The 144,179-nt window shown below is 32.5% G+C and overlaps 5 protein-coding genes across 9 annotated transcripts in view; 2 read left to right on the top strand and 3 right to left on the bottom strand.

Moving 5' to 3' along the window:
• Positions 1 to 42,108: 42,108 nt before the first annotated feature.
• On the bottom strand, positions 42,109 to 85,570 carry LOC127738234 (uncharacterized). 3 transcript variants are annotated; one of them, XM_052249408.1, is made up of 10 exons: positions 85,443 to 85,570; positions 72,557 to 72,636; positions 69,922 to 70,094; positions 69,246 to 69,366; positions 66,238 to 66,310; positions 63,367 to 63,405; positions 53,125 to 53,313; positions 51,156 to 51,313; positions 46,055 to 46,169; positions 42,109 to 42,334 (listed from the first exon to the last, which is right to left on the bottom strand). In XM_052249408.1, the coding sequence occupies exons 2-10, from the start codon at positions 72,623 to 72,625 to the stop codon at positions 42,198 to 42,200; spliced, it is 1,074 nt and encodes a 357-aa protein (XP_052105368.1). In that variant the 5' UTR covers positions 72,626 to 72,636; positions 85,443 to 85,570; the 3' UTR covers positions 42,109 to 42,197. The 3 variants fall into 3 exon arrangements, with proteins under 3 accessions (XP_052105368.1, XP_052105369.1, XP_052105370.1); XM_052249409.1 differs by lacking the exon at positions 85,443 to 85,570 and adding an exon at positions 77,718 to 77,858; XM_052249410.1 differs by lacking the exon at positions 63,367 to 63,405.
• A 15,509-nt stretch (positions 85,571 to 101,079) lies between these two features.
• Positions 101,080 to 102,810, top strand: LOC127736966 (uncharacterized). The gene is made up of 2 exons (XM_052247526.1): positions 101,080 to 101,159; positions 101,823 to 102,810. Exons 1-2 carry the CDS (start codon positions 101,080 to 101,082, stop codon positions 102,799 to 102,801), a joined length of 1,059 nt encoding a protein of 352 aa, XP_052103486.1. The 3' UTR covers positions 102,802 to 102,810.
• Positions 102,811 to 105,009: 2,199 nt separating this feature from the next.
• LOC127738235 (uncharacterized) lies at positions 105,010 to 116,600 on the bottom strand. Its single transcript, XM_052249411.1, has 9 exons — positions 116,376 to 116,600; positions 115,227 to 115,354; positions 113,724 to 113,844; positions 112,721 to 112,793; positions 111,805 to 111,822; positions 110,408 to 110,590; positions 108,356 to 108,510; positions 106,337 to 106,448; positions 105,010 to 105,636 (listed from the first exon to the last, which is right to left on the bottom strand). The coding sequence occupies exons 1-9, from the start codon at positions 116,385 to 116,387 to the stop codon at positions 105,503 to 105,505; spliced, it is 936 nt and encodes a 311-aa protein (XP_052105371.1). The 5' UTR covers positions 116,388 to 116,600; the 3' UTR covers positions 105,010 to 105,502.
• Positions 116,601 to 131,762: 15,162 nt separating this feature from the next.
• On the top strand, positions 131,763 to 138,101 carry LOC127738237 (uncharacterized). The gene is made up of 5 exons (XM_052249416.1): positions 131,763 to 131,903; positions 133,150 to 133,293; positions 134,378 to 134,520; positions 135,269 to 135,401; positions 137,664 to 138,101. Exons 1-5 carry the CDS (start codon positions 131,876 to 131,878, stop codon positions 137,780 to 137,782), a joined length of 567 nt encoding a protein of 188 aa, XP_052105376.1. The 5' UTR covers positions 131,763 to 131,875; the 3' UTR covers positions 137,783 to 138,101.
• Positions 138,102 to 138,406: 305 nt separating this feature from the next.
• The window catches only part of LOC127738236 (ADP-ribosyl cyclase/cyclic ADP-ribose hydrolase-like), an 18,242-nt gene continuing 12,469 nt past the window's right edge, over positions 138,407 to 144,179 (bottom strand). For 2 of the 3 annotated variants that reach the window (XM_052249413.1, XM_052249415.1), the window contains 3 exons: positions 142,245 to 142,337; positions 139,790 to 139,876; positions 138,407 to 138,888 (listed from right to left, as the gene is read on the bottom strand). In XM_052249413.1, the coding sequence (XP_052105373.1) occupies positions 138,750 to 138,888; positions 139,790 to 139,876; positions 142,245 to 142,337 (319 nt within the window). In that variant the 3' untranslated portion in view covers positions 138,407 to 138,749. The remainder of the gene's footprint in view (positions 138,889 to 139,789; positions 139,877 to 142,244; positions 142,338 to 144,179) is intronic. The other variant, XM_052249414.1, reaches the window with a different exon arrangement.

Genomic DNA, 144,179 nt, shown 5'->3' on the forward strand with positions numbered 1-144,179 from the left:
AAAATAAAGCTGAATATTTAATATTCAATATTCATTTTTTAATATTAAAAAATAAGACCATTTATTAATATTAGAAAATGAATTTTTAATATTAAAAAATGATTTATTAATATTAAAAAATGATTTTTTAATATTAATAAATAGGATCTATTTTTTAATATTACAAATTATTTTTTAATATTAATAAATCGAATATTTAATATTAAAAATTGAATATTTAATATTAATAAATAAAACCCATTTATTAATATTAAAAATTACCTATTTATTAATATTAAAAAATCGATTTATTAATATTAAAAAATAATATTTAATATTAATAAATAGGGAATAAATTCCACATCGGCTTGCCATATAAAACTTCATATTTCAGTTAAATTCTTTAAAATCTCTGAGATAAACCAGATTTTTTGAAAATCTGTTTGTTCAATTTTTTAACCCTATATACAAAGATTTATTCAAATAGAAAACTCTCTAAAAACACTTTTTCTCACAACAATACTTATTTATCAGAATTATAGCCTTAAAGAAATCACTGCATATACTATAAGTTTCCTTTTACAGTACATTTTATACCCCTACCCCTGTTTCAATTTTTTAAAGAATTTGAAAACAAGACTTTAATTATTGACAGCTTACCCTATGTGAATGTTTTCTGACATGAACTGTCTAAAACCTGTTTGAAACTATTCTGATAACAAATTGAAAGCATTTTGTTATACCATAAGTGTATTGTTTAGTAGTTAATCATTCCAACTTTCAAGATTATACAAAGTATTCAATCCAGTCCACATCTTACTGAATGCCTATTTGTCAATGAAAGTTCATAATTTCTGTCTCAAATGGTCAGTTAAGAATTCTTGTCTCAACAGTATCATCCCTAACCATATATTTAACATAAGTTAGTTAATATATGAACTAGAAGTGTCTAAACAAAGCCATATTTGCAAAAGTTGTATTTAAGAAGATATCAGTCTGGTGCATAAATTCACTAAAAGTTTGATAGAAATGACTGCTTACATCTTATTTTTGCATAACTTCCCAGCACAGTTATTGTTTTCTTTACAAAAGACCTTGAAAATAATAAAATCATAGCATTTACAAGTTAAATTATCTGTTTTATGACCCAAGAGTAGGCATTTTTTTCTGTTTTTTGTCCCTGGGGCCTCACATTTCCTAAATATTTTCCCTGTTTCTAGAAATGTGGAATATTTAGTATATATTTAGGATAGAACACACTATTGTAAGTTTTACTGAGGTCTTTTTCTAATTCTAGCTTGTACTTTTTAATGCCGCAGTCACAAAAAAGCACATTGAGGTGTTACGGCTTACTTTTGGGTTATCGACAGGACAAAAACACCCCAACAAAAATATTTAGGAAGGATCAATGCGTTGCAATGACTGCGAAGAGTAAATATAAGCACTTCTAAACAAATTTAAATTACAAATAGGCATATATTATGAATTTATTTTGAATTCAGGGCTTTAAGTAAACCATGCATACTGTAAACTGTGAATTTATGCTGAGTCATTATAGTTAAGGCTCAGGATTTTCTCAATCTTCATGAAATATTTATAAAACTTCATATTTCAGTTAAATTCTTTAAAATCTCTGAGATAAACCAGATTTTGTGAAAATCTGTTTGTTCTATTTTTTAACCCTATATAGGTTGCAATTCTGTAAAAATAGACAATGCAATTTCCCATAGGAACTCCCTTTGCGGCTGAAACTGTGACACTTTTACTATTTAGTTTCGTGAAAAATAATATCCCAGAACGGAAAGTTTATATGCACTACTGTTTTATTCAAAGGTCAAAATATAGGGCTGTGCGGCATATTTTCAACATTTATATGCCCTGAACTTCTAAGAGTTTAAACTTGTACTAAAATTCTATACTACCCTTACCTCCATATTTGGACCTCCTAAGAATTAAAATGTAGGCGCTACCATGTTTTTCTATACTGGTTACATTCCCAAGTGATGTCTCTATGAGATGAAACACAGAGATCATCAATGGGAACCAGTACGTTAACAAATTAACATATCTATGAATATTATATATCTCCCCAAAAGAGGCGTGGTTTAAGAAACAGCTGTATTTACAAAGTGCAACCTACAGGCTCTTGATTTGGAATAGGCACACACAGAAAATGGGTGGGTTAAACATGTTTGGGGGCACCCAATCCTCCCCTAACCTGGGACAGTGGTGCAATAGCACACCGTAAGAACAAACTTAATATAAAACAATAACAATAACAAATTATGATAATTAGCAATAAAAGAGTAGCCTGTCAACACTATCAGAGGTTGTGAGTTCGAAACTCGCTCAAAGAAAGTGTGCTTGACTACAATCTTAATTGACTAATATTGCCAATCTTCCTACCAAAGGTCGGTGGTTAGTTTTAAAAGCAGTACAACACGAAGCAATGCGAGTACTAATATTAATCACATTATGACAGCAAATATCACATTACAATATTCCAGGGTTACAAAAAGTTATTATCTCCCTTTTCATGAAAGTACAAAATGTATGTAGTGATTGTGATAAGTAACTTGAATACACATTATACTGGTTTATATAAGAATTTTGATAATTATTTTGTTAGTAAAGATAAACAATGATAGTTTTACTGCTCATAATATACATTACAAAAATTTAAATTCTATACGTAGTTGCAGTGGGTTTTATAAATGTGTAAAACAAATGATATGCACAACACGCGTTTCTGGAATAATCGTCACCAGGGACAATCGTGTCCAAAACTTTAGAAAGCCCAAAATATATACTCTTGAGAGCATAAAAACCATTAAATGTGACTAATAAGCCACAAGAGCTGGTAACACTACTTCTTGTAGGTATTTAGCGACCTTGACTACCCATGACGGTGTCGCATGGTCGGGATGTAACATATTCACAGGTGAAAAAAAAAATCACTTTGTTTGTATTTCGATTACCTTTCAAAACAAACGAAAATTCCAAAGTCAAAAAAGTTGTTTTCAACATTTATAAACAGAAAGCGGAGATGTGGTATGAATAGAATAGAACAGAATAAAATATTTTTGTTCACCAAATTAGGGCCCCATGAGGGCATATAGCATATAAACAATATCATTATAAACAATAACATTTTATATCTATTTTTTTTTATGTATAAAATCGACCTCATTACACTAAATGCTTCATACTGTGATAATATCCTATATTGCTAATATTTTACTTTATTTCTTTGTGTATTGTGTATTTTCACTAAAAACTAGAATATTCTATAATAATTATTATGTTATGATGTTTATGTATCTTGCCTGATAAGGGCCCATGATTGGTAAATAAAAAATAATGAATTATGTCTAAAGTCTATGCAATGCAATCTAGACAAAAGATATGTAACATGTGTAATAAAAAAACAAAACAAAAAGAAACACACACAACAAAATAATAACAACATATAATTCAATAAATATTATGTTGACATTGACTCAAGTGCACCAGGTAAGTGTATTTTGACAGTTAAATAAACAGGAGGCTTAAGTAGTTTGTGTCCTATGGAGAAATCTCTGTATATAAAAAAAAACCCACACATTTAACTATGAGGTATACTGCAAATAACATTGAACAAATGAATAATTTTTTTAAAAAATAACGTTGTTCATTTTGTAACGCTCAAACTCAAAACTAAGTGCGATTGCAAAAAAAGAATACATGGAAAAAAATAAAGATTAAAAATGATGCATAATGTATGCCATTGTTTCTTCATATTTCTCGCAACAAATCAATGTCTTTTGAATTCATACCCACAGTTTAAAACAACGGTACATGCAGACTTGTAAATGACCAGCCATAACCAGACCAACCTGTAGTTAAAAAGCCACGTCAATATTTCACCAAGCAATACCTACGCGACGCCATTCGCAAGACAGATTTATGACTGCAACGTCACTGTTAACCAAGTCGCCGGGTGTCATGGCGGATATATTGACGCCAAAAATATTTTTCATAAACTGAAATTCCACAGAATCCTCTACAGAAACTATTTGAAGGCTTACAGTTTATACCCGCATAATTGCCAAACAGACTGCAATGGGCGACACAGAAGCAAAATTAGCAGGGACAAAACTGAACTCAAAACTTCCTCCAGCAAAAGTGGTCGACTTCTCTGTCAATCTTTAAAGCGTCGGTTACTGGCAGTCATTGCCTTCGATGGTGGACAAACCCATTATTTCCTGTCGAAAACCGATGATTCTCTTCGGGTACTCCGACTTCTTCCACCAATAAAAACTGACCACCACGATATAGCCAATATTGCTGCAAGTGGCGTTAAACACCAACAATCAATAAATCAATTATTAATAAGAAAGAAAAGTCAAAGTACTGAAGTACTGTCTACTCGGATGACCTCAAGATCTGTTGGTTGAGGAATAAATGATAGGAATTTTAATCTTGCTGTAATTCTGAATGTACTGTTTATTTGATTCACTTATAAGCATCATCTGACTATCATTTATAATCTGGATTGCTGCTTTTTATCATATCGATATATGTATAACAGTGGTGTAGAAGATCAACTTTATAACCTGATGGGCAAATGTGTATTCAATGCCCACATTCTATTCTAATGATAGTGTAATGTATGAGGATATTTTGACTTGCAGAGATTGAGGAATATCTAAACACATGGGTATTCTCGTCGGACATGTTTTGAGGTTTACTGCATCTAAAATGCTATTTTGAACAACCTTTTGAGTCCCTTGGCAAAAGAGTTTCTGTTCCCCTCGAGTTTCATACCATAAAAGCAAAAATTAACTTGTACAAATCTATCTTCGAACAAATAGAGCAAAATTCTTTACTTTTATCTTCAATACCGAAAACAGACGAGCAACAATTTATTGTTCACTTAAACAGCTTGCTAAGTAAAGTTGCTTTTTATCAATTTATGTAGCTAGAGTTACGAGTTTGACACAGAAACGAGGGATCAGCGGCCACTTCAAAAGCCTGCCCATCTGTGGGCGATTAAGTGTCGTCCTTAAAATCAGAGGCGTATTTAGGGGCCTTTATGGAGCTACAATTATGGTTGATCCAGTTTTTTTATTTTTTACCTATACCACCCCAAATTTCTCCAGTATGTACAAAACATGTCAATATTACAAATAAATGTTCTTAAACAAATATTCTCGTGACATTTCATTCATAATAACAATATATATGAAGCAATAAAGAATGCTATTTTGCACTCGATAAAGTCAGCGCATTTAATATATGTATACGCAGTAATGCGTGTTTAAAAGCACAATCAAAATTTGGCGATATCATTACTACGGATGACCTTTCATCCTAGTCCAGTGCCTAAGTTTTACTTTTATTTTTTTCCTGAAATTTATACAGTAATGATATATTTTTCTCGGAAGTTCCCGTAATATGGAGTAGATTGGTTTAAATTAAAATTGTTAATATACAGTAGAATTAAGGAAATCTCTCATGCTTATAAAAAAGACTATCAACATTTTTAACATGAATGCACAAAAACAACCTTATTTTCTGTGCATTTATCTTTTTGTAAGTTTTAAGAAACATTGTTACATGCAATTAATGAATTTTGCTTGCTTATTATTGAAACTATTGACTATCATGAATACAAAGTCGAAAAAGCGAAATTTAGGCGTGCTGTTTCCGGTCTCGGCGGCGTCAACAATGTATCAGTTTGTGTTTGTCAGTTCAAGGAGAACCGCTAGTGGTAAGTCAATGATATTTGGTATGCAGTTGTATAAACATTGGCACATCTCATTTCTATCGAGATTATTTGGCCATGGCTCCTCAGTCATGGTATATTGACTTTGAAACTTTTGCCTAGTTTATAAACATGCATTTTAGTTTTGGTCAGATTAAAGGAAACCACTTATTATAAGTCAATGATATTTGGTATGCAGTTGTATTTTCATTTACTGTATCCAGGGGGGGTAGTTGGTCTTGCACATTCAGTCATGGTTCAATGACTTTACATAGCTTACACGTTAAAGTATTGCCATTTTAATTTCAACATTTGCGATACTATCAAAATAACATTAAGGCGAGACATATTTTTGTGTCAACAGTATATTCGTGTTTGTAATGTGAAGTGAAAATATATTTTTTACAAGAGAAGTGATTTTATTCTTAAAGTTATTTTATTAAGGCCATTTAACATCGAATGTTCGGTATAATAGAAATTTACAGCTAATAAATTATGAAACAAATCTGTATTATCGATATTAATTTAAGAAATCTATTCTGTTACATTTATTTCTTTTATGGATTTCAAATCCCAAACGATTTAATAATTCTAATACTTAATGTAAATCAACAATACAATGTTATTAGGTTTAAATTGATTTGTAATTCTACATCGGAATATTCTTCATTTTTGACTTGAATGTAATTAAATGTAGTTAATAATACAAGATTAATTCTAAAGTTGTAATATGAGATATCATATATTTCTATTCCTTTTTATTTTGAATATAGACATATCTTTATGCCAGACAGGAACAAATTTAAACGATCTACTGACGCACCTATTCACAACAAACAATTATAATGTATACGCGAGGCCGAGCAACGACCAAACAGTTTCAACACTTGTGTCGGTTGAGTATTATCTTGCTGGAATTAGCAGTTTAGATGAGATAGCTGAGAAATTTACTACAACAGGATATCTATCAATAACATGGACAGATGATTATCTCACTTGGACACCGGGTTCGTATGGTAATATACAGGAATTTTATTATCCACAAGGTAATGTTTGGAAACCAGATATTTCTGTACAAAATGGATTTTCTAAAATGCAAGAACTTGGCTCTAGTTTTGTCGTTGTTAATGTTCAGTCTACGGGTACCGTATTGTGGGAACCGTTTGAGTTATTCGAAACCAGATGTACTGTGGACACTACATTTTTTCCGTTCGACAAACAGACATGTGATTTAATTTTTGTATGTTGGAGTTATAAGTCAACTGATGTGAATATGACGGTCGGAAGTAATGGGGTACAGTTGTATGAAGATTTCACTTCCAACGGTGAATGGTCGGTAACGACAACCTCTTATAACGTAGACCATGATGGATTTGAAGTGAAAATAACCTTTTCAATAACAGTACAGCGTAAACCACAATACTTTGTTCTAAATATCATGATCCCTGTAGTAATGGTCTCGCTACTTAATCTGATAACATTTGTTATTCCGTGTGAAAGCGGAGAGCGACTCGGTTATGCAATCACAGTGTGGCTGACATTTGCTGTATTCCTAACAATTGTTAGTGGAAGTCTTCCTAAAAGTGGGGACTCAACTTCAATAATTGCAATCTATCTTATGTTAATGTTGAGTATTGCTACTTTAGTTGTCACGATAAGTGCTATTCAAATTCGTACAAGTTCCTACTCAGAAGAGGAGAAGAAAATACCAAATATAATAAAAAGAATAGTTTTATATATAAACAAAAAGAAAAATCAGGTTGAAGAAATTAAAGGGCCTGGATCTACTGAAGAGAAACTGGAATATACCGTTACTTGGAAAGAAGTTATTACAGCATTCGACTTCATTTTCTTTTGGAGTGGTTTTATTTTGATTGTCTTGATAACATTAATATGTTTTTGCTATGTAGCTGCAAATTAAAACACATCCTGTTCGACTGATTTCAATAAATGTCTAAGAAAAAGGATTTTAAACTTAATATAAAGTATCGCAATTCATGCTACATTTAGTAATTGATAATTTGTAATGACCACTGTAATTGAGACAACGGATAAAAGGAGCTATGTGGTAAGCGCCAATGAGACAGCAATCCAATGTCACACACAGAGAATACAGAGTTCAATATATACGATCTTCAATAATAAACAAGGCCCGGGTCTATACATGTGACAATATCTCAATTCTTAAACAAAAGTTGCGAGGGAAAATTGTTAAATAATCTATTAACACTCAGAATGAAAATATTTATAAGTTTTGAACTTGAAACCCACATTATTGGATATGAAAAACAAACCTTTTCTAAATAGTCGAAAATTTCTTTTAAACATGGGAATAGGAGAGACAAAATATCGCACCACATATCAAAAAATGTTTCAATATTTTCTTATATGACATTTTTAAGATTGCATGTTTTGTATATGTTGTTCTAAAAGTTTTGTTTGTTTTGATTTGCTTATAAAGAGGGTAATTTAAACTAGATATTTTTATTCAATTTTGCAATTTCAAAATTCGACATATTTTGACTTATGCTATAAAATGATTTACAACTCTTTGGTTGTGTGAAAGTACCCCACACGTTTTCTCTTGTAGATGTTATTTTTTTTTCTTCAATACGGACATAGATAAATAACAGATTTCAATTAAAATGTGAATATAATTAAATGAACTGAATAGTCTTTGAAAACTAAAACTGAGGCACCTGTGTTAACTTGTAAAGTAACACGTTATAAATGCGACTCAGTGTGTCGATTTAGTACATAACCAAGATCCTATTCATGTTTCATTATATTATGTTCTAGTCCTGATATGCATATTATAGTTGCCACTGGACGTTAAACACAAATCTATCATCATTATCACCATCGAAATAAAATTGAAAGGTTTATATTTAATAAAATAGACAATGATAATAATGTTTGTTTTCATTAATGATTACTCATTATTAGACTATGACAATATTTGGATTACTACGAATGTTCATGATTTATAAAAATGGTCAGAAATATTAATGTTTGTTTTCATTTAAAGTTAACCATTAATGTAATAGGAGAATAAATTGATAAAACCGACAAAGTAGAACCATGAATCCACGTCTTTATCGAACGGAATGAACGAAGGATTTTCAAAGAACCTTTCATTCCTTATCTTTGGCATCAAATAGTCAGTTTATTTTTATGAACTTTTAATTTGTGTTGAGGATAATAAAATTGTTCGTATGAATGCATACCATTGATATTTTGAGTAAGTTGTAGTTGAAACAGTGTACCCGTGGAACAATGAAGTACACTAATATTACATTGACATTAAATAAAAGGATTCATTTATCTGCATTCATTATAAACCATAACCATAATACTTCTATGAATACTGCCAATTTCAGAACACTGTCAAAGTAAAAGTTTAAAGCTGCCAAAGAAAAGCATGGCCTTGTACAATGCAAACATATATATATATATATATATATATATATGAGAACTCTCTGTTGTAATTAGTCATATAACCTATGTCGTGTTTAAACCATATTTAGAATTGTGCAAGCGTCTTACCTGATGTTCGGTTTGACTTTTTTGTTGTATAAATTTCAAGATTGTTATAGTTTAATTTAAGTAGACTGATATATGATTCATTCAACATCACAATCATATTTACTGATGAAGGATATCTGTTATCCGAAATATTAATAAATAATTACATTTATAGTTCCTTTTTTTGTTATTGGTGTTGTTGTGTACACTTTTTAGGCGTTTATATAATTTATTTATTGTGTACATGTATCGTTACTCGTAACGATCCAGCGCCCTCGTGGGAAAAATCGTTGACTATTATTCAGACGTTTTATATATATATATATATATATATATATATATATTATATATATATATATATATATATATATATATATACGAGTCTAAATAGAAAACAACGTTCAAACCTATGATTGCGTTGGATAAAAACCGCAATTTTTATACGTGTGCATGTAAAACAAATTTCTTGGTAGAGGGGTCTAAATACAGCACAAACAACATTTTCCAAAAGACCAAAAAACATAAAAAGTATATTTTAACAAAACGCATTTGACTAACATGTCGAACAACTGATGTTTTTAAACCCTGCTGACTGCCATTGACGATTGTCAAATAAATTGATCACCAGATGTAAAATGGATCTTATAATTAATTTAATACCAAACAGAAAACAATAAACTTGCGGAGAAGATGGTATACCGCAAACATGAGGTGTTTTGTGTACTGTTGTTTGTCTGTTTGTCTTTTTCTTTTTCAGCCATAGGGTTGTCAGTTTATTTCTACATGTGAATTTGAGTGTCCCTTTGGTATCTTTCGCTTCTCTTTTATATGTAACGTGACCAGGCATGGTCACCTTTTCCCGCGACATCACAATCGGAAATTCAGAGAAAAGCAAGACAACTTGGCGTCATAATTGAATTTTGACCAACGAATAACTGAGATCAAACGAACCATACGTTGATTGAATACATGACCTTTGACATATCGACCAGGGTATCATTACGAGGCCCCCAGAGGGCTGATTAGGTTCGAGGGATGATATTTGGTATGCAAGTGTATTTGCATTTACTGTTACCAGCCAGGTTATTTGTTCCTAGTTTAATAACTTTGCATTTTAATTTCAACATTTGCATTACACTTTCAAAAAACATTAAGGCGAGACATATATTTGTGTCAACAGTATATTTGTGTTTGTAATGTGAAGTGATAATATATTTATTACAAGAGAAGTGTTTTTATTCATAAAATTATTTATAAAATCGAATGTGTGGTATAATAAAAATTACAGCTAATATTCACTGAAACAAATCTGTATTATCGATATGAATTTAAGAAATCTATTCTCAGACTGATACATTCATTTCTTTTATGGTCTCTCAAATTCCAAACGATTTAAAAATTAATACTCAATGTAAATCAAACATTATTATATAACTAGGTTTAAATTGATTTGTAATATCGGAATATTCTTCATTTTTATTTTAATGTAATTAGATGTAGTTTTAATAATACAAGATTTATTCTAAAGTTGTAATATGAGATATCATGTATTTATATTCTTTTTTATTTTGAATATTGACATATCTTTATGCCAGACAGGAACAAATTTAAACGATCTACTGACGCACCTATTCACAACAAACAATTATAATGCATGCACGAGGCCGAGCAACGTCCAAACAGTTTCAACACTTGTGTCGGTTGAATATTATCTTGCTGGAATTAGCAGTTTAGATGAGATAGCTGAGAAATTTACCAGATATTTCTGTACAAAATGGATTTTCTAAAATGCAAGAACTTGGCTCTAATGTTTTCGTTGTTAATGTTCAGTCTACAGGTACCGTAACGTGGGAGCCGTTTGAGTTATTCGAAACCAGATGTACTGTGGACACAACATTTTTTCCTTTCGACAAACAGACATGTGATTTAATTTTTGTATGTTGGAGTTATAAGTCAACTGATGTGAATATGACGGTCGGAAGTAATGGGGTACAGTTGTATGAAGATTTCACTTCCAACGGTGAATGGTCGGTAACGACAACCTCTTATAACGTAGACCATGATGGATTTGAAGTGAAAATAACCTTTTCAATCACAGTACAGCGTAAACCACAATACTTTGTTCTAAATATCATGATCCCTGTAGTAATGGTCTCGCTACTTAATCTGATAACATTTGTTATTCCGTGTGAAAGTGTGAAAGCGGAAAGCGACACGGTTATGCAATCACAGTGTGGCTGACATTTGCTGTATTCCTCACAATCGTGAGTGGTAGTCTTCCTAACAGTGCCAACTCCACTTCAGTTATTGCAATCTATCTTATGTTAATGATGAGTATTGCTTCTTTAGTTGTCTCGATAAGTTCTATTCAAATTCGAGCAAGTTCCTACTCAGAAGAGAAGAAAATACCGAATATTATAAAAACAATGGTTTCATATATAAAAAAAAAATGAGGTTGAAGAAATCAAAGGGCCTGGATCTACTGAAGAGAAACGGGAATATACCTTTACTTGGAAAGAAGTTATTTCATCATTCGACTTCATTTTCTTTTGGAGTGGTTTAATTTGGTTTTCTTGATAACATTAATATGTTTTTGCTATGTAGCTGCAAATTAAAACACATCATGTCCGACTGAGTTCAATAAATGTCTAAGAAAAAGAATTTTAAATTTAGATTATTGCAATTCATGCTACATTCAGGAAATGATCATCTGAAATGACCACTGTAATTGAGACGATGGATTAAAAGAGATATGTAGAAACGCCAATGAGACAGCAACCCAATGTCACAAACATAGAATACAGAGTTCAATATATACAACCTTCAACCCAATGTCACAAACATAGCATGCAGAGTTCAATATATACGACCTTCAACCCCATGTCACAAACATAGAATACAAAGTTCAATATATACGACCTTCAACCCAATGTCACAAAAAGAGAATACAGAGTTCAATATATGCGATCTTCAACCCAATGCCACAAACATAGAATGCAGAGTTCAATATATGTTATATTTGTTATATTTCATTGTATTTCATGAGGGCCTCAGGGAAGATTAGTTTTATAGCTAACTGTGTAACCCTCTTAAAATAAAGAATTATTATTATTATTATTATCATTAATATATACGATCTACAACAATAAAAAAGGGTCTACACATATGACAAGATCTAAATCGCACCAACTTATAAAAAAAAAAGTTACCATGGAAAATTGTTTAACAATCTATCAATACTCAGAATGAAAATATTTAGAAGTTTTGTTCCTGAAAACCACATTATTGGATATGAAAAAAAGCTTTAAATTTTATCCAAACCTTTTCTAAATAGAAAATTTCTTTTAAACATGGTAACAGGAGAGACAAAATATTGCACCACTTATCAAAAAATGTTTCAATATTTTCTTGTATGACATGATTAAGATTGCATTTTTTTGTATATGTTGTTCTAAAACTTTTGTTTGTTTTGATTTGCTTATAAAGAGGGCGGTTTAAACTAGTTACTTTTATTCAATTTTGCAATTTCAAAATTCGACATGTTTTAACTTATACTAAAATGAATTTACAACTCTTTGGTAATGTGAAAGTATTCCTCACGTTTTCTCTTGTTGATGTTATTTTTATGAATTCTTCAATACGGACATAAATGAATAACAGATTTCAATTAAAATGTGAATATAATTAAATGAACTGAATAGTCTGAGAAAACTGAGGCACATGTGTTACCTTGTGAAGTAACTTCATATAACATAATGAATTGACTAGTCTGAGAAAACTAAAACTGAGGCGCCTCTGTTACCTTGTGAAGTAAATTCATATAACATAATGAACTGAATAGTCTGAGAAAACTAAAACTGAGGCACCTGCTTACCCTTCCGGAGCACCTGAGATCACCCCCAGTTTTTGGTGGGATTCGTGTTGCTTAGTCTTTAGTTTTCTATGTTGTGTCATCTGTACTATTATTTGTCTGTTTGTCTTTTTATTTTTGGCCATGGCGTTGTCAGTTTGTTTTCAATCTATGAGTTTGACTGTCCCTCTGGTATCTTTCGTCCCTCTTTTACATTGTGAAGTAACTTCATATAACATAATGAACTGAATAGTCTGAGAAAACCAAAACTGAGGCACCTGTGTCACCTTGTGAAGTAACTTCATATAACATAATGAATTGACTAGTCTGAGAAAACTAAAACTGAAACACCTCTGTTACCTTGTGAAGTAAATTCATATAACATAATGAACTGAATAGTCTGAGAAAACTAAAACTGAGGCACCTGTGTTACCTTGTGAAGTAACTTCATATAACATAATGAACTGAATAGTCTGAGAAAACTGAAACTGAGGCATCTGTGTTACCTTTTCAAGTAACTTCATATAACATAATGAACTGAATAGTCTGAGAAAACTAAAACTGAGGCACATGTGTTACCTTGTGAAGTAACTTCATATAACATAATGAACTGAATAGTCTGAGAAAACTAAAACTGAGGCACCTGTGTTACCTTGTGAAGTAACTTCATATAACATAATGAACTGAATAGTCTGAGAAAACTAAAACTGAAGCACATGTGTTACCTTGTGAAGTAACTTCATATAACATAATGAACTGAATAGTCTGAGAAAACTAAAACTGAGGCACCTGTGTTACCTTGTGAAGTAACTTCATATAACATAATGAACTGAATAGTCTGAGAAAACTAAAACTGAAGCACATGTGTTACCTTGTGAAGTAACTTCATATAACATAATGAACTGAATAGTCTGAGAAAACTAAAACTGAGGCACCTGTGTTACCTTCTGAAGTAACTTCATATAACATAATAAATTGACTAGTCTGAGAAAACTAAAACTGAGGCACCTGTGTTACCTTGTCAAGTAATTTGATATAACATAGTAATTTAATGTTGGATGTAACATGTCTTCTGATTGGCTGAAAGATTTTGTCTATCAGCTTATAGACACAATTTTGTCATGAGAGCGTGATGTCATCAACATTTTTTCATGATTTACTCCTTAAAAATGGAATTTAGAATTAAATTATAAGGAATGACTGTAATATTTTTTCTGTCTATTCGAAATAACCTCAAAAATGTGGTGCACCCTTTTAAATAACTCGCTATGCGGGTTACTCAGTTTGCATCACATTTGTTATGTTATATCTTCATAGACAGAAAAAATATTACAGTCATTCCTTAAATGAACTGAATAGTTCGAGAAAACTAAAACTGAGGCACCTGTGTTCCCACATTATAATGCCGTTGCACTATTGTCTCAGGTTTGGTAAAGAAGAGCGAGCGATCGCAAATATTTTTATTCTGACACATACAAAAAATTTGCTGCATAGACGAATACACAATATTGAATGGTTGCTTTAATACTCGTTTGGCTCCAATTAGCCTTATCCCCAACTGTTTGACTGATTGTTGCTTATTAATGTCGCAAAGTGAATAATGTATAAATGTTTTGAAATTCCTCGTTCGTTTATCTAAAAATACGACTGAAACATCTTTTTTTGGGCCAATTTTAATATCACAATCGACTACCTTCTCCTCTATTTACAAATATCCGTTTTTCTTTAACATATCATCTCAAAGTTTATAATTTCAAAATGACATTCTTCGATATTTTCTACAGCTATTGCCATCTCCACTGGTGTATGCTTTTTCAATTTCAGCTTGTTGCTCAACGGACTAGGCCAACTCAGATAATAATTTAAAATGTTTAAAAATAATGTGTTACTGTACCAATCAATAAAAAGCGTTTTTACAAAATTATAATTAGGTATAAAAAATGTACTTAAAAAGCTTAGAAAAGTTGTAACGACTGTCATAAATAACCAGTCTTCATAACAATAGAAGTTGTGACCGGTAACCAACTGTACCGAATTTGAGTTTGTGTGTGAATCGTGTGCATTGATGTACATATGCCGGCCAAAATAATCGAAGACCCCTAAGTGAGTGAGGTCACATACACAATACCATTTCCATAAAAAGGGAAGAGCTTATAATAATAACCTGCTGGCAAAGCTTCTAATGTTTATTTTTATGTATGATTCTTTTCTGTTATGATTTTAGACAGTAATATTGTATTGCAGAAATCTATTTGAAGTAACTATTACATTGATCTTAGGTCTAGTGACTTCACCACCAGTAGGTATCTGCCTCGTATTATATGTGACCACATATACTAGTAAGGTTGCAATGTGATATTAAGTATTTGATGTAGTATCTGGATACCGCCTTCCTGCACAAAGTTTGGTCTATTTAAGTAACTATGACCTGGACCTTAGACATATTGACCTCAAAATCAGAAAGGATCTCCCTCTTTATATATGAAACCATATATCGAAGTAAGGTTTCAAACCAATTACAGGTCAGAGGCCTTCAAAAGTGATCACATCCAATGCCGTTTAGTAGACTCATATAAAAACAAGAATGTGTCCATTGTACACGGATGCCCCACTCGCACTATCATTTTCTATGTTCAGTGGACCGTGAAATTGGGGTCAAAACTCTAACTTTTAAAACTAGAAAGATCATATCATAGGGAACATGTGTACTAAGTTTCAAGTTGATTGGACTTCAACTTCATCCAAAACTACCTAGACCAAAAACTTTAACCTGAAGCGGGACAGACGGACGGACGGACGAACGGACGGACGCACAGACCGAAAAACATAATGCCCCTAGGTGGGGCATAAAAAAACTGTATGACGGAAATTGAAACAATTCAAAAGAGAAAAGCTATAGCCTGATTCATACTACAGTAACAAACGAAAAATAATCGTATCAGACCGCAACTAACGACAACAACTAGATTTCAGGTTCTAGTTTTGTGACAGGCACATAAAGAATGTAGCTGGTATAACATGTTGTGATCGGTCTACTACCCTACCCTTACCTACAACATTAGTGTTACAATACAGCTAAAAAACTAAGTGTAAAAATCGGTTGGAAAGGGCTTAGCTAAAACGCTAATAAATAAACCATGTTCTCGATCCAAGACTTAATTTTTTAATCGGTACACCTTCAGCGAAGTTAATGCAAATACCTCATAAGCAGACTAATATGGGCTTGGCCTTGCGGTTATAAAACTTTGCTCAGTCCTCGGAGTACAAAAATGTTCTCCAAATTCAAATTCGTGCTCGAAAATATTTTGTACTCAAAATTTCATGCAGTTATAAAACTTTGTAGTATGAGAATCGTGCTCAATATTGCTAATCTTGTACAATGCCAAAATATTTATAAGCATCGGAAGGAGGTAGAACCAGAAGTATCAATACCCGGATAACATTAAATTTACATTATAAAAGTCTGTTTTTAGTATCTATTACCTTGACCTTAGACATAGTAACTTCAATATCAGTAGGAATATTCCTCTAATGTAACACATTTAGTAATGTATTTAAGTATTAAAAATAAAATCAATGTTAGAACCGAATTAAAAATAAAATTTAGATCCTTACAGCATTACCAAATAAATAATCTTAAGAATGAGTTTATCCAAAGGAACAATAAGTTTGAACATTTGAAGGATGCTTTTGATAGAGTGATTTTAAAATGAGTGGTCTTATATCTTCTCCTTCAGGAGTGACACTTGGGAAATCAGTAGGGTAGACTTTTGACACCTATGGGAATGTCGAATTTTATCAACTTTTTACTGATTTTTTTTATTGTTTCCTATGGAACCTTTGTAATCTGATAACGTTCGATTATGTTAATCATCAGCTTTGAGAGTTTGAGTCAATTAGGCCCTAAATTATGAAACTGCATTAATTTAGCCAGCTTATGCCAGTTTAACACATACCTAAACTAGATTATGATGATTATGTATGTTTTTATCCAACGCAATCATAGGTTTGAACGTTGTTTTCAATTTGGACTTGTTTATATTTTTTCGTTTAGGCTTGTATTATATTTTCCTTCGGGTTTATATGATCCGTTCATCCTATTTCGACTCTTCAAAATTCAAGAGTCTATCCTATATTGAGGTAAATTATATGGCCTTCCAAATACCGTTTCGATTCCTAACATCACTGAAGAGACATTAATTGTCGAAATCCGGATATGGCGTACTAATTTTTGCACCTTTTGTTTGCGGTATTCCATCTTTTCCGCAAGTTTATTGTTTTCTGTTTGGTATTAAATTAATAGTTAAGATCCATTTTGTTACATCTGGCGATCCGTTTATTTGGCAATCGCCAATGGCAGTCAGCAGGGTTTAAGAACATCTGTTGTTCGACCTGCTAGTCAAATGCGTTTTGTTAAAATATACTTTCTCACTTTTTTTGGTCTTTTGGAAAATGTTGTTTGTGCTGTATTTAGACCCCTCTACCAAGAAATTTGTATTATCCAACGCAATCATAGGTTTGAACGTTGTTTCCAATTTAGACTTATTTATATATATATCCAACGCAATCATAGGTTTGAACGTTATTTTCAATTTAGACTTTTTTTATATATATATATATATAACAACGTTCAAACCTATGATTGCGTTGGATAAAAACCGCAATTTTTATACATTTCTTAGTAGAGGGGTCTACAACATTTTCCAAAAGACCAAAAAAAGTGAAAAAGTATATTTAAACAAAACGCATTTGACTAACAGGTCGAACAACGGATGTTCTTAAATCCTGCTAACTGCCATTGGCGATTGCCACATAAACGGATCAGAAGATGTAACAAAATGGATCTTTATTATTAATTTAATACCAAACAGAAAACAATAAACTCGCTGAAAAGATGGTAGACCGCAAACATGAGGTGCAAAAATTTGTACACCATATCTGGATTTCGACAATTAATGTCTCTTCAGTGATGTTAGGAATCGAAACGGTATTTGGAAGGCCATGTAATTTACCTCAATTTAGGATAGACTCTTGAATTTTGAAGAGTCGATATAGGATGAACAGATCATATAAACCCGAAGGCAAATATAATACAAGCCCAAACGAAAAAATATAGATAAGTCTAGATTGACAAAAACGTTCAAACCTATGACTGCGTCGGATAAAAACTGCAATTTTAATACGTGTGCATGCAAAACAAATTTCTTGGTAGAGGAGTCTAAATACAGCACAAACAACATTTTCCAAAAGACCAAAAAAGTGAAAAAGTATATTTAAACAAAACGCATTTGACTAACAGGTCGAACAACGGATGTTCTTAAACCCTGCTGACTGCCATTGGCGATTGCCAAATAAACGGATCAGAAGATGGAACAAAATGGATCTTTATTATTAATTTAATACAAACAGAAAACAATAAACTTGCGGAAAAGATGGTAGACCGCAAACATGAGGTGCAAAAATTTGTACACCGTATCTGGATTTCGACAATTAATGTCTCTTCAGTGATGTTAGGAATCGAAACGGTATTTGGAAGGCCATATAATTTACCTCAATTTAGGATAGACTCTTTAATTTTGAAGAGTCGATATAGGATGAACGGATCATATAAACCCGAAGGCAAATATAATACAAGCCCAAACGAAAAAATATGAATAAGTCTAAATTGAAAACAACGTTCAAATTTATGATTGCGTTGGATAAAAACCGCAATTTTTATACGTGTGCATATATATTGCCTCTTGTTACACATGTATATGTATCTGAGTATTTCCAAATAAACTATTATGTTATGTTATGTTATGATATAAATTATACCACGAGAATGAATCATTCACATGTTCCAGTATCGATGACCTGGTTATAAGTTGGAACGTAAATCACTTAGGGATCTTAATTTTTTTTCATGTTGCAAAATATTTTTATCATGATAGGATTAAACACATTTTTCTAGAGGCATTTTAGTCTTTAAAATTGTTCGATTTATTTGCATACTTATTATGTAAAATGTGTGAGTCAGCGTTCCAGTTTACACACCAATAACATATAGACGAAGTTGTTCATTAATTATAATTCTCAACATAAATATTTATTTTTTTCTTTTAATATCTACTTTATTGGAGCCCCAGGATTCCTTTTATATGCATCGTGCACGAATATACCACAGTGAGATCGACATAATGTTTACATAGTTACGATGAAGTTTTGGAAACATGCTCTAGTATTTACAGATATGCAAATCACTTACGACTTATTGAAGTATACTTACATGTATTATTCATATACATGTATATATTACTTTGACGAAAAACTAGTAGTCTTGTTTGCTGTACTACTTTATGGTGTACGGTGCAGTTTAACGAGGTTTTTCATTACTTTTAAGATATTGTAAATGGATATCTTAAGAGTTTGCTTTAAGCGATTCATCTAGTAATTATTCTAAAGTCTGGCCTAATCTCAATAAAATAACAATCTTAAAAGGTTTGGTTGGACCATTGTTTGTGTCTACATAATGAAATTACATATAAAACAATTTGGGTAAATTGTGCACAAAACTAAGTTGTATCCTGAAACATAAAACTTGCCTTTATAAATGAGAGACTCAAAAAGATGTTTACATAAGAAAAAGACAAACAGACAAACAAAAGTACACAAAACACAACATAGAAAACTAAAGACTAAGCAACACGACCCCAACCAAAAACAAGGGTGATCTCAGGTGCTCCGGAAGGGTAAGCATATCCTGCTCCAGATGTGGCATCCGTCGTTTTGCTCATGTTAGTACAAACCCGGTAACAAGTCTAATTCGGTAGGCCACATTCGTGAAAAGGGAACGGGATTGTAGTTACGACATTAGGAACATATCCGCTATCATCTGTAAAACGGATATTCCATAACGGTCAACCAACTCGTGATGGCGTCCGTAAAAGTTACGAAGGGATGATTTCAACTTCACCATTTGGAACTCTTGGTTCAATAGCTTCCTTGTGAGCAGCAACCCTCTATCAAGAAAATACAAGCCCGGGAATATCGTATCAATTGGGAGATATATACTCCGTATGAAGGCGCTGCTGGAATTTTGCTACATAGAAATGGAAAGTTCACAATTGGAAAGCTGAAATCATCTCTTTTTTATCGTAAAGTTTTGTTTTCAACCTACCCTGACTGTCAATTTCTAGATGTTAGTCAAGATATGAGGCAGACTTAACTGTATCTGTTGTATCCTTTATCTCAAGTTCGACGGGATAGATGCGTTCAACATAGTCACCAAATTTTGAATTATTTAGTGAGAGAACATCATCTATATAGCGGAAAGTAAAGTTAAAGGATACTGCTAATTTTTTTTCTTTCTTCCTAAGGAGTTCCTGTATGAAGTCAGCCTCAAAAGAATAAAGGAACAAGTCGACAAAAAGAGGGACACAGTTGGTTCCCATGGGAATGCCGATTGTTTGTTGAAAAACACGTCCTCCAAACGTAACAAATATGTTGTCAACCAAACGTAACAAATAAGTTGTCAATCAAGAAATCAAGCATCTTGATAATGTCAGTTTCAGAGAATTATTTGTTTGAATCAAAGTGATTTTTTACAAAGAAGGTATTAGTTATGTAAGGAGGGTGTATAAATGTGAGTACCTCTGCAAAATGTACCGATTAAATTATACTAAAATAATACTCCACAGTATATGGATACTTCCACTTGATCATCTTCATATATGTAGAATTGTTGGTAAAATGCAAAGGTAACTTTAAAAAAAGAAATGTTTGGCAAACTCTGTACAAAAAAAGTGAAAAAAAAACGAATTAGTTCAACAACTTATAGTTTTGTGAAAAATGAGAATAACTCGCTTGGCCCTAATGGCCAGGTGAGCTAAACAATTGAATAAAATTTAAAAAAAAAGTTCAACAACTGATATAGTTGTGTAAAACATTGCAGAAACCAAAATCCTTTCATCATGATCATCTTTAGTATATGTAAAACTGATGTACTATATAAAAAGTTTTTAGAATCTTGTAAACTGTAAGAGGAGATCGACAGATAAACTTTATACCCTTTCAGTGGACCTGGCTGACATAATTAAGTAATATTACCCAACTTTTCGTCGCGTCCAAAAGAATTCAGCAGAAAATGTGGTGAATATATTTTACTTTGTTTCTTAACAAATACTTCAATAAGCAAGTGTAATTCAATCATAAGTACTGTACTACTATTTTAAAAATAAGAAAATGAAAAATAAAACTGAGTCTAGCCTGCAAAAGTGATTAAAAATGTATGTGATAACTTGTTACGTTTATGTGTGTGTAAAATAACGTTCTCCAGTTCATCTTACATGTATGGGACGAAAAAAGGAGTTATATAAAAAAAACTGTATCTATATAAAATATGAAAACAACACGTTATAAATTTCATGCGTCCAAAGCGTTTTCTGGATTAACCTTCATCAGGAACGCTCAAAGTCGAATTTTTGAAAGCCAAAGAAGTATAAAAACCGAAACACTTGAAGAGCTTAATGACCAAAATGAACCTAAAAATTAGCCAAAATCTATAAGAGGTCAACTTTGCAGGGGAGTTGAAAACTTAGTTTCTTTATAACTTCAAAATATAACATTTGAATGATAGAATTTTAAAATAAAATGTGAGAAGATAGCTCTTATAAAATACTTTCAGAATACCAAAAGTGTTTCGAAATATCTTATAATTTTAATCGTGGTTATCGATTTTTAATAAATGGTATTGTATGTCAAAAATTAGGCATACTAGTTGTATGCACGTAATAAGTTACACGCCTCGTATCTTTGAAGGAGTTTTTTACAGCTAACATTCGATACGAATAAATTGTGCTTGAAGACGATCTCAAATCCAAAAGGATTTTATTTGATAGGTTTGTAATACTTTTTGATTTTCGAATTCATAAATATCATACCTTCTTCTGTTATCAAAAAAGGAAAAAAGTCAATGTTTTGGAAATAATGTTCTCTTACCATCACTCAAACATTTGCACAATATTTCGCCATAATATATGGTTTGTGATTATCGAACTGGTGACATGATCGCAGCACACTGGATGAACATGGTCGTTGGAATTTTTTCAGGTGATACACACATTTTGAGACCATTTTAAAAATATAACAAAATTCCCTGTGAAAAAAGAATAATTTCATTTAAAAGTCCATCATTAGAATATTCCGCAGAACAGGAAGTTTGATAATATGTTTGATGATCATGTTTTATAAAAATGTGAAAATATGTTTGGATATTTATTATACTTCTATGTTTCTATAATGACCATTCTAAAATAGATAAAATCTGAGCTAATCTTAAAATATTTTGAGTGAATGAAAGTTCATGTAGCAAAATAATTGTATGCTTATATAATGTCAATGTTCATTCTAAGAATTCCATTATTCATTCCAAAACACACTGGACTGATCGTGAAAATACATCGGATCGGTCAACTAATTAGTTATGGTGACCGTGAAACGTATGCAGTGTCGATTTCAGCCAATTTTTCTCATAACTCTGTTGGAGCAGTTAATGTGTAAAGAGCACACCCTTATTAATAAATTTCGTAAAGTATGAACATGCACGAGCACAACGTATTAACTGAGATATTTAAACGCCATAAGATAGAGCAGAGGGTATGTTACTGCTGAGAAACGGAAAGTTGACAATAGGAGAATTCCGGAATAGTAGTTTTTTTAATGTGGAGATTGAAAAAGTGGTATCATGTGACATTTTTCTATGCACCCGCCTAGTAATAATTTACACAAATTACATTCGGTGTTTGTTGATCGAAAACTTTTGACTGTTAATTAACTTTTTGGGTTTCATTTTTTTGGTTTAATCTGTAGTATCATAAGACTTTTAATAATAGTCGAAAGTTTTAAACTCGTCCAAACATTCTGCGAAAAAATCCAGACCTAGATCATTGAGAACCAAATTTTCCCTAAATTTAGGCAACAGTAATTGACTGACGTTCAATTGTAACAAATCAATTAAGAAGACCAATCAAGGTAACAAATAAAACTGATGAAATAGAACAAACTCCAATAGGTGCGAGATCGGGTGGTTTGACAGTGTAAACTGCTACTATGCACGGATCACCTCCATGCGACTCCACACTTAGTCAAAATGTTACAATCGGGAGTATGACACATTTGATAAACTTGCAGATTAAACAACTATTCTGATATCTGAATATCTGAGACTGCAAAAAAAAAAATGTTGCTAATCAGTTGGTATCCACAGATCGCCCCCAGTTTTTGGTGGGGTTCGTGTTGCTCAGTCTTTAGTTTTCTATGTTGTGTTTTGTGTACTACTGTTTGTCTGGTTTTTTTTCTAGCCATGGCGTTGTCAGTTTATTTTCGACTTATGAGTTTGAATGTCCCTCTTTCACCTCTCTTGGCGCACAGACATATCTTATATGTCAACCAATTCATGATTGTGTCTTTAAACTTGTGTGCAAGGAGCACACGCCTGCGTAAAACCGACGTATAACGTTCTTTTATAGTATTAGTTTTGAAGAATACTCTTAAATAATTAGAAAATGATTTATGTCTCAATTTATTGAATTTTTTTCAAGATATCAGAGTAAAATCAAACTAAACTTAATCAATGAATAATTTTAGTTGCCGTTAAAAATACTATCATTTTTTTCTCGCGGTGTCAGGTCTGTTAAACTATTTGGAAAGTTATTTATTTAAATACTAGTAAATGATACATACAGGAATCCTGTTTTTCATTGGTTAACTGTTCCATAGATAGATGTTGTTCAGGGTCACCTTTAAGGTGATAATTTGTCCTAAATCCATGTCTGATTCTACACTGATTGAGATTTTTAAACCTCACACATTTTACACGAGAGATGTAGGTTATTCTTTTGATAAAGCTTTTTACTTCAAGAAATGCATCACCTAAAATATTTTAAGACCGTTATTATACTATATCATATGTGTTTGTTTCCCAATACTGAAAAAATCTACAGAAAATAAACTCAGACCATCATATGAACTTCTTTACAAATAGCACGTTCAAAGTAATTTTGTAACCCCTAATAAATATTTTTTGTTTATGAATAAATAAAATGTTGAATGTCTATGAAAAACTACATATATCATTTACAAACTAGATGCTCTAAACAGCCTGTATCGCTCACCTGCATCTTCAACAATGGCCACCTTTTAGTAAAAATCATTATGAAAGGAGAATAACTCTATTTAGAGTTAATTGACAATTTCAGTAATGTTAACGTATTTGTAGATCTTATCCTGTTGATCCTTTTTCATTTTTAAAGTTTCTTTTTATCTATTAGTGTATTTTTCAAGATGATAGGTAAAAATCCAAACAAATGGTAAATATTATCATAAAGGGCCAATAACTCCAATAACGATTCAACTTAAGATTTCAGCCATACCAGCTCTTTTGTAGATCTTGTCTTGCTGATCCTGTTTGCTATTTAAAGTTTCTATTTAACTTTTATAGTTTTCTATGATCTATGATTGCCAATAAGACAACTTTCCACCAGAGACCAAATACGTAAAAGTTCGCAACTATAAGTCACCGTACGACCTTCAACATGTGCAAAACCCATAATGCATAACAAGCTATAAAAGGCAAATATGACAATTATAAAACAATTCAAACGAATAAAACTAACAGCCTAATTTATGAACAAATCAATAAACGATAAAAAAAAACTTAATATACAACCACAAACGAAACCATTGAATAACCGGCTCCTGATTTGGAATACCGGTAGGCACAAACTGAATGAGGCGGGGATAAACATGTTTGTGGGCGCCCAACCCGCCCCTAACCTGGGACACTGCATTGTGCAATAGCACTCCATACGAACAAACTGAATATAAAACAATTACAACACCAACATATGATACTTTGGAAAAAAAGTAGCCTGTCAAAACGGTCAGAGGTTGTGAGTTCAAACCACGCTTAAAGCAGGTGTGCTTGACTACAGTCTTAGTTGACTAGGATTGCCAATCTTTATACCGAAGGTCGGTGGTTAGATTAAAAAGTAGTAAAACACGAAGCAATGCGAATACTAATATTAATCACATCATGAAAGCAAATACATTATCTCTCGTTCACTTTACAATATTTCAGGTTTACAAGAAGTTATTATGCCCCTCACCATGAAAGTACTAAATGTATGTAGTAATTGTGATAAGTAACTTGAATACAGATTATACTGGTTTATATAAGAATTTTGATGATTCTTTAGCTAGTAAAAATAAACAAAGATAGTTTTACTGCTCATGATATACATTACAAAGATTTAAATGGTATTGTATACGTAGTTGCAGTGGGTTTTATAAATATGTAAAACAAATTATATTTATGATTTACTTGTGCACAACAAGCGTTTCTGGAATAATCGTCACCAGGGACAATCGTGTCGAAAACTCCAGAAAGCCTTGATATATACCTTTGAGAGCATAACAACCATTTGTTAGGATTAATAAGCCACACGAGGTAGTAACACTACTATACTAGTGGGTATTTAGCGACTTTGACAACCCATGACGGTCTCGCACGATCGGGAGGTAACATAGTCACAGGTGAAAAAAAAACTTTGTATTTCAATAACCTTTCAAAACAAACGAAAATTCCAAAATAAAAAAAAAGATGTTTTCAACATTTATAAACAGAAAGCAGTTTTTTTATCAAAATAAAGAGATGTGGTATAATTGCAAATGAGACAAATATCCATAAAGACCAAAGGACAGGCATTTCGAGATTTTGAATTTGATTTATTTCCATGTTAGATTTTGAACCGTATATAGTTAATGGTAAATACAATAGCGTCATTGGAGACTCAGTATGTTGGTTTAGATGTATCTGGCATAGCATATAGTAAGCTTATAGATAAATATATTTTAATCATTGTTATTTGTTTTTTTTCTAGGATTTTTCCGTACGCGGACACGGATTATATATTTGCACGTTGCTAGTAAACATACAAATCTTGGTGCCAATGTAAATAATTTATAATTAAAATAGACTGGAAATACGAAAAGATAAATTCAATATAACAAATATACAATGATTAAAAGGTATATATCTGCTAACCGAGTAAGGTTATTGATTTGTTGCGAGAAATCTGAAGAAACAATGACATACATTATCCATCTTTTTTAATCTTTATTTTTTTCAGGTATTCTTTTTTGTTTTGCAATCGCACTTAGTATTTTTTTTTAAATTATTAGTTTACTTGAAATCATTTACAACAAAATAAAAAAAAAACATCGTTATCAAATAATTTAATTATTTTAATATACTGACAGATTTTAAAAACGTTCCTTCTAGAAAAAGTCAACACCTGACTTGCAAGAGATAAATGGACAAACCTGATTATTGACGTCGCAAAAATTTCTTGACTCTCGATTTGAAACCCATGCATGAAACTTTCGAACTTCAAGCTTGATTTAGACGATAAAGTAATGAATGCAATTTATGTTAATGTATATAATTTTTACAAGTATTACATATTTGAAAATAAGGTAATTTCAACCTTTTTTCTTTTAGGATATTTGGCAGTTTATCCATATCTTATTTGAACACTTATATACTCTGTAAATATAAATCTGGATAAGACTAGGTTAAAACTAAAATTAATCTACTTAAACAAATCTACTGGGACGTTACTCGGACATATTCTTTTGACCTCATGACTAATGTGTAAATTACCACCTATCGATACGACCTGGGGCAAACTGGTTGAAACAAATATTAAAGATTAAAATGCATTATATTGATCCAGTGCCTATTTTTAACTTTTATTTTTTTCCTGAAATTTATACAGTAATGATATATTTTTCTCCGAAGTTCCCGTTATAAGGAGTAGATTAGTTTAAATTAAAATTTGTTAATATATATAGTAGACTAAGGAAATCTCTCATGCTTATAAAAAAGACTATCAACATTTTTAACACGAATGCTCAAAAACAACCTTATTTTCTGTGCACTTATCTTTTTGTAAGTTTTAAGAAACATTGTTACATGCAATTAATGAATTTTGCTTCCTCATTAATGAAACTATTGACTATCATGAATACAAAGCCCAAAAAACGAAATTTAGGCGTGCTGTTTCCGGTCTCGGCGGCGTCAACAATGTATCAGTTTGTGATTATGTCAGTTCAAGGAGAACCGCTAGTGGAAAGTCAATGATATTTGGTATGCAATTGTATAAGAATTAGCACATCTCATTTCCATGGAGATTATTTAGCAATGGCCCCTCAGTCAGGGTCTATTGACTTTGAAACGTTTGCTTAGTTTATATACACGTATTTTAGTTTTGGTCAGACTAAAGGAAACCACTTATGATAAGTCAATGATATTTGGTATGCAGTTGTATTTGCATTCACTGCAGTTTCCAGGGAGGTTATTTGGCCTTGAACATTCAGTCATGGTTCAATGACTTTACATAGCTTACACGTTAAAGTATTGCCATTTTAATTTCAACATTTGCGATACTATCAAAATAAGATTAAGGTGAAATATATTTTTGTGTCAACAGTATATTCGTGTTTGTAATATGAAGTAATAATATATTTTTTACAAGAGAAGTGTTTTTATTCTTAAAATCATTTTATTGAGGTCATTTAACATCGAATGTGTGGTATAATAGAAATCTACAACTCATTTACAATGAAACAAATCTGTATTATCGATATCAATTATAGAATTATATTCTGATACATTCATATCTTCTATGAACTTTCAAATCCCAAACGATTACAAAATTAATACTTAATGTAAATGAAACAAATGTAATTAGGTTTAAATTGATTTGTAATTCTACATCGGAATATTCTCCATTTTTTTATTTGAAAGTACTTAATAATACAAGATTAATTCTTAAGTTGTAATATGAGATATCATATAGTTTTATTCCTTTTTATTTTGAATATAGACATATCTTTATGCCAGACAGGAACAAATTTAAACGATCTTCTGACATACATATTCACAACAAACAATTATAATGTATACGCGAGGCCGTGCAACGACCAGACAGTTTCAACACTTGTGTCGGTTGAGTATTATCTTGCTGGAATTACCAGTTTAGATGAGATAGCTGAGAAATTTACAACAACAGGATATCTATCAATAACGTGGACAGATGATTATCTCACTTGGACACCGGGCTCGTATTGTAATATACAGGAATTTTATTATCCACAAGGTAATGTTTGGAAACCAGACATTTCTGTACAAAATGGATTTTCTAAAATGCAAGAACTTTGCTCTAGCTTTGTCGTTGTTAATGTTCAGTCTATGGGTACCGTATTGTGGGAACCGTTTGAGTTATTCGAAACTAGGTGTACTGTGGACACAACATTTTTTCCGTTCGACAAACAGACATGTGATTTAATTTTTGTATGTTGGAGTTATAAGTCAACTGATGTGAATATGAAGGTCGGAAGTAATAGGTAACAGTTGTGTGAAGATTTCACTTCCAACGGTGAATGGTCGGTTACCAAAACCACTTATGACGTTGACCATGATGGATTTGAAGTGAAAATTGCTTTTTCAATCACAGTACAGCGTAAAGCACAATACTTTGTTCTCAATATTATAATCCCTGTAATATTGGTTTCGCTACTGAATCTCATCACATTTATTATTCCGTGTGAGAGCGACTTGGTGATGCAATCACAGTGTGGCTGACATTTGCTGTATTCCTTACAATCGTTAGTGGCAGTCTTCCTAAGAGTGCCAACTCAACTTCAGTTATTGCAGTCTATCTTATGTTAATGTTGAGTTTTGCTACTTTAGTTGTCACGATAAGTGCTATTCAAATTCGTGCAAGTTCCTACTCAGAAGAGGAGAAAAAAATACCGAAAATCATAGAAAGAATGGTTTTATATAAAAACAAAAAGGAAAATCAGGTTGAAGAAATTAAAGGGTCTGGATCTACTGAAGAGAAACTGGTTATACCGTTACTTGGAAAGAAGTTAATTCAACATTCGACTTCATTTTCTTTTGCAGTGGTTTTATTTTGATTTTCTTGATAACATTAATATGTTTTTGTTATGTAGCTGCAAATTAAAACGCATCCTGTCCGACTGAGTTCAATAAATGTCTAAGAAAAATGATTTTAAATTAGATTATTGCAATTCATGCTACATTCAGGAATTGATCATCTGTAATGACCACTGTAATTGAGACGATAGATTAAATGAGATATGTGTTAAACACCAATGAGACAGCAACCCATTGTCACAAACAGAGAATACAGAGTTCAATATATACGATCTTCAACAATAAACAAGGGTCTATACATATGAAAAGATCTAAATCGCACCTATCTTTTTTTTAAAAAGTTGCGAATTAAAACAGACACTCACCAAGATCTTCCTCTGTCATCTATAATAATTTTCCAAAATGAAAGAGATCGATGGTCCATGTGACATATTGCAATCACATGGCGTCCATCGTCGTTAATCTTCTTTTTTTTTTAAATCTCCTCTTCTGTAACTACTTGGACAATGTGGATAAAATCTGGTCACAATCGTCCTAACGGTATCAAGTTAAACATAAATGTAAGTTCCTGTCAAGCAAAAACTGTTATATATGAGTTCTGTGCTTAACTTATACTAAAATGAATTTACAACTCTTTAGTAATGTGAAAGTATCCCACACGTTTTCTCTTGTTGATGTTATTTTTATGATTTCTTCAATGAACTGAATAGTCTTTGAAAACTAGAACTGAAGCACTTGTGTTACCGTGTGAAGTAATACGTTACAAATGCGACTCAGTATGCCGATTTAGTACAACACAACGTTAATATTCATACACATTATATACATGCAATTAGTAGTTGCCGCTGGACGTTAAACACAAATCCATATAAATATGAACTGTTGGCACAGATATATGTCTCGCCTTTTTGTAATTTTGATATAGTAATGAAAATATTGATTCCAAAAAGGCAATATTTAAACATGTAAACTATGCAAAACATTCAAAGTCAATGAACCATGATTTATGATGCAGGACCAAATAACCTAATGGAAATGAAAACTGCCAATGATTATAAAACTGCATACCAAATACCATTGACTTATCATAAGTGATTCCCTTTACAATAACCTGAACACAAACTTTTAATTTGTAAACAATGTAAAAGTTTCAAAGTCAATGAACCATGCTGATGGATGAGGCCATATAATCACAATGGAAAAGAGACTTGCAAATGCTAATACAACTGCATACCAGATATCATTGACTCAACATAAGGGGTTCCTCATAAACTGATATAATCACAAATTTAAAATGTAAACTATGCAAAACATTCAAAGTCAATAGACCATGACTGAGAGGGAGGGGCCAAACAATCTCCACGGAAATCAGATGTGCCAATAATTATGCATCTACATACCAACTATCATTGACATACCACAAGTGGGTCTTCTTAAACCGACATAATCACTGCCTAATACTTGTAAAGAAGGAAAAGTTTCAAAGTCAGTAGACCATAACTGAGGGGGCGGGGTTAAATAATCTCTATGGAAATGAGATGTGCTAATACTAATGCAACTACATACCAAATATCACTGACCTACCACTAGTGGTTCTTCTTAAACTTACCTAATCACAAACTAATACATGTAAAGTAAGCAAAAGTTTCAAAGTCAATAGACCAAAGCTGAGAAGAAGGGGCCAAATAATTTCCATTGAAATGAGATGTGCAAATGCTAATACAACTGCATACCAAATATCATTAACCTACCACTAGTGGTTCCCCATTAACTGACCTAATCACAAACTAATACATTGTTGACGACGTCGCCGCCGCCGCCACCGACACCGGAAACATCATACCTAAGTCTCGATTTTTGACTCTGTCAAGGCGAGACAAAAATTGATTATATGACCTTACCGGAATCACCACGGAGGTTTATATTTGATAAAATAGACAATGATAATAATGTTTGTTTTCATTAATGATTACTCTTTATTGGACTATGACAATATTTGGATTATTACGAATGTTCAGGATTTATATAAAAGAGGGACGAAAGATACCAGAGGGACAGTCAAACTCATAGATCGAAAACAAACTGACAACGCCATGGCCAAAAATAAAAAGACAAACAGACAAATAATAGTACAGATGACACAACATAGAAAACCAAAGACAAACAACACGAACCCCACCAAAATCTGGGGGTGATCTCATGTGCTCCGGAAGGGTAAATAGATCTTGCTCCATATGTGGCACCCGTCGTGTTGCTTATGTTATTACAAATCCGGTAACTAGTCTAATTCGGTAAGTCACATTCGTGAAAAGGGAGGGTATTGTAGTTACGACATAAGGAACAGTCAGTAATTTAATGTTTGTTTTCATTTAAAGTTACCCATTAATGTTAGAAGAGACAAAATTGATAAAACCGATAAAGTAGAATCAAGAATCCACGTTTTTTTATCGAACGGAATGAATGAATGATTTTCAAAGAACCTTTCATTCATTATCCTTCCAAATACGAATAAAGGAGATATAGGGTAAACGTCAAAGAAACAGCAACCCAACATTACACAAAAATACTTTAGATACATTAAGAGTCAACATACGGTCTTCAACAAAAACAGGTGCTTATGAAGTATGTCTAGTTCTCATTTTCTCATGTCTAAAATACCAAAAGAAGTGTCATCAACGTCAAACTCTCAAAAAATAAAACTTATAACAAAAGAAAATCACCGAATAATTTCCTATTCTCGGACAGGCACACTAAAAAAATAACTAGATTTTACTTAAAACAAGTATTGTTTTTACACAAATCAAGTAAAACAACAAGTAAAAATGTTTGTCAAAAATGAGTAGTTACTAGTAATTCCAAGTAATTGTAAGTAATTAGCTAGTAATTAAATGCAAGTAATTTTTCAATGTATCTTAAGTAATTCTTTTTAATAAATACTAAGTACTTTTTTCATATATAATAAGTAATTCTTTTAATACACATTAAGTATTTCTGTTTATTATAATGAGTAATTCTGTTAGTACACATTGAGTATTTCTTTATTATATTAAGAAATTTTTTAAGTATTTCTTTTAATAATAGTAAGGAATTCTTTTAATACACATTTAGTATTTCTTTTTATTATAGTAAGTAATTCTTTTAATGCACATTAAGTATTTTTTTCAATAATAGTAAGTAATTCTTTTAATACACATTAAGTATTTCTTTTAATAATAGTAAGTAATTCTTTTAATATATATTGAGTATTTCTTTCAATATTCTTAGTAATTCTTTTATCACTTGTAAGCCATTTTTTTACTTATGGCAAGTAATTTCTGGAAAAACTATTACCTGAATCAGTAAATTTATTTGCAGGTTTTGAGTAATTCTTTTACATAGACATTGTATATATATATTTATATATACAACTCTAAATTCAAAAACAACGTTCAAACCTATGATTGCGTTGGATAAAAACCGCAATTTTTATACGTGTGCATGTAAAACAAATTTCTTGGTAGAGGGGTCTAAATACAGCAAAAACAACAATTTCCAAAAGACCAAAACGTATAAAAAGTATATTTTAACAAAACGCATTTGACTAACAGGTCGAACAACTGATGTTCTTAAACCCTGCTGACTGCCATTGGCGATTGCCAAATAAATTGATCACCAGATCAAACAAAATGGATCTTAATATTAATTTAATACCAAACAGAAAACAATAAACTTGTTGAAAAGATGGTATACCACAAACATGAGGTGCAAAAATTTGTACACCATATCCGGATTTCGACAATTAATGTCTCTTCAGTGATGTTAGGGATCGAAACGGTATTTGGAAGGTCATATAATTTACCTCAATTTAGGAAAGACTCTTGAATTTTAAAGAGTCGAAATAGGATGAACGGATCATTTAAACCCGAAGGAAAATATAATACAAGCCCAAACGAAAAAATATATAAAAGTCTAAATTGAAAACAACGTTCAAACCTATGATTGCGTTGGATAAAAACCGCAATTTTTATACGTGTGCATGTAAAACAAATTTCTTGGTAGAGGGGTCTAAAAACAGCACAAACAACAATTTCCAAAGACCAAAAAATAGTGAAAAAGTCTATTTTAACAAAACGCATTTGACTAACAGGTCGAACAACTGATGTTCTTAAACCCTGCTGACTGCCATTGGCGATTGCCAAATAAATTGATCACCAGATCAAACAAAATGGATCTTAATATTAATTTAATACCAAACAGAAAACAATAAACTTGTTGAAAAGATGGTATACCACAAACATGAGGTGCAAAAATTTGTACACCATATCCGGATTTCGACAATTAATGTCTCTTCAGTGATGTTAGGGATCGAAACGGTATTTGGAAGGTCATATAATTTACCTCAATTTAGGAAAGACTCTTGAATTTTAAAGAGTCGAAATAGGATGAACGGATCATATAAACCCGAAAGAAAATATAATACAAGCCCAAACGAAAAAATATATAAAAGTCTAAATTGAAAACAACGTTCAAACCTATGATTGCGTTGGATAAAAACCGCAATTTTTATACGTGTGCATGTAAAACAAATTTCTTGGTAGAGGGGTCTAAATACAGCACAAACAACAATTTCCAAAAGACCAAAAAAACTGAAAAAGTCTATTTTAACAAAACGCATTTGACTAACAGGTCGAACAACTGATGTTCTTAAACCCTGCTGACTGCCATTGGCGATTGCCAAATAAATTGATCACCAGATCTAACAAAATGGATCTTAATATTAATTTAATACCAAACAGAAAACAATAAACTTGTTGAAAAGATGGTATACCACAAACATGAGGTGCAAAAATTTGTACACCATATCCGGATTTCGACAATTAATGTCTCTTCAGTGATGTTAGGGATCGAAACGGTATTTGGAAGGTCATATAATTTACCTCAATTTAGGAAAGACTCTTGAATTTTAAAAAGTCGAAATAGGATGAACGGATATATATATATACAAGTATATATATCAAATTGAGGTAAATTATATGGCCTTCCAAATACCGTTTCGATTCCTAACATCACTGAAGAGACATTAATTGTCGAAATCCGGATATGGTGTACAAATTTTTGCATCTCATGTTTGCGGTATACCATCTTTTCCACAAGTTTATTGTTTTCTGTTTGGTATTAAATTAATATAATTAAGATCCATTGTGTTACATCTGTGATCCGTTTATTTGGCAATCGCCATGGCAGTCAGCAGGGTTTAAGAACATCCGTTGTTCGACCTGTTAGTCAAATGCGTTTTGTTAAAATATACTTTTTCACTGTTTTGGTCTTTTGGAAAATGTTGTTTGTGCTGTATTTAGATCCCTCTACAAAGAAATTTGTTTTGCATGCACACGTATAAAAATTGCGGTTTTTATCCAACGCAATCAAAGGTTTGAACGTTGTTTTCAATTTAGACTTGTATATATATATATATATATATATATATATATATATGTACAGATTAGAATAAAATTCTACCCTGTTTTATTATAAATGCATATAATTTTAAAAAGTAACATACCTTTCAAAGAATGATCATATACTATATCTTTTGTTTAAATCAATTTCTATCCTTGTTTGATGTAAGTTAACATGGGCTACCTCCCCAGCAACTCTTTGTGCTACATTTTCATTTAATTGAAATAGTACACAAAGAGTAGCCAGAAACTATGAATACCCACAAAGTGTCCTTTTTGTAAATTTCTTCCTTCCTTTCATGCTTGTCAATCGTGCAAGTATTTCAACAAACTCAGTATACTTTTTGTTCAAATTCAAATCTGAATGAGTTCCAGTCATTTTTCAAAAAAATAGCTTACCAAAGTCAAATGAAAGCTTAATTCTGATTGGCTGAATATTTTTTCAGTCTCAAATCAAAAACTGCTTATTAAATACTGGAAATATGATACAATTTTGTACATTTATAATAGATTATAAAAATTATATCAAAAATGACAAATGATAGCTTGAAGATATTTTGATATGAAAATAATTTAAGTAATGGCTAATAATTTCAATTTATCATTTTAAGTAATTTGAAGTAAAATTCTAAGTAATACCAAGTAACTTAAAGCAAATTTTTAAGTATTTCAAAGTATTATCCAAAGGAAATTGCTAGTTATCCAAACTTATGCAATTTTCAGACTATGAAACCTACATATGTTAAAATTGTACAATGATGAAGTCAAATGTCATAGGAAGCATTTATTATTAAGAATTATTAAACCTTATGCAAGTAAACGACATTATGTAGTGCCTAAACCTACTTAGAAATAAGAAGTTTTATTTCAAAGTTATAAGAAGTAATTCCAGTAACTTCCATACTGCATTTTAGTAAGAAAAAATAAAAATGTGTATCTTAAAACAGTAAGTTGTTGCTTAAATAAGGATTAAGTAATTTATTTACTCAAGTGAGTAAAATGATAATAAGTATTTTTTTGTATTTAAGAAATTTTTTGAATACACACACATTTTTAGTAAAACAATTTCTTATTTCAAGTTACTATGTTCGTATCTAGTAAAATATAAGTAATGGCTAGTAATTGTGAGTAATTGGTAAGTAATTTCTAGTAATAAGTAATATAAAAGAATACTTAATTTAAGTAAAATATAATTACTTAGTAATATTTTTTGTGTGTGCAGGGTTAAACAACTCGTTCAATTTGTTAATGTTCTGGCACCAAATATTCAGTTTATTTTTTTTACCTTTAACCTTGTGTTGAGGATAGTAAAATTGTTCTTCTGAAGGCATATCATGAACAACTTGAGTAGGTTATAGTAAAACAGTGTACAATTAAGTACACTTATATTTCCATTGACATGAAATAAAAGGATTCAGTTATCTGCATTCACTATAAACCATAATCATAATACTTCGTTAATACTGGCTCTTATAGAATACTATCAAAGTAAAAGCCTAGAGCTGTCTGCTGGAATGATTGTATGATGCGTACAGTGTGTGTGTTGTGGTGTTTGTGCTTGTCACTTTCGCTTTCAGCCTCACCACTTGATAGCAGCTTGCTGTGAAAAGGAAACCGAGTGCGTAAGTCTTCCTTGCCAGTTACAGTAAGACCAATGTGGCCAGATATGGAATCCTTCTCGAGGTGGCAGATGTAAACTGGGTATCATACGATCCCAGGCAGAACTACAGGGTATCGGAGGAGACTAGGCACCTAGATGCACAGCAGGCAGGCCCACCGGTGTGTGGACACGCCCTTATGCCTGCAAACCTAGCCCCCAGCTATGGGATAATTAGCTTCACTGCCTTGTGGATGACTTAGTAAAAGTCAAAGGCTACGGAAGTAAATCCAGACAGAAAATCCGGGTAGATGGAGCTCGTTAGCTCAGTTATAGCAATCGTCTAAGGGAAGGAACATCATGACAGAAAAACCCGACACTTCACGTAAGAGGTTGAACATAGGGCTAACAACCCTAACTTGTAAATAAAAGTTATGTTACGGAAACAGTAACGAAGAATTTTTCTATAACTGTGGAGAAGAGCCTCCAAAGCAACAGTGGAGCAAGTATGACTGTTGGCAGTGAAAGCCGAGAGGAAACCACCAACAAGAATCTGGAGGCCCTTAACACGGCCAAAACTAAAACTAGAATTGGGTTCTGGAATGTCCGTACAATGTACTGTGCTGGGAAACTTGCAGAAATTATACCTGAAATGCGACGTTACAGACTTAATACTTTAGGCATAAGTGAAAGCAGATGGACAGACTCTGCGAGAATAACAACAAGAAATGGAGAAACTACACTCTACTCTGGAAGAGTTGATGGGCAACATCATGAAGGGGTAGCAATTATTTTGAAGAAAGGAATGGCGAAATATCTAATGGAATGGAAACCAATAAATAGTAGGCTGATTATGGCAAGGCTGAAAGGGAAACAGGTCAACATGACTATAATGCAATGTTAAGCTCCAACAAATGATTCCAGCGAGGAGACCAAAGACGCATTTTATGAACAACTTCAACAGGAAATAGACAAAACCCCAAAACATGACATCAAAATCATCATGGGAGATATGATTTGCCAAAGTTGGATCAAGTAACACCCACTTTGAAAGAGCTATGGGAAATCATGGATGCCGTAATATGAATGAGAATGGTGAAAGACTAGCAGAAATATGTACCACTAACAACTACTGTAAATTCAGAAATTATTGCGTGCATTTATTATTGCGATTTTTCAAGAATGGACAAAAATTCGAGATTAATTATTGCGATATCATGAAAATCTGCATACAGATATATGTAACAGACATCATAATGCGAGTTCTTATTATTGTGACAGTCGACCAGTCGCATTATTCGCATAAATAAAAACCTCGCAATAATTTCTTAATTTACAGTATGTAATAGGAGGGACAATTTTTCCTCATCGAAACATTCATAAATTGACATGGTGCTCTCCTAACCAACGAGACAAGAACCAAATAGATCACATCATGATAAATGGATTGTGGAAACGATCCCTGTTGAATGGTAAAGTCAAGAGAGGAGCTGATGTTGGAAGCGATCACCATTTGGTAACAGCTGACATTAAACTCAAACTAAGGGCTATTGGAAAGAACACAAGAACTTGGAAGCAGTTTGACATTGAAAAGTTGAAAAAAAGCAACGTAAGAAAAGAATATACAACCTTGATAAGAAATAGATACAGACTTTTAGAAAACTTAAATGATGAAGAAGACACAGAAACAATTTATGATAAATGGGGGAAAATCTCTGAAATATTTACTAAAAGTGCAGAAGAATCTATTGGATTTAAACAAAAACAGAAACATAAAGATTGGATCATGCCTAGAACATGGGACAATATTATTATCAGAAGAAATACAAAGAAGAAATTGAACGAGGCAAAATCACAACGTCTTAAGGAAAGATACCAACATGAATATAGTAAAATACACAGAATGTCAATAGAATGGTACGAAATGACAAGAGTTCATACATGGATAGTCTCACTGAAAAGGCAGAAGAAGCAGCTAGCAAAGGCGAGCAGGGCAACCTATATAAAATCACCAAAATTATTTGTGGTAAAAACACAGCATCGTCTAATATTCCTGTAAAAGACAAGCTAGGGAATTTGTTAACATCTGAAAATGAACAAGAACAAAGATGGACAGAACATTTCAGTGAGCTACTAAATAGACCAACTCCCTCAGAACTCCCTATTATAGCAGAGAATAACAATGAACTTGAAATCAGCATAGAACCACCTGAAATGCAGGAGATAATATCTGCAATCAAAAGTCTAAAAAATAGAAAATCACCTGGAAACGACAATCTGAATGCTGAACTGTTTTAAATAGACCCAGGCTTATCTGCCATCCTGCTTTATAACATCTTAAAGACATCTGGAATGAAGCCCAGATACCATACGTCTGGAATAATGGCACTATAATCAAAATACCAAAAAAGGCAGTACTTAATGATTAGCAATTGGCGTGGCATTACACTACTTTCCACCCCAAGTAAGATCATGACAAAAATTATTATAAGACGAATTGCAGACTCCATTGATGATCTACTGCGAAAAGAACAAGCAGGTTTTCGCCCAGGGATTTACATTAAGAAATATTATAGAACAATGCACAGAATGGCAACGGCAGCTGTATATAAACTTTGTCGACTTTGAGAAAGCGTTTGACAGCATCCACAGGGATAGTCTTTGGAAAATATTGCTATCATATGGCATTCAACAACATCTTATAAACCTCATAAAAGCATTCTTCAACAGATTCCGGTGCAGGGTTGGATACAGTGATATATACTTCCAAGTAAAAACAGGAGTAAGACAAGGGTGTGTCATGTCATCCACACTCTTCATCATAGTCATAGACTGGATAATGAGACAAACAACTGCTGATACACCAAGAGGCATTAGATGCGGCACCTTCACCACTTTGGAAGACCTAGATTTTGCTGACGACCTAGCATTAATGTCTCACACACACAAACCAACATATCCAAGATAAGACCTCAGAACTACAAAAATATTCAGGACAGATGGGGCTGAAAATCAACATTAAGAAAAAAACTGAAATCATGACGCTAAACGTAAACAACCCAGGGTCAGTTTTACTAGATGGAAAACATAACCACATGTTGATACAAATATGACATCAAAGACGACTATCAAAGGCAAGGTCAGCTCTTAACAACCTGCAGGCTGTATGGAGATCTGGTCAATTTACCATCCGGACTCAACCTTTACAGCAGCTGTGTCTTGCCTTTACTTTTGTATGGTTCAGAATGTTGGAGGATGACAGACCACGACCAAAACAAGCTGTCGGTATTCCATACCAAAAGTCTCAAAAGGATTCTGCGAATCTTTTGGCCACAAAAAATTTCAAACAAGAACCTTCTTATCAGATACCAGCAACAAGATATAGCCACAACTATATTGAGAAGACGCTGGAGGTGGATTGGACATGTCCGTCGGAAAGACCAGGGGAATATCACAAAAACAGCACTCCAATGGACCCCAGAAGGTAAAAGAAAGAGAGGAAGACCCAAAATGACATGGAGAACTGTAGAGGCAGAGGCTAGTAAACATCAACAGACATGGGGCACACTACAGAAAACTGCCAACGACCGACAAAAGTGGAAAATCTTCGTTACTGCCCTACACGGCAATGGCGTACAAGGGCAGTAAGTAAGTAAGTAATGCATTTTAGTAAGAAAATATAAAAATGTGTAGTTCTTTAAATATTTTACTTAATTCAAGTAATTTCTTTTTACTTAAAACAGTAAGTTGTTACTGAAATAAGGACTAAGTAATTTATTTACTCAAGTGAGTAAAATTACTATAAGTATTTTTTTTGTATTTAAGTAATTGTTTTGAATGCACACACATTTTCAGTAAAACAATTACTTGTTTCAAGTTACTATGTTCAAATCTAGTAAAATATAAGTAATGGCTAGGAATTATGAGTAATTGGTAAGTAATTTCTAGTAATAAGTAATAAAAAAGAATACTTGATTTAAGTAAAATATAATTACTTAGTAATATTTTTTTTGTGTGCAGGGTTAAACAACTCGTTCAATTTGTTAATGTTCTGGCACCAAATATTCAGTTTATTTTTATGACCTTTAATCTTGTGTTGAGGATAGTAAAAATTGTTCTTCTGAAGGCATATCATGGACAACTTGAGTAGGTTATAGGGAAAACAGTGTACAATTAAGTACACTTATATTTCCATAGACATGACATAAAAGGATTCAGTTATCTGCATTCACTATAAACCATAATCATAATACTTCTTTAATACTATCAAAGTAAAAGTCTAAAGCTGTCGAAGAAAAGCATGGTCTTGTACAATTCAAACATATATGTATCAAAAGAATGCAGGACCGGATGTGTTAATAACGGATAGCAATACATGTTTAATTATGTATTAAACTATCAAAAATAAAATCTATGTTAGTCCCGTTAAAGACAATATTTAAAGGTCTTATTGCCTTGTTTACTTTTAATTTATTACGTTGAAAGTGTGTTTATTCAAATGGACAATAAGTTTGAACATTTGAATGATACTTTTAATAGATTTGTTGTCGAATTGACAGGACCAAGAAAGTTGCTTCTCTACCCTCTCCCTTTTATGGAGGATACGCAGGATCCCTAGGTGGGTAACTTTCGACACCTATGCTTATGTTCAATTTTTCAAATCCATAATGGATCGAATTCAGTAAAGTTAAAAATTGGTAAACATTGATAAAGCACTTACTAGTATTTTAAGTATCAGAAAATATTGTTGAGTAAATGTACAGCTATTTTTATTGTCCCTTAACTATTTACAAATTGAAATTTGAAAGTTTGCATACTATATATAAAAACATAAAAAACAAGGTATTCGGAAAAAAAATATTTGTTAGCCGAACTTGTATTTCTGTTTCAGTAACTAAGACTGTTCTAACCGGTCGAGTTCTTAAGCTTTTATCCGACGAAAAATTTCAGTAAGTAAGGCTCATTTTGATTGTGTTTTAAAGTTTTCTGCATTGTAATGCCGTTGAACTATTGTCTCATGTTTGGTAAAGAACACCGAGCGATCACAAATACCTTTATTCTGACACATACATATGTTGCTGCATAGAAATGAAAAGTTCACAAAAGGAATATTGAGATAATCTCTTTTTGTCGTAAAATTTAGTTCTCAGCCCATCCTTACTATCAATTTATAGATGTAAGTCAAAATATGAAGTAGATATAACTGTATATGCAGTGTTACTATTTGTTTGCTCTTCTTTTGATATGTTGCCGATTGCTACCAAATTGTCAATCATAGCATAACTTCTTCACATCTTCGTTTTCTATTGTTTTCTTTGAATACTCCTCATAACAATTATTTAGCATGTTTGATAATTTCAAATAAAACAATTTTTTCTCTTAGTTTCCTATAAATGCTTACATCAACTTCATTTTAACTCTGGTGGATAGTTGTCTCATTGACAATCATACCACATCTCTTTTTTTTTAGAGTGAGTACAAAACATCATAATGTTTTAATTGTTAGTAGAACGTGGACACAATATTGAATGGTTGCTTTAATACTCATTTCACTCCGATTAGCGTTATCCCCAACTGATTGACTGATTGTTGCTTATTTAAGACAAAAAGTGAATAATATATAGATGTCTTGAAATTATTCGTTCATTTATCTGAAACACGTTTTTTGCTAATTTTATATTTCCGTATTTCTGTCACGTAGTGTTTTAGCGATATTTTTTAACATTGTCATTAAGCGGGAGGTTTAGCATGGCATGAAACCACCATTTTTATCTGAAAATGTCCTGTACAAGTTAGGAATATGGCAGTTGTTATCAAATAGTTCGTTTCTATGTGTATTGGCGTTTGTTTTTGTTGCACTTCGGTGTTCCTGTGGTTCATTTGTTTTGCTCTTATAGTTGATGTGTGTTCCTCGGTTTTTGTATGTAACCCGGATTTGTTTTCTCCTAATCGATTTATGACTTTTGAACACCGGTATACTACTATTGCCTTTATTTATAATTATAATCATATAATATCACAATCTATAATAGCCTTCTCCTCTATTTACAAATATCCGTTTTTCTTTAACATATCATCTCAGAGTTTATAATTTCAAAATGACATTCTTCGATATTTTCTACAGCCATTGACATCTCCACTGGTGTATGCTTTTTCAACTTCAACTTGTTGCTCAACGGATTAGGCCAACTTAGATAATAGTCTGAAATATTGAAAAATAATGTGTAATTGTACTAATCAATAAAAAGCGATTTAACAAAATTATACTTTAGATACAAATAAATTGTATTTATAATGTTTAGACGGCTGTCACAAATCACCAAAGTCTTCATAACAATATAAGTTGTGACCGGTGACCAATTGTACCGAATATTTTGTTTGTGTGTGAATCGTGTGCATTTATGTACAAACGCCGGCCAAAATAATCCTTCAGTGAGTACGATCACACACACAACACCCCTATCCTTAAAAAGGGAAGAGCTTATAACAATGACATGTTGGCAAATATTCTAATGTCTATTTTTAGGTATGATTCTTTCCTGTTATGATTTAAGACAGTGATATTGCATTTCAAAAATCTATATTAACTAACTATGACCTTGAACTTAGGCCCAGTGACTTCAACATCATTAGGTATCTGCCTCACATTATATGTATATGTGACCACATATCCAAGCAAGGTTGCAATGCGATATTAAGTATATGATGTAGTACCTTGAAACCACTTTCATGCTCAAAGTTTGGTCTATTTTAAGTTACTTTGACCTTGACCTTAGACATATTGACTTCAAACCAGACAGGGTCTCCCTTTCATTATATATGAAACCATATATCAAAGTAAGGTTTCAAACCAATTACAGATGACCGGCCTTCAAAAATGATCAAATACTATGCCGTATAGAAGACTCATATGATAAAAAACCTGTTTGACGGAAATTGAAACAATTAAAAAGAGAAAAACAAATAGTCTGATTCATACTACAATAACAAACAAAAATTTAATCGTGTCAGACAGCAACCAACGACAACAACTGGTTTTCAGATTCCAGTCTTGTGACAGGCACATAAAGAATGTAGCTGGTATTACAGGTTTGTGAGCGCTCAACCCTTTCCTTACCTGCGACATTAGTGTTACAGTACAGCTAAAAAATTAAGTGTGAAAATCAGTTGGAAAGGGCTTTGCTAAAACGCTAATAAATCAACCATGTTCTCCAAGACTTAAATGATTATTCAGTACACCTTCAGCGAAAGTAGTGCAAATACCTCATACACAGTCTAAGAAAAGTTTGACCTTGTACAATGCCAACATTTAAATATCGGAAGGAGGTAGAACCAGAAGTATCAATACCCGGATAACAGTAAATTTACATTTGCTTTTAGTAACTATGACCTTGACCTTAGACATAGTAACAACATATAAGTATCGGAAGGAGGTAGAGCCAGGAGTATCACAGTATTCCACAATGAATACTAGGACCTTTATTGGGGGATGATGTTTATAAACTAATCAAAACATAAACCATAATAAAGCCACTGGTCCTGACATCATCTGGCAGACAGAATATTAAAACAAAACATTGATATATGTACAGACATCCTATCTTTAATATTCGCTAGATCATTAGAAACAGACAAGGTATCATCTGAATGGAACCACGCAAATGTGACACCTGTATTCAAAAAGGGGTTAAACACCATCCAGGTAATTACAGACCTATATCCTTAAAAGCATAACTTACTCGAAACATATTTTTGCCAGCAGCATGATGCCAAAACTAGTAACCAACAACACTTTATGAACTACAACATGGAGTTAGGGCAAAACGATCATGTGAGTCCCAAACATTCTCTCTGATACATGAATTATCACAAAACCATGACAAAAACATACAAACAGATCATATAATCATGGATTTGCTAAAGCTTTCGGCAATGTACCACACAAAAGATTACTATACAAAATGTTATACTTTGGCATATCAGAACAAATCACAAACTGGGTTGAATCTTTTCTTTCAAATAGAACTCAAGCAGTACTTTTAGAAAACATGTAATCTTCAAAAATACCAGTCACATCAGGTGTCCCACAGGGTATAGTGTTAGAACCAATACTATTCCTAATTTACACCAATGACCTTCCAGAATACATCCAACATAGCCGAATCAGATACTTCGCAGTAAAATCTACCGACACACTGAATCTCAAAACGACTGCCTTAACCTTCAAAAAGATCTCAAAACTGCCATAAAACGGGAACAAGACTGGCGTATGCCTTTCCACACAGACAAGTGCAACATCATGCATATAACAACCAAGAGAAATTCCATCCACTTTTACTACAACATGCATGGACACATATTAAAATCAGTAAAACAAACAAAATACTTAGGTTTCACAATTTCTTAAACCTTAAAGCCCAATCACAAACATTTAAAGTACAAAAACAGGCGGCATAGTATGCATGTAACAGACATCACAACACCAGCAGTGTGTTTCAGATGTTATACACCATGAATTGGCAAACTCTACAAGAACGCCGACTAAAAAAAAGACTAACAATTTTTCACAAAATTGTGATTGAAAATATTGCCTTTCCAAAAATGTATTACATCAGAGTCAGTATGTGACGAGATCCACTCATAAAGACGCCTTTCTTTTTTCAAACCATTAAAGACAGGAACAAAATATCCTCTGACATAACCAAAAACACCACTACAGAAACATTCAAGGGTGCACTCACTCACGATGTGCTCCTTGATACTAATCCACACCTGGAATAATCAGGCAATCATGTTTTATCTTAAATAAAAATAAAAATAAAAAAAGATATATTGAAAATAAAATAAAAAAAGATATACTGTGGATTCACTTATTTTCGTGGGTACCAATTTTCGTGGATTGCGGAAAACTTGCCTTTTCGTGGATATTTGATTTTGTGGTTTTGCAAAAGTCTTCATAAACCCTTATTGAAAATATGTAATTCGTTGAACATTGAATTTCGTGGTTTACATGTACCCACGAAATCCACGGAAATTGGTATCCAACGAATAATAATGAATCCACAGTATTGAAAATACAAAAAAAAATATAATCTAAAAACAAAGAAAAATTATTGGTAATATAAAAAATATATGACCAAACAAAAATGAATAATGATTTGATAACCTACGTTTTGATAACATTTAATAAATTTAGAAACATTAACTAGGCATGCGCCGGAAAGTAAACATAAACACGTTGATGGTTTTCTGGAAGAAATAAGTTTGAGCATTTGAAGGAATATTTTGATTGTGAGTCAGCGGTCAAGTTTACACACCAATAACCTCTAGAAAGAAAGTTTATTAAATATAATTCTCAACCCAAATATTGATTTTTTCTTTCAATTTGTACTTTCTTGGAGCCCAAGGATCCCATTTATGTGTATCGCGCACAAATATACCACAGTGAGATCTACATAATGTTTACATAACTGATGTTTTGTCATGGATGGATACCCCATATCCTTTGTTTTTTCTATTATAGTTACATAGTTACGAAAGTAGTTTTGGAAACTTGTAGTATTTACAGGTATGCAAATCGTACACGAATTATTGAAGTATACTTACATCTATTATTCATATACATGTATATATTACTTTGACGAAAAACCAAAAGTCTTGTTTGCTGTACTACTTTATGGTGTTTGGTGCAGTTTAATGAGATTTTAATTACTTTAAGATATTGTATATAGCAATCATAAGAGTTTCCTCTGAAGGATTCATCTTGCTATTATTCTTAAGTCTGGCATAATCTAAATCAAATAGCCATCTTAAAAGGTTTGAATGAACCATTGTTTGTGTCTACATAAATAAATTAAATGTAAAAAACACTTTGGGTAAATTATGCAAAAAACTAAGTTGTATCCTGAAACATTAAACTTGCCTTTATAAATGAGAGACTCAAAAAGATGTTTTCCATTTGAAGTCTTCATAACTCTGAAAAACCGAGGGTCTGCTTTGTCAGTCCTTTGAACGTCCAGTTCTAAAGTGGGGAAAACCTAAAGAAAGTAGAACATAAATGAGTTATCAATACATCTTCTCAAGGATTCTGGACTGAAATAATATACAAACCGAACAGTTTAAGGTCTCTTGTGTACCAGGTTGATTTATCCTATGATGGTCGTTTAATAAGACTTTCTAAACATGTATCTATTATATTTGTTAATCAATTTTGCAGAATGCATATTGAAATTTAGTGTTATTCTTTCTTTTATTGTCAGGCAGAAAAGGTAATTTATGAATTTGTTGCATCCTTTGAAATGTTAACATTGAGTTCAAATATGAATTACATGTATTGATTGAATCAGATCATTAATCATATCCATGCACAAATATTTGAACAAAATGATTGCTAAATTAATGGAATTCTCTGTTATTACTGCTTCACTGGGAATATAGACGACAAAAACACATGTACAGTACCTATAGTTAATATCGTGCATATGTTGACCTTGATCTCCATTTTCAAAAATTTCAAAAATGAAAAATACTTAAAAGGATTTACAATTAAACGAATCGAGAATTGATTATCCACATGTCCAAGTATAGCAGATCCAATTATAGTTCATTATTTTTCCTATTATGTAAGGTTGATTTAACATATATGGTCTATAGTTTAAAATGGTCTATAGTTTAAAATGTTTTATACACAACTCAAGTAAAACATTTAAAAATTACTAAATGACAAAGTTCATTTGTTTAATCATATAGTGTGTACAAAATATTATAATTATGTTATTTCCAAAAGCGAATCGTGGATTAGGTAATAACATCTCCGGTGTAATAGAATTTAGTTTATATTTTTCAGATAGATCCTTTGATGTTTTGAATTTTTCACCTATTCCTTTTCAGATATATGACCAGGCATTCCCAATTTACAACAACTTTGTTATGTTACACGAAACCAGCAGATATTGTATTATACAACATTAAAAAAATCCTCGGGAGTGTCTACAACTTTGTTATGTAAGACGGGTGTATAAATGTGAGCAGTTCTCACAGTACCTCTGCAAAATGTACCAATTAAATTAGACTGAAATATGACCCCACAGCATATAGATACGGGAACTTGAACAAATATGAGATTTCATCCAACTATGGTCTATTTTATGGACAATTTTGGGAAGGTAATGTACCTTGATGTATACCTTTGTCAAATACTAGTAACTATTCTACAAGGCACAAAGTTCACTGGTTAGAACTTTTCAGAGTTAGATGAACTAAACTTGTACTCTATAAAAAAATAAGCGGAAAATTTACAAAGCTATACAACGAATTAAAATTTTGTGAAAAAAAACAAGGAAAATCTAATTATTTCCCTTTGATCATCTTCATATATATATATCGAATAATCAATTGTTGGAAAAATGCAAAGGTAACTTGTAAACTTTAAGAAATGTTCCACAAACTATACCCCCCCCCCCAAAAAAAAAAATCAAAGTGCTGGATAGCACCTGTGGAAAGTTTGCAACGGTAGATGTGTATTATTTAAACAAAGGTTGTTGATGTGTATTATTTCATATAGGTTGTAGATGTGTATTACTTCAAATAGGTTGTAGATGTGTATTATTTCAAATAGGTTGTAGATGTGTATTACTTCAAATATGTATTTAATCACAGCTTTGGTGTTTTCCCTAAACCATTGTCTCATCAACAATTATCAAAAATCACTGTTTTCATATGTTTGTCATGTAAAATTTTGATAATTTCTATTGCAACCTTAAGGTGGTACCAAACACCTTGACTAAAATTAATTTGGCTCGTTTAATTTTCATAAAAGTTTGACAAAATATTTACTTTGACCCTTTGTCAAAAATATAAAAATTTCAAAAAACTTGAACCACACACTTTATCGGAAAAATTTCATTGGATATATAGCAGTTTGACAAACGCTAATTTTTATCATTGAGAAGCTTAATATTTTCTTAACAATAGAACGTGATTAAAACGTTCAGCTGATTTTTACAGAGTTATCTCCCTGTAGTGTTATGTACCACCTTCAACTGTAGATTTAAAATAATCAAATATACAGAAAGCTCTGTTAATTTCTTTCTGTGCCCATCCCATGTAAAGGGCCTGTGATTAAGTATTTTTTATTGATTAAGGTCCTTCATATTTGTTTTAGTAAATTGTATTATTACTAATTAAGCAGTTAGTTTTCTTGTTTGAATTGTTATATATTGAACAAACTAGGACTACGATAAGTAGATTGTGTGGTTAACGGTTTTTTCCGACTTTTAAAATTTTTTACTTAATACAAGAAATAATTGTTACAGGATGCTGTTACGAAGTCTCCCAAACAAATCTCCCATAATTAGTCATTCCCATGGTCACCTGACATTGGGCAAAGTCCAGTACAAATTGGTTTGGTCTAGTAAAGTGATATGCATAAGTGACGCCTAGGGATTAACCCTGTATGTCATTCAAATCTTCTTGAAATCATGAACAGGAATATATATGGTTTAGGGGTGGGGATCTCGACCGTTTACAAGTTCTCAAACAGGATGGGGTGGGGTTGACCCCCAGGGATTCCCGCTATATTTCATTTGATTTGTTTTATGTCCCATACAAGGATATATATGGGTTAGGGGTAGGGATCTCGACCGTTTACAAGTTCTCAAACAGGATGGGGTGGGGTGACCCCCAGGGACTCCCCTATATTTCATTTGATTTGTTTTATTGTCCCATACAAGAATATATATGGTTTAGGGGTGGGGATCTCGACCGTTTACAAGTTCTCAAACAGGAGGTGGTGGGGGTGACCCAGAGGGACTCATGCTATATTTCATTTGATTTATTTTATTATCCCATACATGAATATATATGGTTTAGGTGTGGGGATCTCGACTGTTTACAAGATAAAAGCCCATTCTCAAATTGAAAGGGACTCAACCTATATTTTATTTGATTTGTTTTATTGTCCTGTGATCATTACTGAAGACCGCGTGTGTCTATCACTCACTGTTTTCAAGCTATAGTCATTTGAAAATTTAAAAAATAAAATCCCATAGGGTTCTTTAGAAAATCCCTCCCTTCTGTAGGCCCCTCAAAATTCCCATAAATAGACCCCAAGAAGAAAAATAATAAGAACTGAGCAAAAACAATAAGTCTCCAAACATTGTTTGTGAGACTTAATAACAAACAGTATATACGAATTTTGTTAAAGTCCGATTTTGTAATAGGTCGAGTTTGTCATAGTCCGATTTTGTAAAAGGCCGAGTTTGTTATAGTCCGATTTTGTAATAGGCCGAGTCTGTTATAGTCCGAGTCTGTTATGGGCCGAGATGAGATACCAGGTTACTTTCGATACACTCGGGCTTTTACGTCTTAAATAAACATTTGTAAAAATCGTAGTAAAAATAGCGTCGAAAAATGTTCATTCATGAAATATTTTAAACACGGTATTTACTTTCTCTTCAACCGGAGGACGGGAGGAAACCCCTGAAACCGGGATTATTGTACTCCCGTCGGGAGGTACACATATATGGATCTCATGCATGTCTGGGGAATACAGATAAAAGCATAACGTAGAAACTGCTGTCTCGTGTAGATGTGTATTGATTTTAATTACCGCGAAGCTCAGATCCGCGAAGTAGTGTTTGTGATAGCTATTTTCAAAATGAAGTTGAATTCATTTGAATTATCGATGAACATTCAGTACATTTCAATTCAAGCTGTAAGCTAATCAAAATAGAAGTAACTCAAAATTTCAAAAGCATCTTCCTAGAATTAGTATTCAAATACTAGTACTACATTATCTAGGAGTAGAACACACATCCTATAGTAAGATAGTCTGTCCAAATTCCGGTTTGAGGCCGATGCCTTAGGAAAGTATATTGCTATAGCAAGCTATAGCAAACTTTCCATAAAAAACAAATAATAAAAAAAAATGAAATGAATTTGTTCAACAACTCGTAGTTTTGTGAAAATTTAAAAATCAATGTCCTTTCCAGATGCATATCTTTCGTTTGTGTACATATCTTCTGCAAATAAATGGATCTATCATGTTCATTTTAAGAGGAGCTCGACTTACTTACCACATACTCTATATAGGAAATTTCATTCAAAATTGACTCAATGATAATTTTGTAAAGGAGAAACCAAAAGTTAGAATGATGTCCACATGAATTATATATGGTTTCCCAGTTAGAACGATTTTCCAGAGTTTACGTTTCCTATTATGTTTTCTTGATTGACGAATGCTCCTTTCATGGAGGAAGCTATTGCAACAAGGGTTCAAAGAAGTAAGGTTGAAGTCATCCCTTCGAAAATTTACGGATACCATCACTAGTTGTTGGTTTACCATTCTAGAATATCAGTGTCGCAGATGACCAGGGGTATGTTCACAAATGAAAATAACACTTGATAAATGTCGTGCGACCGAAGCGCTTTTCTGGATTTGCCATCACCAGGAACGCTATAAGAATTCAGCAGAAAATGTGGTAAGTTATATCTTTCTTTGTTTCTATACAAATACTTCAATGAATAAGTATAAATCATTCATATATACTGTACTACTATAAGAAAAAGAAAATAAAACCTGAGTCTTAGCCTGCAAAAGTGAGTAAAAATGTAGGTGATAACGTGTGACGGTTATGTGTGTGTAAACTGATGTTCTCCATTCCATCTGACATGTATGGGACGAAAAAAGGAGTTATATTGAAAACTGTATCTTTATAACATTGACGCCTTTGTCCATATGTTAGAAATATCTTATAATTTTAATGGTGGTCATCGCTTGTTAATAAGTTGTATTGTATGACAAAAATTAGGCATACTAGTTGTATGCACGAAATAAGCTACACATCAGATTACTTTGAAGGAGTTTTTTACAACTAACATTCGATACGAATAGATTGTGCTTTTGAGACGATCTCATTCAAAAACGATTTTATTTGATAGATTTTTAATTTTTTTATTTCCGAATTCATAATTTCATACCTTCTTAAAACGATTTATTTCGTGGATATTTTTTTCTTTCTTACCGTCACTCCAACGTTTGCACAATTTTTCGCCATAATGTATGGTCTTTGCTTTTCGAACTGGTGACATGATCGTAGCACACAGATGAACATGGTCGTTGGAATTTCTTCAGGTGATACACACATTTTGAGACATTTGAAAATGTAGCAATCAAAACTCCCTGTGGAAAAAGAATAACTTCATTTAAAAGTCCATTATAGAATATTGAGTCGTACAGGACGTTTGATAATATGTAATATGACAATATTTTATATAAAAATTGTGAAAATATGTTTTGATCTTTATTATACTTAATACTTCTATGTTTCTATAATGACCATTCTAAAATAGATAAATCTGAGCTGATCTTAAAAAAATTTGGAATGAAAGAAAGTTCCTGTAGCAAAATAGTTGTATGTTTGTATTTGTCTACTGCTATTTGTCACTGTTTTTCCTAAGAATTTCACTATTCATTCCAAAACACACTGGACTGACCTCTTGGTGTACGGCCTACATAAAGGATACAGTAGTTTATCGATGCTGAAATCTCGTAAATCGATTAGGAAGAGAAAATCAAGGCAACAAACAAAAACTGACCGAATCGCATGAACTCCAACGGGAGCTAGACCGGATGTGTCAACAGTATAAGCGTCAACAGTATAAGCGTCAACAGTATAAACGTCAACAGTATAAGCGTCTCCTGCTATGCGTGCATTACCCGACATGTGAATTCACATTCTGTCAAAATTTTACAATCGGGAATATGACACAATCTGTAAACTATATATCAGACGACTTTACTGGTATCTAAAGATCTAAGACCATACAAATATATAAGTTGAGACACCGACACATCGTATCGGTCAACAAATTCATAATGGTGACCGTGAAACTTATGTAGTGACGATTTCAGTCATTCTTCCTCATAACTCTGTTGGAGCAACTAATGTTTAAAGAGCACATCCTTGTTAATGAAGTTTTTAAAGTGTGAACATGCACGAGCGTAGAGAATTAACTGAGATATTTAAACGCCATACGATGGAGTAGAGGGTATGTTACTGCTGAAAAACGGGAATTTGGCGTTTTGAGAGTTCCGGATAGTAGCCGTTTTAATGATGAAATGGAAAGAGTCATATCACGTGAGATATTTTCTATGCATTCGCCTAGTTATTTACATATGCGAATTATGCAAAGTGTTGAAGCAGTGCATGCTTATATACAAAACTAAGTACTCTGTGCACGCTTTTTACATTTATTACGAATCAATAACGTATATTCGACAAAATATGTGACATATTACATTCGGTGTTTGTTGATCGAAAACTTTGGCTGCTAATTAACTTTCGTGATTTCATCATTTTTGTTTAATCTGAAGTATTATAAGTCTTCAAATAAAAGTTGAAAGTTTTGAAATCGCCCATAAATTCTGCTAAAAAGTCCAGATCTAGATCACAAATCGATTAAGAAGACCAATAAAGACAATAAACAAAAATGAGGAAATAGAACGAACCCCAATAGGAGCGATATATGGTGCTCCGACAATGTAAGCTCCTACTATGCATGCATCACCTCCATGCGAATTTACACTTAGTCAAATGTTACAATTGGGAATATGACACAATTGATAAACTTACAGATTAGACAACTATTCTAGTATCTAAATATCTTAGACTGCAAAAAGATATGTTGCTAATTAGTTGGTACACAGACATATCTTTTATGTCAACCAATTCGTGATAGTGTCCTTGAAACCGATGTATAACGCTCTGTTATAGTACAGTATAAGCTTTGAAAAATACTCTTAAATAATTGAAAAATAATTTATTTCTCAATTTCGTGAATTTTTTTTCAAGATAGAGTAAATTCAATCTGAATCTTGATCAATACATAATTTAGTTATCGTAAAAAAGACTAATAATTTGTTTTCGTGGTGTCAGATCTGTTCGACTATTTGGAAAGTTATTTATTTAAATACTAGTAAATGATACATACAGTAATCTTGTTTTTCACTGGTTAACTGTTCCATTGATAGATGTTGTTCAGGGTCAACTTTAAGGTAATAGTTAGTCCTAAAGCCATGTCTGATTCTACACTGATAGAGATTTTTGAACCTCACACATTTTACACGAGGAATGTAAGCTATTCTTTTGATAAAGCTTTTTACTTCAAGAAACGCACCACCTAAAAATATTTTAAGATCGGTATTAGACTATATCATATGTGAAAAAAATCTACACAAAAAAACTCTGACCATCATATTAACTCCTTTACAAACAGCACGTTCAATGTAATTTTGTAACCCTTAATAAATATTTTTGCCTACGGATCGCAATTACAGGATGAATATTATGGCTATGCCAACATATTAAAAGCAAACTACACATAATTAAAACGTTGAGGACATATGATAAACAAGAGTGGACATACACAAATATCTCATCTGTGTTAACTGTCTATGAATAAATAATATGTTTAATGTTACAGTCTATGACATGAATGTCAAACTACGTATATCGTTTATAAGTAGAGACCCTTAAGAGCCTGTGTCGCTCACCTGCATCTTCAACAATGGTCACTGTTTAGTACAAATCATCATTAAAGGAGAGTAACTCTTTTTAGTCTGAGTTAACTGACAATTTCAGTAATGTTAACGTATTTGTAGATCTTATCTTGTTAATCATTTTTCCTTTTTAAAGTTTCTATTTATCTATTAAAATTATAGTTTTCAAGATAATAGGCAAAAAATGCAACAAAAAATATTTACAATTATCATTAAATACCTCCAATAACGAATCAACTTTAAAATATTTCAGCCATATCAGCTGATTTGTAGATCTTATCTTGCTGATAACTTTTGCTATCTAAAGTTATCATAGTTTTCAAGATAATAGAAAAACATGCAAAAATTGGGGAAATCGTCATTATAGAGCAATAACTTCAATTAGGAATCGACTAATGATTTCGTTCATGCTGATGTATTTATAGATCTTGTCTTGCTACTCATTTTTGCCATTTAAAGTTTCTATCTGTCTATTATAGTTTTCATGATGATAGGCAAAATGCAAAAGAATGGGGAAAATCATCATTAAAGACGACGAGGGGGTTTTTAACGACCCTGACTACCCATGAGGGTCTTGCACAGTCGGTTATCATTAAAAGGCAATAATTTTAATGAGGAGTCGACTAGCTATTTTGGTCATGTAGATCTTGTCTTGGTGTTCATTTTTGCTATTTAAAGTTTCTATCTATCCTTTATTGTTTTCAAGATGATAGGCGCAAAAATGCCAAAAAAATGAGAAAAATCTTCTTTAAAGGCCAATAACTTCAATGATGAGGCAACTAACAATTTCGGTCATGTTGTCTTATTTGTAGATGTTGTCATGTTAATAATTTTTGCTCTCAAAGTTTCTATCTATTATAGTTTCGAGATAATAGGCAAAAATGCAAAAAAAATTATGAAATTCGTTGTTTAACGGCAATAACTCTTATAAGATGTCATCTGAGAGTTTTGATTTCAATAGCCATTATGTAGATCTCATCATTCTGAACATTTTTCCCTATCAGATTTTTTCTTTCTATAGCGGCTTCTAATGATAATAGACAAAAAATGCATTTTACCAATTTGTTATATTTTTAGCCATGTCGACCATGTTTGTCGACAGGCGGGGTCATCGGACATAATTTTCAAATTAGATACCTAATTGATAATTTAGGCCAAGTTTGGTTAAATTTGGCCCAGTAGTTTTAGATGAGGTGATCTTTTGGACGACGGACGACGACGGACGCCAAGTGATAGAAAATGCTACTCTGGCCCTTCAAGCCAGGTGAGCTGAAAATATGCAAAAGATACCAAAAGGGACAATGAAAAATAAGTCGAAGAAAAACATACAATAGTGGAAAGTTGTATCATTGGGAACCATACCAAATTCTCCTAGTTTTACTTTTTAAATTGCACGAGGAAAATAAATGACGAAAAGATAGTCTACAAAACAATTTACAGAAAACTAAAGAATGATCCACATAACCCATGTGCTCCGGAAGGGTAAGAAGATCCTTTTACACGTTTGGCATCCGTCGTGTTACTCATGACAAATAAAAAATCGTTGATAACTTTATCAAATGTACTTTGCAATCTCATTGTTTAAATGTGAAGCAATGAAAATGAAATAGAGGTTAAGGTCAAGTGACACCATTATAAGTGTATGTACTCCCTATAAATATACTGATTCAAAGTTATATTGAACCTTTTAACTACATTGACAAAAAATCTGATCTTAAATTTGAGGCAAGGCTAAACTATCAAATACTAGAAAATGAATATAACCCTTTATACATCTGTATCGTCAGAAGCATTTTGCTAATTTGTAAGGTTGCATGATTTCAAATCAGCATGATAGTTTTGGAGTTTTACTTTTTTGGTCTCGAGCATCTGTGAAGAGACATTTATTGTCAAAATGCGCACCTTGTGCCGTAAAATTGGTACCGTTGATGTTATTAAGTGAGCTTGCTTTCAAGTGACAGCTAACATTCTCACGATTAGATTTTTTATGTTTGTACCTGTGTTTTTGTTATCTATTATATAATTAGTTAAAGGGGCACTAGCTGTCAAATTCATGCTAACCGATTTGACTCAAATTCTCATATTTGATTTATAACAATGTAAAACATTTATCCAAAGTATAAAAAGTCTAAAATAAACAATTTACAGGGCATTGGCTCGAGAATATGTAACTTCGTTTCGTGTGTATTTAAGTCTAGACGCCATCTAATTAACTATCGCGTTGACCTCCGAAAACCTCCGATGGTCATATAAGCGATATAAACATAAATATAGATATAAATAGAAAGTGGACTTTCCAAACAACTAAAAATTGTGGAACTGCATATCAATATCGAAAAAGAACACATAAGTAACTTTTAAACTTTTTGGGATAAAGCAAATTGAATATTCTGTATGAAGTTGCACAACTACATGATGCAAATAGATATCGAAAAAAAAGAATAATTTGACTTTAAATATTCCAAACATGTCCTGCGAATTTTCTTTAAAAATGGTATGTTACAGTTCAGTTTTATTGGTTTAAAACTTAAAGTTCTGTTTTATTAATTTAAAATTCATAAGGGTTCACTGAATTCCTGTTTACTGTATGAATCATACAAGTGTATTTTTATAATGTAATACAAAACATGGAAAACTTAAGTTTTTTATGCACAATCCATTCACGACGTCACGCTTACTTTTTGGTGCTTTTTTCATGAAGATTCATCTATTCAAACTGAAAGGACGAATTCGGTGACAGTCTTTAAATTTTAAATCAATAAAACGGAACTTTTATCCGATTTGCTAAATTTCGTTAAAGGGACACTAGCTGTCAAATTCATGTTCACCGATTTGACTCAAATTCTCATATTTGATTTATAACAATATAAAACATTTATCCAAACTATTAAATGTCTAAAATAAACAGTTAACAGGACATGGGCATGATAACACGTAGCTTCGTTTCGTGTGTATTTTAGTCTAGACGCCATCTAATTAACTACCGAGTTGACCTCCAAAGTCATCCGATGACCATATTAGCGATGTAAACATGAATAAAGATATAAATAGATTAAGCAAACGCGTGCTATTGAATTTTTCTAGGTCTGTTTAATTTCATATTATAGATTAAAAATATATGTTAATCATCGTTTTTACCTGTATAAGAATGATGTTTTGTGGATCGAATCAGTCAATCAAATGATTTACCTTTGTTTCACTTTCAATGTTGACATTCTCTCCCTTTAAATAACTCAACGCGCACAATGCATGCGTTATCAATCTCTAGCTTAGGGGTTAAATTGAAGTTCACATGAATACGGATTCAATAAGGTCGAATTATTCACTTGCAAGTGAATAATTCATCATTAATGTTTCTTAGCTTATTTTGAAAAAATTAAACCATATTGGCCGCTTAAAGCGAATTATTATTTCACTATTTCACTTTCATTAATGATTGATTGAACAAAAAAAAATCATATTTTAAATTTTTATATATCTCGTAGCTAGTGCCCCTTTATGAGTAAAATGCTCTCCTTGTACTGATTTTTGTATGCTCTTTTCTGTACACTTTGTTAGCTCACTAATCGATATTTTATTGGGAGATCTGAACTAGAGGCTTTAAAAAGTCCGTGCCGCTCACCTAGCTATAAGTATATCTTCAACAATGATCACTCTCTTACAGTGTAGACTAGAATACGACTCATGACTAAAATCCCTTTTTTGTATTGCTGGTATTTTTTTTCTGTTTACAGTTTGTCACTGTCTTTAGTTTTAGGGCAAACACACACAAAAAGAGTAAACAAATCGTCATTTAAGACCAATTACTCTTATGAGAATACAACTGACAATCTTTGCGGAACTGTTTGCAGATCTCTTGTCTTGTTTTTAAAAACAAAAAATAGAAGGCAAAAACGCAAAACAAAATGATAAAAATCATCATTGAAGGGCAATAACTACCGGTATAAGGAGTTGACTATCAATTTCAACCATGTTGACTCATTTGTAGATCATGTCTCTCTGGTCATTTTTGCTATTCAAATTCTATCTATCTATCTATTATAGTTTTTCACTAAAAAGACAAACAAGCAAAAAATTAGTAAAAGTTGTATGTTGTTGACAATAACACCAATAAAGAGTCGACGAAAGATCTCGGGCTATGTTGGAATTATTTATGGATCATGCATGCAGATCATATTTGCTATCATAACTTTTTCTCTATCTGTTATAGTTTTTTAAATAATAAGCAAAAATGATCAATATTGTTTATCTTCTTAATCATATTAATTACGTGTTATAGTGTTCTTTTTATTTGTCTTTGTATATTTTTAACCTTTACTGTTTAGTCCATTTTTGGTAATATACTTTCGGCGTGGCTCAGTATTTATACATCCCACCAATGTGTTATTTTGCTATTGTCATTTTCGTTTTCTTGTTTTCATTTTTGCTCATGTACTTTGTCTATAGAGTGTCTATATGCTATTGGTGTTTTTCTTTGTTGAAATAGTTATTTGTTTTTATAGTAATTAAGATCATTACACAATGTTTACTGCTGTACCCCAATTTTTGACATTTTTACCTATTATATATAAATAAGAAGATGTGATATGAGTGCCAATGAGACAACTATACATCCAAGTCACAATGTATAAAAAGTAAAAAATTATAGGTCAAAGTACGGCCTTCAACACGGAGCCTTGGCTCACACCGAACAGCAAGCTATAAAGGGCCCCAGAATGACTAGTGTAAAACAATTCAAACAGGAAAACCAACGGTCTAATCTATATAAAAAACGAGAAACGAGAAACACTTATGAACCACCCAACAAACGACAACCACTGAACAACAGGCTCCTGACTTAGGACAGGCGCATACAAATGCAGCGGGTTTAAACGTTTTAAAAGGCGCCAACCTTCACCCTAACCTGATATAGTAGTGTAACATTACAACATTTATTATGTCTGTTTGTCTTGCTCACACATAATTGTCAATATAATGGAATTCTATGCGACTGTCGTACAAGTGAGAGATATAGCTAGCTGTAAAACCTGGTTTAATCCACCATTTTCTAATTGAGGAAATGCCTGTACCAAGTCAGGAATATGACAGTTGTTTTCCATTGGTTTGATGTGTATGAGCTTTTGATTTTGCCATTTGATAAAGGACTTTCCGTTTTGAATTTCTCTTGGAGTTATTTTACTTTTTTTGATAAAATTTGTCATATAAGGACAATAACTCTTATGAAATGTCGTCTGACAAATTTGATGTGAATAGACAGTAGGTAGATCTCAACACTTTGAGCATTTTTGCCCGTGTCAGATATTCTCTATCTCTAGCGTTTATCAAGACAGAATTTGTACTTTACCCCTATGTTGTATTTTTAGCCATGTCGACCATGTTGGTGGACAGGCCATACATTTCTCGAATGAGATATACACAGGATGATTGTGGCCATGTTTGGTTTTCATTGGTCCAGTAGTTTCAGAGAAGCTTTTGTAAAAGTTAACGCACGAAGACGACGGACGACGACTACGACAAACGCCATGTGATGAGAAATTAAGAATGTGTAACTTCTGGACCAAGTGAGCTAAAAACTCCGCTGCATGTTCATGTACCTATCACATGTGACCTGATTAATAGTCAACGGTTTAATGATCAACGTTTAGATTTCATGCTTATGTATGTTACTCAAAAAGTTCATGTTACAGATTCACTATAATGCGCCCATAAGATGTGCGTATCTATTTGTCAGAGGTCATTTGACATCTAGTGACCCCATCAGACGAGTACACATTCACTAGACCAAATGTAATCCTTTTCATTCAGTGTGTGATAAACTGACCTAAGCATGAAACTTAAAGTTGATAACTGAACCATATGAAAAGGGTCAATAGCAGGGGATCCCTGTTTGTAGCATATGCATACTTTACATGAATGAGACTAGTCACCGGATTTATACATGCCTGAGCAACATAACGGGTGCCACATTTGGAACAGAAGCTGTGTACCCTTCCGGAGCACCTGAGATTACCCCCGGTTTTTTGGTGGGTTTCATGTTTCTATATATTTAGTTTTCGATGTAGTGTTTTGTGGACTTATTCGTCTTTTCGTCGTTTTTTGCAATGGCGTTGTCAGTTTTTCTTCGACGTAGGAGTTTTGAATGTTTTCTTTGTATCTTCCGCCTCTGTTTTTCACAATTATTCTACAAACATGTATTCACTAAAAAATGACAGAAGACACAGAGGACATTCAAAATTCATTAAGTCGAGGAAAAGCAGCCAAAACCATGACCAGATAATGGAACAACGAAAAGACAAACAACAGTCTACAAAACACTAGACAGAAAACTAAAGAATCAAAACACGATTGAATTAATTAGTGAACACAGTCAACATCTCCGGTTAGAATAGATATGTGTCACCATTTGCGACATTAATTACAAACGAGACAAAATCATATAAAAACACTTTGTTCATAACACCTGAAACAAAATAAGTTATTCAAGCTAATATCAGATTATAACATGTCAATTTTTCAGATCAGATGTATAATACATCTGATATGAAAAATGACATGTTATGATCTTTTTATCATATGCTTTAACAATGGAGAGAAAAACACAGTTTCATATATTGATCCTTTTTAGTTGTTCTCAAGTAAAAGTTCAAAAAGTGAAAAGTTTACGGACGACGGACGCCAAATGTAAAACATCCGATATGAAATATTTCTGTCATATGCCACAACAGAGGAGAAAAATAACAGTATAAAGTATTTTTATATTCACGATAAAAAAAAATCAACAAAACAAAATGAACACTGTTTGGAAAAGTCAGCATTTGTAAAGTAACTTTCTAAATTATGCTGGAAACTTTGAAAAATGCATTTATTGTATAATTTGTTTGCATTTTACATAATACATTTTCCTGTTTCCTTATATATATTTGTACCCTACTTTGTTATGTTTTTCACTGAAAACGTACCATTGAGATGTACTTTCCGGAATTTGCCGAGTAACGCCGGAATGCCATGCGATAACGTTACGGAAAGGCATGCGATAATAGCCGGAAGCAGTTGATAAATTTTTCATATCAGCCCGCTAAGCACCATTTCGGTAAATATGGAATTCACGTAAATTTAATGCTATTATCATACTGTAAAATTTATAAGTTATTTACTCCAAGTATATGATAAATGTTTTATTGAACACTTAACAAGTCAGTAAATTGTTAACACGTGTGTAGTGTTTTGATTGTAACTCACTGCTTGATATTTTAAATGGGCTTATATTGCCCTGACATAACGAATATAAAAAATCAATTTCACTGGTTTAATACTTTCCAAGTGGTTTGCTGGATTTTAAATCGAAAAGTTCCCCAACACATCTGAGATGTCAATGTACGACTTAGACAAAGGCACAATCAGATTAAGATTTATATTTTAAAATGTTTAATTTGATATAGATAAAAAGACCCTCCCCCCCTTTTTTTTAGCAAATTTTCCCAATTGTAAAAAATATATTCCATTCCATAAATGATTAAATAATCTTTACGGGCGTTGCATGAAAATTAAATCGCCAACAGTGTGCATATTGATAATCCTAGTTATGCGGTGTTTTGAACAAATACAAATCAACAATCTTGTATTACATTCATTTGTAACATAAATTGGCACAATTGCAGATAATGTTTGATATCATATCAAGTAGAATGGAATTAAGCAAGATATTGTTTGACTGCTACAAAATGCAATACTTAAAAATGCAAATCATGCATTAAGAGTAATATTTCTTATAACCCAAGTCTAATGGTGTCGTCTATGTTAATTGCCCTTAACCTTATTTTCATTGAATAATGAATTTCAGGTGTCAGTATTTTTTTGCGTTTAGACGAGTTTCGCAGAAGTAATCTGAATCTGATATCGATCGCCGGTTCAATAGTCAAATGAATGTTTAGATTTTATGCTTAAATCATTTTATGCCCCACATACGATAGTAGTAGGGGCATTATGTTTTCTGGTCTGTGCGTCCGTTCGTTCGTCCGTCCGTCAGTCCGTCCGTCTGTCCCGCTTCAGGTTGAAGTTTTTGGTCAAGGTAGTTTTTGATGAAGTTGAAGTCCAATCAACTTGAAACTTAGTACACATATTTCCTATGATATGATCTTTCTAATTTTAATGTCAAATTAGAGCTTTGACCCCCAATTTCACGGTCCACTGAACATAGAAAATGATAGTGTGAGTGGGGCATCCGTGTACTATGGACACATTCTTGTTTCAGTTGTTATGATCAATTATTCAACTATATTTGTTCAATAATATGGTTGAAAGGTGAACATGCCTGTCTGACAGGAGTAATCTCTTTTCCTTTTTTCCAAGGTTAGAAAATCAACACTAAGTTTTCACTCTTAAATCATTTTTTCATTAAGCTTAATTTGTCTATAAAAGACCTAAAAGATTAACTTGACTGCCTTTTTTTCATGGTGCAATGGTAACATTTTGCTCTTTAGTCAGTTTTGTATTTACTATGAGAAATAAGTTATCTGTAAATGGAATATAGAATGGCAGCAATGTGTCTAACAGTAGTCACCACACCTTACATTTGTAGGTTCTTCGGACGGTTAGTAATTAACGTCATGTTATTCTATTGATGTAATTTTCACATATATGTACTATAAGTTAAAGTTCAAGATATATATTTTGACTATTGGATGTTTGAAGAATACTTGAAAATTTTCACATATGAATAACAAGGGAAAAGTTTTCAGTCAGTATTTCAGTTACCTTGAGAAATAGGTCAACAATTTTTGGTCTATAAAATCAGTTACTGTGACTTGACTGTAAGTGTTGCTCTCCATCTATTACAGTTTATTCAAAATTCTGACCAAATTGCAATTTGTTTTATTAAACCAAACTGTTCAACTGGTCAGAAATTCTAACAAACTGCAGTCAAGTTATGAAAGTGCAAGGTGATAAAATAAAGCGTACTTACAATCCTATTAGACTTTAATTCCACATTTTTTTAGCAGATCAAAGATTACTATCTATCACCTTTCGAATGGCTATTACAATAAAAGAATTTATAGAAATTCTTATAAATATTTTCATAATATCAATGAAGTAGAATTAAAGTCTAATAGGTGTGTAAGTATGCTTTACTTTATCACCTTGCACTTTCAAAACTTGACTGTGATTTTCTACAGCAATTTGTTAAGATTTCTGACCAGTTGAACAGTTTGGTTTGATAAAACAAATTGCAATTTGGTCAGAATTTTTAATAAATTGCTATAGGTGGAGAGCAACACTAACAGTCAAGTCACAGTAAAAGGGAAAATATCTTTTTGGCTTGGGTATCTTTTTCAGGACTGGAAATCTGTGCTTGTGTACGTTTAGTACTATGAGTATCAATTCACATTAGTTTGGTCTATACGTTAGGTGCATACGTCTGTTTGGTAAGGGCCACCAAATAAAAGGCATACTTGTATCATTTATGATTCATTATTAAGTTTTAAGTGTTTTTGATACATGTATATACAACTTTATTCCAAAGACTTTCAAAATATTTTTTCAGTTATAGTCAATAAAGCAGGTAAAACATTGCAGAACTTCTGTTACATAATAGCTCAAAACGTTTAAATCTAATCTAACATAAAAAAGTGTGTTTATGGCTAGGATTAAGATGCTAAAAAAGCAAAACAACTTACCAAGATCGATTTCGATATCAGAATCATTGTATTTTTCATCTGAAAGCCAATGAATTTAACGCAAAAAGAATGAAATAAGTTGTTTCCTTTAACCAATGAGTATAACCAAAAACAGATAGATTAAATACACTTATGTCGGTTTTAAAGAGGTGCAAGAACTTTATTAAATATGATAAGGCCACTTTTTGGTCCACTGAATTTTAAAATAAAAAAAAGTATTATAAATCTACCTAATAGCATCCATCAGATGGTAATAAGACATGAGTCTGTCGGACATTTATTTTTATATTTTTTTAATTTTGTCTTACATATTGGCATTAGGACCTCAAACTTCTTACATTAAGAGCAAAACAGATACAAAATATATTTTACAACGATCTTTAATGTGTGTGAACTATCTTTTAAGGCAATTTAAAAGATGTTGCTCATATATATTTTGACAAAAAATATGCGTTAAATGGTTAATTTAGATCAAATACGATATTTCGACATGCTTATGGCGTCATGGTGACACCACGAGTCGTCTTTGTGCACGAAAGTGTTCAGATTATATTAACCTGTTCAATTACCAATACAGTTTTTAAATATTTCTAGAGAATTGAGAACTGCGAAATTGAATTACTTTGTAAATATTAATTGTATGCACAGTGTATTCCCTTTCTGTGTAGAAGTTCTTATTATAAGCATGAATAAGAAAATATTCAGGTATATATAAACAGTTCAAAGCCAACAATATGTTTTTATATACTGCCGTTGAGTTTACTTTTACTTAATTTTTACTTTATCGGGAAAGTGTGTGTATGTCATTATGTTATACTGCAGTTGTTTTCTCAGGGGCGGATTCAAGCGGGGGCGTGGCCGGCGTGCGCCCCCCCCTAAAATTTGCAAAGCATGGTTTGTCCTCAGCTTAATAAAGAATATTTCAATAATCTTACCTCAAAAAACATTTAAGTTTGCCCCCCCCCCCTAAACTAAAATCCTGGATCCGCCCCTGTTTCTAGTCGTTCCTTTGGTATATATAGTCGAGCGTTTGATTTTGTCAAGTTTTATGGACTTCCTCGTTTTTGAATTTATCTTAGGGTTCGGTAATGTTGTGAACACAATTTTACTAGTATCGTGATTTCCTTATTTCATATTTGTCATACATTTAATTTATTTTTGGTATTGCTAGTTATATCTCAAATTATTTGATTATAGGGTTAAATCTATGTTTAACTACACGCGAATATAAATACAGAGGACTTTTGCGTAAAGTTTTTGATATAATAGATCTTAAGTTTACACTAGGGAGGTTTATATTGCCTTGACCGTGTTTGGCACAACTTTTTGGAATTTTCGGTTTTTGATGCTCTTCAACTTCGTATTTGATTTAGCCTTTCAACTGTTTCGATCGCCAATAACAAGTCTTTTGTAGGCGAAATGCGCGACCGGCGAACCAAAGTAAGTGCTTAGTATTTTTGATGGTGTAGAACACACAACACTTCAACAAACTGGTCGATGCGTGAACAAATTCAATCACAACTAATATTCGCACTTTTCTATAAATCATGTCAGTGAATTTGTCGAATTTACACAAATTGTGTGAAATTTCTAGAAATTCATTTTTTTTTTAATATTATAATACTTAAATTATAATATATTATGGAAATTCTACATTTTGTTTATTTGATAAGTAACTTTTAATGAATTTTGTAGTGATTTCCCGTTTCCATCTTTTTCAGCCTGGAACAGATCTCACTTTTTATTGTGTAATACGAACATATCGTTTATCAAGTATCAACTAAAATATAGCATAGCAATACCATTTAAAAAATAGTTTATTATTTTTTATATTTGAATAGGAATAGAGCAAAAATTTATTATTCGCCCGATCCGTAGGAGGTCTGTCCGTCCGTTCATCCGTCTCGTGAAAATTTCGTCGCATTTAATAAAAAAAACTTCAACCCAAAGCTTCATAAAATTTGTTATATGGCTTCATGTGAGAATGCTATAACGTGTGAAACGGTTTCAGATTCGTCGCTCATTACCTTTCTTAACATTCTTAATATTCTTAACATAATAGCCATTATCTGCTCTTTGGCCGGGTTGTTGTCTCTTTGACATATTCCCCATTTCCATTCTCAATTTTATGTATGAAATTTTCTTCGCATTTTTCTAGGGAGTAAACATGATAGCTTCCTAAAATTTGTTATCAGCCGTCAGGTCAGCATGTTATACTGTATGACACAGATTCATATTCATTCCTCAACAACTTCCTGTGTATCGAATACTTATTATTCTAACACATACAGGTCAAGCATGAAATTTCGTTGCATTTTTCTTGGGAACTACAAATTAGAACTTCCTGAAATTTGTCACCACTCTTCATGTGTACATCCTTTACTTTGTAATGCGTTTTTCATATTCATTTTTCGTCAACTTACTGATAACCAAAAACTTAAAGCGGGGTATCGATAGTGAGCAATAGCCATCATTTCTACTCGTTAATTCTTCATTAAAAGAGAGGCGAAAGATATTTAAGGAATATTTTAACAAACAAGTCGAGACAAACTGACAACGTCATGGCAAAAAACGAAAAAAGACCAAAAGACAAACAACCCGTCGTGTTGCTCATGTAAGTACAAATTCGGTGATATGTCTGATTCGGTGATGACACATTCGAGCAAAAGAGGACTAGATTGTGGTTACGACAATTGGAACATATACGTCGTCATCTGTGAAACAGATATTCTATAGCGGTCAACCAACTCGTGAAGGCGTCCGTAAAAATAGGTCAGATAAGTAAAATGATTGTTTTGTTTTTTTTATTCAGCAGCCATTATTGTTTTACAGATCATATTTGACTAAGTGCTGTAAAAATATAATTCTTACCTCTAGTTCTCATGACTGTTATGCAGATTTCATATATAGCAGTTTTACCATTACTATCTTGTCGGTCTACGATCTGTTGGTGAAAGGATTCAAAAATGCATGTAATGGTTGGTGTATTAACAGAAATTCTTTCGAATGAACGTTCAAAACTAATTTACTCGAAGAATACAAAAATATACACGTAAAATAACTCTAAGCATCAGAAAACTAGCTGTCTGTTCAATAAGCTTTCGAGTACGACATTTAAGGTGGTACCAAATACCTTGACTGAAATAAATTTGGCTCGTTTAATTTTCATAAAATCTAACAAAATATTTACTTTGATCCTTTGACAAAAATATAAAAATTTCAAAAAAACTTGAACCACACACTTTATCGGAAAAATTTCATTGGATATATAGCAGTTTGACAAACACTAATTTTGATCATTGAGAAGCTTAATATTACCTTAACAATAGAACGTGATTAAAACGTTCAGCTGATTTTAACAGAGTTATCTCCCTGTGGTGTTAGTTACCACCTTAAGAGACAGACAAGAGTGAGAAAAGTAATAGGATACCAGCTGGGAAAAAGAAAAAATATAAATCGAAGAAAGACCAACAACATTATTGTCATAAAGAAAAATATAATATTTAACACACCACACAGAAAATTAAACAAGATTGAGCACACTGAAATGTCCATATTACGTAATTTCGTAAGAACCATAAAATCAGAAAACCAGTAAGCCTGTAGTGAATAACTCCACCAATGATCTTTCGAAAGACCCAATACTACTAGGTAATGCTTCGGAGAAAAAAATGCAAATATATCTTAGATCGATCGAGAAAAAAGGTAAAACAACAAAAATACAGAACTCCAAGGAAAATTCAAATCAGAAAGTCCCTTATCAAGTGGCAAAATCAAAAACTAAAAACACACTAAACCAATGGAAAACAACTGTCATATTCCTGACTTGGTACAGACATTTCTTTGTGTAGAAAATGGTGGATTAAACCTGGTTTTATAGCTAGCTAAACCTCTCACTTGTATGACAGTCGCATACAATTCCATTATATTGACAACAATGTGTGAACAAAACAAACAGACATAATAGGTAAAAATGTCAAAAATAGGGGTACAGCAGTCAACATTGTGTTAAAATCTTAATCACTATAAAAACCAACAAGTATGTCAACAAAGAAAAACAAAATGGCATATAGACAAAGCACATAAGCAAAAATGAAAGACAAGTATACAAAAAATGACCACAGCATAACAACACTATGGCAGGTTGCACAAGTACCTAGCCACGACAAAAGGATACTACCAAAAAAATGGACTAAACAGTAAAGGTTAATGATTTACAAAGACAAATAAAAGAACACTATAACACGTAACTAAGATGATAAATAACGTCAGTACCTAGAATCTATACTTCAAGACCATCATGTATTATTTGTGAAGTTGATACGGAATATTTATCAACAAGGGTTGGTATCTTCCGATAAACTTTTTTAGAAAAAGGACGAGACGTTCTTTGACATAACTCTGGTTCATCAACCTTCTGCTCAGACACTGGTGACGTTTTATAAAGTCTGAGTAGCAGCTGCAAGCTCTTGAATACCGAATGAGTGGGGAAATGCATATCCCATATGCAGGTGAAATTGGTATATTGCTACTAAGGTTGGGGAAATTGATAATTTCAAAATTAAAATCGTCTCGTTTGTCATAGATTCTGGTACTGAGATGACCGCTTATGTCAAATTCTAGGTATAAGTCTAAAAATGAGGTGGAGGAAGCCGTGTCTGCTGTTTCTTTAATTTCTAGTTCTGGAGGATATATTAATGGAACCCAATCAGAAAAGTTTGGATTTTTAATTAATGGAAAAAACATCATCAATATATCTGAATGTGAAATTAAATGATCTGGCTTCTTTGATCTTCTTGTTTTTGACATTGTCAAGTGTCTGAAGGAACTCCGACTCGTTTGAACATAAGAAGAGGTCGGCAAGGAGAGGCGCACAGTTCGTTCCCATAGGAATACCGACAATTTGTTGAACAAGTCTACCTCCAAATTCAACAAATATGTTGTCAATAAGAAACTCCAGCATACTGATCACTTGTTCCTCTGTATAGCATGTTTTACTTTTTCACTATTAACAAAATATGCCGTAAGAAAGAGTATGGAATACTGTATTTGTTGGTAAATTTTAACTCTTACGTGCGTTTCTATATGAAAATAAGGAGAGGTTATATGATTGCCAATGAGACAACTATCCACTAAAGTTCAAATGAAGTGCATGCAAGCAATTATAGGCAACCATACTGCCTTCAACAATGAGAAAAATCCATTCTGTATAGTCGGCTATAACGGGCCTAGACATGAAAAATATGAAACAATTAAAAAAATTGAGAAAACTAACGGCCTTATTTATAAAAAAACCAAATTACGAAAAACAAATATGACAGACATAAACCAACGACAACCTCTGAACTAAATGTTCCTGACTTGGGGTGGGAACATATAGAATTTGGCGGGGTTAAACATGTTTGAAGGCGCCAATCCTCGCCCTTGCTTGGGACAGTGGTGTAACGGCAAAACACAAAAAAAAACTATACAAAACAATAAACGAAAAACAAATGAGAAACAGCAAAAAACGACAACCACTCAATTACAGGTTTCAATGTAGCATGGGAGAAATTCAATGCTACAAAAACATCTTGTTTAACCCCACCACGTTTATATTTCTTTGTTATTACAGGGCGGATATCAGTGATTGTCTTTGTTATGTGTTTTGACGTTTTATTCTTTATCGAAAGTAGTGTTGGTGGCAGATCTCCTGCAGTATTTGTTAAATGCATTCACAACTTGATTACGATATGTGTGATTTAAAGCTTGGCCTTTGGTAAAGATTCTTGTGAAATGTTGAAACCTTTGGATTTCCTATGTAATTTTTATGTTCTGGTAAATGTTGTTTGCTGTCATGAAGTACACACCACAGTCTCCTTTTAATAGTATTCACTTACCAGAGAAAGGTCATCTTCATTGTCTGACGTAAACAGAAGGTATTTCAAAGTCTCTAGCACTATCCAATGGTTCCAGTAGATAACTAACTTTTTGTTGATTGCCAGCAGTCGATCCATATTGCTGAATAATTTATTTTAAAGAATAATAGTCGTTTTATAAATTGTGTAACTAGACTGGCCATCACATTCTTTATTGAGACCTATGTTCCTTAATGTTTGCATCATTCGATCATACTATTGAATTCGTTATTATCTACATAGTCATCAGTGAAATATAATTAAAAACTTCAACAAAGCAGGAAGCAAAGACAAGGCAAATATAAAATATTGCGACACATTCTCTTTTCGTTCTTTTCTTCGTGTAAATTCTTTGATTTTCTCCTAGATAAGGCGCCAACCTCCATAAAATTACAGAAATAAGTTTGTATTTCTCTTTTGAATTGTTACATCTAAAAATGTTATCCCGAGGTCTTTCATATTTTACCATAAGGTATGGGTTATTCTCATTGATGACGGCCGTATGGTGGCCTGTAATTTATTTCCACTATTGATATTTGATGGACAGAGGTCTCATTGGCATTCATTATATAAATACAAGATCATAAAATTAATCGACAATAGTATTCTTCTTTTTATAAGTGGATTTATCAAACTAGTACGTTTCTGTCGTACATACCTTAGTTTTATGTCAAGAGGACTTTTTAAACTGTCAGATTTCTCAATAAAGTGACCCTTTGCAGTTGTGTGGAGAGAAAGTTCCAATGGTTCTACGACTGTATTTGATGGTTCAATAAAAATTTGTGATTTGATGTCTTCTGTTACATCTAGACTTTGTGTACAAGATTCCTCCTATTAAATTGTTCAAAACACAGAAAACAAATTAAACAATGCAAGAAGTTTGAATCATGTCTACACATTGAAAATAAACGATTGCAATTATAAGACAAATACACATGTATTCGAATTTTTAAACTGCGTAATACTTCTTGGTAACTATAATAATAATAGTTTGTAATGCTATCTTATATACAAGGAAACTTTAAATATTAAATCACGTAATTTCCTACCATAACAGAACTTATTTTATATACGATAGAAGTATCCTCTTTAAAAAAAGAATTGATAAAAAGTATCTATGAGTATAGGGGAAATATTTTCCATAAAGTAAACTGCATTTATTCAATATCTAATAAATTCAAGTATTTTTGTAAAATACCAGGTATATGTTGTTAGGCTGTTTTTAAAGTTACATCGTTTAGTAATATTGTTTAAATGAAACACCTTCCAAAAGGCAAAATAAGTCATGTCAAATATCTCAGATACCTACCTCTTCCATTATGCAATTATCCGATATGTTTTTTCAAACACATCCTCTTCATTGTTATATCAACATGATAAAGTACAAAAAGTTTAAGTAGGTTCTTGTTCGAAAAGTAAACATTACCAGTGATTCTTTTCAAAACAATCTTAGGAGTGAAAATACTCTTTAAGCTATAAACAATTCAGCATAACGTACGACCAATTTTGATTGTATTATTAAGATTGCTTTGTAAAACGAGCAGCAGCTGCTGTTTTGTCTGAACACTTGAAAAGTTCAGTTATATACTACACAACAACATTATATTATGACAAGTAATGCACGGTGACCTATAATTATTAACTTCTATGTCATTTGGTCTCTGGTGTCTCATTGGCAATTATACCACATCTTCTTATTTTTATGTCACTTCAGGTCAAACTTTAGTGTATGAACCGTATGTCCACAACCTACATAATCATCCTCAGTGTCACGAATTATTTGTTTAGTGTTAGCTATTTAGTATTTATTAAACTGATCGTGTTATTAACATGTATTATATCTTATGTACTATAGTATTTAAATCATTTCTATTTACCTACTGAATATCAACCGATCTATATATCTTTTAAATTGTAGGTCTTATTCTGTTCTGGTAGAAATTTGTTATTTTAATGAAGCATAGTCAACATAAGTATACCTTAACTTGTAAATTTCAACTGTTAAACATTTGGGACAACTGACATTGAATGACCTCCCTTTATGTGTTTGAAAATAACGCTAAATTATTTGGTGCGTCCGAAGCGTCTGTCTGGATTTACCTTCATCAAGAACGCTCAAACCCAAACATTTGAAAGCCCCGGATGTATAAGACATTATGATAAACACATGAAGAGCTACATGTATATGACCGAAGGGAACTAAAAATAGCAACAAAAAACAGGTGCTTGTAATGAATTTTAATCAATTTCTCCCACAAGCATTAGGTAGATAATAAACCATCATAATAAGTTATCAACTGTTAATTATATATAACCTTTTTACCTGAAATCGTAAAGAGTAATATTTTATATATTTATATACACGTATAGAACTATATGCAATTGTATTTAATTATTATCAAATAAGTCAGCTTTACTTCAAAACGAATTTATTTTTTCATTTAAGGACACGTTGGTGGTAAAGCATAAACATGGGGGTTTATTCTTTCTTTCTGTTGGTCATAACACATCCACGATTGTTTGATTACATGTCTTTAATCCATAATATTCGTCCCTTCCTAAATTGTATATCTAGTACACAAAGAACTGTTACCCAGAATAAACATAGTCGATATTTAAAAGTGTTTCAAAACACTGATATGTAAGTGTTTTTCTAAAATATATTAAAATCAAACTTGGCTATTAAATAATTCATGACACTGATTTTCAAATGCAGTTTATGGATCGAATATTAATCTTGGAACTGGAAGCCAATTGTACTTTAAAGAGCATTTTGGGCGATAAACTGTCAAAATGGTTTTTCAGTAATACAAAGAAGAAATAAAGACAGAAAGATAAAAAGAAAGAAAGCAAATGATTTTAACCTTCTTGTAAGTACCTTTCCAAAATCTGGAAACTTGTGTTTTAGTCATGTCTTGCTGTTTTTGTCCTACAGGGAATTTTCGTTGGCTGGTCAAAGCTTGACTTTACGCGATTTAAGGCATTACATTTTTGATATTACTGAAGACCGCATGATGACTCTAGATGCATGACTCCACATATAGATTTATTGAAATTGTGTGCTTAGCTAGTACTTTGTATCCGAGTTTAGTTTAAGCTTCTATGGTTTCTTTCTTTATTGAAAATTAGCCTTAGTACCATGTCTTATAATATCAATAGCGTAATACAGTGTAGTACCCAGAACGGACTTCATAAATATATATATATGCAAGACCAGTTCGCAGTTGTTTATTAAAATAATAGATTGCATGTATAAACAGCTTTACATTTAAAAAAATTAACAATATACTTACCGCTGATGGAGTCACGTCGCCATTTGGATTCTGGCCACAAAAACAGTCTGACTCGTCACTGTCGCTCATGATTACTTTTTCTGTTTAAAAATTAAAATAATTATATACAAGTATATGTGTTGGATTTATAAAGAAACATACTAGAATAGAGAATGGAAACAAGGAATGAGTCAAGAAGACAACAACCCGACCAAAGAGTAGGTTTATTGATAGATTGATGTTTAACGCCACTTTCAGCACTATTGTGCTATTTCGTGGCGGTCAGTTTTAATTGGTAAACTGACAATCCTAGTCAATTAAGATGGGAATCCATCGCACCTGCCACATGCGGGATTCGAACTCACAACTTCAATGTTTACAGGCTAGTGATACAGTAGTTCGGCCACCGAGGCCCCTCAAAGAGCATAATACAGCATAAAGCCACCAATGGGTCTTCAACGCAGCGAGAACATCCCGCACCCGGAGGCGGGCTTCTGCTGCCCCTTAAACAATAATGTATATATTAGTTCAGCGAAATGGACGCCACACTAAACTCCGAAACATACAAATGAACCAAAGTAAAAAAAACACACATACAAGACTAACAAATGCTAGAGGTTTCTGACTTGGGAAAGGCGCAAAAATGCGGCAGGGTTAAACATGTTTTGTGAGATCTCAACCCTCGCGTTATACCTCTAGCCAAAGTGGAATAACCAAACACAGCAAAATGCACAGTAAAACTCATGCACTCTTTAATGAATTTCGTAACTATATTCTAATATACAACATCAAAAGTTTGATGTCAGAAACAATGCCCGGAATTACCCGATTGTATATAAAAAGAAATTAATAAAATTAAAATGTGTTAAAATGTTTGTTATAAAAACAGATGTGGTATAATTGCCAATGAGATAACTGTGGTATAATTGCCAATGAGATAACTATTCCACAGACACTAAATGATGTAAATGTAAGCAACTATAGGTCACTGAGGCCTTCAACAATGTGTAAACACTATACTGTATACTAGTAGTAAGCTATAAAAGGCCCCGACATGACAAATGTAAAACAATTTAAACGAGAAAACCTTTATACAAAACAATAAACATAAACATATATGATAGACGTAGCGGGGTTAAACATGCATATGTTTGCTTAACAATCCCCTAAGCAATTGGGTCCCTCGATTGTCCATATCAATCAATTCACTGCAATTATTACTTCAGAGCAATTCCTCAGAGATTTTATCCAATGGAAATGTAAGTGTGTTCGAAACGCTTTTCTGGATTTACCTTCATCAGTAAAAAGGTATATGAAAAATACCGAACTCCAAGGTAAGTTAAAGAAAACCCATAAAAACTGACAAGATCAAAAGTTATTAATCAACGGAACGAGTGAAAAAACCTGTTATATTTCTGAATTAGTACAGGCCTTTTCCGAAGAAAACGGTGGGTTAGATTTGGTTTTATAGCTAGTTAAACCTCCCTCTCAGTTGACAGTTGTTTATAGTTCTGTTATATTGACAAATTTCGATGAGAAACCCAAACAGACTTAATAGTTAAGCAAGGCTCAAATTACAAATTTGAAAGCCAAGGATGTATATACATGAATTAATATTTGAATACTTGAGTATTCATATGACCAACAAGAACCAAAAGAGTATAGCCAAATCTTCTTAAGGTCAACTTTGCCTGAATGGGTTAGAACCTTTGTATTTTCACTTTTAAAGTTTAGTTTATTCTACACCTTTGTTACGACGAATAAAGCATATCAAAATTAAGGAAAGGATTTTTTAAAACTCAAAACGCTTTTAACTTTAATATATATAGATCCTGTCAGGCTTAAAAACTTTTCAGTGGCCCAGGTTTGTCTGTACCCAGTAAAACACGACCGTTTTCTAAAAAATGGTTAAGAAGAACCAACAAACAAATGGAATATTCTTCCAAAATTGTTAAACCCCATGAGTGAGAAGTTCGCAGCCACGTACGGTCATACTGGGGACGTGAAATCTGATGTCTGGAATAGAAAGAGTATCCCGATCTCTGCATATTTAAGAACTTTTTCAACAATTCTTTGATGGTGGCATGTTGCAAAACAAAATTTCTGCCTCGTATCATACTAGTGGCAGTTTAAATTTCTCGCCCGTCATTCCTGTCGTCCTCTCTTGCGAAATTTACCTTTTGATTTATTGTACGACTTTGCCCCCAGCAGAGCTATAGAAAAACAGTACATTAAGTCTAGGTTAGTCTATGGAAAGGTATATACTATGAAATTTAGAGCGAGGGGCTTGCCCCGAGCTCTTAATTTCATAGTATATACCTTATCATAGACTATCCAATTTAGCACATATTTACAACTCGAGTAATGTTTTAATTGGTCTATTGATAGTTTATTTTGGCTGACTACTTGTATCACAGGTGTTTGTAAAAAGGAGCTCATTAACGAAGTTTTGTAAAACTACTCACTAGTATTATTGTAAAATATGTGATTTCAAAAGGCCCTTCACTCCAGAATGAAAAGATGGTAGCTGCTGGTGTAAGTATGTATACTGATATAAAGCGGTGTTTTACTATACATGTTCTTCTTACATGGTAAGATGACAAAATAAATTGACCAAAAGCAGGCAATAATTAAATTGCAGTGGAAGCTTTACATGTTTTGAAAACATTTTTTAATTTCACAGTAAAACTAAAGCTATAATAAATTTGAAACATAGAGATAGTTTGTCCCCATAGATATAGTCTAGCAGATAGGCATTAAAAAGCAACTACCAATAGATCAGAGATTATAGGTTTTGGGTTTTGTGTTTTTTTTTTTTTATTATTTCAAAGTAAAAACTAAAAGATTTATCAGAATATGTTTATATATATATATAGGTGCCACATTATCTTCAGACATAATCACAGTTTTTCAATTCATGACATCGTCCTGAACATGCATGAAATATTTGCCACTGGACATTAAGCAACCAATAATCAATAAATCAATCAATTCATGACGAAATAGATCACCTACCTTAAGAAAGTTTAAAAAATTATCACCAAGTTGCTTTAATTTTCCTGCACAAGGTTTCATAGTACACACTTTTCTGTGTACAAAGTAATTGCATGGATGATACATTATCATAATTTTAAGATATCGTTGTACTCTAATCAAGGTATAAAGAACCATATGTATTACCCTTTATTTAAATGATAAAATTTGCAATTGTCAAAAACAATTTTTAGACCCAAAGATTTAAATAGCAGGATATTTAAAAATCAACGTGAAAACTAATTACAAACTATTTAATTTAATTTGGAACACAACATTTTATTTCAAAATAGCCAGTGGCAATTTTTGTTTTAAATATCTTGATTACGATACAATGAATTCTTACCCTTGTGGTCATTCATGCGTAGTTACTTAGTACACAGGAAAAAGTATGTACTATGAAAATTAGAAGGCAAATATAAGCAATTTGATTGGACGAGAAGTTGTAAGTATGTGCTAACGGGTGTTACACGGACACTTTTTAGATGATACACGGACACTTTTTAGTTGTTACACGGACACTTTTTATGAATAGAATCACTCGTGCATGATCAGTGAGTTCATGGGCACTTTAAATTTCAATTAGATTTGAACTTTTTGTTTCACCGACATATTTCCTGTCTTTTAAATTAAAATATTTACGTTAGCATCAATAACTATATTTTTCTTCAAACAATTCCAGTAACTATTCATATTAGTACACTAAGGGATTGACCATTTAACTTCAAAAGGTGGGTTATGGTTTTTTCCTTAAAAAATATTTTGATCCCCAATTTTATGAGAAAAAATATATAATATATTATATAGTTGAAAAACTAAATAATTTTCTTACTCAGAAAAGAACACACACCCTTTTGAAGCTAAATGGTCGGTCCGTAAATTATTATTTTTTTTTCAATATATGGACATGAATAGTATTCTGGACAATGCTGAAAGAAATACTGGTGCCAACGTTTATATTTCAATAAATAAGACAGCATATATATATAAAAGAAATCAAATCTAATCAAAAGATAAAATCCCTATCAACTCACCAATGCACGATTGATCCTATAAATAAAAAGTGTCCGTGTAATACACGTTCAAATAGGCAGCAAATCTTGAAGAAAATCATTCAACTTATGTCATCAATTTTGGACGGTAAGGTCTGATTGGATCATATAATGACACGTGTTTAATCCTGATTAACACTATCAGAGACATATAAAAACCTATAAGCATGAACATTTTTTTTAATCCAAAATATATGCCTATATATATCTAATAACAAGACAAAATCCATTTTTTCATAACATTTCATTCACTAATGAGATAGGAAATTCATTCTTTTGATACACTTATATTGTTATTGAATTCATATATTTGGCGGCGTACGATTTTTACGAACTTTTTAGGGGGAATGAGGGGGGGGGGGGGGGGGGGGGCAGGGGCTGGAATGGCACAGCCTGCATTCTTTCAACAAAAAAAGGATGAAGCCTATTTATTTTAAATTTATTTTAACTCCCCTTTTTCCCCCAATAAAAATCATATGGTAGCTTGCTTACCTCTGAAATCTTTTTTTATACATTACTTACTTGCGAAGTTGCATTTCAAAAAGTCTCAAATGTGTATAACATTCACCTTTAACTTGAAATGGTTCTTTTTATAAAGTTATTAGATTCTTGATTTTTTTAAGAAAAAACTCTCGACTGAAGGGAAGTGAGAAAAAAAAATTGAGTTTAAACTGTAACTTACATTAACTGGTATATGGCCATTTAAGTTTCTAATATCTTTAGTTTTGCTACCTCTTCTAAATGCAAAATGTACTTCTTCCTTCTTGAAACGTCGTACAAGTCAGATACAAAACAAAGGTAACAAAAAACAGGCCGGAAACAACCTGCCGTATAGTTTGTCTGCACTTGTAGTCAGGTCAAGATCCTCGGCTATCGCCTCGGATCTTGACCTGACTACTCGTGCAGAAAAACAATCCGGCAACGGTTGTTACCGGCCTGTTTCTTTGTTACCTTTGTATTGTATCTAATACTTAGTCAATAGTTTCACCGACATAATTGTCACAACACAAATCATACAATCATAATTTTAGGTTTTGGTTAAAATATTCGGAGACATAAAGAAGCTGTAAATATGGAAATATTGTAATGTTACTCACTAATTCGCGTTAATGTTAATCTTTCAACATCATCAACTGTTTATACGAGGAAATAATGGTGAAATGAAAAATGCACTTGGTTTTTTTAAATCTTATGAGCGGAAATATTTCTTTAGTGAATTTAGCTACTGTTTCTTCCGGGTATTTAAAAGGAGATAATTGTTGATTTGAACACAATTCAAAATATCAGTTACTAGATAAACACGAGCGGTTAATCCACTCTGAAAGTCCGTACAATTTGTTCTTCTATTTAATTCTGTTTCATGGTATTTTTTTTAAATTTATTTACCTTTTTCTGGTTTTGGGTTAAGATGTGAAGTTAATCGTTAATGTCAATTTCTTTTCACAATGATATCTGTATTTTGAAAGATAAATTGCTGCATTGGATGAAGGGAGTACCATCTCTAACATGATAATTCTTCTTTAAGGATATATATACAGTTTGGGGTTAAAGTTTGTTACACATCAATTACTTTGTCAAACCTTCATAGAATTATATGAAACTTTTTTATGATTAAGAGATAATGTCTGATGCACACTTTTGAAAATACATTTTCATTTTCAGTATTTTTCTGATAGATGGACTTTTTTACAAGTAACATTTACTGACAGTCCGGGATTAAAGTTTGTTAACCTTCATGGATTGTTATGAAACTTGGACAGAAGCTACAACCTTCAAGACCAAGAAATAACATCTAAAGAGAAAATTTGAATCTTTTTTAACATTCTGTATTTTACTGATAAATGGACTCACTTTTTAAGTCAACATTACACTTTTACACTGACAGCAGCAATCGTTAGCGAGACACAGGGTTCAGCGGAACCCCTTACAAAATTTTCACCATTTGTATTTCTCGATTTCTGAACAATTCACGCGTATGCTAAAATTTAACTCCGTTCCTTTTGTTTGGTTCTTCTTGAGAACCGATACACAGAATTGTCAAAAGGCAGTTTACATACTAACGAAGAACTTTCGGAGACCTCGATTTTACAACAATACGTACATGTTAAAGAATCAAAAATAAAATATATTTGTTCTCTGTTAAGAATTAATTCCATGTTGAATATTTGGCTTGATGTTTGTCATTATATGTTTGTACTTGTAATGTTTCGGCTGGCGCCGGTGCACTTCCTTCGTGTTTATATTATAGTACTGTCCATTCAATTTGTGGACAGGTATTTACTTAATGTAAAAAATAGATGTGCTAAAATTGACGCATTTTGTGCCCAAAGGAATACCTACAACCGATGAAATTTCAAAAGAATCTTGGCATTTATCATTTCCCTGTGACGATTCATTTACAGATTCTCCAGACTTATAACACGTAACCTTTCTATAAATTATTCGAATAAAACATATGGTTCTAAAATTCCTAATTCATAATCTCAAACACATGCAGAGAAAAGCCTAATATTAAATAGTCCAGTTATTACTGTGAGTATTTATTGCCAAACACGTGGACTATTTCAACATGTAAACCTAAATAACATCTACCATGATTTAACATTCACTTAACGTAAACTGTCGAAATTTCAAAATAGGTGAGAAAAAACTAACCTATTTATTTAATTGTAGACATTTAACTATATTCCTCATTTTGTGAAATAGACGGAATGTTATAACTAATCAATTGTGGGTTTTTTTTATGTCTGTTAAGTAAGGGCTTTCCCTGTTCTGATTTATAATATATTATGTTCTTTTGTGTACATTTTATTAGTCCACTGATTGAGATCATATAGATCCTAAGGTTTCTACGTATTTGTACATAACTGGCTTTCAAATATTTGGGTTTAGGCGTTCCTGATGACGGTTATTCCAGAAAAGCGCTACAGAAGCACCAAATTTATTAAGTGTTATTTTCATTTTAAGATCTTAAAAAGCATTGGTTTGGTCCGGGTTCCGGTCACATGTTTTTTTTTTTTTCATGTCCGGGACCTCATCAGTGGTTGTCTAAATTAATTTCTTTGTTGTTATAATTATTTACAGAATTTAGTGCTGGTACATGTAGAACATCTTTGATAGTTTCTTTTCAAATATTCACAATTGTGTTATTTATATAATCTGTGTATAACATATATATATGTATATATACTAGCACATATACGTCTAAACATGTGACAACTATATGGCAGACATTCTCCATCGGATAACCCGTAGTTATACAAGGCTAACACCATAATACAAGTCTAAATTGAAAACAACGTTCAAACATATGATTGCGTTGGATAAAAACCGCAATTTTTATACGTGTGCATGCAAAATAAATTTCTTGGTAGAGTGGTCTAAATACAGCACAAACAACATTTTCCAAAAGACCCAAAAAGTGAAAAAGTATATTTTAACAAAACGCATTTGACTAGCAGGTCGAACAACGGATGTTCTTAAACACTGCTGACTGCCATGGCGTTATGCCATATAATTTACCCCAATTTAAGATTGACTCCTGAATTTTGAAGAGTCAAAATAGGATGAACGGATCATATAAACCCGAAGGCAAATATAATACAAGCCCAAACGAAAAAATATAAACAAGTCTAAATTGAAAACAACGTTCAAACCTATGATTACGTATATATATATATATATATATATATATATATAAAATGACTGAATAATAGCCAACGATAAATCTTACGGGGCGATGGATCACATAAATATGATACAGTACACTACAAAATATAATATATAACCAGTCTAAAAGGGTAAAACATCACCAAAAAATGACAATAAACGAACAAATGTAACTATAAATATTTCGGATAACAGATATCCTTCATCAATATGAGCACGATGTAAAATGAATCAGATAAATCTATTCTGATTATTAAACTATAGCAATCTTGAATTCTATACAATAAAAAAAAGTGAAACAGTTTCACCCGAACATCATATGTAGAGACGCTAATAAATTTTTAAAATTTCCAAAAAACGAAAATAGCAATTATAGATGTGAACTGGCACAACATTAAAATTCCAAAATGACGTCAGTTAAGGTAGATGGGGTGTCTAAATTACAATCCATAGAATTGTTTAATAATTTGCCAAAATGTAGTTATATCATGGTTTTTAAAAAAAAATAATAAAAAGAACGGGTCACGGGGCTTATTTTCACGCTACAGGTTGTGCAAAATTGACAGATTTTGTATAGATTATGCATGGAAAACCCAATTTTCTGCCATAAAACGAAAACTACACCATAGAATTTTGAGATAAAATAAAAAACTAACCTATTTATTTAATTGTAGACATTTAACTATATTCCTCATTTTGTGAAATAGACGGAATGTTATAACTAATCAATTGTGGTTTTTTTTATGTCTGTTAAGTAAGGGCTTTCCCTGTTCTGATTTATAATATATTATGTTCTTTTGTGTACATTTTATTAGTCCACTGATTGAGATCATATAGATCCTAAGGTTTCTACGTATTTGTACATAACTGGCTTTCAAATATTTGGGTTTAGGCGTTCCTGATGACGGTTATTCCAGAAAAGCGCTACAGAAGCACCAAATTTATTAAGTGTTATTTTCATTTTAAGATCTTAAAAAGCATTGGTTTGGTCCGGGTTCCGGTCACATGTTTTTTTTTTCATGTCCGGGACCTCATCAGTGGTTGTCTAAATTAATTTCTTTGTTGTTATAATTATTTACAGAATTTAGTGCTGGTACATGTAGAACATCTTTGATAGTTTCTTTTCAAATATTCACAATTGTGTTATTTATATATTCTGTGTATAACATATATATATGTATATATACTAGCACATATACGTCTAAACATGTGACAACTATATGGCAGACATTCTCCATCGGATAACCCGTAGTTATACAAGGCTAACACCATAATACAAGTCTAAATTGAAAACAACGTTCAAACATATGATTGCGTTGGATAAAAACCGCAATTTTTATACGTGTGCATGCAAAATAAATTTCTTGGTAGAGTGGTCTAAATACAGCACAAACAACATTTTCCAAAAGACCCAAAAAGTGAAAAAGTATATTTTAACAAAACGCATTTGACTAGCAGGTCGAACAACGGATGTTCTTAAACACTGCTGACTGCCATGGCGTTATGCCATATAATTTACCCCAATTTAAGATTGACTCATGAATTTTGAAGAGTCAAAATAGGATGAACGGATCATATAAACCCGAAGGCAAATATAATACAAGCCCAAACGAAAAAATATAAACAAGTCTAAATTGAAAACAACGTTCAAACCTATGATTACGTATATATATATATATATATATATATATATAAAATGACTGAATAATAGCCAACGATAAATCTTACGGGGCGATGGATCATATAAATATGATACAGTACACTACAAAATATAATATATAACCAGTCTAAAAGGGTACAACATCACCAAAAAATGACAATAAACGAACAAATGTAACTATAAATATTTCGGATAACAGATATCCTTCATCAATATGAGCACGATGTAAAATGAATCAGATAAATCTATTCTGATTATTAAACTATAGCAATCTTGAATTCTATACAATAAAAAAAAGTGAAACAGTTTCACCCGAACATCATATGTAGAGACGCTAATAAATTTTTAAAATTTCCAAAAAACGAAAATAGCAATTATAGATGTGAACTGGCACAACATTAAAATTCCAAAATGACGTCAGTTAAGGTAGATGGGGTGTCTAAATTACAATCCATAGAATTGTTTAATAATTTGCCAAAATGTAGTTATATCATGGTTTTAAAAAAAAAATAATAAAAAGAACGGGTCACGGGGCTTATTTTCACGCTACAGGTTGTGCAAAATTGACAGATTTTGTATAGATTATGCATGGAAAACCCAATTTTCTGCCATAAAACGAAAACTACACCATAGAATTTTGAGATAAAATATGAGAAGATAGCTCAAATATTATGCTTTCAGATAAGAAAAAGAAAAAATGGGGTCACCGGACCCGTTTTCTTGCTACATAATAAATAGGTAAATTCCTAACACATTCTATTGTAAAAATAACTTTATCTGAATTATCTGCCCTTACATTTGAGTTGCCTCCCCTTATGTGGCAAAGTTGGAAAAAATTGAATTAAACAAATGTTTTCTGTTTTTTTTTAAATACAACCATAAATATGGTAAAACATGTCATTTTCTATATTGAAATGAAAATTCTTAAACATGAATTACCTACTACTCTCAAAATTTGCACATTTTCTTAAAGATCTAGACCGATTGTTTTATGGTATTTCAAAATCCAAGATGGAGGAAGACACCCTATCTACCTTAAGATGTTATAACAACTGCGTGTAAATACATTCCCAAAAAGAACAGCACTGATCGATATAAGCTGGTAAAATATGACAAACAGAGGCTGCGTATTTATCATTCCAAATAAATAGCAGTTTTATAATGAAAAGAAAAAATAATAGTAAATTTGGGCTAAGGTTAAAAGTTGGACGTGGATGCGTACTTGTATATCCCTACCAAATGAAAAGAACCCTGGTATTTAAACTAGTAAAATTCCAAAAATTCCAAAAGAATCCTTAAAACTGTAAGAGTCAAGTAAGGAAGCCGGAGTAACTGGAAACAAATGATGTCAAGAAAATGAGTGATGGTAGAGAAAATGAGTGACTCATTCTATGTTTTTTCATTTATGCCCTCTGGGGAAACTATCCTTAGCTTTCTTATCCAAAACCTTTCCCGAGCAAGTCTTTCGGCCCTTGACCAACCCTCGTTGTGGTCTATGATTGTGATTGTAAGGTTTTTGAGATCAGCTTGGGCGTGCCCAGGTGATCTCAAATGACGACTTACGGGGAGGTCGGGCTTACAGGTGTAGTCACTTCGATGACCATTCATGCGTTTGTTGAAAGGCTGTTCTGTCTCGCCAATATACTGCATGCCACATCGACACTGAAGAAGGTATACAACATTCTGTGTTTTGCAAGTTACATTTCAAAATATAGTGTACACAGACCCAGTGGAGTGGCAAGTAAATGTTTGAGTATTCAGTATTTGTTTGCAAGTCAGACATCGTCTGTTACCACACGACTTGCACCATCCTGCAGTTGAACAGCTTTTATTAGAGGAGACGTCAGCTCTCACAAATAAGTCTTTCAGACTTGCTGGTCTCCGAAAAGCTAAGACAGGAGGATTGGGAAAGTTCTTGGATAATTTTGGGTGATTGGCAATAGTTTGCCAATTGGCACGGATCAAACGTGAAAGGTTAGTGAAGGCGGGATTGTATGTTAAAACAAACGGAACTATTTTGTTGCGCCTCTTCTGTTTGTACTGTAATAGGTCATTGCGGCTGTTGTTATTAGCACGCGCAAATCCCTTATCTATGTCCAATTTCTTATAACCTCGTTTGGTCAAAAAACCGCGAAGTTCCTATAACCTTTTAGCGACAGCCTCCTCAGAGGAGCAAATCCGCTTTACTCTGAGAGCTTGACTGTACGGGATACTTTTTGTACAGTGTTTGGGGTGACAGCTTTGGGGGGAAAGGTACTGATGCTTATCTGTAGGTTTACAGTAGAGATCTGTTGATATGACACCGTCCTTAATAGATGTAGTAGTGTCTAAGAAAGATATTTTGGAGTCGGAAATTTCATATGTAAATTTAATTGACTGGTGTGCGTTGTTTGCATGTCTGATAAAATCATCCAATTTTTGTTGGGATTCAATCCATTTCATGTCAACATCATCGATGAAACGGAACCAGGACAGAGGTTTGGATAAAGATGTTGAAATAATTTGTTTCTCTAATTTTCCCATGAAAATATTGGCGTACGACGGTGCCATTTTCGTCCCCATCGCTGTCCCGTTTATCTGAAGGTTATTTTCACCATTAAAGGTGAAATTGTTGCATTTCAGAACCAGAGTGAGCAGCTGGACTAAACATTCGGTAGGTGGTTCTAAGGTGTTGCGAGAGTCCCATATTTCCTTACACATATACAAGTCTAAATTGAAAACAACGTTCAAACCTATGATTGCGTTGGATAAAAACCGCAATTTTTATGCGTGTGCATGCAAAACAAATGTCTTGGTAGAGGGGTCTAAATACAGCACAAACAACATTTTCCAAAAGACCAAATGAGTAAAAAAGTATATTTTAACAAAACGCATTTGACTAGCAGGTCGAACAACTGATGTTCTTAAACCCTGCTATTGCCTAATAAACGGATCACCAGATGTAACAAAATAGATCTTATTATATATATATGTTTCTGTTTATATTTTTAGGATTATGTTATCCTTCAGATGTCTTTTTTAAAATCTTTGTGTCGTTGGGTTGCTATTTGTACAAAAATCAGGTATAATGATACTGAAGTGCAATCATTATCTTGAAGTGTGTCTTTAAAATAATCATTCAGCAATTCAAAAAGTATTCTCGTCAACCCTTTCAATGATGATAGCGGAAAAAATTGAATAGGTAGCTAAACAATATCCACAGCTGCTAAAAAAAGGGGAAAAACAAAAAAAAATCGCTTTTAGAAGTACTTACTTAATAAAAATGATTTAAATCAAAGTGTCAAACTTTCAAATGTGAATTTTTAGAATTATTAATTTATATAAGAGTGTGAACTCTCCGATATAGAGTGTGAACTCTCCGATATAGAGTGTGAACTCTCCGATATAGATGACTTATGTTTTCAGTCTTTTCTTACATATTTCTAAAATATCTATTCACCAATAAATATAGTTAAAAACAAAACTATATAGATTATAATCGAACGTTACTTACCTCAAATATAATGGTTAGAATGTGACAAAATAGACATTACTATCCTTTCTATACAATATAAACAATTCTCTTTGAATGTCCCATACATATCCGTTCCCACACCAATACAATAAAAATAAACGGCCATGACCTTTAAACAATTACATAATAAGGAAATATTTCCCCAAATAGAATAGAAAGTATATTATATAATATATAAAGAAAAGTGGAAAACCAAGTTCAACGGAAGACGTTGGTGACGAAATACTTTCAGAACATATCTAGGAAGTATCTTAACAAAATTGACCATCCCATAATATTTTGAAATGTTTTGGGACTATTAAACATGATAGGTAGATTTGAGAGATCCAGTTTGAAAGGAAATAACAATAGAAAACTTATAATTATAGTGTTGATATGCTGGTGTGTTTATTCGATTATAAATGCATGGTTCATAGCAATATAATGAAGTTTAATCCATCTTATAATGTCAGTTTAACTAATTCAATATATAACGGCAACTGAGTAATTGTGTGTTATGAACCAATAGTTTTTCTCTGGCAATTTTCAGACATTTCCTTCTTGAATTGATTCACATAGTATAAGCAATATTTTTATAGAAATAATCTCCATGCTCTGAAATCAGGTGTTCAGTCTTTGTCAGGTAGGATACCATGCAAGATACAAGGATTAAAAGACAACGAGAGGTATAGTGTCCGGCGGAGATCGTGTTTTTTTCGAGTGAATGGGTCCACTTTTTTCGAGTGTAGATCAGGTTTTTCGAGTTGTATTACATGCGATCAGATTAAATTACTGCTATTTCGCATATATAACAATTTTATTCACGACTGTTCGTCTTATTCTGAATACTAAACATGTTTTGAGCACAAACGACGCACAATTTTCTTGTAGTTCACTAATAATTCAGTGTTTTACATTGTCCGTGTTTTTTTCGAGAACAGTTAAAACGTTCGGGTTTTTCAAAGAAAATGTGAATAAGAAAGAAGGCATTCTATGGCTTAAAAACGAACTTTTTCTAGTTTGTAACTGTAATTTAGCGAAAGGCAATATTATATATTCCTAATAAGTAACAAAACATAATAGTATGTTGGTCAAATTTAATCCTTTTCAATTAAATGGTAATTTTCTGTTCTGAAAACATTCAACCATAAACTTGCAGTACTTAGATATATTAGAAATTACTGGATAATAGTTAAACTGTCTTTAGGACCGAGAACAGGGGACTCATATAATCTTTTTACAGTAAATAATAGTTTATGATTTATATATACTAGTTAAAAAAAGTAACGATACACAAGTTTGAACTCCAATTTAAAATAAAATATAATAAATAGGAAAAACTGTTAAATTATCCAATGAAAAACAAAAAAAAGCGAATGCATATGATTAAAAGAAACTGACCAAATTGGAAATTGAGAAAATACCGTGTTATTGAACACAAGGGTCAAATTTATTTTGCGGAAAATTATGACAAAAATCGGCACTTAATTTCGAAGATGAGAATTAAGTATTCAAATATATGTAAAGGCATTCAAAGTTTTAAGCAGACCATGTTTAAGTTTAAAGTTTTAAGTTCTAGTATCGATTTTTGAAATTTTAGGTTAAAATACGATTTTTAAAATAACAAAAATTGCAACAACAAAAAATCGCGTATTTGCCTTAAGGTAAATCAATGGTTTTGATAAGAAAATAACACTCTGTAAATATTAGATCAATTGGGCAATCGGTGAACACGATTTTGACAGCTAGTGCCCCTTTAATAACTCGATAAAATAAAAACCTGCTCGTCAGATACACCAAGAACAAATTATGTTTATAATGATTGAAACACAAATAACCCCCTATTATCCGTTAAAGACATTTGTGTCTGTAACATGTGCTGGTTGAAAGGATATCTATTTGAATTTAAATAGTAAAATAATTCATGTGTTTTGTAAACATTAAAAATCAAATATCAGCATATCTCAGGTGTACACATAATTCTCTTACCTGTGTACTGACCTATTTCGGATATAATTATTTATTAGGTCTCTGTCTATATATACCTACATCTAAGTCTAGGTTAGTCTATGGAAAGGTATATACTATGAAATTTAGAGCGAGGGGCTTGCCCCGAGCTCTTAATTTCATAGTATATACCTTATCATAGACTATCCAATTTAGCACATATTTACAACTCGAGTAATGTTTTAATTGGTCTATTGATAGTTTATTTTGGCTGACTACTTGTATCACAGGTGTTTGTAAAAAGGAGCTCATTAACGAAGTTTTGTAAAACTACTCACTAGTATTATTGTAAAATATGTGATTTCAAAAGGCCCTTCACTCCAGAATGAAAAGATGGTAGCTGCTGGTGTAAGTATGTATACTGATATAAAGCGGTGTTTTACTATACATGTTCTTCTTACATGGTAAGATGACAAAATAAATTGACCAAAAGCAGGCAATAATTAAATTGCAGTGGAAGCTTTACATGTTTTGAAAACATTTTTTAATTTCACAGTAAAACTAAAGCTATAATAAATTTGAAACATAGAGATAGTTTGTCCCCATAGATATAGTCTAGCAGATAGGCATTAAAAAGCAACTACCAATAGATCAGAGATTATAGGTTTTGGGTTTTGTGTTTTTTTTTTTTTATTATTTCAAAGTAAAAACTAAAAGATTTATCAGAATATGTTTATATATATATATAGGTGCCACATTATCTTCAGACATAATCACAGTTTTTCAATTCATGACATCGTCCTGAACATGCATGAAATATTTGCCACTGGACATTAAGCAACCAATAATCAATAAATCAATCAATTCATGACGAAATAGATCACCTACCTTAAGAAAGTTTAAAAAATTATCACCAAGTTGCTTTAATTTTCCTGCACAAGGTTTCATAGTACACACTTTTCTGTGTACAAAGTAATTGCATGGATGATACATTATCATAATTTTAAGATATCGTTGTACTCTAATCAAGGTATAAAGAACCATATGTATTACCCTTTATTTAAATGATAAAATTTGCAATTGTCAAAAACAATTTTTAGACCCAAAGATTTAAATAGCAGGATATTTAAAAATCAACGTGAAAACTAATTACAAACTATTTAATTTAATTTGGAACACAACATTTTATTTCAAAATAGCCAGTGGCAATTTTTGTTTTAAATATCTTGATTACGATACAATGAATTCTTACCCTTGTGGTCATTCATGCGTAGTTACTTAGTACACAGGAAAAAGTATGTACTACTATGAAAATTAGAAGGCAAATATAAGCAATTTGATTGGACGAGAGTTGTAAGTATGTGCTAATGCAAATATAGTGTTTTGTTGTCTCCATGACAATTATTTACCTTGGTACAGTGTATCCAATTTCATTATATATATATATGGAAAATACATTGCCTTGTATCGTTTCTTTTGTTGACTAGTATATATTACAGTGGCGAAACCTGGAGTTTTAAAACAAGGGTTAAGAAAACAATGAGACAGGAGTTAAATTCAGTAAAATGCAATATACCACACATATTCCACTAAGAGGGGCCTGGGATCAGCCAAGCCCCCCTCACTTAATCCGCCCCTGTACTATTTCCGATTGACAATAAATTTTATATTGAATGTAATATATAAAAAATAATGAAATAAATAATCTGTAAGCTTTAATATGATCCTTTTGAAATAAAGATAAGAAAAATTTGTATACAATAGCGTACGCCTCGTGTATTTAATTCATGTCTTTCGCAGAGTTCCGTAGATATACATTGGTAATTGCAATGTCTAGATAGAGATCCGTATTTTTCATTTTTTTAAAGCACTGCTAACTGATGGAAAGGAAGCTATCATGGTGTTTTATTGCTGTGTGGCCATGAATAACATATATACTCCTGATCATACTCCTCATCACAGTAGTAGCATTTGAAAATTGTTCTTGTTTTCCATTCATAGAACGATAAAACAAATTATCATCAAGACAAATAGTAAATGAAACATTTAGGATGTATTTTCTGTTTAAAAAATACACATACCCGCTTTACACACACAATGTACATGCGTCTCAATCCAACAATGTACTGCTCGATACTTTAGTCTGGGAACTGCATGATTTATTTAATATAGTTGTAACTGGCTTTGAACTAGCTTTCAGTAACCACGAGTACTCTTATATCGATACTTTGTATCTATTGTTTTTATGTTAGTTGGTTAGTTTGTGCCTCGTACCGATCTACTAAGTAAAGCCATTTGTAACTGATTTTTACAGTTTGTTCTTATTTTGTGCTGTAACACCACAGTCCAAAGTTAGGTGGGGTTGATGTCTTACAAACATGTTTAACCCCGCCACAATCTGTATATGCCTGTCCCAAGTCAAGAGCTTGTAATTCAGTGGTTGTCGTTGGTTCACGATGACCTATATCTACTTTTATCTTCGTCATTTGAACTCTTGTGGATAGTTGTCTCATTGGCATTCATATCACATCTCCTTTTCTTTGTATATATGTCTGTGCTCACATTAATATTGTTTACAACACGAATATTTACTGTATGATATCCATATTTGGTTGAATCGACATCGATATGCGTATGTTTGGATCGATACAACATGAATACCTGGGCGTTGACTTGTTGGATAGTTACGTACTACAGTATTATCAAACTGGTTAAGGTGGCTAACTAACTGGAAGTGTTTAACGACCTTGACTGGATGTACATCCCTCGCACGGTCGGCTCGGTGCCCGAAGGCGTTTGGTGACATTAAAATATTTTCTGCAGTGGGTCAAGAACAGGTGGAAGACGCCATTTTGATAGGTCGCCATCTTGGTTTTGCTGAGTTGTTTTTGGTTTGTTTACTATTTTGTTGTTTCTTTACAGTCGATACTCCACAACGGCTGTTTTCAGGGCCAGGTTAATCAGCTGGGCAGCCCGCTAACCACGACGATGTGTTGTTGGTAGATGAATCATTGACTCTGTAGTAGATGACTGCAACCTGCACGAAGCTAAATACACATAGCCCTCGGACGTCTGGGCAGCATGTGATACTCACCCATCCACAATGGGTTTCAGAGTGTCGCTAACGCGGGTCTACTTGTAAGGTAACATCATAAGCTAGTTTGTCGTTGAACCATCTGGGCAGCGTAACATGTTGTAGCCACCGGGAAATCAGGAGCTGATCCAGCACGTCCTTTCAGCTGTAAGGACTGAGACGTGACTGACTCAATCTGTTGATGATGAATGAATTGAATGATTAAGGTGGCTCGGGTGTCTTCCTCCATCTTGGATTTTGAAGTAGCAGATAACAATTGGTCTAGATCTTTAATGAAATGTGCAAACTTTGAGAGTAGTATATGTAATTCATTTGTAAGACTTTTAATGTTAATATAGAAAATTATGTGTTTTATCATATTTACGGCTGTATTTTCTAAAAAAACACAATATTTTTGTTTGATTCATTTTTTTCAACTTTGCCAAATAAGGGGAGATAACTCAGATAAAGTTATTTTTAATAGAAAGTGTTGTAAATTTACCTAATTTAATATGTAGCAAGAAAACAAGTCCGGTGACCCCATTTTTTTCTTTTTCTTATCTTAAAGCATGTTATAAGAGCTATCTTCTCACATTTTATCTTAAAATTCTATGGTGTAGTTTTCTTTTTATCACACAAAATTGGATTTTCCATGCATAATCTATACAAAATCTGACAATTTTGCACAACCTGTAGCGTGAAAAAAAGTCCGGTGACCCATTCTTTTTATTATAATTTTGAAAAAAGCATGATAAAAACTTCATTTTGACAAATTATCAAAAAATTCTATGGATTTTAATTAAGACCCTCAGCCACCTTAAATGCATTGGTTTCGTGCTTTGAAAAGTACTTTATTTGAACCGTTTCATTGTTTTTTAAACGTAATCGCACTGAAATATAACATTTTAAGCCATTGTAATTTTGTTTAATCACTCGATCAAAACCTGGGGACCGCACTCAAAAAACCCGGACTGTTCTTGAAAAAACACGGACATATAAAAATGAATGTATTCTAAAAATGTCCTTCTCAATGCTATAAAAAGATTTTTTTGTAAAATGTCTGTATATCTAAGGATATGTAGAATATACATTTCCTTTGGCATTTGCAATGGAACTTGTATAAAAATAGCTTTATTCCATATTCTGGAATAAAAGCATTGTAAAGCTAAATTAAACTTTTAGAACACAAAATAATACGGAAGCGTATTAGCGCCACACAACTTTTTTTTATAATTTTCTTCCTATCTTTGCGTAATAACGCAAACCTTTGCGATATAACGCAAAACTTTGCGAAATAACGTAAACCTTTGCGTTATAACGCAAACATTTGCGAAAACATTTGCGAAATAACGCAAACCTTTGCGTTATAACCCAAACATATTGATTTCAATTATCCATTAAGTTTTGTATATATGTCCGTCTGTCATTAAATTTCGGTTGTGATTTAGTTAAGAAAAGAACCATAAATACAAGGCCAAATCATTATAATGAATATGCATAGGAATAAGGGATCAGAAAAGTATATAATTTAACAAGAAAATAGATATGTTATAGACATATTTTATCTGAAAGTCCAAAATTTTTATAAATTTTGATTAAGTAGATAAGAGCAAAAATAATGTCATACAATTGTGAAACTGTCAAGTCAAATAGATAAAATAATCTTTCTGCTATAAAATGAATTATTAAGAAAGAAACATTTTTTTTTTAAATTTTGATGTAAGAAATCGTTTTTTTTTTTTAAATCTCAGAATATGATAAAGATTCTTTGATAAAAAGTCATGAAATTTTCATTTCAATCTAGTGAGGTCATTTTAAGATGCTTGGGTAGCAATTTTAATGGAGAGAACATAATTTTATTAATAAAACATCTTCATTTTATACATTTATTGCAAAAGGGTACATGTAGCTTGTTTGAATCTAACCAACCTTATACAATCCTTAAACGAGAGCTTACTTTGGAAGTATATTTATTTTCGGCTATAGCTATATTAGCAGGGTTGATTTTTACAGAGGATGACCTTGAGGTCACTCCGATGTATTGCTATCGCCTAAATTTCCATTATGCAAATTAGTTTTGGGATTTCAACCGATCTATAAAAATTATAGATCCGCGGTCATTACAAGGGAAAAAAGTGCATTTTTATACCTGCGATTCCGTTCTCCGTTCGTACGATGTTTCATCAAAAAATGGAATCATTTCAGTTGTTGATTTAGTACTGAAAATTTGACTGAATTATCTCCTTATTAAATACGGTTTTATATGTTTAATAGGTGTTTAAGAAAGAGGTCAGGTGCTCATGTTCATTCATAAAATTATCGTTCATTCATGAATTTATCGTAAAATCAAAATCACTACACAGGTCACACAGGTTGTATACGTAGTGTCAAAAGATTACCTGCATAGTATCTAAAAATAGACAAACTTAACTGACTCCGTGATAACATTTTGTGAGGGAATTCGATGTTTGCTATACCACTGTTCATTTCAACGCACTTTATGACGATACCACTTTATCAATATGAATGAAATTTTTTGCAGTGTTTTAAGAAATATTTTTACTTTAAAATCGCGTATCATTTGTGAACTATTAAATGTTTTACAAGGACGAATTTTCTGTATAAAGTCAATAATTGTGTGAACTTTTGAAGCCCAAACTTTTTATAGCCTTAAATACGCTAATGAAAGATCCGAAAACTATACCCATACAGAACGACATGTTTTTGAAATTGTAGCAAAACTTTTGGTTGACAAATTTTAATTCGTTATTGCATAAATATTAACTTGAAATATCTGTCATTTTCTCCCTACCCAGTTTACCTCTATTACTCATTATGATGTGGACTTGACATTGTTATTGAATCTTATGCAATTTGATTGGATTAAGTTATTGTTAGATTACCTTCAAACTGTTCATGCTTTTTCGTACGAGTATATTGATTAAATCAGAGCGTGCATGAATGTGTACAGAAAATTAAATGACCTGCAAACTGGACACTGGACCAGTCCATATTACGTTTTATCAATGAATAGATTTTTTTTTATTTCCAAAATTACAGGGCCCATAAAGGGCATAAAATCAGATACAATTGATTTACATAATTGGTAACAACAACAATAATAGCGGCATATAAATAGATATTTAGTATATAAGCATTGGTCAGAATCAGATGAACGAAACTTAAGGTATGAAAGGTAACAATTGCCACTTTTTATCTTTTCACATAATTTTCCACATACACATTAGATAAATTATTTTTGATAGCCTATTGCGGAGAAAAAAGAGAAAGTTTACTGTATTAACGTTCTATTCCATTAAATACGCCATTTTTCGAAGATAAATGCAGAAAAACATTTGTGAACGGCTACGCCAGGTAAAATTGTTGTTTATCCTAAAAAAAATACAATTTTCAGTTTCATTAGAATATTATAATAATAATAAATCCCAAATTTATGTAGTCATTAGATAAAGTCCTTATATGTCCGATCTGCCTATTTTTGGACATCAAAAGACAATACGATCGTTTTAAGGTCAATTTCGTCTACCTCACGCAATCTTGTTAGGCACTATAATGAAATGGACCTGAAATTTATTTCACATGTTTCCTGAAAATTGATAAATATCAAAGCAACATAGAGCTGTTTGTTCTAGTTCGTATAATGACAATTTAATGTCATGTTTGTTTGTGATGACCCCCCTTTTCGGGATTGCATCAGAATTATAGTTATCTCGTATCGCATGAGGATGACACATGTCAACTGAGCAATTATGTTTGGGACTTAGTTTTAAGGAATGATGTCAAAGTAACATTATGAAAATATTTTTAGTAAGCTGAAATATATATTTATTTTTTACATGTTTATGTCTTGTAAGATATTTTATTTCTGTCCCGTTTTTCAACATTTGCGTCTGGAAAGTTGAAATGTTTTAACTGAATGGTTAATTTAAATTAATTATGAAAATGGTTAAAATTAAATCAATAAAGGAAATTATTGCCCAGTTACAAACACTACCAGGGGATAATCCATAATGATTTTTTTTTCAGTTATATGTTTCAGCACATGTATAATTAACCCCAACTTTAGCCTGGTAAACTTGTTGTCTCCTTGTAAAATATAAAACATATTTAAAAGGATTTCCTGCTAAAGTCTTATTTTGATATAAAGTTAAAACCGTCTTGCTTCTCACTAGTCAACACTCCTGTCCTGTCAGGTTTAATTCTTATATATATGGATGAAAAATAAAAGTCCACAAAACATTAACATGGCAGCAATTGCTTTTACAGCCTTTAAGACTTTGATTTTTTTTTTACAGAAGAGTGTCCACCATGCACTTGCATTACACTATAATAATAGTAGAATAGTATGATATACATATAGATGAAAATTATATATACATGCAACCGTAATATTAATATAATATATAACAACAAACCATGCAGTGTATTCTCTGGAACTATTATTATATTAGTATAATAGTCTAAGGTATACTGATTTGTATCACTACAATATAATAGTTATTACGGTGAGGTTGAATTTCCTGTCATTTATTCATCATCCAAGCACGAACTTGTATAAGAAAAAAAAACTCTGTAAATTAACCTCAGTTTCAGGTATAGAGATGTGATCTGTTTCTGTGACATGTGCTTTTGACCATCCACAAGAACCTGCGGTCATCCGATATTCAGTACTTCAGTACTTTGATTTATTTTCTTCGGTATAACTTCAATTTACTCAATGTTCTTTGTAATATATATACATGTAGTATCATGTATATCATTTTTGGAGCCCTTTATAGCTTGCTGTTCGGTGTGAGCCAATGGTCCGTGTTGAAGACCGTACTTTGACATATAATGGTTTACTTGTATACAAATAGTGACTTAGATGGAGAGTTTTCTCATTGGCACTCATGCCACGTCTTCTTATATCTATCATCCTGCTCATTATTAGTCATTGATATGTTCTAAATATTCAAGCATTTTACTTTGCAATGAGTACATAGGGGATAAATTTTAATATATGCAGCCTCCTCCATTAATAACAGTTGCTTCCTTTGAATCTTAAATAAGAAATAAGATAAAACAAATGTTTGCGTTATTACGCAAATGTTTGCGTTATTTCGCAAAGGTTTGCGTTATATCGCAAAGGTTTGTGTTATTTCGCAAAGGTTTGCGTTATAACGCAAACATAGGAAGAAGTATTTAAAAAAAAAGTTGTGTGGCGCTAATACGCTTCCGTAAAATAATGTACGAGTGATGATTTCTTTGTATCACCAATACTAACTTACCTTGTATGATCTTGTATATTAAGTTTAAGCCTCTATTTCGCGTCTTACAAAAAAAGAAGTCTGTTTGTTTACATTTTTTATCATATTCACTCGAAAAAACGTGGTCACACTCGAAATAACCCGATCAAATCACTCGAAAAAAATACGACCCCAGCCGGACACTATACCTATTGTGAGACGCGCGCTTCGTCTGCGAAAGATTCATTAGGCCTAGTGACACTCGAATAAAAAAAAGTTTGATAAGGCCAAATAAAGTACGAAGTTGAATGGCACTGAGAACCCCAAAATTTCCTTTTTTGTAAAATGAAAGTTGTCTTATCCCTTAATAAAAACCCAAAGTAATATAGCTTAGTAATAAAAATAATTTATGGGAAATCCATGCTATAGATTGATTTATCGATGGTTGATGCTTGCCAGTGACCAATGTTTCTTTCATAATCAGGAGTCATGTATTTAAAAGAGGAGATATAATGTTTGTACGACTTTAGAAGAGATGATCAGAGATATTTGACTTTCTACCCACCATGTTCCACCTTAAATCGTGTCATTCAAAGATGATGACGTCATAGTTTACGTCATTTACCTATATAAACCGCACTGGACGAAAATATGAATCAACAAGGATTTGATACGTCTAATAATGTGAATGCATTATAGTTTTCTATGTTACTACTGAGCCCACTAAAAAAATCGTATATATATAACATTAAAGGTATCAATTTTACTGCACCAGATGCTCATTTCTACAATTAGTTTGTCTTCAGTGATGCTCGAGGCCAAAATATTTGAGTCCAAAACCTAATACAAACCGCATTTGATAGCTAATAAAACCCAAAAGGATCAAAATTAAGCCAAACCCGGACGAGGAATTAGAGCTTTGCATGAGGGAGATACAATCCTTGATTTAAAACGATTTCCAGATTTTATAACAGCAAAATCATATCCGTATTATAATGCCAGTACCGAAGTTCTTGGATGGTGATACTCTCGAGGACTATAATACCCGTTCACCAACAGAGGTATCTTCCCAGTGGTATTAATAACATTAAAGGTACTGATTTTGCTGCACCAGATGTGCATTTCGACAATTAGAGGCATTTGGGGCAAGGGGACATATTGGGTAAGTGGACACGTACGTTTAATATTTCAAGTAAAGTCATGTTGCAGGAGTTAAATTGTCTCTCTTAAAACCGTGAACCAATAAAAAAAATAGGACATATGTGATGCGTTGACAGCGGGGAAAATTTAGGGTCAGCATGGTATTCATAAACTCCAAAGGTTGTAAAATGAACAAACATGAGTCAAAGAAAAACTAGAATAGTATCCGGTGCGAGATGTCTAACAGAAATTGAATTTATAAATGAAGAGAAAAATCATCAATATGAAGAAAAAGAAAAAAGGAAAAGGGAAAGAGAGGAAAAGAAAAACAGGAAGAAATGGATCAGTTGCAAAACCAAATGAGAAAGAAAATCAAAATTTAAGAACAGAGAAAAATGCAAAAGTTAAGAGCATTGCGCAATCGGAAAAATAAGTAAGCTGACTCTCAAAGTGACTCTCGTGTGTATATGTACTCATACTGTAATGGCAATTAATATGATGATGATTCTGATGATGAGGACTGGATTAAATGCATAAAATATGATGATTGGTACCACGAATCTTGAACCGGGAATTTTTGACGTGAACTAACAGACTTCGTTTTTGGTAAGCACTTCGTCTGATTTTCTTATCTGTTCTTTATTAAATGTATGTTGATTCATATTGCCTTTATTTCTATTTTGGGTTAATCGTTATAATCACTTCTAATTACATATATAGACACTCAAGTACAAGGTTTACAAGCTAAATATCGCAGGATATGAAGTCCATACCATTTGAAAATGTCTTAATCACGTAATATGGTAAGGACCACAGCGTTCTTCTGATTTTATTTGAATAAGGATTGATATAAGATGATTTGATAATGACAATTTCATGATTTACAAGGATATATTAAGTTATTTTTAAAGGATTAAGACATTTACTGCTGTTTCTCCTCTTGATTGTTACTAGACAGCGAGGTTGGGCTGTAACACCACTGTCCAAGGTTAGGTGAGGATTGAGCGCTCACAAACATGTTTAACCTCGTCACATTCTTTATGTGCCTGTCCCAAGCCAGGAGCTTGAAGTTCAGTGGTTGTCGTTGGTTCATGTCTGTCATATTTGTTTTTCGTAAATTGTTATGTTATAAATAAGGCCGTTAGTTTTCTCAATTGAAATGTTTCATATTTTTCATGTCGGGGCCTTTTATAGCCGACTATAAGGATGGGTTTTCTCATTGTTGAAGGCCGTATGGTTGCCTATAATTGCTTACATCAACTTCATTTGAACTTTGGTGGATAGTTGTCTCATTGGCAACTATACCACATCTCCTTATTTTTATATTCATAGCTTCTGTGCTACCTCACCAGTTTAGAGCTTGAGTTATTGTTTAGACACCTGCCTATTGCTGAACATTGTATTTTACTCTCTTTGTGTTTTATGATTATTTTTGTCTGTCTCATTGACGTATATCCCACATCCCTTTTTATTCACAATAAAAAAAATTGTGATCATTATAACTATCAGAAGTTGTTATCTCAAGACCCAAAATCTAGGTATACCTGATAACCAGTTAAGACCATTCTTACATGAATCTGTATATAAAACGACATTCAAAGAAGCATCTCATAATTTCAAAAATAATAAAAAGTTAACTATATCAAACTAATCGTTCTGCAGGCATTAGTATCTCCTGAAATACACGAAATTTGCTATGTTCAATAGTACACAAACATGGAAAAGCTTTAAAACTGAGCACACATGATAAACATCAGTACATTTATAGGTAAAGATTACTTAAAACTGATTGAACCTATAGATAATACACTTACATTCGATACATACATGAACTAGTACTGAGTTAGTTACAAATATGATACGATTGTTGTTTTTCTTATTGGTCTCAAAATGTAAGTATTGCAAGATTAAAAACAAAATATTATCACTAGCCTGCAGAAATCATTTCTCCATTTCTTATTTGAAGAATGGCTTAATTTCTTTGGAGCGTTTTGGCATTTTATGAATAACATCCAGACTACACTTTTTACAAGAACTTTTTTAATAAATATGGTGTGGGCTTATTGTTTCTCAACACAAGATTGCAGTATATTTGAAGTACCGAAAAGTTATTCACTAACATATGCATTTTTGTGTTTTGTTGGGTTGTTGTCAATCGACATATTCTTAACAGATGCATTTTATAAAGGTGTTTGATGATAGTATGTTTAGCGTGGACTGTAATTGAGTCGAACTGACTCCAAAAATGTATGATATTTAAAGTTGTAATACATAATTACTGAATCTGCAACTTGTTATCGTGCAGTGTAAATGTGTCACGAACCAAGACACAAGCGTGACTATTTTCTTTTAAAGATAACAGCAAATACACCAGATTATTTCAATGAAGCCCCCGGTAGACTATATATGATGGACTGGTTGTTAACAAATTAAGATACATGGCACAAACATGTTCACTTTACGAATTGATGTTGATTAACGCAACTGGCAGGTTGCCTGGTTGTTGCCTTTACACCAAATAGAAATGTTGATAGAAAAATTGCCTTAAATGGATTTGAAAACTGTTTTATCACACAAGGGAATACACTGAACTTTCAGATTTTTTAATTCATTTTTGAAAAAAGACCGATGCAAATGAAGGCCATTTAGTGTGCCGAAATATTTCTTTCCATTACGCTATTGTTTCATCTTATTCGTTTATATAGATATAATATCTTTTGTCAGTATTATTGCACAAATCTTAAGACTGGTGATGCGATACCATTGTTGTTTCATTGGTTGCAGTCCTTTGGTGCCAATTGCTATTGTGTATCATGTGCGACAAATATTATTTTTCAAAGGGCCAGCTGAAACCCGCCTCCGGGTGCGGAATTTTCTCGCTGTGTCAGATTGTTGTCTCTTTGACGCATTCCCCGTTTCAATTCTCAATTTTATATGTCTATGACAATAATTAGTTGACTGAAACTTCATCAACGAAGATTTTGGAGCAGATCTTTAGAATTTTTAAGATTCCACATCTGATTGCCACCGCTGTTTGAATATGCATGTACCTCATAACAATGTGTCTGAAGGCCATCTTTTACGGTAGAAAGAATGGAGGGAAGAACTTAAGAAAGACGTGTAGTCGAACATCTTGATGACCTGGCTAAATATCGTTCTTTATAAGGATTTTTGTGAAGCTAAGGTATCCAGTATAAAGATAAAAAATTTTCGTCGTCCCTTTTTATGTGAATACCAAAGAAGAGATGGATGGATTTTTGATTTTCTAAAATCTTCTATCGTGAACAATATAAAGTTATATATATGGGATTCCCAGTTTTGCTTTGAATTCCAAGTTCATTAGGGAGGCATTCGAAATAATGGTTTTTGCATATAATACAATATTGTTTGAGGCTTTGTCTGCTGGAACAACAACATATTTGTCGTGAAGAGAAAAATGAAACATTTGCCGTTGAAAAAGAATTATACAAGAGGAGAACTCAGTCGTAGTGATCATGTTTGTGTCTTAAATTACAAATTTCAGCCTTAAGAATAATTATGTTGCCTGACTGCAAATAAATTTATCTTTTCATTTAACATACTTTAAAAAAGGTTGATAAAACCACATAAAATGACTTTTAACTCTTTCAATGTAAACTATTGGTTAAACACTGGATAAAAAGCAGAATGGAAGTCGTTATTTTTTAATACAATAAATTGGCGCAATTGTATATTCTATTTTTGACGCAAAAGAAACTAGTCAATTTGAAAACTAGTGGCGCAAATGTAACATTGCTGCATATGCGTTTTGGCGCAAAAGGATGCATTTTTTCCAAAAAAGTATATCTCCCATTTTATTTCGACTATTATTCATATGAACTCTAATTTTTCAGTATCATGGATTTTAGTCAGTTCTTCATACCAAGATTGTATAGATGCGATAGATACTGGATGTAGACATGCAGTTACCGACCTAACCAAATATTGTTTGACTGATGGCAGGATTATCAATGGAAGGTGACATCTTTTATCTTCTTTTTGTCAATATCGGTTCTATCAAAATAAATGTTCTACTACATAACTGAATTTTAGTTGCCAGCTTAAAATCAATAGAACAGTTATAGTCCACTTCCAATAGTTAACTTTCAAACGTATTAAGATTTCATAACATATTTTTCTTATAGTATTATCAGTAAGCAATTTTAGTTAGTGTCTACTAGTTATTGTCAGAGAAGTTAAAGTACAACTGACAATGCAACTGCAAACAACTACATGTACCACACATATATTAGTACTGGTAGAAGACCCTTTTACGATTGTGTTGACCGTTATGTAATATCTGTTTCGCAGATGACGACGGATATGTTCCAATTGTCGTAACTGCAATCCCGTCCCCTTTCCCCCGAATGTGACCTACCGAATTAAGACTTATCATCGGGTTTGTACTTACATAATCAATACGACGGGTGCCATACGTGGAGCAGGTGGGGTTCATTTTGCTAAGTCTTAAGTTTTCTATGTTATGTTTTGCGTACTGTTGTTTGTCTGTTGGTCGTTTTCTTTCTTATCCATGGCATTGTCATTTTATTTTAGACTTATGAATTTGAATGTCCCTTTGGTATCATTTGCCTCTCTTTTGCAGACAGAAAGTAACAGATAATTCTTGAACAGATGGTTCTGTGGAATTCTTTTTATCAGACAAATGTTTACTTCTATTGACTCGTACTTTCAATCATTTCAACAAATCAAGAGCTGCACAAGTGACCTGATATACCCGTGACTTTTCATGCGTACGTTTAATTTACGAGAACAAATTACTGTGATTAATGAATTTATACGCCTACATCATAAAAATTATTAATTAATAGTAGCCTGGGCTTTATCGTCACATGTCGCCACTGTATTGAGAAAAAAAAAGAAGCCGGTGTCCTATATAACCATATACATGTTATTTAACTGATATGTTATCGTAATTGATATCTTCATTTTTTTCAGTTGCAATTTTCATAAGGAATTTTGTCTCCAGACGTATTTTCATAATGAAACGATTGAGCTTTTAAGTCACGGCAGTCGTTGTCAGTATCAGGATCATGGTCATTGGTATAACCCTAACATCACATCTGGATCAGTAAATCTATTCTCAAATATAATTCATGGTATAGATGATCGTCTAAAGGCTGTAGAGATTGCAGGGCATACTCCGCAAGAAGCTATCAAAATATTCTCAAAACAGGATCATACTCATAAAGTATACACTAGAAATACTAACTGCTGGGCATACGGACTAGATTTGTCATGTATATCTCCATGGAATAGCTACGGTAAAACAAGGAAAGCCGGCACACTTCTGTCACCCCGTCATGCTGTGTGGGCTAGGCATTACAGTATAAAAGTAAATTCAACTCTCCGATTCGTTGATCAAAACAATAATGTATTCGATCGAAAAATAATCAAGACTAGAGCTATACCAGTCAAATCTAATTCCACGAGCCACCGGGCATATCTTTCTGGTTTCGATATGGTTATTGGTCTTTTAGATAGTGACGTTCCTTCAACCATAAGTTTTGCAAAAGTACTTCCGAAATATTTTAAAGAATTCCACCCAACGCGTATGTATGTAAGGCTCCCAACACTTTGTACGGATTTTGAAGAAAAGGCACTGGTTGACGACTTTTCAACTCAGACACATAACATGGCTCGCTTAATAGTTCCGTACCGGAATACAACACGCTTCCAGTATTACGAGCCAAAGATAAGCGGAGATAGCGGCAATCCATGTTTCTTTGTCATCGAAAATGAACTTGTATTTCTTTTTGCATTTACATATGGTGGAGCGGGCTCTGGCACTTCCATTCAGTTTCACCAAGATGATGTCAATCAAATTATGCATAGTCTTGGGGGAGGATATCAGCTTACAGAGGTTGATCTGTCTAAATATCTTGGGAATCATGACATAAATAGCCTATTTGGGTAAAAGACTCTGCTTTATTGTTGTGTTTTATTCAAACCTTCTACTTATATTCATTCTTTTACTCCTATGTCGTTTTTAAATCTACAGCCCTTACGTCAGTTGGCTTATTTAAAAAAAGTAGTTGTTTCCATGAACAACGCTCAAACCCATATATTTGAAAGTCATGGATGTATAAATACGTAGATACGTTAGGAGTTATTCGACCAACAGGGAACTATAAAGAACAGCTAAATGCAACCGTCAACTTTATCTGAGATAGTTGAAACCTTATTTCTTATCATTTGTCTATTATTTTATAAAACCTTAAATTCGAACATTTCCGATTATTTTGAAATTTTCAACTGGTATAGATTTTGGAAGGTTGAGCTGGACTTATAGCTTGTTTATTGTATAACGCTTTAAAACTGCACTTAAATAACAATTTATTATTAACCTGTGTTAAAGTATTATTTTCTCATTAACGTTTATTCCATAACTTCGTTTATTTATCGTATCATGAAATAAATCATCAAAAGTACACCAAAACCGGTTAAGAACACATATGCATCGGAATGATGACCATTAGTTTTACAGAGTTAACATAATTTTATCAATTAAATAATCTTGCACGCACCAATTTAAAGGGACATAATGCAAATAAAAAACGTATTGTCTGGAATATTTCCAAACGTGCCATCAAAAACAATTTTTAAATGCATTGGCAGAAGAGGGGCACAGTTGTTCCCAAATGGAATGCCGACATTCTCTTTAAAAACATCTTCCAAAGAGGTTGTCAATAAAAATAACTAGCGTCTCGATAATTTCAGTTTCAGAAAAGTTCTTTTGATCAGATTGGTTTTGTAGAAATTATAATGTTATTCCTTCCAAAAGTTGTCTACCTACGTTTATAATTGTTTTTTTTTTTATGAAAAAAGTAGGATTTTCTCCAAGTTTTAATATACAATTTACATGTAAAAAGTAAAATAACAAAAAACCGAACTCCAAGGAAAATTCAAAACGGAAAGTCCTATAAAATGGCAAAATCAAAAGCTCAGACAAATCAAACGAATGGAAAACAACTGTCATATTCCTGACTTGGTACAGGCATTTCATTTGCTTATGAAGAAGATGATGGATAAAACCTGGTTTTATAGCTAGCTAAATGTAAAAGGAAGATAAGATGAATGTTCTTATACTATTGCACAATGAGAGGGACTTTGATTTTTTTCAATATAACAATTAATTGGATATTTTGTATCCACATCTGTTTTACGATGCTACAGTATCTAATTGATTAGAATTAACTCTGATACACGTATACGTATTTGATTATAATTGAAAAACAAAGAATTGCTCAGGATTTCCACTTAGGAAGTGTTGTTTTAGGTAATGTTGGGTTTCCAAGTGATATATCAATACCGTATTGTCTTATCAAGCAGTTTATTATTTGATCTTATAGATCCTCGTGTATCTAATTCTTACACATCCGGGGCTTTTAATTTTGTGTTTGAGTGTTCCTGATAAAGGTAAATTCAGAAAATCTCTTCGGAGGTATGAAATTTATTGTTATTCTAATTATAAAACGTGATTTACACGCATGTAACACTATTTTTGGGGTTTTATTCTACGGGAACTGTACACTATTTTCATGGAGGTAAAGACTGTTGAAAAACAAATTCTGGTGCCATAAGATTTATATAGCATGTTTGTCGATTAATTTGTATGCCCCACCTACGATTGTATGGGCTTTATGTTGTCCGGTGTGTGCGTCCGTTCGTTACTCCGTTCTTTCCATATCATGGTTATAGTTTGTTGTTGTTAAAGGTGATTTATTATGAAGTCGTGGTAACATTAGCTTGAAATTTATCACAAATGTTCATTTTTTGTGAACTTTGAAAGATGATATATAGAAAATGAAGTTTTTACCAAGATCTCGAGATTACTTAGACATTTAAATGTGATAATACGATCGATGCATGGTGTCAGTTGGACAATAACCTCATAGCTTTAACCCATATCCGCTATTTAATTCATGTTTTAAGCATTATTGTTTTATTTAACATTTGATGCCAAGATATTTCATAATACTGCAATTATTGAAAATGAATATAAATTATATTTGGCAAAACATTTCGGATTTTTTTATTTCTCCTTTTGACTCTTTTATCAGAGCGTTCCTGTTGAATCATTTGTAGCCGAAACGCATGTCTGGCGTACACAATTATAACCTGGTAACTTTGATGAGTTTATTTTTCATTTGAATTACATTATTAATGACTAACACAATATATACATATATAACGAGGAAATACATTCTTCAAGGAACACAAAGTTAAAAAAAAAAGACGATCTGATATTTCTAGAGTATAAAGTTCTTTATATCTTTTTATATATATTTATAAAAGATGCTTCATTCACTAAAGGAAATGACTAATAACAACGCGTAGCTATATGACGTACCAAATCCAAGTTATAAGTTTATTCTTTTAAAATGTTTCACTAATGTTCCTCCATTTTTGCTCTACTTTGTTTGTTTTTCATTTTTTCTTGTTTTATAAGGAATAATTTTTACAAAATATATAAACACGTCACATGTGATATAGATTATAACCACATATTTTGTTTGATAAAGTAAGGTAACAAATGTTGAATTAACTTATACTTAGAAAGCTTGATTTTAAAGAATGGACTTGCACAGCACAATGTGAAACATTTGTCCCCAAAGTCAGTTTCCAATAAAACTATGAGACGTTATTTCAAATTTGCAGTCATTGTTTAGATCTCCACTGTATTGCTGAGGTTTCTCACTAGGAAGTTGTCTTAGGCTTACGCGTGTTCTTGTCCATGACAAATATCTACCTAAAAAATACAATTTGATGTACAAATATACACATTTTTTTAAACATTGAAGAATTAAATAACGATGACTATCATATATTCCTTACAATTATTGGTGATAAGTAAGGAAGTAAATTCATTTGTCCAAGTATTTTATTCTCTCATTGAAATATAAATTGAAAACCTTTTGAACAGTGACCACTGAAGAGTGCTAGTAATATCTTTTTATGAATTTTTAACAATTTACAAATATCCATGAAATAAAAATGTTCTTCACACTAATAAATTGCTAATAAGACGATACTTTGATGAAATGATGCACATAAACAACGTTTACAACGAAGGTGATCAAAATCCCTAATTGATTATTAATATTTGATAGACACAACACAAAGCTACAATGTTGGTATTGTTTGTAACACTGCCATCCTATTCAATTACCCAAAGAGTGTCCAACTTATAAGATAATGCAGTTTTGTACAGCAAATGCACATGCCATAAGCAGCGATGACACAAATTTTTTGCTCAGCTTCTAGATATAATGAGAAATAGATAATTTCATATAATGAATATATGTTTGTGAAATTCTTATTGGTTAATAAGAAAACAGATAATATAAGTTAAATGCAAAGTTCGTCATTGTTACTCCAAATAATTTGTTTCAAGTGGCAAAGATGACCGTTAAGCAAAATATATAATAAGAAGGAGAATCAAACAATACCTTCATAAGCCAACGATTCAAACATATCTTTCCCATTAGGAGTTTTTTTAAGTATAAAAAATCTCGAATCTGCTTTCTCTAGGTCGACATCTCTGTCAGGATGCGGAAATTCCTAAAATTCATGTGATGCAGCTTATTTTTATGAACAGATATTGTTTGTGAAATTGGCCTCAATGTTATTTTAGAATCACGGAACAAGGTAGAATATCACGGTAAAAGTATTAAAAATCTGCTTACACACTATAATATGTTTTTTTCTTCATATCTTTGAATCTGTTGAATTACTAAAAAGTTAAATCAGACGCATTTGTACTTATTTTCTTAATTTAATTTTATTGTTTACAGTTTTATACAATTAACTGTTTGTCTGTCAGCAATATTTGGAAATATCTTCCTGTACATTTTGTAAAAAACTAAGAAATTGCCAAAAAACATTTGAAGATTCTCCTGTTTTGAACAACGTCTAAATTATGTCTCTATGAACGATACTTGTAACGAGCATATTTTAATTTCCCAATAAAAAACGTTTATTTATGCAAAATTATGAATAAAAGAAGATGTGGGTACATGTATCCAACTTGTCAGCACCCTAATGATATAACTAGCCATAATTATAACATCTACTGTACAGATCAACATAGTCTTCAGTAAAAGATATTTGTCCAGGCGATATGTTATGCTGTAAATCGCCCGAGACAATAAAAATTTGTTAATAAAACTATCAAATATCTACCACTAACACCAAATTACAAAAAAATTAAAGATATGACTAGAGACAACCACTGGCGAGGTTCATGTCTTAGTATATGTACTTGAACATGTAGAGGGTTAAGCTAGTTTTTGAGAAATCAACCAAACATCTTTTTAATCTCAATCAGTGGACTATAAGTTGATACCTATATTTTGACATTGCACAAGGTCATGTTTTTCTCTTGACTGTTAATGACGTACTTACACAAAATCCTTAAGATGTTGGATGTGTACTGATCGATATTTTAGTCTAAGTCTTAGATACATGATTTTTTTGTTAGTTGTTATTGACTTTGAACTAGCTGTCAGTAACTGCGAGTACTCTCAAATCTGTACTTTGTGTCTTTTTCGTGAGGGATGTACAAATACCATGCTACGTCCGCCCTTTTCAACTGATTTTCATAGTTTGTTCTTATGTTGTACTGTTACACCACTGTCCCAGGTTAGGGGGAGGGTTGGTGCCTGTCGTATTTATTTTTCGTAAATTGTTTTGTTATAAATTAGACCTTTAGTATTCTCAATTGAATTGTTTCATATTTTTCATGTCGGGACCTTTTATAGCCGACTATACGGTATGGGTTTTTTTTTCTCATTGTTGAAGGCCGTATGGTTACCTATAATTGCTTACATCCACTTCATTTGAACTTTAGTGGACAGGTGTTTCATTGGAAATCATACAACATCTGCTTATTTTTATAACAAATGATTAAAAAAACGCACACAATAACGATTAGTACATGAAACTTGTGTAAATCTTTAATAATGGTTTGATAGTTAACAAATCAAAACTCAACCAAAACAAGAATAAAGCATAGAATACTCACAGTTACTAAAAGCAAACTCAGTGTACTTATAACCTGCTTTTTTGAAATCATTAAGTCCTTATGAAAGTTTTTTTTGTCATAGTATTACCAAGAAGAAAATAAAAGCAGCACTGCGAATTATTCCGTTCAAACAAAAAGGTTTACTCCAGGAGTTCGACGTTTTTTCTATAATTTACTTACTAAAAATTAAAATTTTATAGCTACACTAACATATCTTACATTCATCCAACTAACTAAATATTGTGTTTCTTTTGATATGCATGGGTTAAAAAAGATACCAGTGCGTAAATCGAAGGATAGTCAAGTCGCCTTTGAAATATCTGCATATAATATTTTACAGACGACTGTCTGTCGGTCAATTCTGACATCAAATAAAAAAAAAGCAAAATGCAGTGTTTGAAAAAGAAAAACTAAAAGGCCAATTTTACTATTAAGTTGTAATTACCTCCGCGTATACATCTTCTTCATTTTTGACTGTGATATATAGTCCCTTCTCTGCAGTACCCTTCTCGACACGTAGAATACATACATATGTGTTGTTCGGATGTTTTTTTGTTCCACTCAGAACTAAATAATTGCAACATTTGAAGGTAAAACCACCTATAAAACATTGTGTAATTAAAACAGATACAGATAAGCCTTGTTATTCATTCCAAATATTATTTGTATGGATACCAAAAAAGCTTCTTGCATGTATTATATTAATGCTATGCTTTCTAAAGTGGTATGTATATTCTATTAATTACACACTACACTATGTATGGCATGTACTTTATATTGTCAACTAAATACACCCTGATCTCTAAATGAGATTATTTTGGCAGTTTTCGCAGTCTGAAAGGAGTTTGAAGCCCTAATGTAAATATGTAAGACAAAAAATTAAATTAAAGTACTAACGATTGACATGTAAATTTCAAATTATAAGTAAATGATAAAAGGAATGATTGGAAAGTACAGCAGACCACATCAACCACCAAAACACATCTTATCCAGCAGACCACATCAACCACCAAAACACATCTTATCCAGCAGACCATATCAAACACCAAAACACATCTTATCCAGCAGACCACACCAACCACCAAAACATATCTTATCCAGCAGACCACATCAACCATCAAAACACATCTTATCCAGCAGACCACATCAACCACCAAAACACATCTTATCCAGCAGACCATATCAACCACCAAAACACATCTTATCCAGCAGACCACACCAACCACCAAAACATATCTTATCCAGCAGACCACATCAACCATCAAAACACATCTTATCCAGCAGACTTCATCAACCACCAAAACACATCTTACCCAGCAGACCACATCAACCACCAAAACACATCTTATCCAGCAGACCACATCAACCACCAAAACACATCTTATCCAGCAGACCACATCAACCACCAAAACACATCTTATCCAGCAGACCATATCAACCATCAAAACACGTCTTATCCAGCAGACCACATCAACCACCAAAACACATCTTATCCAGCAGACCACATCAACCACCAAAACACATCTCATCCAGCAGACCACATCAACCACCAAAACACATCAGGGGCGGATCCAGCCATTTATAAAAGGGGGGTTCCTAACCCAGGATAAAGGGGGGGGGTTCCAACTATATGTCCCCATTCAAATGCATTGATCGTCAAAAAAAAGGGGGGTTCCAACCCCCGGAACCCACCCCCCCCCCCCACCCCCACCCCCCTGGATCCGCCACTGCACATCTTATGCAGCAGACCACATCAACCACCAAAACACATCTTATCCAGCAGACCACATCAACCACCAAAACACATCTTATCCAGCAGACCACATCAACCACCAAAACACATCTTATCCAGCAGACCACATCAACCATCAAAACACGTCTTATCCAGCAGACCACATCAACCACCAAAACACATCTTATCCAGCAGACCACATCAACCACCAAAACACATCTTATCCAGCAGACCACATCAACCACCAAAACACATCTTATCCGAGGAACAGACGTACACACAGACAGAAAACAACGAGCAACACAATTATGGTTCAGAGTGTTTAATGAAGCACAACACTAATAGGAAATATAATCAATATTGACCCTCATAATTTTGAACTGGCTTTCTAACAAAGTATAGGTTAAACTGTTAATATCATACATGTACATATGTATCTATTTAGTATATTACATAGATTTTAATTTCCGTTAGTTAGGGTTTTGAAAAAATCTTTAAAAATGAAAAATTTATATGTAAAATAATTTTCATTATTTGGAAAAAGCACAGGGACCAAAATGAGAAACAACACTGTCTATTACTACATGTCAAGATTCAGGCACATATTGTGATGGACTTCAGCTGGTCCCTAAACACTAATGTATAATAGTTCAGCGAAATGGACGCCACACTAAATGCCAATACATACAAATTAACTAAAATGAATAAAAACAGTATCAGTTTGACAGTTGAATTAATTAGCTCTGATTTATGGTCTGTACATACCCCTTTCTGTGACATCACGTGGTAATGATTCCATATCTAGTTTGTTTTCAGCTGTACATTTGACATATTTCGTGTCGTTGCATTCGGATATATAACAGTCATATGAAAATATGTATTTGACATTGTATACATATGGTTGATCTCTTTGAAATATTTTTTTAATCACGTAACTAAAGTTGAAACCTGAAATTGAACAGAAATAACAACTCTTAAGATTTTCGTGTAATTATTTTAATATTTGACCGTTTGTTATTTATATATACGTATATATGTACCATGCATTATTAAAATCTAGATGTGTCGGGTAAACATAATTTTCACGTCTGCTGTTTATTTGTCACATGAACCATGCTTCTATGATAAGAAGGTCATACGAAATCAAGTAAAACGCAAACTCGATCTGTAACTAGATACTATACATTTATAAGACAAAATATCAGCTCATTGTATACAGCCATAAAAAAATAGTCGGTTCAACTGTTGAAAGGGACCATCAGTGGAGTTGTTATGGAATAGATTTGCTAGATCTGATGCCTCGTGTTGGGAATTGTCGTGTTCTCTTTAAGTTAAATAACCGTTGCAACAACTCTTTGAGAGATCCGTTATTGCAGGTTGATTGTAGTTTTTGTCCTTGTGCAACAAATGCTTTTTTCCCTAGTATAATTCAAATCCGCCTATTCATTCCGGACAACTCACTTTACAAAATTGAATGTTCTTGTTTTAAATATGCATGGAATATAATAAACTGTCGTAAACAAAACCATAAAACAATATTTAATCAATCTAACGAAATAATGAGTTCGTCCTTTGCTTTCGAAGTTGGGCTCAGTTTTTTTTATATATTTTGTTTTTATAAGCATCGCTTGACATGCCTTTGTACTAGTTATACATTGGTATGTATTTACTTTGATATATAGCAGTTCTCAGTTTAAAGAAGACCTGACACGAAATCGGTTCTTTCCTTTATTTCCTTTACATTGGCTTAAAAGACGTTTGTGTGAAGGTTTTTCAACTACATGTTTCCCGTTTCTTATATATAGGCCAATTATGCAATAATCTAATTGTAATTTTGAAAAATGCAAGGGCCATGCTGGTATTTTTATCTCTATTTAATTATTAAATGCAATTCAAAATATGCAATGGTCCTTTTTAAACATGAGAATAAATCTTCGTAGCGAAACTTTACTGTGAAGTTAATTTTAAAATATCTAATAGTGGTGTTATTTACCTTAATTGGAATTTTTACATGTCTTTACAAAATTTACCATTAAGAAAATTTGTCCATGCTGCATATTTTCTATACAGTCGAAAAATATTTTATTTTAATAAATTTAAGTATCGGTTTTAACTTAGGTCACACAATTCTAAGAGTAAGATACAATTACAACAATACGAACCTGCATCTATGTCAATATCTGAAATAAACAAACCGCTTTCAGTATAATATGAAATATTGTGGTGATTAGTTTTCTTTTTTTTTTATCTCACCTTAATCTTAACATGAAAATTTTTCCAGGGATATTAATTTTGATGATCAAATTGAAAACCCAACACTGTTAATATTCTGCACTTTCAAAACGACTTGAAAATGAGATTAAGTTCCATTTATAATCATAGCATGTCGAAACCTAATCAAGTCAGTCAAAATTTTGGTCCAACATAGTACTTTTGAGATATAGAGGGCCGTTTCTCCCAAAAATGAAAATATTTGGTACAGATAACTGATAACCACGGAGGATATGGTCCACTTTTGCCGTAACCACAATCCAGTTCTCTTTTCCTCGATTGTGACTTTACCGAATGCGACTTATCACAGTATTTTTACTAATGGCACAGTCTTGTTTCTCATTAAAAATACTATGATAAGTCGCATTCGGTAAAGTCACAATCGAGGAAAAGAGAACTGGATTGTGATTACGGCAAAAGTGGACCATATCCTCCATGGTTATCTGTGACACAGATTTTCCATAACGATTAACCAAATAATAATGAAGTCCGTTAATCTTTCGAAGGGATTACTTCAACTTTACCATTGTGGAACCACGGATGCATTATTTGTGAGCAAAAACCCTCTATAAAGGAAATCATGATAGGAAAAGCAAGCCCTGGAATATCATATCAACTGGGAAATATTTATGTTTTTTTTTTCTTTCAATTAGAAATAATACATTTTGTAACAGATACGAATGCATTTCGAAGATCGTTCATTTTCTATGGAATAGAAGACCATGCTACTAGGTTATGTCTTTAGAATATGGATGAATGTTTAGAATTTTTTCCAATATTGTGAATAAAGTGCACAAAGATACTTGCCTGTAGGTTGATATATCGATAGTTTAATTTCAATCATTCTTAAATCTCCGTCTTGTTCTTTTCTATCTATAACCTACACAATAAACAACATGTTTATATAAAAATATGTCCAGAATAGCTCGTATTAATCAGTAGTTTTATATATGAGTAAAGAGATATGTTGGATATACATCAATGAGACACCAGCCCTACAACACAAACATATATATATAGAACAAATGTTTACATCATACGTCGAGCTCAAAATCGCTACTGTCCAGACCGGTAGTGACAAAATATAACAAAGAATGATGACGATGTTTCTTGCTTGGACAAGGACACTAAAACGGACTGTATTAAACTATTTTAATTTTTATGCGATATTTTTAATTCAATCTAAACTCATAAAAGTGTGTAGTTTGTAATGAGTGAACAAGACAAATGTTAGCAACTATCAAAATCTAAATAATCTCCCCTCAACTATATATTTGCTATTTAGTGAAACATCTAAACTTTTGCGAGCAGCTATCGCATGTGCTTAACTAACCTAATCATAAAATCTTGAATTACAGAATTGAATAAAGTTACCAAATTTGCAAGTGGAAACTAGCTACGGGATGGGATTCATTTTTTTTTTACAATACTAACATGATCATAAGTGTCATAAGATTTCAGAATGTTCTCCCCTCCACAACTTTTTCGAAAAGGAGACTGTTTCTTTGAACTTGTGGTCGACGGATTGCCATCATATCATTTACAACAAAATGCTTAAGCTACAGTTAAAATTTACAAAACTGCTTTCTCCATATCACTATGACTTTTAACCATGATAAATAAACGTTACATTTCACAAATTAAAAATTAAATCACAAAATATTTCATTGTACCATAAGTCACTTATTCTGCACATAAGGTGACTTATTGAAAATCGAGAGCTCATTGATGGCAAGCTTGCAAGCATTAATTACACCAATTAGTGAATATGTACATAAGAGCGAGAGGGAGAGATTTTAAATTTACTTACCAAGGTTATACATCTGCCTTCCTGAGAAAAATCTAACAGTTCTTTCAACATTTCAACAATAGTAACATGATCAAAATGGCTTACAGACTGGTCATTTAAAGCAATGATTCGGTCATCGTCTCTAAAAAGTAGAAAATAAATAATATACATCCGGTAGATGTAGTGTTACATAGCCAATTCTTAATTCTTAATTATAAACGACAACAGATTTTTAAGTGGTCAATGGTAACTTATTATTTTCTGTTAAAAATGAGACAAAGCATATGCTAATTTATCATTCATTTTGAACCAATAGATAGGTTTTCAACTATAGACTATTGCCCAGGACTTATATAGTATATAAACCGCTAGGGCGACTAGGGTAATGGGCAACAGGATGATATGTATGCGTCCGTTTGGCTATGCGAGATGTTTAAATACGCATCCACGTCCGATCAGAATGGAATCGTTCGATGTACTGCCTCGTTCGGGGAGAGTCGGTCACGCTTAAAAAAGCCCTTGCATTAACACTTTTAGAGGTTTCGTAGGCGTATTGCTGCATTGCAAAATGTTTAGCTTATTATGGTCATGAACATGATGACAAATTTGCCTCAAGACGTTAACCAATCAATCAATTAAACAGATCTTTTGGAATTTTTGAGTATTTGGATCTGATTAACAACGCCCACATGATCTCTGAAGCACGGTTTTTGTTATTTACAACTTTATTATATATGTCAGTAATGTGTTAAGACGTTTTGTTGGTTATCTGAGAGACTTAGCTATATGGCATTGATTGTTAAAACATATGTAATTTGGGTATCTGCAGCAGAGTAAAGGAAAATCCAGTTCTTCATCTTGATTTTAACTCCAAAAGAAAATTCAACAGAGTTATAATCGTTTTTCAGGATTTTCGTTTTTTAAGTTAAACTTTGTAAACTCTCAAATGGAATTTACTTTCTTTTTTATTTCACGTACTGTTGTGATTTTCATACAAGCAATATATTGGTAGGGGTTTTGTTTGCAGGGACAATATAAAAAGAAGATGTGATATGATTGCCAATGAGACAACTCTCCACAATAGACCAATTGACACAGAAATTAACAACTATAGGTCACCGTACGGCCTTCGACAATGAGCAAAACCCATACCGCATAGTCAGCTATAAAAGGCCCCGAAATGACAAATGTAAAACAATTCAAACGAGAAAACTAACGGTCTAATTTATGTACAAAATAATGAACGAAAAACAAATATGAAACACAGCAACAAACTACAACCACTGAATTACATGTTCCTGACTTTAACAACACCATATTTGTAATGGAGGTGTGACGGGTGTTAAACAACAATTGTACACATAAAGTTAATTTTACATAAATATTAATAAAAGCATTAAGGTTTTGTAAAATTCTGATATGTATTACCAACCCATAATCCATTCGACGATTGACGATTGGGGATTGATTACATGAATATCATGAAAATGAATAAGCATAATTGATATTTTCATTGCGCATTACCTGATGTTTTCCTCGTCATTGTTCAATATTTCTGACTTTCTTATAAAATGTTCTCCATTTGTAGAACAAACACTGAATAGATTTGCTTCTGTCTCCATTGATCTACTCCGAAACAGAACTTTAGATTCCTAGTAAAAATGATAATAGGTACTGTGTTATTATTTAAGTGATGACAATTGTTATGGTCTTATTATTCCGAGACAAGATATCTTCGTTTTTGGTTGGAAAGTATCGTAAACTGTACAAAAATGTATGTAGTATATTATATTGGCCTTCTATGATATTATAAATAAAAAGCAAGTGTTTTACGGCACAGACTCGTATTTGAAAATAAATCTATCTGGTTAAGTTATTATATATAATTCAATGACTGATGCTCGTTGAACGTCCAGTGGCAAATAGTTTATGCATATTAAGAACAAGAGCAAATTGACAATTAACACATTAGTAGGTTATGATAGGTACGTAGATCGGGATGAAGAGCGGCAAACTTGTACGACAACTTGAAAATATGAAATGCTTAAAACCTGTCAAATTATTCACCCCCCCCCCCCCCACCCCCACAAAAAAAAACAAAAAAAAACAATCACAAAAACAAAAGACATATAAACAATAACAATAAAACCACAAAATAATTTAAAATAAATCACAATAAAATAAAACTGTAGGTGCATATAAGCCTTCCCTAAAATGACCTAACTTTAGAACTTGAAGCAGAGAAAATTACATGGATTCTATATGTTCAAACAATTGATTTCGATGGAATTACATTTTATTTTTTTGGATATTTGGACTGCGAATTTTATTGTAAAATCGGTGGCTTATATATAATAAGTGATTTGTTAAAATCACAGGTTATTTTCAGGAAAATAAAAGTGGCATCTAACAGAATGAATATATGCACACATACACCCAGCCAAATGTTAGCACGAATTTAGAGCATGGGTTGCATGTGTGTGAGTAGTGATTAAACATGAGATACAAAATCATCAAATTTTAAAGTAATCCTGTTTGAACTTACAGAAACGTCTGAAATTTTCAATATTATCATAACATTAATATAATTTACATTTTGTCTCATTTTTTTTCGACGCAAATTAAAATTTAATTAATGAATTTCTAACTAAGTGAAAAGTAAATATATCGTACCTGTTGTTCCATGTTTTGTAAATAAAGGTATAACTGCAATAATGTTATTATTCCTTCGTCTAGTGTACTTGTTGTAGGTTAACCATATTTATATATATTAATATAAGGAAAACTTTTCTCGGAAAGTTGTTGTTTTGAAACACCGTAAAGCAACACTCAATGAAGGAAACTACTAGGGAAGTTTTCTGCTATACTCGAGAAAATTTTTCTTTTAATCTACCTAACATTATAAGGTTACTGCGTAACTTCAGTAGAATATTTTCCGCGTAAAGCGTAAAGTGATTACTCCTTTAAATGAAACGATATGTAGGCTGCATAATCTTATTGTTTTTTTTTCTTTTTCCTTCGTGATCGTCATTTCCAATGAATGCCACTGCTCTAATGTTTTCACAAAGGGCTATATAATAAATAGACATTTTCTAAAAGTCACCTACACTGACACTTATAAAGACACTGACACCTACACTGACTACAAAATAGGGGAACCGTAACAAAATGTAGAAATGTACTGAATGAATGACCTCGTAAAACTATGTAGGATTCAGCAGAGGTCAAAAATACATAAATTCTGTAATTGGTTTTATATATTTTTTTATTCGGAATCGGAACTAGAAACACTGAGTGCTCTCATTAGTTATGGAAATATTTTAGTGATGAACTTGTGATATTCAATCTGGTTTATCTAATTGTCTCTATCGACGAATTCGACTTTCGTTTTCTATGTTTGCAACCGTTCACGATACCGGTTTTAAGGTAGCGCGGTTAAAACACAAAATTGGATCACTTCTCACATAGCCAACAGTCAATGAATGGAGATATTTTCGGGGGAAATAGTTGAAATTACAGTTCGCGGTGGGCGCATTTGATGGCACATCTACAGAAATATATCGTCCGACAACAGAGCCGCAACAGCAATATTTTTCCAGTCACCGTCGTTATCCCTGTATATATACACACTCTATTTCTTTTTAATCCTGATATATGCTATATTAAATCTGTTTACTTTGGACACCAGAATGACGCCCAACTATTGATGCTAATGCGACAAAAAGGTCAGGAATTGGCTTTTCCCGATCAATTTTTTTGTTACATTTTTGTAGCAGGCAAAATTTCTCCAAAGTCGGTATCCTATATAGATGCAATATATACGGCAGCTTAAGAACCTGCAGATCTGTATAGAAAATACAGCAAATGCAATAGACTTTTAACGAAATATCGTGTTACGGTACAATACATACAATTGGCGAATTGAAGTGCTATAAAGATTCGGGACACAGTGGAGACACCTATGATGAACACATTTTCGGCCATTGGTGATATCTTTACAGGCTTGATTTGTCGCCTACGTTAGGGCCATTGGTGATACCTTTACAGGCTTGATTTGTCGTCTACGTTAAGGCCATTCGTGATATCGTTACAGGCTTGATTTGTCGTCTACGTTAGCAGTTCTTGAGGGTCTGTATAGGGTTACAGACTAGAGAACGATGTACAAAATAGCCTAAAAATTAAAGAATACAGAAACGAAGACCCTTCAATCGTACCTCTTTACTTAATAAGTCATAATTTAACTTTGTTGTAAGTATATTCAGTATATCTGGAAACAGGTTTAATATCTTTATAGACACGTGTTCATTAATTTATTTTACCACCAAACTAGACACTGGACGATTTCATGTTTTAACCAAGAAACAAACGGTATGCTATTTTCGATTTGACAGTTCTTACTGTTTCCCAATATGCTCGTAATACAGAGATTTTACAAATTCTACTTTATTAAAATAGCGTATTCTTCAGAAATTTGAGAAATTTTACAGATCATGTGTTTTCATTTCTTGAAAAGGTTCGGAAAAGGTTATTATTTTGAAGAAACACATTGAAACAGATTTTACATTCGTCTACGCAAGGTAAACATTTAGTGGATCTTAACAGAAAATAACATTTTTTAGTCTAAATGAGCTGTTACCATTCCGATTTAATCACATTGAAAGCCGTATATTAATGAAGTCAAAATATGACCAATCTGCCTATTTTTGCACATATAAAGTTAATTAGATCATTGTTATGCCAGATTCGTCTATTTCATAAAATATTTTAAGCACTTTTTAAAAAGCCCTTTTTTTACCAAGTACAATATGAAGATAGGTCAATTCTCAACTACTAAACAGAGCCAATAAACTAACAAATCATTGAATGTTTTATACAGCATTTAAGATATAGATTAGAAAAACAAATATAACTTAAATACAGTAGCTGTGGTCATTATACACCTTGAGATAGACCTTCTGAAAAAGGTTACCTGTCGTCCTAGGCATAAGTGTAAGCGTCAGTATCGATAAGTTTTCGAAAATGTCTAATATGAATTATAATTTGTATTCTAATCTGCACTGCATTTTTCCGTGATCATGCGTACGTGAAGAAGTATTCGAAAAAAGACCAGGAAATTAATGAGCGATGGACAAGAGAACACCTCACAAGGTAGAGAGCATGCTCACTTGAGGTTGAATCCAAATTTCAGGAAGGTATAATTCAAAGTCCCTGAGAATAAGAGTACGAACTTTCATACATGGCAATAAGGTGTAAGAATATATAAGACTAGGGGATTTAAAATGCATCAAAATCTAAATGTACATATATAAATACAATAAAATTTATAAATTAAACAGGTACGATATTTTTACATTTCACTTGATGAGACATTCATCGAGCGTCACTGGTGAGTCTTTTGTAGACGAAACGCGCATCTGTCGTACACAATTTCAATCTTGGTATCCATGATGAGTTTATTTACAACCACTGGGTCGATGCCACTGCGGGTAGAATTTTTCTCCCCGAGTATTTCACCAGCCCAGTAGTAAGCACTTCTGTGTTGACATGAATTATCATTGATATGGTCATAATTATAAATTAACTGTTACCAAAACTTTGAATTTTTCGAAATACTAAGGATTTTCTACCCAAGGAATAAACTACCGTAGCTGTATTCGGCAAAACGTTTAGAAATTTGGGTATTAAATGCTTTTCCAACTTCATACTTTATATGCTCATTTTGATTTTTTTTATTCCAGCGTCACTGGTGAGTCTTCTGTAGACGAAAAGCGCGTCTGGCGTACACAATTTCAATCCTGGTATCTATGGTGAGTTTATTTACAACCACTGGGTCGATGCCATTGCTGGTGGAGTTTTTCATTCCCGAGAGTATCACCGGTCCAGTAGTCACCTCTTCTGTGTTGACATGAGTTATTATTGATATGGTCATAATTATAAATTAACTGTTACCAAAATTTTTTTCGAAATACTAAGGATTTTCTACCTCAGGAATAGATCACCTTAGCTGTATTTGGCAAAACATTTAGGAAAGGGTCCTCAATGCTTTCCAACGTCGTACTTTATTTGCCGTTTTAACTTTTTTTATTCGAGTGTCACTGAAGAGTCTTCTGTAGACGTCTAGTGTACACAATATGAATCCTGGTATCTATGATGAGTTTATTCACATGGTATATATAGCATACTTGCATAAAGCTTGGTACAAAATATTTCAGGAAGCTCTGATTTGTAAATCTTTAGAAAATTGCAACGAAAATTTCATGGGACAAACGTAAATATTGACTATATATTGACGTTGCGCACGATGTTGGTACCAATTCCATTTTGCTATAGATTAGCATAAAAATAAATACGTAGACTGGTCAGTTCGATAAAAATATAGTGATTTCTGATTGAATTCATTCCATTAGACTTGAAATTAAAGTAAAAAAGGAACCGAAATTCAAAATACCAGGAATTATAACACTTAATTATCCCATTTTTACGCAAAAACGTAATGTCCAACGTTTCATTTTGTGTGCAAAAGATCAAAGTTCCGTTTCTCTCCTACGGTATTTTTTCTCTGACCATCGTAAAACTTCACAATAATATTGCTATTGTTATAATTATTCGCGTGTTAAAGCAAAATCATTATCACTGAAACCGTAATCCGGAAAATGTTATTTTTGTAAACGGTCTGAAAAATGTCCATCCGTATGCAAAGTAAGTATATTTCGGGTTTGCGCATTTATACCGTGAAATTGAAAAAGCTGAGAGAAAAAATATTTATTATATTTGAAAGTTTTTTTACTTTTCTCCTGGTTCATGATATTTTTTTGCCGGAAACCATGCGTATAGTTTCTATTGCAATGACTTCAAAAAGTATAGCCATCTTGTCCCAACGAAAAAAACGCTGTATTTTCTTTAAAAATTGAGGTTTTAACCAGCTGTCTATCAAATAAGCATAGTTAGATCATAAAAAATAAAACTTGGCGGTAAAGGTTTTTCTGTTTTTCTTCTTAAACAATATAGTGTTTAATATTTTTTCGTTAGGCAACAAGGTTTTTAGATCGTTTCAAAAAGTATAGCCGTTTTGTCCCAACGTTCGCAAAACGTAATTGATGTCATGCTCTGGTTTTTAATTTTATATCGTAATTATTTGTTTCCAGTTTAATTCGAATGAAAATAAAAATACACGTATAAATTACAATACAACCACTGTATGAGAAAGGAATAGTTTAAGTTTAAATTCAAATGTTGACCAAATGAGATCGATATAAAAAAAATATCGGGATCTTAGGTTTTTTTTTTTATAGCATATTTGTTTTATATAAGGAACATTGTCTATCTGCAAGTTTTAAATCGTCAAAAGTAACATGTATATTTTTTTTGTTAATAAAATAAAATAGAGAAAACCCATTGCTGGCAATTATAACAAACAAAGGATATGCCACAAAAGTACGGGAATGAGAAAATTTAAAACATGAGTCCCGAATGTTTAACTTCCTAAATATTTTGCGACAAAGAAAGCATCGGGAAATGATAAAATATAGAAAGGAAACGAAAACGGGAAGAAATGCAATAAAGGGAATAAATATGCAAAAAATAGGAGAATATGAATTCAAAATCTAATTTATATTAAAAATAAATCTGTGTAAATTTGGACATTATTGTATCGGATTCATTAATGCGAACTGCTGCCGAAAGGAAAATTATCAATTATGGCCTGGAAAGACTGACAACTCCTGTAAATGAATTTCATTAAAAAAATATCTATACGACCACTTTGAGTTTTATTTGTAAATTTATGCATTTTTTCAGACAAACCGAAATCGGTTACCAAATTCACAACAGTAAATTGACATCATCAATAATATGCTTGAACGCCTGAAACTTTCTTTGAAATCGTCGAAATCGCCTTATTTTGAGGAACGTCGTGAAACGCTAAGTAGTACCAACATCGTGCGCAACGTCATTATATATTTCGCGGTATTTACACATAAATCTTCCTCAAAAGCTTGCAATTTAAACGATGCACAACATTATTTCACATTATTGTTTATCGTATTAACTTATAGCAACCATAAAGACCGAGGAAGATAAATAAAGTAAAAATATCTTTTAAAAAGGCATTTAAAATAAACGATCGACAAAAACAGTAAAATCTTATATAAAATATATGCTTTTAAATATAATTGTATAATACATAATGGCCATGTATGAAATTTTCGACCTATTGTTCTCAGGAACTAAAAGTTAGAGCTTTATATGAGCATACTCTACTTCATATCAATCGTTCATTAACTCCCTGTCTTTCGAATTCTTATAACGGGAGTATACTTATATTTGGTCATCAATAGCACATATATATAGTTAATCATGTTTAATAATGCAAACGAGAAGTCGTATTCGTTTAGAATTTTTCTTGATGGAGAGAGCTTATAACAGATTAACAGGCAAAATTATATTTTTTCTTATAATTGCCTTATCCCCTTGAGAGACCACATCGTACAGCACATAATACCGGGTATTACGGGGCAAAAGGTAATTTTAAAAGCAAGAAGTTTTGACTTGGAAGCTGACAATAGGTCTCATACTACATGTATAACATGAATTCATTTCTATAAAAAATATACCGCAAAATTAGTTTTTATCCAGGAATTTGTATCCAAAAGCCTCAGAATATGTTACCATAAATCTGAGGAGACGTGTTTGAGCAAACAGAGCACTTGGGACGTCTTCTTTTGATAGAGGGATATTCATAACTGGTATATTTTGTTTAATCACAACAGCTATAATTCCTTAAGCTTTTTTGTTTTTATATATTTAGTATTTGGAATCATTGAAACATTTTTTTATGATCCCATATCCATGTTAATTAATTTTTCAGGCGAGTATTCTTTCAGGTTCACATCTATGTGTGCTCACCTCTACGTTTAGATCAAGAACATGTACTTGTTCAATGTAACTGTTAATGTCCAGCGGCAAATATTACATGGATTTTCAGGACAAGAACATGTTAACGCGATATCAATGAACAGGGCATGCTATATTTACACTGAGACGTATTTTTTTGGCTCAAAGGGTAACAACCCACATGTGACAACCAACCATTTTTATCATTTTTTTCTCAGTCAGTTTGTTCTTGCTCTATGTTGCGTACTTAGTAGAAAAACAATAAATACCAATTTTCTACTCTTTTGTTTGACTTGATTGGATATCAAACTCCAACAACCTTCAGAAATATTTGCGAGTTCGCTGCCACGAAACCTTGGGGCTGGTTTGCTGTAATGGAATACTGTAATTTACAAATTTACAACACTGGAGTTACAGTAGTTTTTATATCGTATGTTGTTTTATCGTAATTAAAGTTTTGATTCGTTTAAATAGATAATTTTTACAGGAAAAGTAAATATATTTATTTTGATTAAAAAACATAACTGATGTCTATTTCTTTTATTTGTTAGACAATGCAGTTGCAAATACACGAATAAGATTCGAAATTACAGAAATATCCAGATATAATTAACAAAAACAGCAGCAATGAAAGACTCAAAGAGTTTTGAATACGGAAATCAAAATGAATAATTTTACGAAACTCAGATTCATGTTAAAGTTTAAACACACGCAAATGATAGGATATATATTTGAAGTGCTACATGTTGTTAGAAACAAATTTAATCATCGCTTAGCGATAAACCACTTTGTATTTTAGAGGAGTAAGGGTACATAACGGTCGTTTCTCGTTTTTATATAGATTAGATCGTTGGTTTTCCTGTTTGAATTGTTTTACACTAGTCATTTTGGGGACCTTTATAGCTTGCTGTTCGGTGTGAGCCAAGGATCCGTGTTGGAGACCGTACTTTGACCTATAATTGTTACTTTTTACACATTGTGACTTGGATGGAGAGTTGTCTCATTGGCACTCATTCCACATCTTCTTATTTCTATTAAAAACAATCTTCGTTATTTAGTATTACAGACAAATCAAATGTATACTATGATTATGGATAATTCTCTATTCTGGAGCGGCAGGTAATCTGAAATTCGTTACAGATATTTCCAAAATACGCATTGTAAAGTGATTCCTCCCAAACGGAAAACTAGCTTGAAATAAAAAAAAATAATTAAATTTCCCCACAAAGTTTTAAAATTGTATTCTAAAAATAATACGAAGATGTGGTATGAATGGCAATGAGAAAACTATCCACCATAGACGAAATGACGTAGATGAAAGCAACAATATCAACTTACGGCCTTCATCAATGAGAAAACCTGTATAGAAGGCGATAAAAGGCTCCGAAATGGCATACTTCAATCAACTCGAATAAGACAACTAACGGCCAGATTAATGTACAATATAACAAACGAAAAACAGATATGATAGACACCAACAATAGACAATCACTGGATTACAGGCTCCTGACTTGGGACAGACACATAAAGAATGTTCCTGAGTTAAACATGTTTGACGCACTCGACCCTCCTTTAACCCATGACAGTGGTGCAACAACCAAACATAAGAAAAAACTAAAAAGTTGTTTAAAAAGCGCCGACTCATCAGATTATAACTAGAAAATAAACCCAAAGACAACACACAGTACAAAATCTCAAAATACTCGAAAGTTAGTTCAAATATAAATAAGAAGATGTAGTATGCGTGCCAATGAGGCAACTATCCATCCAAGTCACAATGTATAAAAAGTAAACAATTATAGGTCAAAGTACGGCCTTCAACACGGAGCCTTGGATCACACCGAACAGCAAGCTATAAAGGGCCCCAAAAGGACTAGTGTAAAACAATTCAAACAGGAAAACCAACGGTGTAATCTATATAAAAAACGAGAAACGAGAAACACTTATGAACCACACCAACAAACGACAACCACTGAACAACAGGCTCCTGACTTAGGACAGGTGCATAAAAATGCAGCGCAGCCAATTACATCTAATAAATAAATAATTTTCCCCGGAATATAATATCAATCAGAACACATCCAATAGATGGAGTGTAAAAAGTTATAAACATATGAGAAAACTTGACATTGTGCAATGAAAAATATATATATCGACAGGATGAAGGACCTTAAGTGTTTATATACGGACCAACGCTGGAGAAGATATGTCCAGCGCAGTATATCAAAAGTCTAACGATGGAGATGTAAAGTTCAGCGCTTTAGATATAAAGTACCGTGTTGTAGATATAAAGTCCAGCGCTGTATTTTTTTATCTACAGCGATGGACTTTACATCTCCAGCACTAGATATTAGATATACAGCGCTGGACATACCATCTTCAGCGCTGGACTTTATACTGCGCTGGACAATTCTTCTCCAGTAATGCGAATATATATACATGTATGTTACGACAGACAAAATAGCTGACCTGAAAGGTACACCATGTACTTGCCGATATACATCATTTACTGTGTTACAACCCTAGATAAAGCCGACGAAGAAAGTCATTACATCGACCACCGAAAGCTATCTTTTTATGTAGCATAGGTGGTCTAGTGGTCTAGGGCGCTGGACACGGTCCACGATGTCACAGAAGCAAGAGTTCGAATCCCGCTAACGCAAATTTGAAGATATAACATTGTTGGGCTAAATTTGAGACGAGTTATATATATATATATATATATATATATATATATATAAACAAGTCTAAATTGAAAACAACGTTCAAACCTATGATTGCGTTGGATAAAAACCGCAATTTTTATACGTGTGCATACAAAAACAAATTTCTTGTTAGAGGGGTCTAAATACAGCACAAACAACATTTTCCAAAAGACCAAAAAAGTGAAAAAGTATATTTTAACAAAACGCATTTGACTTACAGGTCGAACAACAAATGTTCTTAAACCCTGCTGACTGCCATTGGCGATTGCCAAATAAACGGATCACAAGGTGTAATAAATGGATCTTAATTAAAAATTTAATACCAAACAGAAAACAATAAACTTGCGGCAAAGATGGTATACCGCAAACAAAGGTGCAAAGATTTTTGTACACCATATCCGGATTTCGACAATTAATGTCTCTTCAGTGATGTTAGGAATCGAAACAGTATTTGGAAGGCCATGTAATATACCTCAATTTAGGATAGACTCTCGAATTTTGAGGAGTCAAATTAGGATGAACGGATCATATAAACCCGAAGGCAAATATAATACAAGCCCAAACGAAAAAATATAAACAAGTCTAAATTGAAAACAACGTTCAAACCTATGATTGCGTTGGATAAAAACCGCAATTTTTATACGTGTGCATGCAAAAACAAATTTCTTGTTAGAGGGGTCTACATACAGCACAAACAACATTTTCCAAAATACCAAAAAAGTGAAAAAGTATATTTTAACAAAACGCATTTGAATATATATATATATATATATATAAACCAGTCTAAATTGAAAACAACGTTCAAACCTATGATTGCGTTGGATGAAAACAACAATTTTTATACGTGTGTACTAAATACAGCACAAACAACATTTTTCAAAAGACCAAAAAAAGTAATAAAGTATATTTTAACAAAACGCATTTGACTAGCAGGTCGAACAACGGATGTTCTTAAACCCTGCTGACTGCCATTGGCGATTGCCAAATAAACGGATCACCAGATGTAACAAAATGGATACCTCAATTTAGGATAGACTTGAATTTTGAAGAGTCGAAATAGGATGAACGGATCATATAAACCCGAAGGTAAATTATATGGCCTTCCAAATACCGTTTCGATTGTTAACATCACTGAAGAGACATTAATTACTTTTTTTGGTCTTTAGGAAAATGTTATATATATATATATATATATTGCGTAAGAAATTTTTGTTCTTCCCTCGCCGGGATTCGAACTCATGCTATTGTGATATCGTGACAACACCGCCTGCACTGTGTCCAGCGCTCTAGACCACTCGGCTACATAGACTGAACTAAAAATTCGATGGTACTATGAGTTATATCTAAATGTTTAACTATAATTGATACTGTAAATATTTTAATATTGTATCCTGTTTAAACGGAATGTTTTTTGTTATGTATTGTATATAGACCTTTTGAGTCTGAAATAAAGATTATATTATCTCATCTTAGCTTATCTTATATCTACAGCGCTATACTTTACATCTGAAGCGCTTGATTTTACATCTACAGCGCTTGAATTTAGATCTACAGAGCTTTACATCTTCAACGCTGGACTTTGAAAAAAACAACTCTTTATCTATATGATACCAACCGGGCTCCGGGATCACAATACATATTTAGTAATGAATTAATTTAACAATCTAAAAAAAACCAGGATCTTTTGCAATGACAACATTACATTAGAGACAGGATGTAAGAATTAATTGTTCATAACTGTATAGGATTTCAAATTAAGTTTTGGTGATAAAAAAACATATATTTTGATTTGCCATGTGATTCCTCAGATTCTGATTAATCAGACTTTTCTTATATAATTCAATTTATCTGTATATATGAGAAATGCTAGATGATTTAAACACATACCCGTCACTTCTTACAATAATTTTTTTTTCTTTTCTTTTCTTTTTATTTCAAATAATTATATAATAGTTATTGAAGAACTGGTCATTATCGTGATATATGGACTGCCCACAGGACATTGGTATTGACTAAGACAGCGATAATGACTGAGCCATAGTCGAGGTCATTATCGCTGTCGCAGTCTATACCACTGTCCTACGGACAGTCCATGTATCACGATAATGACCAATTCTTCAAAAACTATTATGTTTATTTCATTGATGAACCATGTTTTTAAAAATTCTCATAAATTCAAATTGTTCAAAGCAAACTCGAGTTATTGTACGATTTCTATAGGAAAGAGTGAAGTCCAGTTACAGTGATAACTATAAGTCACTGCCATTCATTTAAGTGCAATTTTTCAGTATATGAATACAAATAAAGTTTTCTATAATTTTATAATTCTTGTTGCTGAGTAGTTTGTCTCTATCAGCATCGGAAAGTACGGCAAAACGATCATTTGAGTTGTCTGTAGCAGACGTGCCTTCCAGTTCAGTCATGTTCCAAACGTCTGAATCGCGATTGCGTTTTATTAAAGGGAAATTACTCTAAACAGAGAAACCACGCCCCACTGGTCATTAACATGTAAAAGTCTGTTAACGACCAATTTTCTATTCCGTTTTTTTTCTGTTAAAGACCGATGGAATTTTTTACTAAAGAATAAAGAATGTCATGTGGCCCCTTGTTATCCAATAAGAGAAACTAATTCTTAACCGATATGAAATAATGCTTATTATTATTACGTTAAAAAGTGAAATAATGATCTTTGGTTTTATAGTCCGACTATCCGAGAGGATATCGCGGACTTTTATCTACCTATCGTTACAGGTCGGGTTGGTCTGTTGTGCGTTTCGCTTTCATCTTGCATCGACTTGGTTGAGGAGTATGGTATGGTGTATCTGGCCGTTCCAAGATGGACATAGCTGTGTTTACTGCCTCTGGAGATGGCATTATTAATGGCGACGTGTGTGGTGGTGTGCGGAGTAACTCGGGATCATCTAGATCAAATCCCTCGTTAAAGTCAATCCGACATCTCTTGCCTCTATGGTTGGTTGGGTGGAGATAATACTGGCGATGGCATGCCTTCTTGGGGTTGAACGGACTGATAACAATGTCCGTCTTAATGACGACCCCCTCAGGTTTACCTTGGTATTTGGTAGGTGTTATCTCTCTGATTCCCTCTAGTGATGTTCTGGCTTCTGTCTGATGGTTCTGGTCTACGCTGGCGGTGGATGGTATCACATCAGCGGAGGTTACAGCAGCGGTTTTGGCCTGCACCCATTGGTCGTAACGCTTGGCGTCCCTTCTCCTGGTGGATGGTGGTTTGCTCTTTTTCAGGGCCGGCTTGGGTTTACTGGAGGATGCCTCTGGTTCCTTAGCCTTGTTCCACGTTAACTGAACTGTCACCTGGTCAGTACTTGCCGAAACTGTCCAGACAGGTTCTTTTCCAGACACGTTCATGGCAGCCAATAAAGCAGTCAATTCATTTGGGAATTCCATTATGATTTGTCCACGAAGTGTGTTGTGAGATGTGATCAGTAAAGTAAACGATACGATGAGTAAAAAGTTAAAGTGAAATATTTCCAATATTATACTGTATATAAGGAGAAGACGTTAGAAGTTTGACTAATGTGTATCTTATCTTTTTTCCTTTGTTTTTCGTTGGTGTAAATATAATATGTTTCAAGCAAACACGATGTTTTTCCTGAGCTTCTCTAGCTTTGTACACAAAAAAGGCATTGAGGAAATTGATTGTAGATATGATAAATATAGGGCGATAACGCTAATTATTAAAGAGTCATACAAGAGGAAGGTATACTATTTTTACCACCAGAAGTCCGAATGAACTAATTGCAATGAGGTATAATAATTCCTTATAGTGGATTTTCAATTAAGAAAGCAATTACCAAATAAACAAATTAAAGTGAAGACTGCTAGAAAAACCGTGAAGTACGTTGTAACTATAGTACATCAAATGAAAAAATAAACGTCAATTAAAAGGGTATAGTTTTCCTGCTGTGAACACGTGCACATTTCAACAATAAAAACGGAAGTAACTCAATAAATCAATACCTGTCACGTTTGATCAAGTTGATAACTAAAAAATTGAGGAAATAATAGTAAGCATCCCTTTACGTATTTATTATGAAACGTGTACTAATGAAATAAAACATAAAACCGAAACCGATGAATAATATCAAAATAAGGAGACGTGGAATAATTCCCAATAAGACAACTATCCAGAGAAGTCAAAATACATGACGTGGATGTGAGTAACTATATAAAGACGCACCTTAAAAGAACATAAGGAATAAGAGACTTATTGAAAGTTGTTATATGAAATTTGATTTTTTTGCTACAATTTGTTTCATCATCACTTAACACCCTATTAGTTTTTCATGGATTCTGTTAGCAGTAAAAGAAAAGGTCTGTTCCCACTAGGTGTTGCAGGATAACAACAATAGTCGTACATTTTGTGTAGGAAAATATAAAACTCATTTGTAGTCCCTACGAAACAGGAGAAAGGCTCGGCGAGTCTCACTTTTCTCTCGGTTTCTAAAGCTCATACAAATAAATTTGATATTTTCCTACAATGTACGAATATTGAAGAATTTGTATACTATACAAATCTTTGGAATATTGTACATTTCTTTTGCATTGAAGGTTATCTTAAAACAACATGAATTGGTTAGTTTCTAAAAAACAAGACATAGTTTTACTTCCAATAGAATTTAGATTTTGGTTAAGAAAGTCTATCTTATTAATTTTTGCAAAATTATTACTCAAAATTTGGCCAATATCTATCTAATTGAAGTTTTGAGCAATTTTGAGGCATTTGAAATTCGGTTACAAGTTTAGAAATACGCCATTCAGCTGTCAATTACACTGATAATTTTAGTAAAGAATGGGAGACTTTTTTTGAAAAAGGCGCTTGTGTGAAATAAATCAGGATAACTTGGCCCTGCCTTTTTAAGATAGTTTTTTGTGCACTAATTCACCTTTCTTGTAGTATAAAAAAATGATGTGATTGCTTGGATGTTTATATGTTTATTTCAAAATACAGATTGCCATGAGACAACTTTCCACCATAGGCCACAGAACAAAAATGTATAAAGTCACCAAAGATACCAGGCTTATAATTTGTTACACCTGACACACTTTATATAAGACTATTCACTAGCACTCGAATCAAAACAGTAAGAAGGACAAGTATAAACCATTCTTTGTGAAAATATACATGATATATTGTCGATTCAGAAATGTATGGGATGTTATCATTTATACGAAAGATAAAAGACAAAAAATTAAAAAGCTGCATTTCATATTTTCGCATTATTGATATCACATTATCATGGATTATATACGATATGCAATTATACAATACAATACAGTGCGTGTTTATTTCAAGTAAGGTCCCTCAGGAGGCAATGACAAAGATACACTCATAATTCAGTTACTAGTATACACTCATAATTCAGTTACTGGTATACAAACAATAAAGTACAAGAATACAATGTAATATAATAACGGTGTGGTAATAACAAAAACAATATCAGAAGAGTTCTCTGAGGATGTTTGCGGCAGTGCAACCCAAGGGGGGACGCATATTTTGGTAAATTGATTGCTTAACTGGAGGATACACCAGGTGCTTAAGAATCGTATGAATATGAATATCCCCGTGTCTAAACCAGCAAAGTAAGTAAGCAGTAATACATAAATAGATACATAAGGACCTTTTATATGATTGCTTAACTGGTGTAGACACCAGGGGGCGGTGCTTCAGAATCGTAATATGATTCTTTCCGTGTATCTCATCCTCTACCTCACCTGAGCCACTCTGCCAAAATAGTATAAGGTGTGGGTGAATACCTTATATAAATGGACACTAAAATATTAGAGGTTAAAAAGCATGGAACATGACTTGGAGGTTTCATTGATTTATATGTGTTATTTATCTTTCGAACCAAGTAATAAAAGTCCATGCAAAAGTTATTCTTATTCACGTATGCATGTCGATACTCGGATCGATTGGATTTTTTTAATAAGGTTACATTAGCAATTTGTTCAACTAAGGGGCTAAGTCAATGTTTAAAAAAACTATTACATTAATGGTGAATATAACATACAAATATAAGGCATACCTATGAATTGAAAGGAAGTTATTGAAGTTATGTAATAAATATTTATGAATAGGTAATATTAATTAAGATGTCAAAATTACCATCTGAACTGAACTGATCTTTCATTCTCATAAACTAAATACCAAGTTGCAGAGAGGCGTACGAGTAACAAGACTTATCGACTTATCAACGGCGTAATCGTAGGTAAAGCGGAGTGGTTGATACAGATAACAAACAAAGAAATTAAGGAAGTAATAGTAAAATTCCGTTTGAATATTTGTGATGACCGTGTACTTTTGTTGTACAAATGAATGAAATGCAAAACCGGAACCGAAGAATAGGTTTTTATGCATACTATACAATATAGAAGCACCTAAAACAAAAACTAAATAGTATTACATCCACGTTATTTGGACTGTGTTTGTTATGCATAAAAGGCAATCGTATCACGTCTCCTTATTTTTATACTGAAGGATGTCTTGTTTTTGGGATACTTTTTCGCCATCAGTAAACACACTTTTTTGTTCATTTTATGGATCGGCGTTACTGTAAAAGAGAAGGTCTGTTCTCAATTTTTAGGTCTGTTCTCAGTTTTAAATAGCCTTTTAATACTCTGGTAATCTGACAAATAATTTTATGTGAACATACAGACACGATATAAATTCTTAAATTAAATGTGGTGATGAATTATTAATAATGCGAAACTATTACAGTAACGCCGATCCATAAAATGAACAAAATGTACAGCACAATAATAAAAAGTTGCATTTCATTTTTTTAATGAATTGTGTTCTCTTATGGTTGTGGCTTGTTATCTATTTCTTGCATGGAGAGATAATTCACACAGCACGGAGTGTGATACAAAAAAGTGATACGAAAATTTGCATTAATTTGATTGAGTTTTCCATTGACTATTCGTTAGGTCATTAAAGTTTGACACCGGAGCAGGACATCATATGACGTCATACTTGAATGTGCAAGAGACTAGATCAACTATTCGCGGAATTTTTAATTTAACACAACGAGATTGTTGACCATAAGAGAAATAGGTTTAACAACTTGTGAGAATTGGATATCGATTGATATCAACTCTCGTTATTTAATTTAAATAGTAATAATAAACTCGCCGGAGGCTCGTTTATTATCATAATGAAATTAAAATACTCGAGTTGATATCAAGCGATATCAAATTCTCACTCGTTATGAAACCTATAAGTATCATATCATGTGTATGAAGTGCAAACATTAATTTTGCAGTATCATAGGATGCACACATTAAATGCTGAATTTACAATTGTATGAAGTGTTAAAAAGAAATCGGACCAATGAAGAGTGTCGCGCAATCTCATACTTTACTATCTTTATCTTAGAATTGAGGTGCCACATGTAGCATTGATTTGTGTTTTATACACTAGTAGTATAATGAGTTTTTTGAACATCTATTTTATTGTGTAAATAGTTTTACAAAATATGGCTGTGATAAACATGTTAAAGGGGGTAATTTTTATGACGGTGACAATATTACCATCTAAGGATTACCAACACAAAATTTGGTACATCACATATGTATGTAATAAAATATTTGATATATCACTCGCTGTCCGCGGTTTGATATTGACTTAACAATTTAGAAATTACATTGCGACAGTACATATCAGTATTATGAAACAGTCTGCATAAAATTATCTTCTCAAAACTGAAAATGTGATGTATTTTGTTTGTTTCTGTATTTGTTTCTGTGTATGATTTGGTTGCTGTCTTACTTACTATAAACATAAATTTCATTTTATTCTTATTTTATTATAGTAAAAGACATAAAATTCAAAGGTTCTTTTACCTGTCATGTTCGTCATGGAGGTTTCACAAACCAATTTTTGAAAGTAGATAATCTCAGCAGACTGTTTATAGCTTCGTTGAACAACAGAGATTGCATAGCTACTTCAAATACAAGTAAGTTGACCGTGTGATTAGACAAGTTTTGCAGATTTGTAGTTAGCCCGCTAGACGGTTGTCGATATAAAACATCGACTTGTCTACATTCCCTTTATGTATGGCATTTGAATTTTTGACGGAACTGAGAAATAAGTTATAGCAACACCATACAAGTACAGAGTTCTTAATTCTAGTTACATATGTCGCTCAAAAATCTTATTAAAAAAATTTATTAATCATTCACATAGAACATTTTAATTTATGGTTTTATATCTTTATGTCTGGTCTTCTTCTTGTAGGTTCATAGTCTTAAATCCTTTCAGCGCCCTATTTATTTCTAGTTAAATGGTAGTTGCCCTAATTGTTGAATCATTAGATATTTGAAATGGTTGCAAATTTTGAATTGCATAAAAATATGGTATAATTTTTTTTCCAAGAATATATCTCCGGTAATCGTAGTGTCAATTACAATGAAAATTATTGTATGTATGGCGTGTATGCTCCAAAGTGAGATGCTCATCTTCTTTACTTCATTGCTAGCATAAATAATAAACCTGAAGCTTGGTTCGTTCAAAGACTCAAGATACTTGCTTTCTGCTATACTTGTATTTGTGTTTCGTTCATTGTTTTGTTATAAACCTGATCGATGATTTTCTCGGTTGCATTGTTTTACATTTTGTCATGTCGATGACTTTTTAGTTGACATTATAGTATGGTTTTTCCTCATTGTTAAAGGCCATACGATGACTTATAGTTGCAAGCATCCGCGTCATTTGGACTCTGGTGGATAGTTGTCTCATTTGCAATCACACCACATCGTCTTTGTTTATATTAACGTATAAGCCAAGCCAGTCTATATATGGATTGATAAGTGATACGGAAAACGTTTATGCATGTTCGTAACATCAATTTTTATAAGCTATCTTAACATTTGAGAAATATTGGATCGCAAGCATGCAAAACATACACTGCAACTTTTATATCGCATGTTCTTAGGTTATCTGCTGGTAGTCTTGATATTCATGTACGTATAAATGATTTTACCAATTATTTCTTGATGCCTGATGATTTGCCAACCATGTAATGCATTTTTTTATTTCAGGTACTTTTAAATGTTATATGTTCTGTTGTCGAATCTTAATGAAATACAGAAAAGTACGAACTGTCTATTTCTGTGCCATATGCTCTTATTCAGACAGGAACAGATTTTTAACTGCAAAGGACAAAGATAGAGTGACGTTGTCGGTAGGTTTTGTATCTTCTGTTATTCTCAAATATAACTTTAGAATAAAAAATAAAAACATTTTGCCAATTCTGTAATTTACCCTGTAATTAGAGATCTATTTATTTAGTTGCTTCTCTTAGAACGGACAAACATTTTCATCGACAATGAAGAGCTAGCGGACATACCATCCATTTGCGCGTCATATGTGTTATATAAAAACAAATCTTTTCATTCCCTTTAAGCTTTTTTAAAGCTAACAACTTTTGATATCAGCACCCCATTGTATCACTTTATATATATATATACTTACATGTACCATGCTTTGTAAAGACAGCAGTCCACTTTGACCGGTATAAAACCAGTCTACAACTGGCAAAGAGAAACAACCTGTGTTAAAAGTGTGTAATAACAGAATCAAATCGGTAGTTGGCAACTAGACTATTGATTTACAGAACCCTGTATCTGTTTCTTAACATTTTTTCGCGGTCATAGATATTTAGATACCAGTATGGTCGTCTGATCTGTCAACCTACAGATTGTGTCCTTTTGACCGAGTGTGGATTTGCATACCGCTGATGCTATTTTTGGAGTGCATGCAATCCATCAGTTTTTGTTTTATACCTTGTTTTTTTTCCTTCTCCTTAATGGATTTATAAGATTGGAACATCCGTTAATTACTGCTGCCTGCTAAATTTCTAAGCAATATATCAAAATTTTATTTTTTTCAAAGCTTTTGAATACAACATTACTTTGTTTGTATTATTTCAGGCGACGCCTATTTCTGAACATGTAACGAATATAATTTTCAACACAGAAAAAGTAAATTTGACAGACCCAAGATATTTCATCTACACCAAAACGGCCACAGGGAAATCAGTATTTGAATCGGCAGCGTATCCAGGTACGACACATTCTTTTCAATCATTTTCTTTTGATTAATTGAATTAATCATGTACACGAAAATCGTGTTCCAAGACAGCCGATGGTTAGTTTAAACATATTTTATTTGCTTAAATATGCAAAAGGGATGAGACACAAGTTAATCAAACTTATGAAGTCTTCTCCCATGAACAATTTATAACAATAGAATTTTTTAAAAAGCATGCATGCAAATAATACACTGTATATATTGGATATGTAAAAGATGATGTGTGATGATGTGAATGGTTGTACACAATATACATGTATATGCACTTTAGTGTGCTGTATTACACAATTAGAAACCTCTTTGACTCTTTAATAAACTCATATACATTCTTTAAAATTCTTTCATTTTCATCATTAGTTAATGACGAATCACCGGAGGTTAAGATGTTCAAATTTAATAGAGAGTTCTCTGGTAACCAGTTCAGATTATTAGATAGTTTGATTCTTATATTCGTATAATTAGGACATTCAAAAAAGAAGTGAAATGAATCTTCACGCTTAGCACCACAGCTACAAGACGGATCTGAAATTATATTAACTCTGTTAAGATCATAATTCAAAAACGAGGCTGAGCATCTAAGTTGAGTCAAAATGATGTTGAGTTTACGATTGCCAAATTTATAATGTTTGGGTACTTGGGCTTTTGAATTCAGTTTAAGATTTTTTAATTCAGTTTTGAATTTACCTAAAGAGTCAATGTTGCGGGTCAGCACATTAAGGTTATTCCACAGTCGTATAGTTGAAGGTATGAAGGATTCTTGGGTCAATGAAAGTCTACAAAAAGGGTATATTATATCATTCCCATTACGTAAGGGGTAAACAGCTGTACTTTGGATTGTTGGTGGAATTAAATTGCAAAGATAGGCTGGTGCATTATTATGTTGAATATTATAAAATAATTGTAACTTCCTCCTTTCTCTTCGTTCAGCTAGAGTTTCCCAACCAATCTCATCATAAATAATTCTACTACTAGTAAAAATAGGAAGACCTGTTACAATTCTGGCTGCCTCAAGCTGCAGCTGCTCTAATTTGTTACTATAACCCACAGCCATATGGTTAACATGTCATCTCGACAGGTTTATGACTTAATGTTAGCCCATCGAAAACGGGTATTATGCTTATGTCATTGTATTAAATCTGCTGTTAAGTATAGTCACCGATATAACAGTAGAGTTGTTTATAATTTCTGAATCATACCGTCAGATTTAGTAGTCGACAATCAAAAGAAAACCCTGGTTGTAGGCCGACCGTGTGGAGGCAAACTCATTTCTATCAGAAATATTCTTGTTTAAAAGGATAGTATATATTTAAGTGTTTCACGAAAAATATAAGTAAGAATTTCATAAAAAGACACTTTCGTAGGCTTTCCTGGTAAAAGGTCATGTAAGACAGAAACCACAGGCCGGGTTTACTTTACGTCTATTGCCAAATATTCATGCATATTTAGAACGAAAACAAATTAACAATCAATCAAATTGGTAGGTTCTGGAAGGTGGATTGACCGCAATGAAGGGTTAGAATTTTAATCGCCTCTAAAAATGAGAAATTGTTGATTAAAAGTAGACTTTTCGCCGTGCAACAGGCCATATACATGTACTGTATGAAATAATAGATCAGGTATGACTGCCTATGAGACAAATATCCAAAAGAATCCAAAATGAAGCATGTTAAAAGCCAATTTCAACTTATAAATAAACTACATATATATGTTTTCCCAAACTAAAATATCGATCAGTACGCTTCCAAAGGATTAAGTGTAAAAATATTATAAACTAAAAGCAAGACATAAAAAAGGCTCTAAAAATTCACAGTAAAGCCTTTCACATAGAATAAAAACCCCAATTCAGACGGCTGCTAGCTGATAAAAGTATAATAGAAAATTTTTGCTATATGTAGAAAAGGCTTTATATACATGTGTGTATAATTGACGAACACAGATACAGGGTAATATGAACAAATTATAGAATACAATAAGCAAAAACTTAACAAAAACTCACATAATTTGTCTAATTATCTAATTTTCAAATGCAGAGACAACTATAGGGCACATTAAGATATTTATGAGATAACTGTGTAGGAAATTATATTTCACTGCAAAACAATTTCGAGTACCATACAGATCGAAAAATCAAATTTAAAGTAGTGCACAAAAGAGAAGTTATCTTAATAATAAAGACACCATAACTGTCAGATATTTATACTAATTTTTGAACGAGAAATATCATTTTTCATTTAGGTAGATTGTTAACTTGGGATGGTGAAAGAGTATGTCTCAAGTCTTATAATAGATTAGACAAACATTGTATGACTGAAGATGATCGTAATTTTGAAATAATTCGTTGTGTCAGAAACTAATGTAGATTTCATATAATATATATATATATATATATATATATATATATATATACATGTATGAACTTCAATGATACCACTATGCTAAACACATGAGGTTGTTGAAATGTAATTTAAGATAAAACAAATGTGATTATGCTTTTTAAGCGTTATTATAATTTTTAGACTTTTGAATATTTGTAACTATCTAGTCATATGTTTTACTGCAATTATATGATGCTGTTTGTATATACTATGTTTTTGATGCAGCAGGTGTCAGTACCCCGCTGGCGCATGCCCCCGTTGTAAAGGGGTACTTCATAATAAATTATATTCTAAATGATGCATAATCTAAAATATGTTTTGAATTTCTTTCACCTGGTAAGAAGAAATCTTCAGAGCGGCAAGCAAGCAGCAATTCTGACAATATATAGCAGAAACAACGTTATTTTTATGTCGAATCTTACTAAAGTATGTGACACCATCCATTTAATGTTCCTTGACATCAAAAATACTTGCTAGCTTACTTACATGCATCACCGGGGGTTTCACCAGTCCAGAAATATAATTAATTTGGCCATTTACTGTTAATGAAATGATGATATTATTCGAAACACTCGGGTTTTTTTTTTACCTCCATGCATATCATGTTTGGTCTTTAGCTAGATTTTAAATTTTCGGTTTTCAGTTCTCTCAACCTTTTGTATTTTTATTGATTTGGCTTTTTAGTTGTTTTAGATAGAGCGCCATTGCTGAGTCTTATGTAGACGAAACGAGTGTATTATACTGCATGTTCTGGTCATGACGTCTCGCAAAATGCAAGAAAACTTTCGTTTTTATCAGAATAAACAATAGGTGAATTTTATTTTAAATCAGTATTTATTTCCCACATGTAAACTTAAACTTCCCTGATCGTTTAAATGATGTTTCTACTGTGTGTAAACCTTAAGTTAACAAAAATCCATATAATCCACAATTAATGTCTCAAATGTTACACGAAAATGTTCAATAATATAAAACAAAGTATTTGAAAAATAAAATAAGGTGTCATCATCGACCTATTTGCACCAGATGTAATCCTGCAGTTAGAATTAGATGAATTCTCTGAACACATCAACATCTGAACATCTCTGAAAAAAGTGAAAATATCTTCATTACGAATATGACACTCAACTCAATTTAAGTTAATTCTAAATATAATTGCTAAAAACGTAAATAGATCACTAAAGGGCAATAACTCCTATAAGCGTCAGACCTATAAATTCACCCATATTGGAGTATTTGTAGATCTTATATCTCTGATATGTTTTGTTATGTAAAGTTATTCTATACTATAGTGTTTATAATAACAAAATAAATGCAAAAAACTCAAAAATGGGTAACTTCATTTTAACTTTGGTGGATAGTTGTCTCATTGGCAATCAAACCACATCTCCTTATTTTTATAAACATTGTCATTGAAGGCAATAATTACTACGAGGACTCGACAGACGATTTCGGCCTATTAGACTTATTTGGATATCTTATTTTGCTAATTTTGCAGTTTATATTTTCTTTTTTCTACTTTTGTTTGCGCTAAAAAATAATTAAAGGGTACACATTGACTTTAAAGATCAACAACTTCTACACGGATTTAACTATTTCGACCCAGCTGACTTATTTGTAGATCTTGTCTAGCTGATTATGAAGACAAAAAAGTTTCTCTCTATCTACAATGGTTTTAATAAAATAGCCAAAAATGAAAAAAATGAAAAAACAAAAAAAAAAATAAACACGTAATCTTGAAATTCAGAACATCAATAGCGGTTTGTATATATTTTTTTTAGTTCGGACGCAGAATCATTTTAAACTTAATATCCAACGGATGCAAGTAGCTAAGTTGGGTTCAAATTGGCCCAGTAGTTCCAGATGAGAATATTTTTGTAAAAGTTTTGGCTCTTCTGGTGTGCTGAATATGTAGTTAAAGGCTTAATCGTAATTTTTAATCATCTTTTTCAACTCAAAAGTTATTTAGCTATAAATCTTTCTTACCTCGGATTATCTATGCAAGATGGGGATATTCCTTTCTCTGTAAAACGCCCCTGCAGATTCTTAATTGATTCACTTGAACATGTTTCTCTGAAAAATTATCAAGAACAATGTATTACTCACTACTGTAAGAATATACCGTTGTTTCGACTTGTTGTCATTTATAGTTTGAATAGTTGTTTCCTTACTTGCGACATCAGAATGATCACCGGAGCTATACACTAGGATAGTGTTGACACTGATACATATTCAGTACACACTTTTGAGCTCTAGATCTGGTGTTTAATGCATGTCGATAGTTACTTCGATCTGATTTGCAACGCACTAGAATTATACTTTTGGAATCTTTATCGAGATTTAAAAAAAAAAATGTTTAAACCGATCTACATAAAGAACCATGTACAAATTAAAAAAAATATCTAACAGCACATAAAAATCAAACACAGATTTTTTTTCAAATTGTTTTAACAAGTTAAACTAGAGGCTCTCAAGAGCCTGTGTCGCTCACCTGTATTTACTGATGTTTTGGAAATCATGTAAAATAAGGTTAAAATCATAATTAATAGTATTAGACATTAGATATTATAATGATATCTAAGATAATAACAAAAAACTGCAAATTTTTTGTAAAATTACTAACTCAGGGGCAGCAACCCAACAACGGGTTGTCGGATTCGTCTGAAAATTTCAGGGCAGATAAATCTAAATCTGATGAACATTTTTGCCACCTGTCAGATTTGCTCTAAATGCTTTAGTTTCAGAGATATATACCAAAAACTGCATTTTACCCCTATGTTCTATTTTTAACCAAGTCGGCCATGATGGTTAGAAGGCGGGGTCATCGGACAAATTTTTTAAACTAGATACCCTAATAATGATTATGGCCAAGTATGGTTAAATTAGTCTCAGTAGTTTCAGAGAAGAAGGTTTTTGTAAAAGATTACAAAAAATTAAAAAAATTGTTTAAAATTGATTATTAAGGGCAATAACTCCTAAAGGGGTCGACTGACAATTTTGGTCATGACAACTTATTTGTAGATCTTACTTTGCTGAACATTATTGCTGTTTACAGTTTATCTCTATCTATAATAATATTCAAGATAATAACCAAAAACTGCAAAATTTCCTTAAAATTACCAATTCAGGGGCAGCAACCCAACAACAGATTGTCAGATTTGTTTGAAAATTTCAAGGCAGATAGATCTTGACCTGATAATCAGTTTTACCTCATGTCAGATTTACTCTAAATGCTTTGGTTTCAGAGATATAAGCCACAATCTACATTTTACCCGTATGTTCTATTTTTAGCCATGGCGGCCATCTTGGTTGGTTGGCGGGGTCATCGGACACATTTTTTAAACTAGATACCCTAATGATGATTGTGGCCAAGTTTGGTTAGATTTGGCCTAGTGGTTTCAGAGGAGAAGATTTTTGTAAAAAGCTAACGACGACGGACGACGACGACGACGACACCGACGACGACGACGACGACGACGACGACGGACGACGGACGCCAAGTGATGAGAAAAGCTCACTTGGCCCTTCGGGCCAGGTGAGCTAATAATAACCAAGAGAGCTTCTATGGCGAGGTCGAGGCCACAATAATTTCAAATTACATTCTCAATATGTCTTTTGAAATCTTTTCCACTATGTTTATAATGTATACGTAGTTGCTTGTAAATAAATAAAGATAGAAAAAGCACACTTGACTTGTAACTCATGTTCTATAAAAATGATAATTTACAAAACTGGCATACAATCTGAATTAAAATGATGTTGACCACACATTCTGCAGTTATGTCACATTTTGAAATAATATGATATGCTTATTCGTATTATATTTTAAATGGACAATTCTCTTTCCGATGATGATATCACAACAAATTAATGCAATGAAGTATATTCAGAATTCTCATTGACGGACATGTGTAGTTTCGTAGAATCCTACGCTTAAAATAGAACATCGCCACTGTTTGAGGTAAAACAGAGACTTACACATTTTTGTTTAGGGACCAGCTGAAGCCCGCCTACGGGTGCGGTATTTTCTCGCTGTATTGAAGACCCATTGGTGGCCTTCGGCTGTTTTCTGCTCTTTGGTCGGGTTGTCTCTTTGACACATTCCCCATTTCCATTCTTAATTTTATATTTCACTTCTTAAATTAACGTTTCCGGGAAAGCGATCAATACTGGCTGATATGTCAAAATAAAATAAAACTTAAATGTTTGAAAATGTGTGTAATGTCAGGTCTAACTGATGTTTCTGGTATCAATCCATACCCTATAATTGTTCTTGAAAATTTGCTGCAAAACACTACCAAAAAACGTATGTACCAACCAACATTTCAGATCATCCAACACATACTCTTCTGTTTTTGTCAAAAGTTTGTTTCAACGACTTCAAAACTGATACAGTTAATTATTGTGAAATGCCTTGCTGTTTGATATAGTATTTACTTACAGTACAGGGTCATCCAAATGATGAACCATTAGTATTGTTGCTTTCTTTACTTTTGTACCATTTATATTTGGAAGTTCATAATTTCCAAAGTATCTAAGTAAACAAAACAAAGGCTGTTAGAGAAAGAGAGGTATGGATATATTTTTTTATAGAGGAGAAAGATAGGAACCGCAGTAGTAAATAGTTAGTTTTGGTAAAATTGTATATGAGCAACATGCTTACGTTTAGTTTTTGGCTAGAGTGTGGTGGTTTATATTTATCATATGAATGACGAGAAGTGAGGTAAATGTCAATGTAGTAGTCAGAAGGTACTTTTTATGCATTCATTTAATCTGTTTTCGTTTTTATGCGATAGGAGAACAGTAGGTAGGTCGTCTTATTGTCAATGACTTGTTTTGGTCAATCTAATTATAATTAAATCTCCGCACTTGCTCCTCGTTGTTTATATGTCGCGCGTGGGACTCGCGCGACATATAAACAACGAGGAGCAAGTGCGGAGATTTAATTTTAATTAGATTGTGTTTTGGTTTATAAAGTTTTGGCGAGCACATGCTTTTCCCTTTTCCTATTCGTTACAGGTGGATTTCTTGAAAGATATATTTTAACACGAGATGTAATATTTCAGCCGTACACTTTTATCCAATCTAACCGACAATTACAAGTCTGTTGGAAATTACCCATTGTCGATCTGGTCGACACTTACCGAGTCTGTTGGAAATTAACCATTGGCAATCTATTCGACACTCAAGAGTCTATTGGAAATATCCCATTGTCAATCTAGTCGACATATACGATATGAAAAAAAGAGATGTGATATGACTGGCAATGAGACAACTATCCACCCAAAATCAAATGAAGTGGGTATTAGCAATTATAGGCAACCGTACGCGGTCTTCAACAATGAGAAAAACCCATACCGTATAGTTGGCTATAAAAGGCCCCGACATGAACAATATGAAACAATTCAATTGAAAAAACTAACGGTCTAATTCATAACAAAACAAGTATGACAAACATGAACCAACGACAACCACTAACTACATGCTCCTGACTTTGGACATGCACATAAAGAATGTAGCGGGGTTAAATGTGTTTGTGAGCGCCCAACCCTTCCCTAACCAACTATAAAAACCAGTTGAAAATGGCTTAACTCATCAGATCTATACAAAGCAGAAAAACATCTAACAAAACACAGACCGGATGTGGCAAGGTATATATACATTCCTAACAACAAAAACGACACAAAGTACAGATCTGAGAGTACTCGCAGTTACTGACAGCTAGTTCAAAGCCAATAACAACTAATAAAATAAATTATGTATCTAAGACTAATATATCAATCAGTACACATCCAACATCCTATGGATTTAGTGTAAAGACGTGATTAACAGTCAGAGAAAAACATGACCCTGTGCTATGCCAAAATATAGGTATTGACAGATTGTAGTACCGTGAAAGTGTGTATGTGTATAACAATACTATTTAGTATAGTTTTAGTTTACTGATAACATAGTCAATATTTATACCAATAAAACAATATTCAAAGAAATAATTACAGTGTTGAATAGGTAACCTTTCAGTATAAGTTTATTTAAAGAATTGACAAGTTTACCCGGATCGTTCATATATTTCCGGGCTCGGTAAACAATATCACCGTAAAATGTAGGATGTGCTTTTCCGTCTGAAATAAGTTTTTCACAGGTACAGACCAAACTTGCAAAACAAATCTTTGTATCCATGGAATAATTTAGTAAAGGTTTCAAGTAATTTCTGATAACGAAATCCCTGATTTAATAATCTACCAGTAATACATAGATTACGCTCATTGGAATCCGAAACGTCACTACAGACACGGACATAGCGAACGAGTTGGGATATATAAACACAATTAGACGGTGCAAAAGGAACATCATCATCCCATCCAAAAAAGGAAAA

Source organism: Mytilus californianus, unplaced genomic scaffold (genome assembly GCF_021869535.1).
Source record: "Mytilus californianus isolate M0D057914Y unplaced genomic scaffold, xbMytCali1.0.p SCAF_4, whole genome shotgun sequence".
Taxonomy (NCBI): Eukaryota; Metazoa; Mollusca; class Bivalvia; order Mytilida; family Mytilidae; genus Mytilus; species Mytilus californianus.

Excerpts from the sequence above, each read along its gene's own strand:
- LOC127736966 (XM_052247526.1), top strand. The coding sequence starts at position 101,080 with ATGCAACTGCAAACAACTACATGTACCACACATATATTAGTACTGGTA. Across the intron at positions 101,160-101,822 it reads ACGATTGTGTTGACCGTTAT|TTGCAATTTTCATAAGGAAT; the intron begins GTAATATCTGTT and ends CATTTTTTTCAG.
- LOC127738237 (XM_052249416.1), top strand. The coding sequence starts at position 131,876 with ATGGATCGGCGTTACTGTAAAAGAGAAG. Across the intron at positions 131,904-133,149 it reads GCGTTACTGTAAAAGAGAAG|TAAAAGACATAAAATTCAAA; the intron begins GTCTGTTCTCAA and ends ATTTTATTATAG. Across the intron at positions 135,402-137,663 it reads TGAATCGGCAGCGTATCCAG|GTAGATTGTTAACTTGGGAT; the intron begins GTACGACACATT and ends TTTTTCATTTAG.
- LOC127738235 (XM_052249411.1), bottom strand. Across the intron at positions 113,845-115,226 it reads AATGACGAGGAAAACATCAG|AGACGATGACCGAATCATTG; the intron begins GTAATGCGCAAT and ends TCTACTTTTTAG. Across the intron at positions 105,637-106,336 it reads TGAATCGTTGGCTTATGAAG|GTAGATATTTGTCATGGACA; the intron begins GTATTGTTTGAT and ends TGTATTTTTTAG.
- LOC127738234 (XM_052249408.1), bottom strand. The coding sequence starts at position 72,625 with ATGAGCGACAGTGACGAGTCAGACTGTTTTTGTGGCCAGAATCCAAAT. Across the intron at positions 53,314-63,366 it reads TGATATCGAAATCGATCTTG|GTGGTGCGTTTCTTGAAGTA; the intron begins GTAAGTTGTTTT and ends AAATATTTTTAG. Across the intron at positions 46,170-51,155 it reads GTGCAAACGTTGGAGTGACG|GTTTTCCCCACTTTAGAACT; the intron begins GTAAGAAAGAAA and ends TACTTTCTTTAG.